The sequence below is a fragment of the Equus asinus genome, chromosome 15 (assembly GCF_041296235.1).
Source record: "Equus asinus isolate D_3611 breed Donkey chromosome 15, EquAss-T2T_v2, whole genome shotgun sequence".
NCBI lineage: Eukaryota > Metazoa > Chordata > Mammalia > Perissodactyla > Equidae > Equus > Equus asinus.
In genome coordinates this window covers 44290261-44431035 of record NC_091804.1, presented here as the reverse complement: position 1 = coordinate 44431035, position 140775 = coordinate 44290261, and the positions used below count along the sequence as shown (strand labels likewise).

General features: G+C 45.6%; 6 protein-coding genes across 15 annotated transcripts in view; 2 read left to right on the top strand and 4 right to left on the bottom strand.

Moving 5' to 3' along the window:
• The window catches only part of RTF2 (replication termination factor 2), a 39945-nt gene extending 1255 nt beyond the window's left edge, over positions 1–38690 (bottom strand). Inside the window, exons 1-8 of the mRNA XM_014832033.3 lie at positions 38354–38690; positions 35156–35250; positions 34365–34458; positions 30886–31025; positions 26835–26913; positions 3592–3705; positions 549–603; positions 347–442 (exon numbers count right to left, since the gene is read on the bottom strand). Coding sequence (XP_014687519.1) covers positions 347–442; positions 549–603; positions 3592–3705; positions 26835–26913; positions 30886–31025; positions 34365–34458; positions 35156–35250; positions 38354–38422 — 742 coding nt within the window. The 5' untranslated portion in view covers positions 38423–38690. The remainder of the gene's footprint in view (positions 1–346; positions 443–548; positions 604–3591; positions 3706–26834; positions 26914–30885; positions 31026–34364; positions 34459–35155; positions 35251–38353) is intronic.
• On the top strand, positions 3712–34358 carry LOC106825313 (beta-1,3-galactosyl-O-glycosyl-glycoprotein beta-1,6-N-acetylglucosaminyltransferase 7). Of its 4 annotated transcripts, none has more exons than XM_070486163.1 (4): positions 3712–8531; positions 13093–14127; positions 15130–15225; positions 18238–26828. In XM_070486163.1, the coding sequence occupies exons 2-4, from the start codon at positions 13152–13154 to the stop codon at positions 18462–18464; spliced, it is 1299 nt and encodes a 432-aa protein (XP_070342264.1). In that variant the 5' UTR covers positions 3712–8531; positions 13093–13151; the 3' UTR covers positions 18465–26828. The 4 variants fall into 4 exon arrangements, 3 of the variants coding, with proteins under 3 accessions (XP_070342264.1, XP_070342265.1, XP_070342263.1); XM_070486164.1 differs by lacking the exons at positions 3712–8531; positions 18238–26828 and adding exons at positions 27720–27784; positions 32700–34358 and having other exon boundaries at positions 8620–14127; XR_011494698.1 differs by lacking the exons at positions 3712–8531; positions 18238–26828 and adding exons at positions 27720–27784; positions 32700–34358 and having other exon boundaries at positions 8620–15225.
• A 7029-nt stretch (positions 38691–45719) lies between the features above and the next one.
• On the bottom strand, positions 45720–84477 carry CASS4 (Cas scaffold protein family member 4). Of its 3 annotated transcripts, none has more exons than XM_014832071.3 (7): positions 83960–84477; positions 63215–63637; positions 57307–57408; positions 54396–54476; positions 51637–52947; positions 49864–49941; positions 45720–47014 (listed from the first exon to the last, which is right to left on the bottom strand). In XM_014832071.3, the coding sequence occupies exons 1-7, from the start codon at positions 84467–84469 to the stop codon at positions 46604–46606; spliced, it is 2916 nt and encodes a 971-aa protein (XP_014687557.3). In that variant the 5' UTR covers positions 84470–84477; the 3' UTR covers positions 45720–46603. The 3 variants fall into 3 exon arrangements, with proteins under 3 accessions (XP_014687557.3, XP_070342262.1, XP_044604499.2); XM_070486161.1 differs by lacking the exon at positions 83960–84477 and adding an exon at positions 76284–76404; XM_044748564.2 differs by lacking the exon at positions 83960–84477 and adding an exon at positions 75831–75969.
• Positions 84478–88720: 4243 nt separating this feature from the next.
• Positions 88721–101201, bottom strand: CSTF1 (cleavage stimulation factor subunit 1). 5 transcript variants are annotated; one of them, XM_070486160.1, is made up of 7 exons: positions 100820–101006; positions 98088–98287; positions 97092–97263; positions 96124–96401; positions 95767–95964; positions 94512–94902; positions 88721–90947 (listed from the first exon to the last, which is right to left on the bottom strand). In XM_070486160.1, exons 4-7 carry the CDS (start codon positions 96397–96399, stop codon positions 90688–90690), a joined length of 1125 nt encoding a protein of 374 aa, XP_070342261.1. In that variant the 5' UTR covers positions 96400–96401; positions 97092–97263; positions 98088–98287; positions 100820–101006; the 3' UTR covers positions 88721–90687. The 5 variants fall into 5 exon arrangements, with proteins under 5 accessions (XP_070342261.1, XP_014687606.1, XP_014687598.1 ...); XM_014832120.3 differs by lacking the exon at positions 97092–97263 and having other exon boundaries at positions 100982–101201; XM_014832112.3 differs by lacking the exons at positions 97092–97263; positions 100820–101006 and adding an exon at positions 101064–101181.
• AURKA (aurora kinase A) lies at positions 101144–118781 on the top strand. The gene is made up of 9 exons (XM_014832131.3): positions 101144–101366; positions 105566–105612; positions 107483–107759; positions 109287–109341; positions 110689–110880; positions 111767–111905; positions 115713–115861; positions 117780–117954; positions 118092–118781. Exons 2-9 carry the CDS (start codon positions 105571–105573, stop codon positions 118275–118277), a joined length of 1215 nt encoding a protein of 404 aa, XP_014687617.2. The 5' UTR covers positions 101144–101366; positions 105566–105570; the 3' UTR covers positions 118278–118781.
• A 739-nt stretch (positions 118782–119520) lies between these two features.
• On the bottom strand, positions 119521–131739 carry FAM210B (family with sequence similarity 210 member B). The gene is made up of 3 exons (XM_044748567.2): positions 131443–131739; positions 122116–122291; positions 119521–121919 (listed from the first exon to the last, which is right to left on the bottom strand). Exons 1-3 carry the CDS (start codon positions 131626–131628, stop codon positions 121703–121705), a joined length of 579 nt encoding a protein of 192 aa, XP_044604502.1. The 5' UTR covers positions 131629–131739; the 3' UTR covers positions 119521–121702.
• Between the last annotated feature and the right edge of the window lie 9036 nt (positions 131740–140775).

The following is a 140775-nucleotide window of genomic DNA, read 5'->3' as shown; positions in this document are numbered from 1 at the left end:
AGAGATCAGGAACATTCCTGCCCAATACCCCAAGCCTTCGTCCACCAACCAGTCTCTGTGGCATGTCTGGGCCGAGCCCTCAGTGCAGCCTCGCCGGCTCGCTGCCAAGTGCACACTCAACAGGAAAACCGACCACCAGCATTTGTGCCCAGACTCCTTCAGGCCTGACAGGCTCCTGCTTTGGGCCTAGTAACCGTTTCTTAGCTGCCTCCTGAGAGCTAAACAAACTATTTAGAGACATGACTCAGGACGAGCTTGAGTTTTCTCATTCACTCCAATAAAACCCTGACATGAGTGCCTGGGTCGCAGCTCTCTAAACAGGGCACTGTGCCTCAGCGGCACCCACCTGCACTTTTGGGAGCAGAGTTGGTCTTCTTCTCTCTGGAATCAAGGCCGGTTTCTTCAGGCTTCCCTGTCTTAATTTTTGATGTCCCTGGAGATTCTGTAAAAGAAACAAAAACAAAAACAAAACAGAAGCATGAACTTAACTTAGGAAATAGCCTTATGGCCTTATTTTGCTAAAATAAGGACCTCTTTTAGCATCTTACCTTCACTGACATCTGGCTTTGAGACAGACTCTGCCGCCTTGGGTTTCTTTGCTTTCTGTAAAAAGAAGGAGGAAGGTGGAGATGTGCCTGGATTCGCTCTACTTCAGCGTCAGTGTGGCTGCCCAGCCACTGTCCCAGGGGCCCCCTGACAGGTCGACGCAGCTCACACCAGATAGGGACTCACTCTGAAGAAGATGCTGACACTCCATTAATTCTAAACCTTGATTCTTTGCGTGCATCCTGTTATGCACTTTCGTCTCACAAAGAATATATCTGTAGACATCAGCGTAGTTTTATATTTATATTCTTAAAATCACATTTTCGACAATTTTAAATGAAGATGACAGATTTCAGTGATATCATCAATGTTGGTGGCGACTACTATTCACAAAAGAGCAGTGAAATGAATAATAACCAAGCGCATACAGTGCACAGAGTGCAGCAGAACAAACACGCTCCGAAGCTTACACGCTCCAGTAAGACTTCTTCCAAGTGATCAAACTGCTTTGGCATTTGTTTGTTTAACTATAAGGCCTTGAGGCCTATATACTAAAGGGCACTTCAGCCATTTTCCTGAACTCTGGGTTATTCCTGTCAGATTTTTAGGCACTAGAATTATTTCACTAATAGTTATATTTGTCAACCAAAATTTAAGAAATAAAGCTAACCATTCTAAAATCACACAGCTGTGTGGGAACTGATTCGATCACAGAGCAAACAGGACTACAGTATGCTCACTCAGAGAATTTTCTTTAAAAATGCCATTTTCCTAAGCACCCAGAAGGTGGCACTAAAGATGCCAGCCTAATTATTTCAGAAGACGCCCATCACTAGAAAACAAGGGAAAAACCTTCCTCTGGCAGCATCCTTGAACTCGGAATACACACACACGCAGCTAGACTTGTAACACTGGTACAAAACATCAAAACTTCCCATTCATTTCACACACACACAAGGCACGTGTCCTCGTCTGAGAGGGGACCACCTAGGCCTTCAGCAGAGACACCTGGGGCCTCTAAGCCCTCGGTGCAAGCTGAGCTCATCTGAAAAGCAGGGGCGGCAGGGAGGCGGCAGGGAGGCGGTAGGGAGGCGCCGTGTGCCGTCTCCAGCCGTGGCGTGTTGGGGAAATATTTTGGCGCCCTGGCAGCAGTGTCTACGCCGCACTCCCAGAAGCTCTGCCGCATGGTCTGCCGAGAGGGGCACGTCAGCCCCCTGGGCTTTGAACGACTTGGCAGGAAGCCTGGGACCTAGGCGACAACCACTGAAGGAAATGTTTACGGCCACACGAACACCTCCAGGAGCTTCCCGTAACACAATTTCTCCCTTTCGTGCTTTTTAAAAACTGGGCTCGATTAGAGGCAGCAATGAAGAATAAGCAGTTCCTTCTTGGTAACTGTCCTTTGTCAAAATTCTGTCAAGCTTTTTACTTTCTTTTTTGCTCATATTGTAATGAAATCATAGTAATTTAGACAACCAACTTAGAATAAAGGCACTTATATATATTCACTTTTAAACCTGAACTCTCCCCGTAAATGACTGAGTGGCTCTTGAAATATTTCTCAGGAATGTTGTGTTAACATCTTATAACACTGCTTCACAGAACACTTCTGGCTTTGACCACAAAGTTTGGGGACAATTCCTTGTACTACAGAACCATTTACAAGCATTATTTATTCTCTCCCTAAGTAAAAGGATAAAAGGAGGAGACGCAAACGGATTTGGCTCCTTCTGAGAGTCCTGCATCCACAGATAACAACACCGCTGCCACGTCTCAACGCCAGCTTTTAGGCCTCAGGACCGTGCTTTATACACGATTCCAGGGAGACAGTCCCATCCTTTCCTCTATTATGACAAAAAAACTCTGAAGAATCTTTAGTTATCACATTACTGGTAAACGCAGGCCACACAGAGGCAGGCTATTTTTTTTTCAATTTTATGTCCTCAGGATACCAAAATTAATTTTCTAATACGTCAAGCATTCTTTTGCCTTAGTTCTGATCACACAAAATTTCTCCCACGTTTACCTTGGACTTAACTTCTTTTCAAAGAATGAAAAATTTGCCTTTCACCAAAGACATGCATTACACAGCTATCGTCTGTAAATACTTAAGAAATAACAATTTACTGCTGGAGCCAGACTCGATGGCACACAGCACACTGAATGATTTCTTAGCTGATAAACCATTCTGAGCTTGCTCGGTAGGTCAGATCATTGAGCAATAATTCCACTGCTTATGGAATGTGACTCTAAACCTAGGGCCACGACACAAAGCCTTCACATCTGCCACCCACCCAGAGCTTCAGTCGCTGGCATCAGCGCGTCCCACTGGCCTCGCCTCTGGAAGCTGGGGCACCGCTCATAACCAGCTTCCCCGTGGGAGGGCTCAGGAAGGCCAGGGAAGCAGCTCCCACTCATGGGAACGCTTTGGGGTCCTTGCTACTCAAAGTACTTGGAGGGGTGGCCTCTGCACTCCCCAGGAGTGGAAGGGAAATGCAGGTTCCTGTGACCACTGAGGTCTCCAGGTGACTCCTGGAACATTCATCTGGGCAGCCTATGCTCTGCAGATGTGCTGGGGTGACAGTGACTTTCCACTTCTTTAGAGTTATGAACACCACACACGTACTCTTAAAATCAGCGACACGCAGCAATGGTGGGGCTGCCCTTCCAGTGCGCTTGGCGGGCTGGGCTCTGCACAGCCTTTATGGGCACGGTCTTTTTAAACCCTCCAGACGACACCTGTCCTGAGCAGCTGTCGTTACCACCCCCATTTCATGGTGAAGAGCCTGAGCACCAAAAAGCAGGACCCCACGCCCGTCAGAGTGAGCGTGCAGCTGAGCTGCGAGAGGAATCCTTCTAGAGCTCAGGCCCTTCTAGGTTGTAAAAACGGCCTCAACCACTGAGATTCCCGAAGCAGCCGCCAGCAACGCAGTTCACTGGTCTGCAACTGGCTCTCGAGCAGGGGAAGAGGCTGGGCTGACCCTGAGGACTTCCCTGTCCCTCGAGATTCCCGGAGGTGAAGGGCAGACACAAGGCCCCCATTACCTTGCCCAGCTTCGCTTTCAGCCTTCTTTCCTCCATCCTGCTCTTCAGCATGGCCACATCCTCCTTGGTGCCGTTGAGCACGATGACGTCGTCCTCCTGGAAGGCAGCCCCACACTGGAGAGGGCAAACAGAGAAGGCAGGCTCCGTCAGCACGCAGAGGGCAGCCACTCTGCACACACTCACTCGAAGTCCAACTGCCGCTCCGCCAGCTCTCGGCAAATTCCTGTTGTTGAGCCGTGCTGGGGGAGTTAGCAGGCAGGCCCGACAGTGCTCTCTCTAGAAGGGCCTGCCTGCAAGATGGGTCCCAGCTGGCGTCTGGGAACTTGGATTTTGGGAGGATTCCCACCATTTCCTAACTGTGAGGGGCTTCTTTCCTTACAGGTCTCCCCACCGGCCCCAACCTCTAGGTGTACTGGAGCAAGGTCCCAGGCAAAGACCCTGGCTCGCGGCGGGCATCTAGGGAACGTTAGTTGAAGGAATTATTAAGAGTATTTCTTGAGCACACCTACTGCTGGTTCGTCTCGTGGTGACCGATGTAATAAGAGCCTGAGATATGCCACCCACTGCTGCGCCTGGGCCAGAAGGGGGCCACCTGCAGCCCTCACATTCCAGACAGAGCAGAGGTGTGCGGGCTTGACCTTGCATCAGGACCTCCTGGAGACCGCTGGGGCCCACCACCGCCAGTCATATATATATATATATATATATATACACAAACACACACACAATGGGATACTACTCAGCCATAAAAAAAGACAAAAATCGTCCCATTTGCAACAACATGGATGGACCTAGAGAGTATTATGTTAAGTAAAATAAGCCAGACAGAGAAAGACAAACCCCGTATGACTTCACTCACATGTGGAAGATAAACACATGGACAGAGAGAACGGTTCAGTGGTAATGAGGACGGGGGTGGGGGCTGGGCACAGGGGTGAAGGGGGGCACTTAGAGAGGGACGGACAAGAAATAACGTACAACTCAAATTTCACAATGATGTAAACTACTAACTCAAAAAAAAAAAAAGTTGCCCAAGCTTCCCAGCACCTCCCAACACAGAACAGCCATTGCTGGCTGACTCTCTCAGCTCCCGCCTTAGCTGGCTTATTTATCGTGGTTCTGTCTCCAAAACCTAGTGCTTCAGGTCAAAGCCAGCTCCTTTTCTAGGGCGAGTCTGGGAAATTTTCATGGCTGAAGAGACCTTCCTCTGACCCACAAATCCTGCGGTCAGTCCACAGAGACATTACAGGAATGAAAGGAGGGGTCTGATATGGCGTCCAGCCCGGGCTGCCTCTGGAGGAAGGAGCGTGTTTTTCACCGTCATTGCAGGGGGGCCCACGGGCGGAGGAACGGCCTGCTCTGCAGGAGGCGGACCCGCGGAAGTCCCACACTGCGGGAGACGTGGGTAGAGCCTTCCCCTGGGGGGTCTCCTCCTTGGAGAGGGAATGAAAAGGGATGCGCAGGAACAGAGTCAGGTGGCAGATATGGCCCAGTGGGGCTTGGGGCTGGGGCTATGGCGTAAATAACTCTCCTGAGTCCAGCACTGAGAGGTAGAGAGGAGTCACGCGTTTGTTCCCGTTTGTCCCCCCAGCCCCGCACGCTCCTCCTTCAGCACTCCGGGCTTTCTTCAGCTTCCTTCCACCGCTCCTTGCTGCCCCTCTTTCCCACCATGCTCAGCAGTCTCCGTCCCCTACATATGATTGTTGGTTGTCTAGATATGACTGTGGACCCCGTTCTGCACAGACTTGTGGTGTGTTGTGCCCAGGGTTCTATTTTTAAAGTTGAATTAGCCACTAACAATAAAAAGCTGAGACCCTCTTACATTAAAACTCGAGATATCTTGAGCCAGCCCTGATGGCCTAGCAGTTAAAGTTCTGTGCACTCCACTTCAATGGCCCAGGTTTGGTTCCCGGGCGCGGAACCACGTCACTCGTCTGTCAGTAGCCATGTGGCGGTGGCTCACATAGAAGAACCAGAAGAACTTACAATTATACACAACTATGTACTGGAGCTTGGGGGCCAGGGGAAAGGAGAAAGACTGGCAACAGATGTTAGCTTGGGGCAAATCCGTCCCTGGAAAAAACAAAAAGAAACTTGAGATATCTTGCTCTCTCTCTCTAAAATTCAAAAGATCCCTTAGTAGCAAACCCATTCTCTCAAGGCCTCAACTGCTTGGACCTGAGCTGGGCTGCCCCCTGGAGACTGGGTGCACGTTCCTCCTGCTGGTCACAGGCCCTGTTACTCATCTTTGGTACACACCTGACTTGGGTGGAACTCGGGTGGAGTGGCCCATCCCTGGAGGACAAGTGAAACCAGGGCAGGAAGCAGGCTTGTCGCAATGCCAGCTGCCAGGCTGGGGCTCTTCTCCGTGGAAGGTGACTTCAGAAAGGGAGGGCAGGGCTGCTGCAAAGGCACAGCTTGCCCAAAGAGACTGAGCTAGCTCTCTCTGATTATAACAGTACCACATACACAAAGTCAAAACCACTCACCCTTTCCTGCGAACGCACTTTCTATGTAAACTATTAGTGCACCGCTGAAATCACATTTATTTTAAATTTTGCTTCCTTTTATCATTTGTAACTTAGATGTCCAAAAAATGGGGGAAATGGTTAAACAGATGATACTATGTTCCTAAAAAGGAAAGGTATATAGTTATTTTAGAATTTTTGACAATGTGGAAAATGCTTATCACATGTTAAAAGGAAAAGCAGACTAGTAATTTTATATTTATATGACCTCTGGATGTTAATTTTTTAAAAATATGGCCAGTAGAAAAGTGCTGAGGGAAGAGTGGTAGGACTAGGAATAATACGCCACTGTATCTGTATGTTTATATCATGAACAAATGGGATGGCGGTTTCTCAGTCTTCGTTCTTACAAATAACATGTGCAGTGAGCAAGCGCCTGCAGGCCCCACTGACCGCGCTCCTGACACCCGGCTCTGCTCCGTCACAGAACCTTGCCTGTTTCCTGTGCGGCACTTCACGGCCTGCATGTCATCACTGACTGCCCCTGTCACAGTGGAGGCTCCGGCAGGGGATCTGGTCTCTGTCTGCCGTGGCTGGAGCCCAGTGTTAAGCCAGGGTCCTACACACAGCGGACATTCAGTAACTAACGCCGAAGAAATGAATGAGAATACGACCTAAAGAAATATTTCAAACCAGGATGAAAGGGAGTGAAATTTTAAAGCCAAAGAGTTCCCCTAAAATGGTCACAGGAACATTACACTCACTCTAACATGCGAGAGTGCCCATTATACCACGTCATCTGAGAGGAAATAGTACACCAACTGGAAAGGCAAAAGAAGATACTCCTTTTGGGCTTTAAGAAACATAAACCCTACTGCACTCACAGGGCCTCCTTTCTAAATTACATGTATATACCATATGTCCATTTTATTTGTTAGGGTTTTCATTGTTAAAAATCTTAATCAATCTGCATAGGCATTGATATATTGAGCCCATTAACCCTTTGGCCATCTATTACAACGGTTCTCCCAGTATGTTTGGTTGTTATTCTGTGTTCTCCTGTGAGCTCCGGAAGTATAAAATTATGTAGGCATCTCTCTCCATACTTTCTCAGTTGTTTCTTCCTCTGCTTTTGGCTTGGAGAATCTTCCTCCTTCCAGGTTAAGGCTGCGAGGGAACAGGTGAAATCCAGCACCAGTCCTGACCCCTTCAGGACGGGCCATTACACGCGGACCTGCTGGTCCAGGCCAGCGGGACGCCCAGGATGGTCTTTAAAGCAAGCACTCAGAGGAAAGGGTCACAGTTGCAGCAAGACTCCACAGCTACACAGTGGCCTTTCCATACAGAAAAAGACCTTCCTTTCCTAATTCTTGCTAGCTAAAATCAGTCCCTCAACTCAGGGTCTCTGAGTATCTCCATACACACATACGCAGGGTCTCAGCACTGGAAGGTCGCACAAATCTGTTTCTATATAACCAGCACAGACATCACACACAGCAATGCTGCAGCCCCTAAGCAGCAAGAGACTCGGTTCTATCTGCCAAGGAAGGAATCTTTCTATGGCAACAGCAACAACTTTTCTGCAAAAGGGCAACAGATAGCTTGAGTCACCCATGGGCAGGTGAAGAAAATCCGTACTCATCTGACTATGTACCCTGCTCAGGTGTCTGGACATATACGCAAGGATGGTAAGTCTCTATGTGTGTGACTCCCGGCTCCCGGCTTCACTCTTCCCACTAGAGCTGTCTGTGGTAAGCCTAAGGAGAGGACAAGCAAGTGAGAGGACCTCTGAAAGCAGAAGAAGGAAGGAGGTTAAGAGTACAAGCACCCAGTGGTGGAGAAGAAGGAAAGGGCAGAGCTGCAACCGTGGGACAGACTCCACCTCCACAACAAGCTATGGCACAGACTGGCCCCCGAGGGCGACAGAGGACAGAGGCAGGGCACAGGCTGCATCCCTGAGATCAGGTCCTCTGGAGAGCCAGGCAGGACACTCATGTTTTTCGAAATGCTACTTAGGAAGCAAACAAGATTCTTAAATGACTTTTATTTATCCCTCTGATGAAAAAGGATCAGAAAACCCAATCTGGCCTCCTATGTTTAAAAGCATTTAAAGAATGTGACCCACGACTGCCAGGATTTCACCCAGCTTTCCGAATACAAGAACTACTGTGTTCTGCCTGTCATCTGGGCCAAGTGTTCTCTGCAGTCGTCTTGTTTCGTTGTGTAAGGAGTGATTCAGTCCTGAAGAAATACTCAGAAAAGCAAAAGCAGCAAGCAGTTTTCAATCTACATGCCAGAATCAACAAGAATAAAATCCTCCAGGGATGAAAGGGTAACAAAACCTGCCAAGCAACTCTGTCCACGTGATGTAAGCCGGAGCCACTGTGAGACAAGCCGCTGACGGAAGCGGAGCACCACCAGGCAGGGATGCAGACTGGACTCCCACCCGCGGAAGATGAGGCGCGGCTTTCGGTGAGTGCTTCGTCAGCCACACAGGGCTCAGGAAGGGCACAGGCTGAGCAGGTGTTGTTATTAAAGTAAAATATGTTTTCCTTTGCCTCCTGTATGGTTTTAAAATAGAAATATTGGCATATCAGTAATACTGTAAAATGCAGATGTAGCAGGCATCTTTTTCTCTCAAAAATAGTCCACATTTTTCGTTTAAACCAAAGAAAATAAAAGTGGAATATTGTCAAGGATGAGATCAATTGGATTTTTAAATTTAAATGTCAACATGTGTTCATTTCTCACATGGGAGATAAAAACTAAATCAGCCTCCAGGCCACGTGCAAATCCTCAGTTCCCGTTTTGCGCCAATAATAAAAACGTATATTTTGTTGTGGTTATTTTGAGAAGATAGCCTAAAACGAAGTTTTCCTCTTCATATCAAAGTGGCCGAAAAAATGTATACACATCTTAGGAATAAACACGTTGTGATTAAGACATCTACTGGACAGTGGTGGAATTCAAAATCAGTCTAAGTAATACTACAAGCTCAAACAGTTCAAGAAAAAACTGTGTTGACTTGTCGGGTGCTTTGGACATCATTCTGAGCCCAGAGACAACAAAAATAATGACACAAAATGTTCCCTGCTGTGGACAGCTATAGCGAAGTTTTTAGGACAAACATACAGTAAACGGAAAGAGCACCGACATTCACGGTCTGGGGGTCACGCTACTCCAGGGGGCTGGTGAGCACTAAGCACCCCAAACCCACTCAAGCCCTGAGTACCTCCATCGGCTCCTGTACCCTGTCCCGGTGTCCCTGTGAGGCAGGCACTATCACTCGCCTCATCCGTAATCCGGAAAACGGAGAATAAATTGTTTAATCTGGTTAAGCTAATGTTAATGCTCTAAACAGTAATATTCTAGAATATACGGCAACATATTTTAAGTTCACCTTTAAAGATGCCCATTCATTATCTGTTTACTCACAGGAGTCACCTTTTTTCAAAAAAAACAAAGTATAAAAGATTCAGCAAAAAGAGCTCATTCATACGGGATGTCAACTCCCCCCAAAAGTCTTTATGACAAATTCCACCCAGCACGACAAATTCACAACGACTGCCCTGCACGAAGGGTCCGGGGGAACACACGATACCAGCCCATAGTGCTGGCTTTTCTTTCTGGCTGTTAAGACTTGTGTGTGTGTGTGGGGGGGGGGGGGGGGGGGGGGGGGGCAGAAAAATAAAGAAATAAGAAGAAAAGAAGAAAAACATACTCACAGGCTCTAACAATTAGGACAGCAATGTGTTTTGAAACGCTTTGGAACTATATGCTTGCACAAAAACATAAAATGTAAAATAACTCCACTCTGAGAACTATAATTGGAAATCATTTGTTACTATATAGATTCTGGCACCACAAAAAGGAAAAAAATTCAAACACCATCCTCACCTGTAACTGTAGTAATTTTTTCTGCTGAAAGATATTCTACAGTATCTCTTAGATGTCACATGCCTTCAGTCAACTGCACGTATCATCCTCAGAACATTCTTCACTGTCGGAAGCTCTTGGCTCCTACTGCCCACTGCACAGCCCTGAATGATGCCGCCCACCCAAGGGGCAGAGCCGGAGGACTGCAAGGTCACGAAGTATCCCCAGGCCACGAAAGACACACTGCACATTTGATGAGCTGCATATTCCCCACACCTGGAAAACGCCACTTACATTGCTTGGAAATTAATTTAATGACAGAAAGTTACATGTTTAATAATTACACTTTCATTATGACTATAAAAGTTGACTTCACGTTATAGAAACCAAACAACAACAACAAATCACCAAGAATCGAGGCCAGGAAGTGTCTGCAAAACTGAAAATGGTGCTCTTCACTACTTAAACAGGAAAAACTGCCAGGCCCTCGTTTCCTGTGGGAATTGCCACATTACCCACTAGATGTTATGTTATAGCAACAGCAAGAACTATTTCCACTCGACAGCAGAGGAATCTCCCAAGGCTTCATGCATGAGGCTGGCTCGACTACCGGGAGAAGCTTGTACAGAAACAGTGACCATAAGGCTGAAGTGCTGGTGCCCCTAGTTCTCACTCAACACGGCACTCTAGCGCGCACCGGGGTCTGAAGGCACAGTGACCCTGAGCCGGGAGGAAGATGCACCAAGAGAACCAGGGGCGGCAAGGCGGCTGATGAACACACAGCCAAGCTCACGAGCCTGCCTCTAGACGAGGGAGGGAAGACAGCCCACGCATTACCCCGAAGGACAGCACGCTACACACGGGACCCATCTTCATTTAATTATTATAAACTACTGAAAATACCCAATCCCCTGGGCTCGCCACAGGGTACGTTTACATGGGGTGTAATTTGTCAGTGAAGTGGGGCTAACATTTCTGTGATGAGACCAGAATGTTTTACTTTGACCATAAGCTTAAAAATGAAAACCAAGATGAAAAACCAATTTCTCCAAAAGCTCCTTCCCATACTAAGGCTATAATACAGAAGAAAGTATAAGAAGGTATTTCCCTCCCACTGCATTTCTGTTTTCATGATACAGATTTTATTTATTTTAGAGGCCAGATATGAAAGGTGTTAATTATGACAGTTTCGTGTTTAAAAAGTATTATGTAATTTATAAAAATGTCTTTAAAATTATGCCATAATGTTTTAAGTTTGGAGCAATCAACAAACATTCACTGAACCAACATAAAACATTGTAATGTGGCATATTTGGGCAATGGCTGCTTTTTACTTTTGAAGCATGATGGGCAAAAAGAAACTATATAATGAAAACAAATACATTTAAAAATCCAGAATCAGCATTTATAGTTTTTACTAGCTCAAAGTTTGAGAACACAGGGATAACTTAAAATACTGCCTGGTTAAAGCTTCATCCACACAGCATTTGTGAAAATGACATTGAAAGGCAAGGGACTAATGTCAAATCTAAGACAGAACACTGGTCAGAAGTAAATGGGCTTTTTAAAAATAGGAAGTAGGAACAGGCGATGATAAGACTCTTTACAGAAACCAAGAGTCAGGATTCATACACAAGAAAGAAATCATTACTAACAATATAGACAAAAATTTTCCCTGATCACTTTTCTTCCCTAAATTCCAAAGGGTGATCCCTGCACACAGTGAGAAGTAAGTAAAACGCCGTTGGTCACTTTTTGCTTCTGCTACACCTACTTATGCATCTCTTAGAGCTTGAGAGAGGCAACTAAATTGTTATTGAATAATTTTATTAGATATCTTATTTTTAATCACTGGCGCCTTCTCTGAAAACAATTCATAAACTCACTTCAACAAGCTGAATTACTTGATCACAAAATTTCTCTTGATTTGTTGCCTCCTTTACTGGAAAGATTTATTCTCATAACATGATACAATTATAATGGCATAAAATGAACTCTGAATAATGCAGAACAGGATAGTACCTATGTCCAAAATAAGTATTAGAGATTTTTTTATCTGCTAAAATAAGGGCATTAACACATGAAAACATGCTTAACGTAATTAGCCAGCAGGGAAACGCAAAGTAAAACCATAATGAATTATTACCACTACACACCTACTAGAATGGTTAAAATTTAAAAATCTGACCACACCAAAGGCTGGTGAGGATATAGAGTAAACGGAACTCTCATTACTGCTGGGAGGAGTGTAAGATGGTACAACCACTTTGGGAAACGGTTTGGCAGTTTCTTTTTTTCAAGATTGGCCCTGAGCTAACACCTGTTGCCAACCTTTTTTTCTTTTCCTTCTTCTACTTCCCAAAGCCCCCCAGTACATAGTTGTATATTCTAGTTCTAGGTCCTTCTAGTTCTGCTATGTGGGACGCCGCCTCAGTACGGCTTGATGAGTGGTGCCATGTCTATGCCCAGGATCTGAACTGGTGAAACCCTGGGCTGCAGAGGCAGAGTGCGCCAACTTAATGACTCAGCCATGGGGCCGGTCCCAGTTTAGCACTTTCTTAAGAGTTAAACATACAGCTATATATGAGCCAGCCAATTCACTCTTACGTATTTACCCCCAGAAAAACAAAAACATAGGTCCATACAAAGACTTGTACACAAACGCTTATAGCATCTTGTGATATCCCCAAACTCGGAACAACTTCAATGTCCATCAGTAGTGAATGGATCAACAAATTGTGGCATGTCCATATGATGGAATACTGCTCAGCAATAAAAAGGAAAAAAGAGGTGATAACTGGTGACGTGGATGAAATCTCAAAATCAATATCCTAAGTGAAGAAAGCCAGGCAAAAAAGTACATAATGAATCATTCCACTTAGATAAAACTACAGAATGTGCCAACTAATCTATAGTGACAGAGAGCATATCAGCGACTGCCCAGAGACAAGGGTGGAAGGAGGATGGAGTAAAAGCGGCACAGGAAAACTTCCGAGGATAAGGGAAACGCTAACTATCGCGACTGTGGTGATGGTCTCAGTGGTGTGTACATATATAAACCTGATCGAATTACACACTTTAAATACGTATGCTCAATAAAGCTGAGGGGGTGGGAGGAAGAGCTACACACCCTAACTTCTGTCTGTTGTTCTTTCAGGAAGCTTAAAGGCACACATCTCAAACCATGGGACTAAGAAGGCGCCTGGAGCTCAAAACATGAGCCAGCTGCGAGTCACGAGGCCGGGACTTCTCGTGTGCACGGCCATCTGCATCTTCATCTTCATCTTTCTTTATTTAAGGAATCCAGCTCCTGAGGAACCAGAGGAGGAACCCACCTACCCAGCAGTAGTGGAGTGTGGCTTTTATCCAGAGGAACTGTGTTCAGCTTTATTTGATGGGAAAGGGGCAGCACCCCAAGTTGCAAAATTTTGTAAAAACCCTCACAGAGCTGAAATACTTGCTCATTTACACACACCACGAAACTGCTCCAGGATTTCCCAGGAGTTGCATTTCATAACCAGACCCCTGTCTGCAGAAGAGGGCAGTTTCTCCTTGGCATATATTATAACTGTTCATAAGGAGCTGGCTATGTTCGTGCGGCTTCTCAGAGCTATTTATGTACCTCAAAATGTTTACTGTATTCATGTCGATAAAAAGGTCCCAAAGAAGTACAAGACTGCTGTGCAAACCCTGGTTAATTGTTTTGAAAATATTTTTATGTCATCAAAGACAGAGAAAGTGGCTTACACTGGCTTTCCCAGACTAAAGGCAGATATTAATTGTATGAAAGATCTAGTCCATTCCAAATTTCAATGGAACTACGTCATTAATCTTGGTGGACAAGACTTTCCAATCAAAACCAACAAAGAAATCATCCACTACATCAGGAGCAAATGGAACGATAAAAATATCACTCCTGGAGTAATCCAACCACCGAACACTAAATCCAAGACAAGTCAAAGTCATCCCGAACTCGCCCCTGAAGGAAGTATCTATGTCTCTCCCAATCAAAGATTCAAACATGAACCGCCCCGTAACTTAACAATTTATTTTGGAAGCGCTTACTACGTACTAACGAGGAAATTTGTAGAGTTTGCACTGACTGACATCCGTGCAAAAGACATGCTTCAGTGGTCCAAAGACATCCACAGCCCAGAGCGACACTACTGGGTGACTCTGAACCGACTGAAAGGTAAGACAACCCAGCAAGACCGCGTCTGTTCAGATCAGAGTGGCAGCAGGAGAAGCTTATGCTTAACTGCAGTCTCTCCTTCAGCTGTCTTGCCGTGGCTTGGGGAACAGCTCCAGGTTCCATTGGGGAGTGCAGGACGGCGTTTGATTCCAGGGGCCTGACGCTTGCTGAGTGCCACGTGCCCAAGCCAACCTGGCTGCTTTTCTTCCCTCTCCAAACAAATACCAGAATTTCACTTCTCCTCACATAGAGCCTTTCGAAAATTCTGAGCACAAATCTTGGGAAAGTTCTTCATTTCCTCATTCACTTACTAAATATGACTGGATACCTACTGGTGCCAGGCATTGTGTTAGGGGCTCTTTAAGAATAGAAAATATTAAGAGTAGTCATTTTTTTGGTGGCAAATATGATACCTCAGATAGGTTCTCTGAGAGGCAGAGGGAACTCTGATGCCCTCCTTTAAGTGGACTTATTCCCTTTGTATAAAGCTGACCAGCTCCTACAGGGAAGGTGGCTTCAAGCCTTAAGAACTCAGCTAATCAGTCCAGGGGGCAGTATGAATGATGAAGCTAGCAAAAATCCATCAGGACCTTCTTATAATCTCTCATAGCGTTTGAAAATCCTATTTTCAAGTCACCTCAGAGGGCTGTTAGCAGAGAAAACACAATCCCAAGAAACTCTGTACAATCGCGAAGAGCACCTGTAAACACTGAGTGCGTGCCCAGGGCCAGAGAGAGGGATGAAAAGCGAAACCTAAGCACAAAGATGGAACGTAAGACCTTGTTTGACCCCAATGCCAGTGCCAGGGGAGCACACAGCACCCGCCCCGAGCCTAGCATCAGATGATAACTAAACATTTTAGACGAGGCTGGACTTGCCCTCCGTCTTTCTCACTGATTCCGGTGTCTAGAAGAAGTGGAAATGACAGTGCAGAAGAACTTGTTCTAAAAGAACTGAGCAGCTGGATTCCACACTGTCTCCTTGTTTTGTTTTCTCCCTTAGATGCTCCGGGTGCCACACCAAACGCTGGCTGGGAAGGAAACGTTCGAGCCATTAAATGGAGAAGCGAGGAGGGAAATGTTCACGATGGATGTAAAGGTAAAAACAAAACCAAAACAAGCCCTGAAATTACAAAACCTATACAGCTGCTGCCTGGGCAACGGTGGGAAGACTGACCACCACGTTTAAAGCAATCCGCAATTAGTGATGATCCTATTAGCATGCTGCCCATTTTAAAACACTTTTAATTATAATATCCAGACAGAAAAGTGCACAAATCTTAAGTATTTGGGTTAATAAATTTTCACAAAGCAAACACACAAAAGGGCTGCAACTTTTAAAGTTTTAAGATAACAATACACAAGCTAGCTGGTTTTTTCCACCTGCTCCTAGAACTCAAAGTCAAACATTTACCAATAACAAGCTGTGTCTCCCTGGGGCTCTCTGTCAGCAGAGACGACTGAACAACACAGGCACCTGCCCCAGCTCCTCAGGAGTTCCTGCTGAAGGACGGTCTTTTGGCTTTGCCCTCAGGAGACTCTCCTTGAGGAACTGTGAATTTTTTTGCCCCTTTGTCTGGTGTCCCAGAGGTTTTAGTTACCAGGACAATACACAAAAGCAAGATTTGGGGTGGGGGAGAGCAGTGTCCCTCTTGTGTGAAAAGTCTGGAAGAGAACTGGCTGACTGCAGAGGAGTTCGCAGGCACATCAGTTTTGGGGAAAATGCCCACGGGGTCGAAGAGCTAGAACTTGGCTCCTGGGGAGCTATTCACGCCTACGCTCCTGGGCTGGCTCTCCCCACCCACCCGACCCCCAGTTTGGAGATGGCTGCTGGAGAGGAGCAGACAGTATCTGGGAGAAAAAGATGGATGACGAACAACTCACAGCACACGAGTCCAGCAGGGAGATGCGCGGATGCTCTAGGAGGATTCACGGAAAGGAAAGCAGAGGGTACCTGACCTGGAGGGGGCTGGAAAGTGTCGTGGACAGAGAAAGCAGGAAGACTAGGGCAAACCCTATGTGAAGGGTTTAGGTATGGTCCTCACGTTTGAATACAGATTAGATATGCAAAATAAACTAGGTTCATCCAGTCCTTGAGCTGTTTAAAAGACTCACCTAAAACAAACAGGTTGTAGACAAATAAAAAATGTAAAATCCAACACCAGAATAGTTCAAAATAGTTCACGTGCACAGCCATCCTCCTGACAGGTACTGGGTCAGAAGGGCAAGAATAATTTTCTAGTATCTTAAAAAGGTAGATATGATTCAATTAGGGAGACAGTCACATAGTAAGAAGGTAACAGTTAAACAAGACGCTAACAAACCACCTTGGCCTTTCTTTGGAAAGCAGGTGTGCATTGTCATTACACACCAGGGTTGACGGGACTAGTCAATAAATGCTCATAGCAGGGGGCTCAGATTCTGTCTGAAAACACAATTCCCTTAGGCGCACAAACAGTATAGGAAGTCATGAAGGGTTGCTGCTATCAATAATAAAGTAATGATTCAGAATTATTATAGTGGCAAACAATATTTCAATAACGTTTGCAAAAAACCCGAGTTACTCTAAATCTTAAAAATCATCATTCCCTAAAAGTAAACACTTCAGAAAGTTCTTGCCATCTTGAGGTTCAGTGCGCAAACTGTTGCCCCAGTAAAGCGGTAACACAGCCAGCCATGGCCAGCATTTAGAATCAGCCCCCGGCCCAGGCCAGGCCGTCAAACTGGAGCCTGGCTCTGGGCCTGCAGTCAAGCATCACGACAATTCTCAGGTGGAAACTGTTATTAGTCACACTTGGCAGATGAGGAACCCCAGGCTCAGAGAAGTGAGGTTGCTCCCAAAGTCACAGGAAGTAGCACAAGAAGTGACAGAGCTGGGTCTCAAAGCAGGCACAGCTCCTGGCGCCACTGCACTGGGCGAGCTTATGGCACAGCTCTGCACACGGAGTGACAGCCATCCCATTACTATCAGCCACAAAGAGTTCGTTTATTTTTAATCACTAAAACAGCATTAATACAATGCTCTGAAATGTTTCATTTGTTTGTGTCCCTTTTGGTTCAAATCCATATGTATATAAATTTATCCAGTTATGATGGTGCAGCGGATTCTGTTTTCACCACGTCCTTTTTCACACTGCTTGTCTCCATACGTATATTTTTCAACTGGTTAAATGTAATTCTATTGTATGACACGGTACCAAGAATGCCTGTCAGTTAAAAAGATTTCATTCTGGTAACAGCTGCCACGTACACAATGCTTACCATGAGCCCCTTCTAGCCCCTTCCGAGAGAACGTCTGCTCAGTAGGGGAAAGGTCCTTCTGATTGTTTTCAGTTTTACAAACAACACCGGACATTTTTGTGCACACAGTTCCACCCCCTTTTCATAATATTTCCTTAAGATAGGCTTTTAGCAGGAGGATTACTGGGCTGGCCTGGGGAGAGAGCCGGGTCTCACACACAAGCTGAGAGCGAGCTTCTCTGCAAACTGCAGGCGATGAGGGAAACCACGCCCAGTGTTGCTGGGAGGATTAAGAGGGAGAGAGTTGGAAGAGCCAGGCACAGTGCCAGGCACATACAAGGCGCTACTGAGTGCCTCTTGAGGGAATCCAGTCAGCACTGGATTCTAACCATACCTCCGATTTTAACTACTTCTCTCTGTATCAAACACTCATCTGCAAAACCAAGGAAAGCTGGAAGCAATGACTTACTAAAACCAACACAAAACTTAGGAACGATCCACAACCAAGGAAAACACTTAAAAGTTGATGGAACTTCGAAGCTATCAGAATTCAGATTTACCCGGCACATGGGCGCGCTACTGCATCTCCCTCGTGCTCATGGCTGGCTAAAATTCCACAGTATTCACCTAAAGGAGCCCTTAAACATTTCAGAGAGCACTAATAGAAAGACAGAGAACTTCTCTCCCATCACAAATTCAAAATTCATCACAAAAGCCCGGTCAACGCAATCATGGAAATCACATTTAAGGTGAACTCCCGCGAGGCAGAGAGGCCTCACAGACCCCTTAGGAGAAGGGTGCTGCGTCTGTGCGTGAAGGTCAACTGACAAGGAAGCAGCAACAGCAGCTAAGTGTGCGTTTCTCTTTGCAGGTCACTATGCCCAGGAGAGCTGTGTGTATGGCCCAGGAGACTTGCCGTGGATCATTCAATCACCTTCTTTGTTTGCCAACAAAGTCGACCCTTCAACAGACCCTCTTGTGGTGACGTGCTTGGAGAGGTGGCACAGACTTAAAGTCCTACAGCAGGCAGAGGTTCCCGTGGAAGCACAGTGGCATTTTCAACAGGAGAGTCACTTTAATACGAGACTGAACCGCTGAGCTGCAAGTTACAAAGAGCATCCGCTTTCTTGTTGGTATCATTCTGTTCCCCGATTTGCAATAAGAGAACATTCAACCAAAGAAGAAAAAACGGGAAAATCATTCCTTGATAGAAATTAGTCCTAATACGCATTTAGAAACATGCTATTGACAAGACTATGCTATTGATCACAGGCCACTTTTATAGCTTTGAGAGAGAAATCACAAGAGAAAAAGTAACTCAGGGTACTGCTGGTGACATACTGAAAAGCCACCTGGAAGGCTGCCTGCTTCAGTAAGAAGTTGCTAAAAATCAAAATTCTCCAAACACTTAGATCCAGGCTCAAGTTAGAATAAGAACACATCTTGTTTTGAAGCAATTTAACAAAGAACAAGACTCCCACTGAAAATGAAAATATGCTTATCTAAAACGGTCCTCTGTGGCTGGGAACAATGTAACTTTGTTCTGGTAATCCTAGAAAAACACAAAAGAGTTTACTTCCTTTGCGCAAAGTGAAATTAATCTGGAGTTGAAACACAACTTCTTAAAAGGCCGCCACGAAGCTCTGCAGCGGGCAGCGCAGTCTAGCAGCACTTTCGGAGATGATGGCAATGTTCCACGTCTGTACTGTCAATACCGACCACAACCACTCGTGACTTTGGGGCACTGGAAATGTGGCTAGTAAAACCAATTAAGTGAATCTTAACTTTTAGTTAATTTAAAACTTTCTTAACTAATTGAAATTTAAATAGTCACATGTGACTGGTGGTTACCATGCTGAACAGCATGGGTCAAAGGCATGAATGGTCTTAATTCTCTCTACTCACAGATCCAGGTCTGTAAAAAGTCCATGACTTTGTTGTTTCATTGAGGACTTTACATAATATTCTTTTTCTCTAAAAGAGTCTGTGGCATCACACGAGACTGAAAATGTATGACCATTAAATAGCACAAGATAAAGTAACTAAAATAAGGAAAAGCAGGAACCACAGGAGAGGACACTAAAGAAATAAATGTATAATTCAAAGGCAAAGTGTAACAACTCAGTAAACTGAAGCTTCCCAAACACAGAAACGGAATCAAATCCCCTTCGAGTCCATGAAAATAGCCCTTGAAAAGCATCAAGCTGATCAGACGGAAAAGAGGCTTTGAAAGCAGATCCCACAAACCAAACTTACGCTAACCACAGAATATCAGCATCTTTGTTTAAACAACATTTCTTCCTCAAAGATATGTAATTCTAAGGAAAGCACACACCGAAAATGTTAAGACTGCCAAAGAGAAGAACACACGAGCCCCAGGACAGCACTGCTTTTCTCCACATTTTGATGGGCAGACAGTGCTCAGGGGTGGTGCTAACTGGCCACGTTCGGACTGGCGGTTCAGAAAGCTTGATTCACTACGGCTGTGTCCCCTGTATTTTATAACAACTCACCAGCAAGTAAATGCAAACCCCATTAAAAAAAGGGAAGAAGCTTAAATCTTTTCATGTTACTTGAAACACAAGCCTGCCTTCACTCCATTTCAATGTCAATCCATAGTACAGTCATATTACCATGAAAAGGGTCCTAATAAGAGTGTCTACTTAATAGATTTGCTATGAAGACGAGCACTTAGAATAATGTCTGACACTTTTCACCATGAGGAAGCCGAGGCACAGGGTGACGATGGGACAGCCCCAGGAGCACGTGGCTAAGAAGGTGGAGCTGGGATTTGGACCCAGGCAGGCAGTGTGGCCCCAGCGTGCAAGCCTTTACTATACCACCTTACCCCACACAAAGGAGGACCAATTCAAACGTACACCTGCCCTCAAAAGGCTCAAACGTCCTAACGGAAGAGGCTACCTCAACAAATCTTTTCACTAACAGATAAAACAGAAACAATAGAAGTAACTTAAAGGCATGGTGGCGTGGAGCAGCCAGGGATTTGGGAAGTACGGGCTGGTTTAGTGGAGTGTCAGGGAGGCAGGGACGGCGGAGGCTGTGAGGCAGGCAGCTGCCATGAATGGGACAGGCCAGGAGAAAGCAGCAGCCTCGGGCAGCATCAGGACCAACAAGAAGCCGCTGCTCACTCTGCTCTGAGCCCCTCCACTGTGCTCATTTGTAAAGTAAAACAACAAAAATAAACCATATGTAAAAAATGTCTGAAATACACTGCCGTGGACCGCGTCTTAAAGGGGACATATTAATAGGGACTTGAGATAATTTCTTTAATTCTTTGGGAACAGAAACTTCTTGCTAACATGTAGAGTCTACTGTTCAATTTTTCTATTAGATTTTCTTTCATGTAAAAGTTTAAGGCTGCCTGTGCCGTATGTTATGCAATTCCCTGAGGGTTAATATTCACAGACATAAAGATGGCAGAAAGCTAAATAATAACCTGAAGGAGGCCAGGGCCTGAAAATCAGAATTCGCTGGCCACTTCTGAAGATACCCCCCTCCCTTCCCTAACTTATTTTCTGCCCTTCTACTCCACCCCTCCATGAAAAAAACAAAAAACACCCACTATGAGTGTGAATTTTTGTTTTACTTCTGATTTTAAAACATTCACAGACCCCACTCAGCCTAAATAATGAATAATCACAAAGCCTAAATAAATGAAGCTGGCAAGCCAGCAAGTCACATGCCACCGATCATACTTCTAATATCTAGATCCGTGGCTCTCAAACTCGATTATGCAGATAAATCCCCCGGGGATCTTGTTAAAATGCAGATTCTGATTCCTGGGTCGGGGGAGGGGCCTGGGAATCTGCATTTCTTAAAAAGAGAAAACAAAAACCCGCCAGGTGATGCCGATATTGCAGGCCCATGAGACACACTGTGACTAACAAGCACATCGTTTACTTTGCAACCTGTAATTACTCTAATGTCTGTCTTCTTATTGCAAGAAGGAAAGAACACAGTAGGGCATACAATTAATTTTTTGGCTAGTGATTTGTTTATAGTGAAAACAAAAAAAACCTAGCAACTACATCTCTTTGGACCCTGTTTACTGAAATCCAGGGTGTACGCCATGTTTCAGAGTCCAGAACCAGAGGAATTTCGAACCCCCGAGTCTCTTCTAGTGAACTGACAGGCCAAATGCAGCCGGAACTAGAGTGACAAGTAGAGAAAATGTGCACCCTAAGAATCACTGAGGTTCCTGACATTGGTTTCTCTAAATTTCAGACATTACCTAAAAAATGAAAATGTTTGTTTTAGACTTTGACCCTGTAGCTTTATCTCACTTCGTTCACATTTTCATGATACACTACAGTTCCTGAAACTGCACCATCTTTCTTCCTTTTGGTAGTTTGGCAGAAATGGGTGGTATTCACCTCTTCTTCGTGGGCATCCAGCTAGACTACATTTCCCAGGCTTCCTTGCAGTTAGGTGTGGTCACATACTGAGTTCCAGCCAATGGAATGTGAGCAGAGTGATGGACAGCACGTCCAGGCCTGGCCCATAAAAACATCACACGCTAGATACTCCCCTCTCTGCTCCTATCAGTCAACTGAATGGAGAATACTCCAAAAACCAGAAGAGGTCAGAGCGACAAGACAGCAGGAACCTGAGTCCTTGAACTTTCCTTGGAAGGAAGTTGCCCAGCCAGGAACTTGCACTGTATTAGCCACTGGAATTTGGGGGCTGCTTGTTACAGCACTTGGCCAACCATGATTGATACACTTAGTACTACCAGGCTTTAGAGACTTTAAATTAGAAGTATGAGTTCCACTCCTGATAACAGTACACAAATTTGTCATTTATTTCCTCATTTAAAAATGTTACCGTTTGGAATCTTGGATTTAAAAGGAAAGCATCCAGGAATTCACTATAATTCCCTCATTTTACATATTAGAATCTAAAGCCCAGAGGGGTGAAGCGATATTCCCAAACCAGTGCTGGTGTGAGAGCCAAAACTGACACACACCAGGCCCTCAATATCGGTTGCATGAACGAATGAATAAATGACTCCTACTCAAGTGTGCCACTGTCCCATGCTCCATGATTTTCTAAAGTGTATAGTGTCATCAGTTGAATTGTGCTCCCCTCCCCCACCAAATTCATATGCTGAAGTCCTAGCTCCCAGTACGTCAGATTGGGACCTTCTTTGGAAATCAGGTCTCTGCAGATGTAATTAGTTAAGATGTGGTCACTAGGGTGGGCCCTAATCCAGTATGACTGGTGTCCTTACGAAAAGGGGAAATTTGGACACAGAGACAGACGCCATGGAGGGAGGACGATGTGAAGAGACACAGGGAAAAGAAGGCCGTCTGCAAGTCCTGGAAGGAGGGCTGGAGAGATCCTTCCTTCACAGCCCTCAGAAGAAACCAACCCTGCCGACGCTGCGATTTCAAACTTCTGGCCTCCAGAACTGTGAGACAATAAATGTCTAAGTCCCCCAGTTTGTCGTACCTTGTTATGGCAGCCCTAGCAGACGAATACATAGAGTAGTGACCCTAGCTATGCAAAGGCAATTTTTATGTAGATTATAGTAGTGACAAGTGCTCATTATCTTGCTCTTCTGGCAACAGATTTATTTGAAGAAAATTTTCTCCCGGAGTTATTCCTGAATGACAGCCAGTGTCCTGTCTTGACTGCAGGTCTCAAGAGCCACGGCAGCCACCATCAGGAGAGGGAGGAGCCAGAGCTTCTGGTCCTCACCTGGTGTCTGCTTCAACTTGTTCAACCCCGCCCAATGCAGACAGTTCCCCTTTCCTCCTGCCTCCTTCCCTTCAAGGCACAGACTTTCAAAAGTTCACTAGTGCTCAGTAAGATTTCCCAAGCACCAACAAAATGATTCTAGAACTCTCTTGCAACGTTGCATTCCATGAAATAAAATCAACTTCTCCGTAAAGCTCTGTGCAGACAGCCCTGTTTTGCCGCAAGTGTGTCAACCTGGTTACTACCATGGATGTCTGACGTGAGCCTATGCAAAGGACAATTGCACGCCAACCTAAGAGACGGTTACCATTATGGGTAGAAGGAAAAAAAGTCTGATTGCTTTAGATCATGAGTCCCCCGAATCTGGCTGCCCATCAGAACAATTCTGGGAACTCTTAAATACAAGTAGAAGTCCACAGGGCTTTACACCAACCCTGAAGATGTTGATCGAGTGGGTCTGAGATGTGGAACGGGAACTTGAGCCACCGTGGTGATTCTAAAGCGCAGCCTGGTCTGGGAACCACGGATTTAGGTCAGCTGGCTTCCGCAATAAATTTCAGCTTCACGTCCCGCCTTCTTATATTTATATTCTTTCAAGCAGACTGCCTGAGCATACTTAAAAATGTGTGTGACACTTAAACAACATCTTCTATATTGTGTCTTAAAACACACACACATCTGAATACAGAGCACTTGTGCAAAGTTCCTTTCTCGCTCGTAGGAATCCCATGCCAACTGAGGTCCCTCTCCTTCCCAAAGCTTTTCGTATAGGCTCCTTTGCCGCACCTGCTGTCAAAGTCTTGATCTTGTTCAGTCTCTGTCATCTTGCACAGGTCCACACATTTATGCTCCCAAAGCACTCTGCTGTTGCAAAGGCATCAATGGCTCCCTACTGCACTCCCACCTGGACCTGCTCCTTGGCTGGGCACTCGAAGTTTCCGCCACACAGTCAGACGCACCTTGCGCTCCCATCTCCGTAGACTGCCTGGGTGCCTCCTCCCCCGAATGCTGCTGCCGCTCCTCCTCCTCCTCTTCTCAACATCCTCCACCTCTTCCACCTGCTCCCCTCCCCCACAACACACGCCATCACTTACAACTGTCTCACAAACTTCAGGCATTCTCCAGCCAACTGTAGTCAGTATCTTAATATTTTTCTTTAAATCTACATATTGTTTCTACTTAAATTTACTCTCAAAGTTAACTTTATATTCCTACCATAAATATAAAAACAGGAACCATTGCTATAAAGTAACCATAAAAATACAGAGAACACAAAACAGTCTTGCTAAACTCTGCGTGTAAGGTTCACTCTCTTTTAGCAGCTCAGTGAGTGTCAGAGAGGTGTTATAAAGCTTTACTAGGGCCAAATGGAGACTTTCTCCTCAAGGCAGGCAGCCGGTCTGAAGGAAAGCCAAAGCAGGAGTGACTATCTTGCTGTCTGGTGTCTTGTAGAGATGTTGGTGTCCTGTCCATGGACCACCCCACATCAGCACCCCCACCACCAAGCAGTCGTGTCCCAATCTCTGGGAAAGGCTGACTGATGAGAATCATGCTCTGCCTTCGAGGCTCCTTTATGAAGCCACTTCTCACCAGGACAGTCAAAAGAAAGTTCTCCAGCTCCTGAACTCCAATAACATCTTTACCATGCACCTGGGACCCGGCCTCAGAAAACAAAGTGGAATATGGCTTCTATGTAACGTGATTTTGGCAGGACTGCAGTCTCCTTGAGTGCACGGACTGTGTCATCTACATTCTGTTTTCCTTGGAACACCTATAACATCATCTTTAACACAGGATGTAAGAAATACTGGTGAATACATGACACAAATCAATTCCTGAATGCATTCGCTGAATTCTGTAAAAGCTTAATGAGACAGATTCCAAATTCTATGATGGCTTTATTCATAATCCCCCCGAGCTGGAAACAACTCCATGCTCCTTACTGACTTCTTCACCACCAATGGCCTTTTGCCTATCTCTGAGTCCCAAACAAACGGATTCACCCAGTTGGGCTTCATGTCTGGCTTCTTTTACAGAGAAACTAAAGTACATCCTGCCCAGCTTAAAGCTGCCTTCGGGCTTCCCACTACTATTATAATAAAATCTACAAGCCCCAGTGTGGCCACCTGGGCCCTACAGGAAGTGACCCTTGCCTAACCCTTCAATTTCATCTACTTCTCCTCTCCTGTCTCCATCCTCCACCACACTTTCTGTTCCTTGAACTAGCAAAGTCCTCTGTCACTTCTGAGGTTTTGCTCAAGCTTTGCTTAGCTGGCTCCTTTGCACCCTTTAGGTCTTGGCTCAAACCTCCAGAGGCGCCTTGGCTGACCACCACCAAGGCAGTCTCTCTGCCCCCCGGTCCATCATCCTCTCGTGTCTTTCCTAGCACTTGTCACAATCGATAGTGCCTTGCTCAGTTATTGTCTATTTCTCCAACTGGAACGTGAGTTCCATGAAGGCAGGGGCTGTATCAATCTCATCCGCCATGATATCCCACCATACAGTGCCTAGGACAGGGGCTGGCTCATAACAGTCATTCAGTGAAGGCTGGTGAATGAAAGAATAATTTACAACAGGGAGAAACAGTACAGGGAGGCCTAATGAAATTCAAGCAGAGTTAATATGGGTGAAAATACAGACAGGAGTTGTTGGCATCCATGACATTTAACTAAATGCCAGGCTTTCTGTGGGCCAGCAGAACACCAAAGACACAAACATTCTGGGTTACAGCAACAACACTGCGAAAGCCAAGTCATCAGTATTTCCTGCATGTGAGCTGAGCAGGTGAGCTCTTACATTAAGTTATCTGTTCACTCGTGTATTTACTGAGGACAGGTGACATGCCCTGGAGAGAATAAGCCCTGGAGGTATGAGATGGACAAGCCTTGCTCCCTGTGCTCAAAAACTCACAGGTGGGACACAGAGGATTTTTAGGGTAGTGAAAATACTCTGTAAGATACCATAGGATGGATAACTGTCATCGTATATTTGTCCAAACCCACAGAACATACAACACCAAGAGTGAACTCTGAAGTAAACTAGACATTTGGATGATGATGATGACGTCTCACCGTAGGTTCACCAATTCTAACAAATATACCACTCCGTGGGGGTGTTGATAATGGGGGAGGCTGTGCACGTGTAGGGCAGAAGCAGATGGGCAATCTCTGTACTTTCCTCTTAATTTTGCTGTGAACATAAAACTTCTCTAAAAAAATAAAGTCTTATAAAAAAAAGAAGAAAAAACCTCTCACAGTCCAGTGGGGAAACCAACATACAAATACCAATTACATTCTGCCGAGATGCATGGGATAACAAGGTGCGCAGGGAACAGGGAAGAGGTTTAGCAGCCAAGGTTCACAGGGGAGTGAGCCCTCTGGAACCAAGGTTCACAGGGAGCAGGAGCCCTCCAGGCTGGCAGGTCAGGGGAGAGGAACAGGCACAGGGAAGCGATCACTCTGCAACTAAGTTCACAGGGAGCAGGAGCCCTCCAGGCTGGCAGGTCAGGGGAGCGGCCCCAGCTGGGGGTGAGCTGGACAGGCGGGGACATGTCACAAGAGGTAGTTTGAGCCTGTACTTCCAGTGGTGACGAGCTGTAGGAGGGTTTTAAGCAGAGAAACTACTAATTAGATCCGTGTTTCAGAAAGAATTGAAAGATGTTGAAATGACACGTGGAGGGAAGGACACTAAACCATCTGATCTCCTCACTTACTGAGAAGGAACACACGACACGTGTAAACAACTCACTGTGTGACAAACTTCCGCTTTTATCTCTCTCAAGGCTCGTTCAGAAAACACGCAACCACAGCACCGCAGGAAGCAAAACCTGGAGAAATGAGCAATTATGGAGAAGGACAAGTAACAATTTTTAAACTGTTACCCAGATTATCAATGAACATTTGTTCAATTTACACAAAGGCCAAGAACCACAAAGAGACAAATGGGCCATTGAGGCCATTACAAAAAAAATCAGTATGTCCAAAATAAATATATATATTGACATTAAAACCACCAACATAGGCCATAGTCCCATTCCTACCCCCTTGCAATAATCCTTTCGAATAAGATCTGTCCTATAAATAAAAATAGATACATTAAAAAAGAAACACTACAAACAAAAAGTCAAGGACAGAATAGGAACTCAGGGAGAAGATATTTTAAATACATATGAGATTAAGAGTTTATGAGTATTCAAAGAGGTGTTAAAAAGCAATAATGGGGCTGGCCCCAGGGCCCAGTGCTTAAGTGCTCGAGCTCCACTTCAGCAGCCCAGGGTTTCACGGGTTCAGATCCTGGGCGTGGACCTAGCACCGCTCATCAAGCCAAGCTGATGGGGTGTCCCACATGCCACAATAAGAAGGACCCAGAACTAAAATATACAACTATGTACTGGGAGGCTTTAAGGAGAAGAAAGAAAGAAAAAAAGGATTGGCAACAGATGTTAGCTCAGGGCCAATCTTTAAAAAAAAGAAAAGCAATAATAAACATTAAATAGAAAAATGGGCAAAGGACATTAACATAGAGTTCACAAAAGAAATACAAATGGCCAAAATATATAAAAGATGTGTAACCTCAACTGTTAATTAAAGAAATGCATTTCAAAACAATGACATGTAATGCTTTCCCTATCAGGCAATAATGAAAGAGCCTAGAAGAACCCAGTTGGAAACTAAGGAAACAGGCCCATCTGTTGGTGGGTGAGTACAACACGGGGGGACAACCTGGCGGTATCAAGCAAAGCATCACTTTCAGAATTCCTCTATAGAAACATGCCCCCAAGTCCGCAAACCCGCAAACACTTATGAAGCTGTGTAGTACAGCGCTGTCCGTAACAAGGAAAAAGGGGAAATCACCTAAATGTTCACCAATAGGGGAATGGGTAAACAAATTATGTACAGCTACTAGAAACAATAAGGTAAATCTGTATATAAGGTCATGAAAACATGTTCAAATTAGACAAAGAAGTAGGAAAAAAAAGAGGTTTCAAAATATGTATAACACGATCCCACAACTGTGGGAAGATGCGCATTTTATATTTCTCTTTGCAGAGGTGGAGGGGAGTGTGGTGTGTGTGCCGGTGTGTGTGTGTGGGGGTGGGGGGAGCATTCAACACCAAACAACTAATAATGCTACCACCAGAGGCCAGGACTGGGGGAAAAGGGCAAAAAGCACTTTCACAGTTTTACTTTATATATTCCTATAAAAACACCACAATAGATATTTTCTCCAGTTTCCCCGGGAGTATAATGGATACAAATTGCCCTAACAAAAATCCAATTAACAACATTGTCCTAAATTCATTAAATGTTGTTTAGGATCAAAAAAGATTTCTCTTTTACTGATGCTTACTAATTATTAGAATTTAGAAAATTGTTTTTCTTTAAACAAAGGCCCAGTGTTTTTATTATACTAGTGATTTATTTCTATTTTTCGATAAATTTAAATCTTTATCATACAAACTTTACTAAATATACAAACTAACCTCCAAATCAATTTTCTAGTGCAGAGGCCCTATTTTTTTTTTTTCTTGAGGCAGATTAGCCCTGAGCTAACATCTGCTGCCAATCTGCCTCTTTTTGCTGAGGAAGACTGGCCCTGAGCTAACATCCGTGCCCATCTTCCTCCACCTTATATGTGGGATGCCTGCCACAGCATGGCTTGCCAAGTGGTGCCATGTCTGCACCCAGGATCCAAACCAGCGAACCCCAGGCCGCCGAAGCGGAACGTGCGCACTTAACGGCTGCGCCACCAGGTCGGCCCTGCAGAGGCCCTATTAATAGCAGGAGGTCAAAGCCAAAACAGGCAAAACTCACTTAACTGGGAAGAGAAAAAGGGGAAGAGACTAACCAGAAAATGAACGGGAAAACACTAGGAGAAGCCATGTCACAGCAAGAGGCTACAGGTAACCCCTGCTCAAGACCCCAGAGTTCAGTTTCTACTAAGTTCCTCTTTTGCGATAAACTATGGTTTTCTTAAAAAGAAGCAGGAAGTCAGACACAAAAGGTCACATATGGTGATTCTATTCATAGGAAATATCTGGAATAGGTAAATCCATAGAGACAGAAAGCAGACCAGTGGTCACCAGGGGTTGGGGGAAGGGGAGAATGGGTAGGCGGTTTTCTTGTGGGGTGAGGAAAGTATTTTGGAACTGGATGGAGGTGGTGATTGCACAACCTTGTGAGTACTAAAAACCACTGAAATGTACACTTTAAAATGCTTAGTTTTATGTTATGACTTTCATCTCAAAATAGTATGTGCACACCCCCCCCCCACACACACACAAGTAGGACAAGGTTAGGAACATGAATCTGTTCCCTAGAATATTTCCTGCTTGACCCAAATGGTGAACTTAGCTTTTTATTTTTTATTTTATTTTATTTTTTTTTAAGATTTTATTTTTTCCTTTTTCTCCCCAAAGCCCCCCGGTACATAGTTGTATATTCTTCGTTGTGGGTTCTTCTAGTTGTGGCATGTGGGACGCTGCCTCAGCGTGGTTTGATGAGCAGTGCCATGTCCGCGCCCAGGATTCGAACCAATGAAACACTGGGCCGCCGGCAGCGGAGCTCGCGAACTTAACCCCTCTGCCACGGGGCCAGCCCCCTAGCTTTTCATTTTTATTTACTTTTGTTTTCTCAGCTTTATTGAGGTCTAACTGACAAATCGGAAGTGTATGTACTTAAGGTGTACAACTTGATAATTTGACAGACCTATACACTGTGAAATGATCATCACCATCAAGCCAATGAACATATCCTTCACCTCACATAGTTACCACTAAATGGTGAACTTTGAGAGAGAGGCCTAAATGACTTACATTCACACTATTTGAAGAGTATAATCTTTAAAAGCACACAGTCCTTGGGCCTTAAATTTTACTTCTCTCCAAATCCACAAGGCCACAGTTATTCCACTGGAGAGCCTGTGCTTCGTCTCTCTGGTGTAGTGTGCCACACACCGCACACATATGTCTGTTAAATGAGTGTGTACAAATGTGCCAGAGCGCCCAGAGTAAATGTGGTTGTTTACTGCTCAAAGTTCTTACTTACTTGAGATGCTTTTCCCCCCACTTTCTTGAATTGAAAATAGTAAAAAAAAAATGCTACCTTTCAACATGTGGTATGTTAGATGGAAGTTTCTAGAGGACAGTCTATTAAAGATACTTCTAATGGTGTGAAAAGGGTTTAAAGCTTTTGCTTAGCAAGACATCCTATAAAAAGGTACCTACTAACCCATTCAACATTCGTATTTTTTTAAGGGGAAAAATATACAGGTCACTTACATTTGCCATATAAATTTCAACCTAAAATTTCTGGTGCCCTAGCCAGAGCATTTGTTAGCTACAAATCAAAAGCAAGTTATCATTATCAGCTGGACCATTTGCTGAGTGACAGACCACCCACTCTGTACCATTGTTTTCTGTTGCATAGTTTCTGGCAATTATAAGGAAATAGGCTTTGTCTGATGGAAAACATTTGTCCTTTGCTTTCTTTCCCATAGGAAAAGATCAAATAACTCAACTTGTCTCATAAGTGTCACATGAGAAATTTTTAAGTCCCTCTTTACTTGAGGTTCTCAAGAAACTACAGAACACTCAAGAACAGAAGGCCACAGACAACAAAGTTGGGTGGCCTTCAATGCCAGAGTACAAAAAGGGAATGAATGTGGTCTGGCGAGGAGCAGCCTCTAAGACACTACCCATACCAAAGCGTATCTTACAGAAGCGCATGTGATTACAAGCTAGGGCACAAATCCCAACAATACTAGCATCATTTCACCAGATTCCACATCCACTACTGACCTGTGTCGGCCATTCATCTCCAAGCCCACAACAGGGCAGATGAATCGTGCCCGCTGGAGGTCATCGTGTTTGTCACCTTTGGTGTTTCCTTTATCTCCTTCCCAGGCGGGATTATCAGAAAGCCTTAGTTCTGTCACATTCTGTGAAAAAACATCAATATTTTAAGAATTCAAGGGCCGGCCTGGTGGCACAGTGGTTAAGTTCGTACACTCTGCTTCTGTGGCCCTGGGTTGGTGGGTTTGGATCCCGGGCGTGGACCTACACACTGCTCATCAAACCATGCCATGGAGGTATCCCATATACAAAACAGAGGAAGAGTGGCACAGATGTTAGCTTGGGGCCAATCTTCTTCACAAAACAAACAAACAAAAAAGCATATACGTCGGGGCTGGCCCTGTGGCAGAGTGGTTAAGTTCGCACGCTCCGCTTTGGCAGCCCAAGGTTTCACCGGTTCGGACCCTGGGCACAGATATGGCGCCGCTCGTGAGGCCATGCTGAGGCAGCATCCCACATGCTACAACTAGAAGGACCCACAACTAAAATATACAACTATGTACTGGGGGAATTTGGGGAGAAAAAAGCAGAAAGAAAAAAAATGATTGGTAATAGCTGTTAGCTCAGGTGCCAATCATAAAAAAAAAAAAAGAATTCATCTGATAAATGGATAATCCTTAGCCTTAGTAACCACCCAAATCGACAAAAATTGCTATTCTAGTACCTTCCTATCCAAATCTCTAGTTCCTAGCTACTTTCCTTTGGCCATCAATTAATACGGATATAAAATTAAAAATAAACTGTGATAGGAACAAGATTTTGAAAATACACTGACCAGTAAATAAATTAATTTCCATTTTGCAAACATTTTACTATATAAGGAAAAGTAACTTCTGACATCAAAAAAACATTACTCCACTAAGAGAAAGCTTTGTACTAATTCCATCCAGAAAGGAATGCTTGCTTTTTTTCTTTTTTAAATAAACTCATTAATTGCTTAAGCTGTTTGGTTTCTTTTTGAAGATTGGCCCTGAGCTAACATCTGTTATCAATCTTCCTCGTGGTTTTTTCCCCTACCCAAAGGCCCAGGACATAGCTGTATATCCTGCTTCTAGGTCATTCTAGTTCTTCTATGTGGGATGCCATCACAGCACAACTTTACCAGCGGTCTGTAGGTCCACACCCAGAATCCGAACCAGTGAATTCCGGGATGCTGAAGCGGAGCGCACGAACTTAACCACTCAGCCACAGGGTCGGCCCCCAGGAATGCCTTCTTTACCTGCTGATGAATCCTCACGGAGGCTGCTTCATATTATCAACCATCTGTGTTTATTTAATAGTTGAATAGACAGTAAAATCTGTGAGGCCACAGCCTAATGAGTCCAAGGCAAACTATTAGCCACAGAATACTAACATATTCCAAGATCTGGCCATTCAGGTTTATAAAAACTCAACTTCCTGGGGCCAGTCCCGTGGCCGAGTGGTTAAAGTTCACGTGCTCCGCTTCAGCAGCCCAGGGTTTCGCCGGTTCGGATCCTGGGCATGGACATGACACTGCTCGTCAGGTCACGCTGAGGCAGCGTCCCACATAGCACAACCAGAGGAACTCACAACTAGAACTCACAACTAGAATATACAACTAGAATATACAATGAGGAGCTTTGGGGAGAAGGAGAAGAAGGGAAAAAAAAAGATTGGCAACAGCTATTAGCGCAGGTGCCAATTTAAAAAAAAAATTCAACTTCACAAGGAGTTCGACTTACCCCTCTTTTAGCATTTGCGGCATTTCTTCACATTTAACCCCATCATTCTGATTTCAGAACTCTGGAGAGCAGCTGAGTGCCTTGAAAGGAAAGCCACCATGCACACCGTCAGCTTCCCCGCTGACAGCTGGCATGTGTCTCGAGTTCTCAGCTCAGAGCATTTGTGGACTAATCACTGACAGCAATGATCATCTACATTTGCGTTACTTTCAGTCCTTTTGTCTTTACAGTTGCAACCTCTTGCAAGTTTTTTTGCATTAAAATTAAAAGTTCAAGCACATACACTGAATATTGTTTTTAGTATAGAATTATATAAATTAATTTCAATGATAATCACACTTGTGAGGTAAGATAATTATGCTACCATGGGTTTTCAGGAGCAAATTCTCTTCCCAAAGTAAAAGATGACGGTCACTTCTACAGCACTACCATTAGCTGCATTTCAGAATTACCAGTTCGCCTGAAATGTCTCCTATAATTACCCAGGAATTCAAACAAAAAACTTAATAATAAATAAAAAAGAAAATAATACAAATAATAAAATAATAAAAAGGAAAGAAAAACCCCAAAGCCTTAGACCAGGAGTCCTGGGCTCTGGTTCCGGGTCAAGCAGCTCATGACCCAGCCGTGTGGCCTCAGTGAGTCATTTACGCGAGTGTTCTCACCTGTGAGATGAAGTGTTTGACAAGCTTGATGGTCCCCAAATTCTTCACTACTTTTCTAATTCTTCTCCCATTAACCAGATTTGAAAGATTTTGTCCTCTCAACTAACTTCCTTTATTAAAAAACTTGTTTTTACACTTTTATCAAAGAACTATAATCAGCAGGCGATGACCACAATGGTTTAATAGTAATCTACCTATAAAATTCTCTAATTCTATACAAGTGTCTTCCAAATTAACAAGTAAGTAGCTGAGTTTTAACTACAAAAATAATGTCTCCTGGGGCCGGGTCCAGTGGCATAGGGGTTAAATTCACACGCTCTGCTGCAGTGGCCTGGGTTCACTGGTTCGGATCCTGGATACAGACCTATATACCTCTCCTCAAGCCATGCTGTGGCAGGCATCCCACGTATAAAATAGAGGAAGACGGGCACAGATGTTAGCTCAGGGATAATCTTCCTCAGCAAAGAGAGGAGGATTGGTGGAGGATGTTAGCTCAGGGCTAATCTTCCTCAAAATTTAAATAAATAAAAAATTTTACAAAGTAAATTTAAAAAAATAAATAATGCCTCCCAATACTTACACAGCACATTAAGAGTTTTCAAAGCTCTTTCACACTTTTTTTGTTAAAGATTTTATTTTTCCTTTTTCTCCCTAAAGCCCCCCCAGTATATAGTTGTATATTTTTTCTAGTTGTGGGTCCTTCTAGTTGTGGCATGCCGCCTCAACATGGCCTTGAGAGTGGTGCCATATCTGCATCCAGGATCCGAACCAGCGAAACCCTGGACTCCCGAAGCAGGGCGTGGGAACTTAACCACTCGGCCACGGGGCTAGCCCCTCTTTCACACGTGTGAAATCAACAGATTTATAATGCAGGAAGCACAGGTGTGGGAACTTCTGGCTTGAACTTTGAGCACCTGCCCCAAATCACACCTTTGTCAGGCAGCTACATGGCACTGGAATTCCAAATTTCTGAGCTCGGTCTACAATGCACAAAAAGTCTATAAAATGAACCTTAACCACGGAGACCCTTGGAGCATTTCAGAATCGCCTGTCTCACCTTGATGCTTTTAATGTGAGAGGCTGCCTTCCCAAGAGCCTTTTCAGAAGATTTGTCCAGCAGAAACTCAATGACGGCGTCTTTGTTGTAAAGTCTGCAACAACAAGAAGGACCAGTCAAAACTTTCTGGCAGCAATCGACCTTCACACGGAGGAGGAAGACTAGAGCGAGCACAATCCAAAGTCATTTACTTTTGATAACAGAAATGTCCTGCATTACTAAAACAGTAAATTTAATCCTATCTCAACTACTTCCAGAGCAAAGAAAGAAACACACTAGTTTAAATCAAGGACTGCAAACTGGCAGTCTGAGGGCTGAATGGGACCTGAACAAGGATTTTAAAAATTGGGAAATATAATTCAAAAGTACACATTTTCAACTTTTCTTGAAAAACACATGTGCGTGCACGCACACACACACAAGTTCAGAATCACCAGGCCCACGTTCTTGAACTGCAACAACTGGCTAGAAGTGAGCAGCAGCTACCCCTTTAGACAGGATATGAACTCTCCAGTTTCCCCCAGTCCCCACCATTTCCTACTGCCCACAGGGTTCCTTCATGCATTTACGTTTACAATTTAGCTCCTATTGGCCCCTGAGTTTTTGACCCGTGATTAAATACACCCAACTGAATCGGAAAGTGCAGATCTACATTCAGAGACAGAGGATGATAACCCAGGCTTCACAAATTTGAGAAAATTCACATATGGTGAATCAAGAACTGCATTTACACATTATAATTCTTTTTAAAATCATTTAATAAAAAGTCATCTTACGTAAAGGAACCATACCTGCCAAGTTCACAAGCAACTATTGGTCGCCTTAATATTTCTTGACTTAGAGTACAATAGTTCCATTGGGCCACTAATTCAGCATCTTTGTCAACCTAAGAAAAGAAAAAAATCCTTTCAATTAATTTTCACCTCTGAAAAACATATGGTCCACAGTTCTTTCACATAAAGGCTTATTCAGTAATAGCACACTGTGACAATTTTTGTTTTCTAAATCAAAGACAGTGACACACGAACCTGGGATTTAAAATGTCAAAGTAATCAACACTATGTCAAATAAAGTCCCCTCTAAACATGACACCACAATGAAACAGTTTACATCAAATTATTAAATTGCTTATGCAAACTACATTTAAACATTAATATTTATATCTTAACAGCAAGCTAGGAAGCCATACAGAAAAAACAAGCAGTATAGGCTAATTTCTAACAACGGGAAAAGCTCCAAAGTTTTAGCAGACTTTAAGCACTAAGAATTGAGAAGATAGGCATTTTTTTTTTAAGTTCAGTACAAAGGCTATATCATTCTTTATAAAATCACCAATTTAACACAAGTGCTTTTTGCAAACTGTTCTTTAGGGAGCATACCAAATCCTTGCCCACGCTATGAAAATCCAGATGTAAGAGCTTCCATAGCCCACAAATGATACTTTTGCCTATATAATATAACATGTCCCATGCTTTCCCCCTAAAATGCCAAACCTGAACAATGGACCAGGATGGCACATCTGGGAAAAAAGAGGAAGAGAAAAGGACAAAATAAGGAGAAATTCCCTTAAATTTAATTTTTCTAGTAACAATTGCTTAAGCATTTATGGTGTGCCGGGTGCCGCGCTAAGCAGTTTCTGTGACTTAATCTTTCAGCCCTCACAAAAACCCTATGACTTAGTATTTGTACCTTTGTTGTGGAGGAAACTGAGGCACCAAGAGGTGAGGCTGCATGTCCAAGGTCACTGAGCAAGCAGACGAAGGAGCTGGGATAAGAAGCCAGCAGGCTGGCTCTAGAGACCAGGCTTTTAATCGCTACCTGTTATTTCAAACCAACCAAAACAAAACCCACACTCGGCAATTGTTATTTTATCCACTCCCCAGATCCGAGAGCCACACTTTGGCAGCTTAAACAGCTTTTATCAAAATTCACACTGCAGTAGAGCCCCGAGAGAGACCCGCCCCCAGTAAAGTTGACCTACTACATCTTTTGCCGATTCAAAAAGCCACATTCAGCAAGTCCAGGACCTCCCTTCTGGAGCCCCCTCCGGCTTCCCCCACAGTCCTTTACTGATTCAAAAAACACTTGGGAGAGTTGGGGACAAGGAGAAAAGTGATAAATTACTTCTTACTCAGGGATTTAAAAATTGGTCCCTTGAAAAAACTCCTGAAAACATTTTTTCCCAGGTCTCTCTTCTTTTCAGGGTAAGGTCTTAAATCAGAGCAATTTTGGGCCAGACCAAACACATCATATGAGTAATCAACAAATATTAAATTGTTATATATCTATTTGAAATGCAAGCTCCACAGGGCTGGACTCTGTTCACTGCTGTACCCCCCGTGCCTAGAAGGGTGTATATGCTAAGCTCTTCGTAAGGATTTGTTGAATAAATGAGGATGTCAAAAGTCCATCCTACTGAGCACTCTGGTTGTTTCCAATCATCCTTTCTTCATTTCTAGCCCCTTCTGACACCTGTTTCTTGCCAAGCCTTTCATTAAGCTACTCCTCTTCAGCCCTGGCCACAAGTTAACAAAACTGAGCCAAATACTTCTTTGGCAAAAGCTCTCCTGAGTGCCAACTATCCAGCATGAGTCTATGCAGATGGAGATATGGTTAGAGGGCACAGTCCATCCATGTGGGTGTTCAACCATTCTGGCACTCAACACATTTAGTGGGTGTCTGTTGTGTGGCAGACACATTGTAGGGGATACAGAGGTAAGACATACAAGGTCCCTGTCCACAATAGGAGAGTGACAGACAATAAATAAATATAGTGATAAGCACTGTAAAGAAAGGTAAAGCGGCAGAAGAGGACGGAGATGACTGGAAGTAAGGTGTATTTCAGCTACACTGGACATTTAAGAACTGAATTGCAGTAAAGAAACAAATGACACAAATACCTCAGTGAAGAACATATCAGGTTGAGGAAATTATACTCCAGGTAGAGGAAAAAGGCCTTTGTAACGGGAACAAAATGCAAGAGCTGGAGAGGAGCAGAAAATGAGGTGGAAAAAGACGCAGGGGATCAGGTCACACAGGGCCTTATGGGATTTTATTTCAAATATGAAGGGAAGCCTCTGGCGTGTTTTAAATACAGTAGTGATATACGGGATTACCTTTTAAAAAGAATTCTCTGGTTGCTGAATGGAGAATATAGGGAGCACCGATGTGTGCCAGGCACTGTATTAGGTGCTTTGCATGCTTCTATTATTAAAAAGTAACTGCTAGTGCTAACTTTGAAGTCCTGAATAAAGAGATGGGAATCCTGGCTTCATTTACCGACCAGTTGTATGATCTTCGTCACGTTACTGACTCAATTTCCTTGCCATTAGCATGAAAATTCTTACACATAATTTGCTCAATTACCTGTGATAATTAGGGATTATTCACTAAATTTACTGTGCCAGGAACTGTGCCAGTTGTAGAGGCGGGAAAAGGCTAGCTTCTACCACCAGGAGCTTACCATCCCCTGAGACCGACATTAATCAACCATGAGCAGCGCACAGGGTGGTAAGAGAGTTTTCAAGAGAAGGACCTGATCTCATGGCGGTAAGGGAACGTTTGGGAAGACTTCCCCGAGAAAATCAGGTTAGTGTATACAAAGTTCAATAAACAGCGGCCATTTGGATCACTGTTACTAATGGCACCTAGGCTTCAAATCCTGGCTCTGCCACTTAGTAATTATGCAAATTTCTCCTCTTGATACTCAATTTCCATGTCTGAAAAGCGAGGAGAATGACAGTACGTCCTAACAGGGCTGTTGTGGGAATTACAGGAGATACCCCACATTAAGCGTACTGCCGGGTGAATGGCAACAGCAAGCACCCAATAAAGGTCCGTTATTAACGTTTGTTGTTAATTTTCAGTTCCCGGAATGGGATGAATGAGCGCAGCTGTGTCTGGAACCCCGCTGGCTCCCCCCGCCCCACCTCCCCTCGCTCCCTAGGGGTCTCACCACCCCCAGTCCCCACCCGGCCCACGTGGCTGACCTTCTCAACCTTCTTCGGCCCCTTCACCAGTTCGTGCCTCTTGGGGATTGTTCCCCCGTCGCAACCCATCGCAGGCCAAGAGTCAGTCAACAGCAACCACCCACAACGGTCACTTCCGGGGTCCCCGGCGACTGCGCGGGTCACTTCCGGCGCGCCGCGGTGACGCAGCACGCCCGCCGCGACGCAGCGGGGCGGGGCGGGGCGGTTGCCAAGCCTCGGTTGCCATGGAAAGCGTCACTTAGCGCTGGGCGTGGCCCCAGAGCGCGAGCTGGGCCTCGCGTGCGACGTGGGCTGCGGAGCGTTGCCGGGTCTGCGTGGCTGCGGCCGGTCCCTTCCTGTTTCCGGCGGCGCTGCATTTGTGCTGCGCGATCGCAATCGCTCTCTCACGCTCGGAGGGCGGGGAGCCGGGGCGGCGCGGGCGGGGGTGACTCAGGAGCGCCCACTGACCTGGGCACCGTGCCACCACCCAGTTTGTGTCACTGTGGGTCTGCGTTCCCGAGCCTGGGAACGCGTCGAGGGAAGGAGCTGCGTTTTATTAATGCAATTAATGATGCGTATCAATGGGATCTGTTATTTCAGTTAAGGTTTATGTGTTTAAAGGAGAGCATACCTTTTTATTGAGCGCTGACTGTGACCTAAGCGCTCAACAACAAATCCTGTGAAGGATGTTAAAGGAGATATTGGAGGAGTAAGTGTCTCTGTCTAAGGCCTGAAACTTCCTGATACTGCCAGGTACATTGTATGTATTTGAAATATTGCGTAGTTTGTACATGTGTGTATTTCATTCACAGCCTCCTGAAGCCCAAGCTAAAATTTTTTATTTCTTAAAAAGCAGACAAGCAAAAACAGACGCAGATATAAAAGGTACACTGATGTTTCCATGCCTTTTCCAAGAGACAGGCTGTACTGCGTCTATAATGAGAACACAAGTCTGTTGCAAAAGCCCTGCTGAATCCATGACTATTTGCTGTCATGCTCTTGAGTGTCTCTCCGTTTGTTTCCTTAATTGTTATAAATATTAGGGGACGGCCTATCTACTGCAAGCAAGGTGGACCTTTGTGGTTGGACGTTACCCTGTTGACCAAAAGGAATCATAAAAAGCTGAAAATATTCCCATGTGGGAACAGAAAATTTGTGGATAGGAAAACTTGAAGGGCTGTAAGATTGGGTTATCTGTTACTGCAATTAATGGGAATTAAGGAATATGTAAACCCTTTAATCAGTTGGTCTCTCATTGGCTTATGATTTTTTAGGCCAGTCACAAGAATTGTAACCTCTGTGAGGGTAGGGACTTTGTTTTATTCTCCATTGCACCTTCAGTGCCTGGAGGAGTCTTTGGCACACTGGATATTAATTTCCTGGATAAACCAAAAGAAAGCGCAGACTCATTCAGAGAGGCCAGACCAGCCCAGTTTTGGCAGACCCTAAGACTGATAAGAATCCCATTTACAGGTGAGGAAACAGAAGCTAGAAAGATCAAACGACTTGTCCAAGGTCACAGAGCCAGTAAGTGAGAGCTGAGAATGTTTCCAAGATTAGTTTTCTCTGCAGAAAATCAGATCCAGAACGGCAAAAACCTAAGGATCTTTAGATAGACTCTCAAACCCGTGCTCTTTTCTGGCAAGTAAACCTGCCCCTCACCAAGTTCACTTGGGGAAGAAAAAATAAAAATAGCCTCTGTCTATTAAACCATGACTATACACTGGGAGGTTTGGAGGCATGACACACCTGGGACGCAGACATACGAGGTGTTTTGGGTCAGGGGCACACAGCAGGTGAGTAGAAGCTGAGGGACTTTCTCAGATGAGGCCCATCTAAGTACAAACACCATGTTCTTTAACCTCACTCCCCCCACCCCTCAAAGCTGCTGCTGACACCCAGCGGTGCCAGCTGTGCAAGCGTTGAAGCTCAGGCAGCTGGATTTTTTTTTCTCTTCCTCCTTGGTTTCCTCTTGTAGAATATTGGTCTCTGGGCTGCTCTGTGCTACAGACTGTACACACTAAAATTTCTGTATGGTTTATTATCATCAATAGCAGCTCATTTGTGTTGAGAGCTGGCTGCGTGTCAGGCCCTATATTCAGCGCTTTACTTAATTTCGGCCATTCTGTTCTCCCACCCACACTGGGAAACAGGTGCCCTTATCTGCTGCTTCTTTCCACTGCCTTTGTTGAACAAACTAATAAATGATATTCCCTTAGAAGGATCCTGTGACACCTTTCCCCTAGTCAAGCTGTGGACTTGCAGGGTGGGAGACAAATGAAATCATGAAAGAGAAAACCCTCACCTTCTAGCAAAGCCAGGATTTCTGAACCTTTTTGGGATCATTGGAGCTGTTGGAGAATTTGATGAAAACTTTGGACTTATTCCCCGGAAAAATATCCTTTAGTACATGGGAAATTTTGCTACAGCTTATAAGTGCATGTGTTTTGTTCACAGCGCCCTGAGGCTCCAGCTAAGAACCAGGACTTTAATTGTTTCTACGGCCTGTTACAATAGTTCCCAAATACTTCAGACTTCTAAACGGTTGAGGGTTGGATTTCCTGTTAGCTCTGGCTGTGTGCTCGTCCATAGCTGCACTGTAAAATTCTGTCTGGAAAACGCCGACACGCAGAGTAACCCATTTTAAGAGTTAGCGTGAAAGGATAAAAAACTACGTGTGAGGATTCTTTCAGAACTTCACACCTACCATTTAAGGTTGCACTTAGGAGGATGTCGCAAAGAGCATTAAAATAAAACCAAGTGGAAAATTGAGGTGATTACTGAGATAACTCAAGACAAAAAATAACTTTTAATTTGCAGTTTTAGGGAAGCACTTAAAATGTCACAGAAGCATTCAAGGTCTCACGTGAACTGGCCCCTCGCCACACCCCAGCTCATCTTGGCCACTTTTCTTTGCCTCACTTGGCTCCAGGGCTCCCGCCGCGCTGGCCATCCTCCTCGCCCTCGAGGGCTCCCGGTGCACGACCACTTCTGGGCTCTTGTCTTGCTGTTCCCTCTTCAGGAACACTTTTCCCAGAGTTTGCCAGGCTGGCTCCCTTGAGTGATTCAGCCCTCTGCTCCTGGGCACTCTCCTCAGAGCCATGTTTGCTGACCTCTCTGTTTAAAAGAGCACCCTTCCTCTGGCATACTACCTCCTACCTTGGTGTAATTTCTTCATTGCACTTATCACCACCACCAACATGTTATAAATTTAAATTTTGATGTCTTGTTCACGGATTTTTTGCATTGATTTTGATTTAAAATATTGCATCAAAATATAATTTGATTACTAAGTTTTTGGGGAGCCCTCTGACATTTTGCATCCAAGGAGAGCACCTCACTCACCTCACCCTCACCCTGGCCCTGGGCCTAGGTCCCCCCTCCGCTGGTTCCAGTGACAGCCACCTGATGCAGAGCCTTCCGTTGTCCCTGCAGAGTCTCTAGTGACCAGCAGAGGCCTGGGCAAAGATGAGGTGCTCAATAAATACTTGTTAAATGGATGAATGAAAGGAAAAGGACCTTAGCAAACAGCTTACACAAATGGGCCACTTTTGTAAACAGGCAGCTTTTGGAGACCTGGGTGCATACTTGGGGAGAACGTAAAATTTTAAAAGATGTTTTATTAAAAAAATAGTTGCAGGGGCTGGCCCCGTGGCCGAGTGGTTACGTTCGCGTGCTCCGCTGCAGGCGGCCCAGTGTTTCGTCGGTTCGAATCCTGGGCGCAGACATGGCACTGCTCTTCAGACCACGCTGAGGCAGCGTCCCACATGCCACAACTAGAGGAACCCACAACGAAGAATACACAACTATGTACCGGGGGGCTTTGGGGAGAAAAAGGAAAAAATTTAAAAAAAAATCTTTAAAAAAAAAAAAAAATAGTTGCTGGGGCCAGCCCAGTGGTGTAGTGGTTAGGTTCACGCGCTCTGCTTTGGTGGCCCAGGGTTTGCAGGTTTGCATCCCAGGCACAGAGCTACACACTGCTGATCAAGCCATGCTGTGGCAGCATCCCACGTGCAAAATAGAGGAAGATTGGCGTAGATGTTAGCTCAGGGCCCATCTTCCTCACCCCCCCCCAAAAAAAAAAAAAGCAGCCACAGTGAAAAACAATGTGGTGGTTTCTCAAAAAAAATAAATAGTTGCCACCAAACCAGAACCGTGGCTGCCCTGTGCTTGTCACACTGGAAGATCTCTTAACGAGGCTCCTCACCGCTTCCATCCTCCTGATGAAATTTAACTTAATTGAGGTCAGGTTGCTACCACTACCACCACCACCATACCACCTACCGTTTCCTCTTCCTTCCTTGAGAGGAACCAGTACAGAATTCTGAGCATTAAAGAAAAATATTTAGCAAAAGTTCCAAAAGCTAAAAAATGTGATTTTGTTCTTCCTTTAAAATTTTTTTCAGCAGTGCTTATCCTATGGAATCAGTCAGTGGAAAGTCATCCCATAACTGCTCTCTTTCAAAAAAAGGAAGGAAACACATTTAGCTAAGAGCAGCAGTTTTCATTATTTTAAACCCAATGGTTCTGTACTTTTTCAACAAAGATCCTTGCTTTGAACTCATCTCAAAGAAAATATATATAGGTATATAGACAGATGTCCATACATATTAACATCTATTTATTTACATATATATATATATATATATATGGTGTTCTGAAATCAATAGGGACCTGTTCATTACCTATGAAAGGTTATGTCACTTATGAAAGACTAACTGAGTTCAAACGTCTAAAGTATTAAAACCATGTCTGGGGGGCTGGCCCCGTGGCCGAGTGGTTGAGTTTGTGCACTCCGCTGCAGGCAGCCCAGTGTTTCGTTGGTTTGAATCCTGAGTGTGGACATGGCACTGCTCATCAAACCACGCTGAGGCAGTGTCCCACATACCACAACTAGAAGGACCCACAACGAAGAATATACAACTGTGTACCGGGGGGCTTTGGGGAGAAAAAGGAAAAAATAAAATCTTTAAAAAAAAAACACCCATGTCTGGAATGTAATAATCACTTAATAGATATGTGCTGCTGCTGTTATTATTACTGTTGGGTAGAAAATAATTTGCCCACTGGAGTAAAGTGCAGAACCGCTCCTTCTCCCAACAACATTGCTGACTCTGCTAGGGGCTGCTGTTGGGACCCGGTCCTCCAGGGGTTTCTGCATTTCTGCATGTCTAAGCAGAGGCATTGACGGCATTTTGTTCTGGGTTGTCTTTTCGAGGATGTTTGTAGCAAACGCCCTTGGAAAATAGAGATAATGTCTCCCTCTAGAGCAGAAGAGCAGGTCTGTTTGCTGTCCAGCGTCACAACGATAACGCTTCCCTTTGAGGCAAAGCTCGGTCTGGTGTGCTCAGAGCCCATTATGAAAGACTGGGCTTCCTATGCTCAGGGATCTTTGGCTGTGACACAAACCTATTGCGTGCACAGCATCACGTGCACCCACCTTTGCGCTGCCCCTTGGACTCGGGCGGCGTGTGGAAGTGATGTGCAGATGAAGCGTAAGCTGCTCGTGATGCTGTAGGAAAAGGCCTTTGTCCCTGTGCCGAAGACTTGACATGGCAGACCCGACTAGTACCCTTGGAGAGCCCTGCTTTCAAGGCTGGCCTGCCGTTGTTGTACAGGAACTTGGCTTTGGGGAGGGTTCCCAGCATCCCCGGAGTTGATAAGAATGGCTCAGTGAGCCCAAACTGTTTGTGCAAACAGTGTGATTCATGCTGAACACCTGCTTTCCTTCTGAGAGTCTGGAATTCTGGTACGTGCCATGCAGAGGGTGCCTATGTCAACAGCCTCAATAAAAACTCTGAGTGTGAGGCTCTCGTGAGCTCTGGCTGCCAATGTTTCACGCGTGTTGTCACCACTCACTGTTGGGGAATTCAGGGTGTCCTCTGTGCCCTCGGGGGGAGGACTCTTGAGCCTGGTTTCCTTTCACTTCACCCCACGTGCCTTTCCCTTTGCCGGATCCTTTCACTGTAACAGATAATGGCCATCAGTATGACCATATGCTGAGTCCTGTGAATCCTCCCAATGGATCATTAGACCCGGGGGTGGTCTTGGGACCCTGAACATAGTCTCTGACCCCAGAACGTCATATCTTCTCTCAGCATCCATGAGAATGTGTCAGGCTAACTTGTTAATTTGAAGTAGGGGAAAATATCAGACACTTCACAGTTCTTGACAGAGCCATCCCTTCACTGCTCTCAGAATACACGGGAGTATGTGTGTGTGTGTGTGTGTGTGTGTAGGGATGAATTTCAGGTCTAAGCCAACTTGGGTATTACATGCTTCACTCATCATGGAGCTTTCAGGGGCAGGCAGTTAATTTAAGCTAGTCCAAGCAGAATCAAGTCTCTTTCTTCTCTTCGGGACACAAACCAAGAAGGACATAACCTGGGACAGCCACCTTGCCATCATGAGAGTTAACTCAGAGAAGTGGGACTAAGAAACAGGGCTTTGATGATACTGTCAGAGCGCCCAAAACTAGCCAGCCTTGAAGCCAGTCTGACCCTGGATTATGTTTTTTATTTTTATTTTTTGAGGAAGATTAGCCCTGAGCTAACATCCATGCCCATCTTCCTCTACTTCACATGTGGGACGCCCACCACAGCATGGCTTGCCAAGCGGTGCCATGTCCGCACCCGGGATCTGAACCGGAGAACCCTGGGCCGCCGAAGCAGAACGTGCGAATTTAACCGCTGTGCCACTAGGCTGGCCCCATGACCCTGGATTATTTTAAGTGACCTGAGTCAATAAATTTCCTTTATTGCTTAAGACAGATTGGATATTGTTTTTAGTCCCTTGTCACAGAAGGAGTCCTAACTGATACAGATCACAGCTGGTCAAAGACTGTGGATCTTTCTGTTCCAGTGTGGAGAAGCCAGCCTCACCAAGATGGGATTGTTTTTTAGGAACCCTGAGACTAACTCAGTGAAAATAACCAGTCTTCTAGGAGTCAACAATTTAAAAGTGCCTACCAAGTGCAGAGCAGCAGACAAGAAGCGGCCCTGGTACCATTTCAGGTGACTTCCAGCCTGGAGATGCTGTTTCCAGGCTGCAAAGGTGTTTAGTGGCTGAGATGCATGTAGAAGACATGAACCTTCACTGGAAGTGAAGTAGGGATGATGTAACCATAGCAACAGGAGCTGAAGGCCCAGCTGCAAGGAGAGGAAGAGGAGGCATTTTGACCCAAGGGGAGCTCTGCACACTTTCAGATCTGTGCCCGGGGATGGGTGGCCTGTCTGCACCACACTTCCTGGCTGTACCACCACGAGTGATGGCTTTGCTTTTCCCCTGCTAGCCTCGCCTGGCACATGAGAACTTGGCCTCTATTGCATCTGCCTGCACACTTTGGGGAGAAGCATTTGAATAACGAAAGGAAACATTGGAGGCTTTGCTTTGGTGCCTGAATGCTTTTCTAAAGAAAGGATGCTGCAAAGGATGTTTCAGTTCATGATTCTATTACATAACATTATAAACGGTAGCAGATTTGAGACTGTTGAGGTATAAACCTTTTCTAATTGAGCATATTGAATTTATCAACACAGAATCTATAACATACAAAATAAATTAATAGGGAACCCAACAGAACATGTTATGTTATAAACATAGCATATATCTTGAACTCACTTGAGATAAAAATAGCAAACAAATACATATTTTTTGGTATAAGATGCAGATACATAATTTGTACCAATCTCACAGAATTAATTCAATCCAAATGAAAAACTTCTCACATTTTCTAACGGATGCAACAGAAATTAATCATTTGGAAGAAAATAAGTCTCCTCCTGTTCTCCAACTTTATTTTCTCTCTAGTCCCTGATACAGTGTAAATGTTATGTATCCCGCCATCACTTTGTTGTCTGTTTCACCTCTAGATTGTAAGGCTCTGAGGGCATGGCCTCTGCTATTCGATTCACTGCTATAAACCCAGCACCTAGAATTTGACATACACTAGGTGCCCAAGAAATAAGCATTGAATGAATGAGTTTAAAACAGACACACATTTAACCAATATAAAAATTGGTTTGTATGTCACTGCATACACTGACCCTTCATGAGATGCTAAAAAACTTAGCAAGGACCTGACTCTCTCTGGGATAAGTCAATGTCCTGGGGTTGCCTAGCCACTTGTAATACTGGCTTTGGCACTCCGTGGCTATTTCTGCTCATTGGTGTATCTCCAGGCTGGCTTCTCCCATAGGACAGATTCGTATAGGTTGTGGATGTGAAGCTGAAGCTAAGAGGTTAACGGCGAGAAGGAGGGAGGGAGGAGGCTCATTCCAACGTCCCTCTGAATTGCCGTGTGTGTTGCTCCAGCTTCTCAGCCTCGGCCTGGAGCTGCCCCAGGGCTGCAGGGCTTGGGTACTTGAGCACGGCGTGCTTGGTGGCCAGCGCGAGGTTCTTGAGCAGGCTGCAAAGGTGGCTGCTGCCACAGAGGATCTCGTTGCGCACGTCCCTCTCATGGGTCTCCTTGCACAGCGTGTCCACCAGCTTCTGCCCCACCATGATAATCAGCTTGCTCTGTGTGATGAAGATCTCTGGGGGCTGGCTGTTGCTGAGGCTGCTGGTAAATACACCGATGGCTTTGACAAGCGCCCCAAAATAGAGGCGGCAATGTTCAGAAAGGTGGATTTTCTTCTCAGGCGTCTGCTGACTCAAAGATCGGGGGACAAGGCAGCTAGGATTCTAGAGAAGGGGAAGAAAACAACAGATAAGAGATAGATTCGATCAACAGACTGTGGTTGTTCCCCTTTTTCTGTTTTTGCTCAATTTGCTAGACTGTTTATAAGAAAAAAGTACAGTTCAGTTTGGGAAGCCCCACAGTATAAACTTTGCCTAACAAATTAACATTAATGTTTTCAAAGCACTGTTATATATAGATTATAGTATTTATATATGTATAAAATCTTATATATTGCACTGTATATACAATCTTACATATTATATGTATATAAAATCTTATTCAATTCTATCCACAAACCATTAGAAACCCATTCTAAGAAACACATTGACAATGACTTAACTTATAGCTTAAAAGAATGCAGGAAAACTTGATGGTCATATTAAAAAATTTACTCAAAGAATAGATTTTAAAAATCCTTTCTAATTCCAGTATCAGAAGTAAACCTGAACCCCAAAAATTTCCAGAAGAAATCCGAATTTTCTCATCTATCTGCCTTATATTGAAATATTTATCTTACTTGCTAATAAGGTTTCATCTAATATTTTACTTTCATGAATTTTATTTCCTGGAACATGGAACCAATGTCCCCCCAAAGCCTATACACAACTGAAAGATTCCCAGCATCTAACTTAGTGGCAACACTCTAGGTAATGAACAAAAGCACCTTTGTTAGCTTATAGCTGAGGAAACTGAAGCTTCCTGAACAGAAGAGGCTGTCTAGGGTCATTCAATGAGCAAAGTAAAGGTCTGGAACTCTAGGCCAAGTCAGCTACCTCTGAAACTCTCATTCTTTCCCCCCAGGAAACTGTGGACTCTTTCCTCTAACTGTGATCTCAAAATTCCCAGCCCAGATGCACTCAGACAGTGTAATGATCTGACCTGTCCCCCAAATTCATATGTTGAAACTCTACTGCCCATTGTGAAAGTATTAGGAGGCGGGGCCTTTGGGAGCTGATTAGGATTAGATGAGGTCATGTGGATGGGGCCCCCATGAACGGGATTAGTGTCCTTATAGGAGTCATGAAAGAGCTTGCTTCCTCTCTCTGCTCTCTGCTGTGTGAGGACACAATGAGAAGTTGGCAGTCTGCAATCTGGAAGAGTCCTCACCAGAATCGGACCACGCTGGCATCCCCATCTTGGACTTCTAGTCTCCAGACCTGTGAGAAGTAAATCTCTACTCTTTATAAGCCACCCAGTCCATGGGACTTTGTTATAGCAGCACAAATGGACTAAGATAGACAGGTAAAGTGAAGAGAAGATTGGGGTGTTGGTGGAGATGTTCTTTCTGGGGGTAGGGAGCATGAGAAGAATGCAGCAGAGGCTGGAAATAACGAGAAGCAACGATCTAGACATTGGAGTATTGGCATCTTCGCTTGAAAGTCTTAACTGTAGGCAAATGAAAAATGTCCTGTGATTCTCATTCTGGGAGACTGGAGAGGTGTGGAGATATTTTTGGTTGTCATATTGACCAGGGAGCCCTGCAGGCAGCCAGTGCGCAGGAGGCTAGGGATCCTGAACAATCCATCCCACACAGGGGAGGACTGTCCGCCCACAGGTCGGTGGTGCTTCCCGCCCCACTGAGAAGCACTGTCTGTCTAAAGAAGTGGTTTTCCAAGTGTGGTCCTTGAACCAGTAACATCAGCATCACCTGGAACCTGTTAGAAAAGAAAATTCTTGGGTACCACCCAAGACCTACTGAGACGGGAACTCTGGGAGTGGGGCCCAGCCCTGTGCGTTTTCTCAAACCCTATGGAAGACTGTGATATTCTGTTAAGTTTGAGAACCGCTTGTCCAAGGTGTGCTTCACGTTGAACAGAACAGCATGACTTTCATCAATCTGGCAGACTCAAAGTTTGGGGTTTGAGGACCTGAGCATCAGGAAGCCTGGGTTCTTCTCCTAGTTTGCCGCCAAGAAAGCAGATGATCTTGTCCACATCATTGAACATCTCTGTCCCTCCCTCACCCATTCCTACCAGCCAGGGAGTTGAACTGGTTCACTGTTTCCCAGGCTTCAGTTATTCAAAAAAACACCATCGCAAGTTATGCCCTTTCTGTCTTTTTTCTTCTTTTCTGCTTTTTCTCCCCAAATCCCCCCAGCATGTAGTTGTATATTTTAGTTGTGGGTCCTTCTAGTTGTGGCATATGGGACACCACCTCAATGTGGCCTGACGAGTGGTGCCATGTCTGGGTTCAGGATCCAAACCGGCAAAACCCCTGGCCACCGAAGCAGAGCGCATGAACTTAACCACTCGGCCACGGGGCCGGCCCCACCTTTCTGTCTTCTTCTTGACTTCAACTTGCTTAATTTTTGTCTTTAAGTGGATCCACTGTTTTTACTTATATTAACTGAAGGGAAATTTTTAAAATTGGTAAATGGAAAACTTCTGTCATTTGCCACCGATAGGAGGTAACCAATAAAAATAAGCACAATGATAACATCTTTGATTTAAAAAAAGAAAAAAGGAAGAACATCAAGCGTCAAAGAGATGTTGAAGATACACAAGCCCGAAACTCAGATGGTCTTCCTGTTGTAATCAGAGACATTAAAGGAGAAGGTGAAAAGGAACGTGAGTCGGTGCTCTTTAACGCCGTGTCGGTGCCAGCCAGGATAAACTTAGAGAGCGACTACAGCTGTCTCATGATGCATAAAGGACCACATTCCACATCCTGGGCTGCACTGAACTTGCTCATTTCCAGGGTTCCTGCTACTGTGAAAAAGGAAAAACCATCACAAAACCCAAATCTCCTCCCGTGTGGGTCATGGCCATAATGTTGAATTATTCACAGGGGGAAACGTCTCTAGGGATGAAACGTATGAATCAGAAGTATTGGAGAGTGAGCATATGCTTACCTGTGTTTCTAAGTCTTTGTTTTCATCCAGCCTTTCTTCCAAGATGGGTTTTTCCTTCTCTTCTAGGTTAGGCAACTTCTGAAAAATAAAAGCCCTTCAGATTTACCCACTTGAAAGGGTTTTATACTACCATATAGCTGTTTAAGGCCACTTGAAAACTTGAGCACTCCTCTTTATATTTTTGTTGATGGTTCTGCCTACTGAGGCCTATTTTCAACAAAGGAGACTTTTGTACCCCAAGTGTTGAATTTTGCCTACCAACATGGTCTAACATAATGACACAAAGTTGTTTTTAAAAAAATTCTATATATATTTTTAAATTAGGAAATGAAAAATATCCAAATTTCTAACTTCTGTAGGATGCTTTAAAGCTCTTCCACCACTAGGCATTTCAGCAGGATACCAAGACTGGGGCTGAAGGCACCAAATTGTCTCCTCAACCCAGCCGCCATGTTACCCGCTACACCCCTTGAGACTCACAATCCTTGAACTAAAAGTTCTTTCTATGGTGTCTGAACTCAAGTGGCAAAGTCTTTCTGAGAGGAACTAGAGTCTGGAGGCTGTGAAGATGACACACAATTTGGAAGGCTGTTTACACTTCCTCTTCCGTTTCTAAGAAACACACTGACAATAACCAAATTTATAACTTTCAAAGATGCAAGGAAGTTTGATGGTGGAATTTAAAAATTTGCTCAAAGGACAGATTTCAAAAGGTTTTCAAAATCCTTTCTAATTCTCGTATCAAAGGTAAACCTGAGGGGGCCGGCTGGCCCCATGGCCGAGTGGTTAAGTTCGCGGGCTCTGCTTCGGCAGCCCAGGGTTTCACCAGTTTGAATCCGGGTGCGGACATGGCACCGCTCATCAGGCCATGCTGAGGTGGCATCCCACATGCCACAACTAGAAGGACCCACAACTAAAATATACAACTATGTACTGGGGGGCTTTGGGAGAAAAGGGAAAAATAAGAAATCTTAAAAAAGAAGGTAAACCTGAAACCTCAGAATTTCCAGAAGACACCCTATCTGCCTTAATATTAAAATATTTATCTTACTTCTTTCTTAAAGATTGGCACCTGAGCTAACAACTGTTGCCAATCTTCTTCTTCGCTTTCTTCTTTTTATTGCTTTTTCTCCCTCAAATCCCCCCGTACCTAGTTGTATATTTTAGTTGTGGTCCTTCTACTTTTGCTGTGTGGGACGCCGCCTCAGCATGGCCTGATGAGAGGTGCCATGTCTGCGCCCAGGATCCGAACCTGCGAAACCCTGGGCCGCTGAAGCCGAGCACGTGAAGTTAACCGCTTGGCCACGGGGCTGGTCCTTATCTTACTTCTTTTTTTTTTTTTTTTTTTTATTTTTAAAGATTTTATTTTTTATTTTTTTCCTCTTTCTCTCCCAAGCTCCCCAGCACACAGTTGTATATTCCTCGTTGTGGGTCCCTCCAGCTGTGGCACGTGGGACGCCGCCCCAGCGTGGCTCGATGAGCAGCACCATGTCTGTGCCCAGGACCCAAACCAACGAAACACTGGGCCGCCCGCAGTGGAGCACGCGAACCCAACCACTCGGCCACGGGGCCAGCCCCCTTTATCTTACTTCTTAATAAGACTTCATCTAGAGCTTTACTTTCACAAATTTTATTTTCTGGAAAAAGGAACCAATGTCTCCCAAAAGCTTATAGAACCACTGAAAGATTCTCAGCATCAAAGTTATCGGAGACCACTCCAGATAAAAATTGAAAGCCCCCCTTCTATTATACCGCTTGGAACTCTGAACTCACCTGTTCACAGACATTTGTCCTGTTTTTCTTTAATAGTTCAGGGGAGCGTTCACTTTCCCTTTCCTCGTTAGAAGGAGCACCCCTTTGGTATGATTCTCTTTCCCTTTGGGGCAGCTGGATGCATTTTGCAAGCTTAAATTCTGCATTTGGTGTCAATTGTACAGTCTCTACCTTTCCACAATTCTGCTTGAAAAGGAGTCTCGCATTGGCAATGACAATGGAAGCAAACCTCTTGATGTCTTCTGGAACCAGCCGCGCCACCATGACAAATCTCTCAAGGTCATCCAGGCTGTTTTGGGCTGTGTCAGTCACAAGGACTTCCAGGGGCCAGTCGCAGCTGTCCAGGCTCTCCTTTGTTTCAAGCAGGATGTGGTAGGAGTTGGAGATGGTCTGTAGCTGATCCTTAATTCTGGCCTCAAGGTTGCTGTCGGTGAGGTTACATGCGATTCCACAGACTCTGCAGGCAAAATCCAGAAATTCTCTCAAAGATTCTTCTATGTGGTTGGCAGCCCTGCGGATTGCATCAATGTTGGCCTCCAGATAGTCTCTGAACCTCCACTTCCTACTTACGAAGAGCATCAGGCCTGCGACAGAACTGGCCACCTTGTGCTGCAGAGCTGTTACTGTCTCTTTGGCCAAGTCCAGGTCCAAGGAGAGTTCCTTTACTGCCTCCTCCGAGAAGGAGCCAGAAGAAGAGTCGGTGGATGTGGAGGAGCATGAAGAAATGACGCTGGCTCTGCTGTCAGAACTGGAAATGGATAATCTGTCTGATTCAGGAGATAGCGATGTGGCCCGTCTGGAGAACCACGAGGAATTATGGTCCATGGAATTCTCTGAAGCCCCATCGGCTTTTCTCGGCTCTTTCCCAGCCTGAGGGACACTTGGCATGGCTTTAGGGATGTCGTAAATGTTTGGCCTGGTATTCTGCTGTTCCACTCGAGGAATCAGAAAGCTTGAAGGAACCTTATAGCTGACAGCCTCATCCAAAGGGAATGTGTCCCGTGGGGCTGGAAAGCTATAAGAAGGTATTTCTGGAAGGCTGAGTTTTTTCTGCATGGGCGCATTTTTATGCAGGTGTGGAGTGAGGGATCTTTCTCTGCTATTCAGAGGACTTTGAAAACTGGACATGTACTTGGGGAGAGCGTGGCACTCCGATTCTTCCACAAAGCTGGTTAGAGATACATTCCTTATATTGGCTTTTTCTGGAGACACTGGAGTGTCATAAATCCATTCTGATTTCTGAGGGCTCGGTAACGTGTTGTAGCCGCCTCTCCTCAAGGCAATTGTTGATGTCAGGGGAACACTCTGGCCCTGTGAAGAGCCACACAAAGTCGCCCAGTTTAGTAACAATAAAAAGAGGGTGTGAGCAACTTATATGACAAATGTGTATTATACTGAGGACCTAGAGAGGGCCAGGCACTGTGCTTCTTAAAAATCTGATCTTCATTTCCCTGCTCAAGCTTCTTCAGGGGTTCCCCATTGTTGTTATCACTCAAGGCCCTTCACGGTCCGGTTCCACTCTCCTTTAGAGCCTCCTTTTTTCCCACTTCCACCAGGCGTCCCCACCATGCCTGTCACTCCCCTCCTTGTAGGTCCAGCCACCTGGGCTGTTTACCTTTCCCTGAGCTCAGAGTGCTCACTCGTGCCACCATATTGAATGTTACCCAAACTGGTCCCTCTGCTCTGAATACTTTTCCAACTCTTTCCTTTCCATCTAACAAACTCCTCTGCACCCCTCAGGACACTCCTGCAATGCCACTTCTTTTGTAAGATCTTTCCTAATGACCTTGGACATAGGTGTATTTATTGTATATATGTGTCAGAATCCAATGATAAGCATGCACTACAGATTTCAAGTTATGGCACCTCCCTTACACACAGGAAAATGGACTTTAACACAACATGTCGCGGGGTGTAGAACAAGAAGCAGCATTTACCTAAGGACTGCTGAGCTCTTGCTCTGTGCCAGGCACTGTACGGGGTCCTTCGCGGGGACCATTGTGAAACTGGCTCAACACAAAGTTGACATAAGGGAAGCCGTATTGTAGAAAAGAGACCGTGTTGTAACTTTGAGTGACCTCTGACTGACTAACCCAGCTGGATCTGCAGCCTCCAGGAGATCCACCTGCTCTGTAGATTTTATGACCCCTGCTAGTGCATGTACCTCCCAGCTGCGATAAGATGATAACTTCATTCTTTTGTGTTCCTAATGTGATGACCCCCACACCGAGAGTCTATGCTGGCAGCCATCATCAATGAAAACTGGAAGGTCTGGCGTGGCGACTCCCAGTCTGTCACACCAGAGGGTCAACATTCCTAACCCTCTCCTCTATAACCCACTGGCCTTTATAACTGCTTCAAATTTCTGTGCCCCCTTAAAATGGTTCTTTTGGACATTAGTCGGCCATCTTCCCTCTTCCTAGCAAGCTAAAATAAAATGCCCTTTCTCTGCCACTATCTTGCCTCTTGACAATTGGCTTTTGTCTCGTGGCGAGCAGATCACGCCCTTCGTGCAGTAACAATCGCGATACTCACAGTGAGTCCGTGAGAAGAAACTGAGGCATGGAGAAGTTAAAGGACCTGTCCAAACCACTAGCTAGTCTTGTTCCTAAACACCACGGCACTTAGGGATTTTGTCTCAAATGAAACAAGTTCTGCTATGAGGAGTTTGCATTCCTAATTCTGACCAAGTGAAGAGAATTTCCCAGAGGGTGTTCAGGTCTTCACGGCATCGAACCTCAGCACCTCGTCATACTCACGCCTGGTTGGCCGGCTGGGGCACCGAGTACTGCCTTTTGGGGGCTGGCGGGTATGTCATACACCTGCTGTTTCTCTGGCTCCTGGGGAAAGACCACAAAGGAGGACAACTTGGATTTTCCCTTCCTGATGGCTGCACACCACAAACTCTCCCACTCTAGTATTTTTTTCAAATAGAAACACAAATCACAGAAGATTTTGGGGCTTTTAGTCACGATGCTCTTATAGTGGAAGTTTCCGTGCTGCACGGGGTACATTTTTAACAATCGACTCTGTGCTGTGGAAAGGTGACTTCTCACCCAGAGGTGGGGACAAACTACAGAGAAAATTAAGGGCAGTTGCCTGAGTTAAGAAGAGTAGTTCATTTCCTTCTGTAAATTAACCTTAAGATTGAATTAAAGAAGAATAAATGAGATTGGGACTGAACACGTCTTTTGTCTTTCTTGTTTCTTTTTTCTCACTAGAAATTTCCTGTGCTTATAACTCATGTATTCATCCTGCCCATATTCACTGAGTGCCTACTAGCTTCTAGACGCTGAGCCAAATGACACATACACAGCCAGTAACCAGCAAAAGACATAGAGCCAGTACCGCTAATTAGCATTTTTTGGTACAGCAATTAGAAAATAGATATATTAGGATGTGAAAAATAGGTCCTATGTTCCTAATCGAGGTGAGAGAGCAGCAAAACAGGTTTTATAAAGAAAGAGAGAAAAAGCTGGAATTTGCAGAGGGGGTTTTTTTGGAGAGGGTGGAGCTGTGGGTTTCCGGCTGTCCCCTCCTCGGTTGGGGAGGGTGGGGCTCTTGTCACTGCCCTCCAGCCAAGTGGAAAGTGCTCCAGTGGGACCTTCGATGACTTGAATTGTGCCACCTGAGCTTGGGGTCTTAGTGCACGGTGGCTAACTCTGGCGTGGGAGAAGTTAAGGGTGAAAATCTGATGACAAAGGACAGGCTGGTGGCTGGCTGGCATGGCCTGTTCTCAGGGCAGGAAGAGTGTGAGGAAAAGTGAAGCAGCCCCCTGGGGCACAACATTGAAGTGGGCACCAAAAACTTCAGGAATCAAGGTAAATAATATCTTAATGCGATATTTTAAGAAATCACAATCAATGTGAAAAAACCGTGATGAACGAAATGTCGACATTTTAAATAAAGACAGGATCCAGCAGGGCCGGGCTGAAGGGGAGGGAAGAAGTGGAGTCCGGCAAGTGTGTGTGTTTAAAACTTTTGTGCCCAAGGCGAGTGCCTCCTGCTCCTCTCCTCGTCCCCGCGCAGCCTGTGCGCCTGGAGTCCCTCAAGGCAAAGGGAGACTGTGTTTTCAGGGACAAGATGGGGATCATGTGAGGGCTGGAGCCAGAGCCAGCCTGGAGAGGGCAAGACTCTCAGGAGGATGGGGCAGGAGATGACCCGCTGGCAGGGCTAACAGAGGAGCCTTGGTCAGCAGCCAGAGGAGGGGCGTTTGCCCCCATCAAGGAGCCGGTGGGTACGAGCTGCCGGGCAGTGAGGTGGGGAGGCAGGGCGGCACTCGCAGGAAGGCCCCAGCACAGAAAGCGTTTGCTGCTGGAATAGGTATTTAAATTCCTCCCCTGAGGGAAGTGGTGTACCCACAACATGACCAACAAAAATGTACAACTGAAATCTCACAAGGTTGTAATCTATCATAACATTAATAAAAAAAAAAAAAGGAAAATAAATAAATAAATAAATAAATTCCTCCCCTGAGTCTGCTAAAGTGACTTCTTATTACTCGTGGGTGACCCGAAGGCACAGAGCCTGCTCGAGTTTCTGCTTACCCCAGAGCTGAGGCTCCCAGCCCTGCCTGCACTGTAGAATCACCCGGGAGCTTTAAAACTCCTGCTGCTTGGGGCCCACCTGACCTCAGACGTCAGTCTCTGGGCGGGCCAGGCAGCAGGTGTGGCCAAAGCACCAGGTGATTCACTGCATTGACGGGGCGGGAGAGCGCAGTTTGTCTGGGCTAGGAAACGAGGGAAGTTGCTTTCTGATTACCTGAAGCAGGTCTCACAAATTTGATGTACCAGTTACGTACAAATAAGTAAAAAAAAAAAAAACCTTTAAAATTTCATCCCCCAGAGATAATCAATGTTAAGATAACCAATGATAATGTTAAGACGGTGATGGATATCCTTCAAGATATTTTTATTTCAGGGCTGGCCCGGTGGCATAGTGGTTGCATTTGTGCACTCCACTTTGGCAGCCTGGGATTTGTGGGCCCACATCCTGGACCTACACACTGCTCATCAGCCATGCTGTGGCGGTGTCCCACATGTAAAAATAGAGGAAGATTGGCACAGATGTTAGCTCAGCAACAATCTTCCTCACTAAAAAAATATTATTTAAAAAAATGCATATATGTGGACGTATACACATATGTGTGTGTTTGTGTGTACAGATAAAAAATATCTATTACAGGGGCTGGCCCGCTGGCTCGGTGGCATGGTGGTTAAGTTCACACATTCTGCTTCAGCGGCCCAGGGTTCGCCGGTTCAGATCCCGGGTGTGGACATGGCACTGCTTGGCAAGCCATGCTGTGGTAGGTGTCCCACATGTAAAGTAGAGGAAGATGGGCATGGATGTTAGCTCAGGGCCAGTCTTCCTCAGCAAAAAGAGGAGGATTGGCAGATGTTAGCTCAGGGCTAATCTTCCTCAAAAAAAAAATCTATTATAAATGAAAAGTAACCATTTTTTAAATATTCAGAATTCAAGTAATCACAACGTTCTCCTGAGCAGGTTTGGGCTCCCTGGGACAAAGCTGGCTTCTGAGTGGTGACGTGACCTTTGGAGTCAGGAGTGGATCAAAGCTCCTGAAGACCGTTGTCGGTAAAGCTGAAACACTACATCTGTGTGACACTGAGGACCCCACACTCCGGGCGGAGCAGGGCTAGGGTCGAGGCTCACCTTCAGGGCTGGTGGTCCCCGGCTCTGGGCAGGCACGTCATACACCTGGGAAGGCAGAGTTGGCAGCGAGGCCCAGGCAGGTCTGGGAATTGTGAGGAGGGCCTTGGGGAGAGAAAGAGCAGAGGGGAAAGACACGTCAGCCCTGAGTGCATGGATCACATCCGGGTTGTCCCTCAGACAGCCAAGGCAGCTCTGACACTGCTGAGGGGCTCTCCCGGCACCCCTAACTGGTGGCCCTTCACTCTGAGGCCGGGAGCAGCAGATTGCTGTGGGGAGGTTCCCCGGGGAGGACGGTCTTCCTCACATGGGGGCCATAGCTGCCTGCGTCCATCTCACCCGGGAAGCGGGTTAGAAATGCAGATTCCTGGGCCCCGTGGCGGTTGTACTGAACCTCTGAGTCCTGAGGGGAAGTCCCGGGATCTGCAGTCCCCACCAGCTTCCCAGGGCTCTGATGTTCTCTAGGGATCTGAGGCTGTGATTCGACTCCTGGCTTATTGTTCATCCGGTGATGCTGAGGATGCTGCTGCGAACGAGACAGGCAGAGGGGCTTTAGGGTCTGAAGTGGAGGGACTAATGGGGTTGGGGCGGAAGCAGAGGCCTGTCGTGGGCTGTGTCGCCTGGGCTGAGAGCTGATAGGGAGCAGGAGGCGAGCAGAAGACTGTGGCCCGCAGCTTTCACTGGCAAGAGTGGGAGGCAGGAGGGGACTTGGTGATTCCGAGGATCGAAAGTGACTGGAGAAAAGCGAGCAAAGGGAGGAGAGAGGTGGGGTCGGAAATGTCCTGTGAAGGAGTCTGGATTTTACCCCACAAAGGGCTGGACCTCCAATCAGATGAAGGGCACTTGGTCCCTTGTTGCCCTTGCTGCTGTGGAAAACAACGTGTCTCAGCCGTGGAGTCTGTGCCTGTAAATGGGAACTCGGGATTCGAGTCAACCCCCGGAACTCGCTGATGTTGACTCTCGGGCGGGCACCCTGCCGGCTGCTCCAGGGTGGCAGCATCCAAGCCTGGCCGGGTCTGAACTGGCAAATTTTAAAATAGTGGCGTTGCCAGGGCTCCACCTCACACCTCTTGAACTAGAAGGTCTCTGGGCGGGGGGGGGGGGGGGGGGGGGGGGGGGGGGGACCTGGGAGTGGGCGGTTTTAGAGGGCAGTGGATGCTGTCTGCCAGGGGCTTGGTCTAAAGGGCACACCCAGGACATAGGCTGGGAAGCGGGACAGGGTTTGAGGAAAGGAAAAGGCCAAGTTCCAGAGTCCGGCAGAGGGAGACTGTGCTTCCCATTGGGCCCCAAGGGACCTGTCATGGAAGGGGGCTTTCCACGCTGGATCATGAGACGGTTAGGATGTCAGTATGTGGAGGTCGGGGAGGTCGACCCAGGGAGAGGGGCAGCTTATGAGGACGGGAGGAGGGTCCCTTTGTTCCCGACGGTAACCCAGCTCTGTGCCTGGCATGGGGTAAGCGCTAGTATCCGTTTGTTTGTTTTGCTGAAAGAATGTGTATGGCTTGAGACAGTAGGTAGTGGCCGAGTGGGTCCCACCATTCCTCAGGTCAGAATAAGAGATGCAGATGGAGCAGCTGCAAGTGGACAGGACCAATGCTTCTCCAAGGACTTGCTCAGCTGTCGCGTGTCGAAACAACCTCCCTCTGAGAGACAACTGCTTTCTAACTCACTGGTTCTCTAAAATCCTAGGCTCTCAGAAGCATTGCTGTCTGGAGTTCTGTCAGGAAGAAGGAAACATCCCACGCTTGCCAGAGAAGCAGCCTCCATTCCCGGCCCCCGCACAGAGCTTCAGATAAAGAGCATCAGACACGACAGTCCACATCTATCCTAACGTTGTGGTTCCGAGCAGAGAGCAGCCTGCGTCCGCTTTGCAGTCCAAGCTGACACTGACCCCTTTACTCACTGCCCTGTTTTGCACAGATCTTGTCAAGATAGGGCTTCATTTACGTTTCACCTAAACCCCACCTTTCCCCCAACCCCATAGTGATGCTGTGCCTCTTCTGCGACACAGCCTGTGCTTCCTCTGCTCTCTGATCCCCGTCTCTGCGGCGGGTCAATGAACCTGACTTTGTCCCTGCTGGTCTCAGGCTGATTGGTGTAGGACAAACTCGTCAATGGTCCTCCATTGCGCTCTGAGTTAAGTCCAAGCTCCCACCAGACCATGCCCTGCCCAACCCCAGGGACCGGACCATGCATGACGTGTCCCTTGCCACCAGCTATCACCTCTGCTCTTCCTTCCTCCCTGCCCCCGCTTATTCGAACACACCAAGCTCCCCGCAACCACAAGAGCCTTTCCAAACACACATCTGTCGCCTACTGCTCCCCTGTGACCCCAGGCCATTTTATTTGTGTAGCTGACTTTGTGGGTCACACATGCCTACAAGACCTCCTACAGAGAGCAAAGGGAGTTTCCTGTGTGTGGAATTTTAGGTGGAAGGAAGCTGCTTCAAAAACGCCCAGGGTTTCTTAGAAATCGTAGGTTCAAGATGGCGACCAATAAAGGAACATGTCTGAGAAACAAGGTTTCAAAGGTTTAAGGGGACAGAAGGAAAGTCCAGTTCAGGAACTAGTGGGTCTGAGAGCAATTTCATTAGGAAATCTGACCCTTTTCACTTAAACTACTAAAGATTCCCCTCTCCGAATTTAAACTCATATCAAATATATTCTTTATATGATGATTAAAAAAAAAAAAGCCAGGCCAGCATATTATGTTAAGGAAGTTGGAATGAAAAGTAAGACAAAGCTCAAGAGAGTGGTTACCCTGGGGGGAAGTGACCTGGAGAAGGTGCAGGGGGCTTCTGAGGTGGTAGTTGGTTCTGTTTTTTGACCTGGATACTAGTGACTGAGCTGTACCCTTAGGATCTATAGGTTAAACTTTAACAAAAAAATCATGCAAAGAATAGTGTCAGCCACAGAGTCAGGCAAAGGAAGATCAAGGGCATGCCAACATGCCTAGGACAAGGGCTCTGCCTTCGGTCGTTAGCCATCTGGGGGCGTAGACAGACATGCACAGACATGATAAGTAAGCTTTAGTCTCATCAGCCATGTGACCTGGACAGGCCTTTTCACTTCCCTGGGAATCAATTTCTTCATTTGTAAAAAGAGGAGTTGTTCCAATCTAAAGGCTCATCGGGGTCTCTTCCAGCTATAGAGACGTCTGATTCTGACACGTAGACTCCTCTCTTAGGACATTTGGGAAAAGTGACATATTTCTACCCTCTTGGTTTTTAATTTTTGGCCAACTTTAACCTAGAGATAGTCAACCCAGGTATAAAAGGAATCTGTGAAATGGCTGGCCCAGGTCATGTTCCAAGCCTGTGAACTGCCTGTAGGAAAGCAGCTCAAAGCTAGTGGCTGGACTTGCCTCGTTCTATCAATGACCACTTCTGCTCAGAACGCATTTCCTGGGCAGTCTCAGACTCAGGGCTACCCGCTAGGTTGCACCAGTGGGGAGCAGATGTCTGCCTACTCTGTGAATTGCAGGATTCTTGACTGATTATCATCTTCGATTTCTTCTGTCTCCTCCCTTCTTGTAGTAGAGGTAAAAGCAAGATTATTTAGAATCACCAAAAGGTTCAACTCAAGGTGACCTTGGAAATGATCAGGTCCCACCCTCTCATGACACTAAGCAAGAAAGAGAAGTACAGAGGGGTTTTGTGATATTTCTGACCCCCAGCACAGTCGTGGCTGCCCCGGAAGCCACGTGAGCCAGGACTCCTGATTTCTAAGCCACAGAGCGCACCTCTCGCTCTGAGAGACCCCCAAGCACAGATAAGGCAATAAAGAAAAGTGGGGAAGGAGGGAGCAAAAATGTTGACAGGGCAGCCATAGAGGAAACTTCAACAGAAATAAAAGGCAGGAACGTTCCCCCGGTGTTCTGCTGGAGCCACCTGGGGAACCTACTCGAGTGACGAAGAGCCCCTGGTTTCTAAATTCCCCTTCGGTCGCTGTGGTTTCTGTCAATTCCTGCAGCCTGCACAAGTGAGGGCTCCCACTGCGGACATGCTTCATGGCAAGGACAAATCTCGCGCTAAGGCTCTGACCCTGTCCTGAGTTAAGCTGGGATAGTAAACACATCTTTCCTTCTATACCAATGTCAGTCTAGAAGTTGATCGTGAAGCCCATGGTTATGAAGCCTTATGATGTACCTTGTCACTTCACTCATTGAACAAAGGTTTATTGAGCACCTCATAGGAGCCTGGTGCCATCCTGGGTGTTAGGGACACCCGGCCAACAGCAGACATTGCATCTGTTTTCCTTTTAGGGAGAGATGGAAATGGCCTTTGAGGTTTTTGTTTCTTTAGGGCCTTTGAAAAGAAACTCAAATTGACTTCAGCAAAAGCCACTTGTTCTTGGAGGAACCATCAGCAAGGCCCTGCTCTGAGTCAGCTGCTCAGATGGCAGCTGAGCATGCCAGGCCTAGCTTTGGGCCAGTTGTTCCAGAAAAGCATCCCCAGGGGCTGCGGCAGAACGCTCAGCCAGCTTCCTTCTGGCGTTTGTCGCCAGCGCCGATGAGCGGCAGCTGTTCTGTGTAACAACTGTCTGTTTCTCTGCCTGGCAGCCCAGGGAGTTAGAAAATCTGAAGTATTCAAAAGCTTTTAAGAAATCAACACCTTCCCTTTTGAAAGAGGTGTCGGAAGCTGGTATGGAGGGGGCCTCCGTGGTAACATACATCACGGGGAGTGGCCTACCTGGACACAGACCTTGCCAAGACCTCTAACCAGAGCTGTGACCAGGTGGGATATGTCATTTGAGCTGAAAGCACAGTGTGTGATGGCAGGAAATGTCCACAGTGACTGAAGACCATGAAAATCTGTTCTCCATTCTTAACACCTCTTGAAGGCCAGGGCTTGGGGAGGAAACAGTACATTATTTTTCTCCTTTCTTCTTCGAATTCCTTTCCATCTTTAAAAAGAATATTTTCATTCTGCATTTACTGAGTACTTCTTTTCCTCTGTTTTTAAAAATCATTATTTTAAAAAATTACAGCTGTAATACAAGCTCCGCATAACACAAATCAACTTCCTAATCTCTTTGTTCATCAAATGCTTATTGAGTCCCCAGCCCAGGCTAGGCAGTGTCCTAGATGCTGGGATGTAGGAGTGAGTAAAACAGAGGTCCCTGCCGACCGCCTCCTTTCGCTTTCTCCTTAACCAGTTCTGCTTCCTAAGGGTAACCACCGTTGGTGTGTGTTCTTTCCAATGTGTGAGCATGCACACTTACACACACACCCACAATGTTTTTTTTGAGTTTCTGTTTGTTTGGTTTTTGTTTAAAAAGCTCTTTCTTCCACCTTATAAATACCTCACGGAACAACTTCATCTCTTTTTCACAGCTGCATAGTAGCTCGTTGTAGGGACATGACAAAATTTATGAAACCGATCCCCCATTAACAAACATCAGGCATCTTCGATTTTTCCCTGTAACAGTGCTGTAATGGCCACAGCCTCCCCATCCAGATATATCTTTGCCATCTTATGTATGTATCTGTAGCCATTCTGGGAGTAAGTTTCTAGGTTCATCGGGAATATGTATTTGAAATCTGATGAGTAGTTTCTTGCCCTCGAACCCATGGAAATTCAGCCCCTCCATTGACCACCAGCAGTCCTCGTGTTCCTTCTTAGTGTAAGAGAAAACCACCATGAACATCTGTGATGCTTTCATGCACAGCTCGACCGAGCATTCAGTTTTCTACAAAGTGCGGGTGTCTTGCAAAGCTGGGGAGTCCGAGCGGAGAGTGTTAATGATGACTGATGTGGGGGCAAACACGAGCCCACCCGATCACACCAACGGTTCGGTTCCCGATTTGCGCATTCGCCTTCCTGATGGACACCGATGACTCAAGGGGGAGTTAAGTCCCTGGGTACTACATATCCTTTGACCCATCCCGTTTATTGGGAAATGTGCTTACCTGTTTGGGAAAGCTTAGAGTCTTTTCACAGACGATTCTGGCGCTGGCAGGCAGGTCAGGGAATTCATAGACTTGGATGGTGGGCGGCGGAGGCCCCTCCACCCAGCTCTTCATCTGCTCATATACGGGGCCTGGAGGTGGGGGGCTCAGTAGGGTGGGCACCTGGTAGTTCTCTTTGGAGCTGGTGAGAGCTTCTTCCAGGCCTCTCAGGCAAGGGGGACAGAGCCTGTCTGCGGGGGCCTCTGTGAGGATTTGGAGGCGGTTGGCAGGGGCCAGGCCTTGCCTCCCATGGAGCAAACACTTCCACCAGCCCTCGCTTTCCGGCACATTTTGTTCCAGAATGGTCAGGATGTCTCCTCTGCAGAAAGCCAGCTCGTCAGAGCAGTCGGGCTGGTTGTCATAAAGTGCTTTGGCCAAGAGTGTCTGGGGGCAGGGAGAGAAGAGAATTCATTGTTACCACCATTGCCAATGACCACTATACCAACGTCACTCACCTAGGAACGTTAGAGAATAGTCACAATGGCTATTTAATCTCGTTTCCTCAACCCCAGAGGCCGTTGTCTCTGTTATTTGCCTGATTTATTCCTACCCATCCTTGGGGTCTCAGGTGAAATGTCACATCCTTACAGAAGTCTTACCTGCACCCTGAAAGCAGGTTCAGGCTCCCTGATATGCTGTCGTGGCCCTGATTTAATTTGTGGCACCCAGTACCCTTGTAGTTACATATAGAGTGCAGTGTAGCACACAGTAGGGTTGAAATCCTAGCTCGGTGACTTCCTAGCTGTGCACCCTTGAGCAAATTATTTACTCTCTTTGGGTCTTAGTTTCCTTGTCTGTAAAATGGGGTTAATAATAATATCTACCTCATAGAGTCACTGTGAGAATTAAATGGGTTGATACGTATACACAGCTCAATGAACAGCGCCTAGCATTTAAAAGTGCTCGGTAAAGGTTGGCTGTGACAGTCATAATTATTATATTGCTCTTTGTTGGGTTGTCATTATTTTTCTCCTGAATTGGGTTGGAAGTTCCATGACTGCTGGGACCATATCTTGCTTTTTTTCTGCTCTGTCCCCAGCGTCAAGTGCAGACCCAGGTGCCTAGGAGATGCTAGGCAAAGGTTCCTGAATCCTTGCACGATGGAACAAAGACACAGGGGTTAGTAGTGACTTGTCTGTGGCCACACAGCCAGGATCAAAAGACAGTCAGTCTCCCTGATTCTCAGACCCACGCTTTTTTGCAGGCCACACGGTCCTCCAAAAAAATCACTCTTTTGCAATGGCAGCGATGGTTAATGCCCCTTCTTATTGGAACTTTCTGCTGTAATTAAATGAAGGCAATTTGTTTCTGTTGGGTTAACAGAATCACCTCCCTTGTTACGTCAGTGCATATTTATTACAGAAAAATTAGGACATATAGAGAAGCAAAAAGAAGACGATGAAATTTACCCACAGTCCCACCAGAGGTAACTACCCATACCATTTGGTATTTATCCTTCCAGTTGCTTTTTTCTTTCTTTAACTAAATTTAGTTAATTATACTTTTTATACCCTTAGCCTCTAATAGGTATAGTTTATGAATAAGGCAAAAATGACCAAACCTTCCATTACATTTGTTGAAAACTGTTGCTTTTTTGGCATAATAATGTTTTTCTGTTACAAAAATGGAATTGGATGGCCAAGGGCTGAAAAATACCACCTTAAACGCACAGTCAGGTCTGTGTGGATCTAGGGCAACGCTGCTTCACGAGCGTCTGAGAAGCAGAAATGGAATTAGATCCTTCACACGGGCAAATAGGCTTTGAAGACGCCTCATAAAATCCACTGCAACTGAGATCCTGGGAGAGCGTGACCAGCTTTTGCACATGAAACTTTTCTTTTACTACAAAAGCAATAAAAGTTCATTCAAGAAAGAATACAAATAAGGATAAACAATAGAAGAAATAAAAAATTCCCACAGTGCCACCGACCACAGGTTGCCACCATTGTCCCTTAGGTTTGTGTCTTTCCAGACCTTTTCTCGTGCATATTTTTTCATACACCCACCTAGAGCCATGGTTATGTTTTTAAAACTTAACGGGATCATATGCTACATACAGTTTTATAACCTGCATTGTTTTCACTTAAAAACAGATTGTGAACATCTTTCTGTGTCAACAAACAATTTTCAGTATCCTTTTAAATACCACCATGATTTTCCATTGTATGGATGAACCACATTTGTCCTTCCTGGTCTGGGGACATTTTAGCTAATTCCAGTTTTTAGCTGTTACAAACAATGCTGAAATGATCATCTTCGTAGATAAGTATCTGCAGCTCGTCTTGTTTATTTCCCTCGATAAATTTCCAGGTGGGAAGTTGGTGGGGGAAGTCCTTAGGGCTCTTCCTTCTGCGCTGTTCAGGGCCCTTCAGCACGGTCTGACTCATTTCTGCGTCCACCCACGGGAATGAGCATGCCCTTTTCCTTGCACTCTGACCTACCCTGTTTAGCTCTTTGTTGGATGGCACATTTTCTTTTGAAATCTTTGTCAAGGAAGCTTGAAGCGTCTTTTAACACGTTCTTGCAAACACTCACTCCTCAAAACTACAGACCCGGCTGCAGCCTTCATGCCGCTCTGAGTGGATAATTCACACGCGCCTTGGGAAGGGTGTCACCTCCTTGCTGCGCTCCACTGTTAACTCATCTTTAAAAGAAGGAAAATGGTCCCGAAGAGTAACAGGCATGCGTGTGGTGAGGGCCATTGCTGCCTGTAGAGGTTTCCTCTCTCACCCATGGTGAACCCCAAATCCTCAGCTGAGCGGGGTGGCATGAAGTCTCAGTCGTCTGAGTGAGATTATGAGATTAAGTTGAGAAGCAGACTTGGAGCTAATTCAGAACATGGACTGTCTCTCCGTGTCAGGCATGCTTAAAGTGTCCCATTGGGTAAGCCATTTGTTCCTTCACAAACTCAGCCAACGCTTACTGAGTGTGCACAGCACTGTTCCCAGTGCTTGAGTTGTCAAGAACATGATTTTTGATCATGTCACTCCCCACTCTATGACCTCTCGATGTTTCCCCAGTACCCTTGAGATGAAGCCCTAACTCTGCCCAAACCTTCATGGCGCTGTGTAATTCTGCTCCTGCCCACGTTTCTGGCCTCATGGTATCACTTCCTCACCAGTCCGCATGAGTGTCACCCTTACTGGGGGGCTCGAGTCCTTCGCAATGCAGTTCCCTCTACCCAAACCAGTCAGCAGATTCTCAGCCAGTGAATCCCACTCATCCTTCCAGACTCATCTTAAATGTTTCTTCCTCGGAAAAGGACTCCGACACCCAGGCTAAATTCGTTCTTCCCATTTTTCTGCTGAACACCTTTTCTTGTCAGCCCTTATGACACTTGTATGTACAGTAATTCACTCTTATCTGTGGTTTTGCTTTCTGAGGTTTCAGTTACCCACGGGCAACTGTGGTCTGAAAATACTAAATGGAAAATTCCAGAAGTAAACAATTACTAAGTGTTAAATTGCGAGCTGTTCTGAGTAGTGTGATGAAATCTCACACCATCCTGCTCCCTCCCGCCCAGGATGCGAATCATCCCTTTGTCCAGTGGATCCACGCAGTGGCCACCACCAGCCCGTTAGTAATTGGTAGCCTTGGTTGTCAGATGACTGTTGCAGTATCACTGTGTTCATGCTCAAGTAACCCTTCTTTTACTTAATAATGACCCCAAAGCACAAGAGTAGTGATGCTGTCAATTCAGATATGCGAAAGAGAAGTTATTGTCGTTAATCTCTTACTGTGCCTAATTTAGAAATTAAACTTTCTCATTAGTATGTATATATATAGGAAAAACACGGTATTTATATGGTTTGGTACCATCTGTGGTTTCAGGCATCCACAGGGGGTTGGAACACATCCCCGCAGATCAGTGGGGACGACTGTAATTCATCAGGTGGGCAATTACGTATTCTGCATCTGTTTCCCTGCTAGAGTGTAAGTCCCAGGAGAGCAAGGCTGCACCCTCCTCGCTCTCACCACATCTCAAGCTCCCAGCACACAGGAGGTGCTGTGTGGTGAGTTAATGGGTGGATAAGGATGAGTAATGTGATGCCCCCATGTCCAAGTCTTTGGGAGGTAAAGAGACACACAGCACCAAGATGAAAGCTCCCATTTGTGTTTAGATCAGGTCAGAAGGAAGCTCTCTTTGGCCGTCTGCCCACCCATTCCCTTCAGGAAGAAGGACCACTGAGACATCCGGAAGATGGACCTCAAGCCCTGGCTAGCCTGCGCACCCCATTACTGTCCCTTGACTGTGTTGTGAGCAGGTTCCACGTGAATGTGGGTGCTTGGCTTGGAGGATACAGCAGAGATGAAGCGTTTAGTGGGAATAGGGTTTTAGAGTCTTAGAAAGAGTATCGATTAAAGGTCAAGACTTTGTGAAGTTACATGCTACTTTGTAGATTTTCTTTTCTTTTCTTTCCTTTTTTTGGAGAGGAAGATTGTCTCTGAGCTAACATCTGTGCCAATCTTCCTCTATTTTGTATGAGGGATGCTGCCACAGCAGGGCTTGATGAGCAGTGTGTGGGTCCATGCCCGGGCCAAAACAGAGCATGCAAACCAGCTGATCCCTGTAGATTTTCTTTTCCAGTTAAAGTTTCTGGCAAATAATTTCTGTTCAGTAGGAAAAGATAACTTGAAACGTTACAGTTTATTACTTTGTCAAACTTTAACTAGATCTGTATCTAGCCCTGAAATCCTATCCTCATATTCCTTTATTAAATTGCCTAGAAATACCTAGATCTTCAAATGCCCCTTGAGCTGGTCTTAACATTTTTCTGGTTCCCCCATTAATTAATCAGTTTACTAAAATCTTTGACACAAGTTCATTTTCTATTTGCACAAGAATCACGATCTTACTTTTGAAAATTATGTTTTGTCCACACTCGGAAGAAAAGGGAAAATAAAAACAATCTCTAGACGGTCATCATGAAGTGCATTTAAAACAGTCTTAAAAGAAAAAGCCCAACATCTGAAATGTGCTTGCAGTTGTCTAAAAATAAGAATGTGTGTATGTTCAGACAGAGCAGTTGTTATAGTACGGCAGCTGCGCTGGGGTGTCCAGATTGGCATCAGCTTGGCTGGTGGATTCGCCTGTGGTGAAAGGCAGGGATGTTTCTCCAGAGAACAATGGGCTAGTATGATCATCCACCCTATTGGGCATCCACAGCTGTCCAAGAGGGAAAACGACAGTCTTATTCTGGAGACATGGTTTACGTTGTCCTTCTAGCCTTCAGTCTCCGTTGCAACAGCCCCCACCTTCCAAGGGTGTAAATTCCCAGAAAAGGAAAACTCTCAATATGTTGCTGTTACACGATTCCCTTCAGTATGGTATTTCATTGTAATCGGCGGGGGTGTCTCTGGACATTTCGTGCAATCAACTAATGTCTCAGAGTTTTGTTTTGTTTTGGTTTTTTAAGATTTTATTTTTCCTTTTTTCTCCCAAAGCCCCACTACGTAGTTGTGTATTTTTAGTTGTGGGTCCTTCCAGTTGTGGCACGTGGAATGTCACCCTAGCATGGCCCGACGAGCAGCGCCATGTCCGCGCCCAGGATCCCGAACCGGTGAAACCCTGACAGCCTAAGCGGAGCGCACGAACTCAACCACTCGGCCACGGGGCCGGCCCCTGTCTCAGAGTTTTAATAACAAAGACTATCAAAGTTTATGTCACAAAAGAAGAATTAAACACATGTGAGAAGTCTCGAGGAGTTCCTCACCTAGATGGGAGGGGAAACACTGAGATATTGAATGGGGGCCTATTTTGGGTTGGGTACAGTCATTATGTCACTTAATTCTCAGAAAGCTCAGAGGTAGGTTTTCTTATCCCCATTTTACAGATGAGGAAACTGAGGATCAGAGCGATCAAACGACTTGTTCAAGGTCACTTGGACTCCAACTGCTCTCCCCACATCCATTATTGCAGGGTTCCCCTTACAATCCTTTCCCTAGACACCAGCCAGAATGACACTTTATACACATAAATCAGATCATGTGAGCCTCTTCTTTAAAAACCTTCAATTGCTCAGAACCGCACTTAGAACAAAACCGAAACTCCCCCGATCGTGCTGCCCCGTGGACCTCCTGGCCCACCGCTCCTCCAGCTGCAGGGTTGTCTTACTTTTCTTGATGCACTAAGCTTGCTCCCACCTCAGGACCTTCGTCCTTGCTATTCTCTGCCCAGAACACTCTTCTGCCAGATCTTTGCAAGAGTGGCTCCTTCTCCTTCAGATCTCAGCTCACACGTCATCTCCTACATAGGCTGTCTCTGACCAGTCATGCAAGGCTAGGCTCCTGCTCCACATCCACGCAGGACTTGGAGATGATCATCCTCCAGGCGGGATGAAGAAAGAATCCAGTCTGGGCGAGCCAGACCTTTATGGACAGGCAGGCAGCGCGGGGAGAACAAGCGGCAGCAGCAGCAGCAAACATTCATTGTGCGCCTATGTTCCTGGCACTGTGCTAAGCTCTTTATAGGTAACAGATGGAAACAATTGACAGGCCACTGCAAAGGATCCTAATAACAACTGCAATTGTCGCCGAGGCCACTCACAAGGCATTTTTTAATAGGGTGTTAATTTGGAAATGTTTGTGTAGATACTGAAGAGATGCAGGAGGATGTAGGTTTTTATTTTTATTCCCTGTGGGCACACAGGCAGTTAGATTCCGGGTACGAGGGAAGTAATCTTCTTAACCAGTTGCCGAAAAGGGCGTTTCCGCCAAATGCCCATCTTTGTACAACAGCTGGGAAAGGGGAAAGGAAAATGAATAAGCATTTGAAAGGAAGAAAGGGAAGGAGCTTTGGGGAAACAAAAGCAAAGAATAAGCTCCCTTGTTCTCACAGTGATGCTCGCCTCTCTGGGGAGACCGTCACACAAGGCCAGGTGCAATGTGCTCGTCTATGTTGAATCAGCAATGAGCCACGGGAGTGATGAGCTACAACTGGGGAAATGTGGGATGCTGTTCACTTGCCAAGATTGTATGGAGCATCTGCTGTATGGGCGGTGCTCTGCTGGAGATACAGCCGTGAACAAAACAGCTCCCGATCTCACGCCCATGTCCGTTCTAGTGGAGGAGGCAAACTCCAATCAAATCAGAAGTAAACATAGGGTTTCTGCTTCTCTTAAGTGCAAAGAAGGAAATACAGGAAGTTGTGAGAAACTATGAGTGCAGTTGCAATGTGGTGATGGACGAGGCTTGGGGAAAGTTCCCCTGAGGAACGGGCCCTGGAAGCTGTGACCTGGGGGTGAGTCGGAGTTAGTCAGATCAAGAGTGGAGGACAGATCATCCAGGCAGAGGAAGAGAAATATGTGAGGACCAGAGGGAGGCTGGGAGGGGGTGAGTGTGTGTGTGTGTGTGAAGCGGGTGGTGTGTTGGAGGAACTGAAAGATGACCAGACTGGCCAGAGAGAAGTAAACAAAGGGTTGGGGGCTTGAGTTCTGTAGTGGTTGCTGTTTATATCTGGTTGCTGGGGGGAAAAGGGGTTGGAGGGAGCCAGTGGGAAGCCAAAGAGGCCAACTGCCCAGTCAAAGTGGGAGATGCCCATGGCTCAGGCAAGGGTGGAGGCTGGACTGCGGGTAGCCGTACAGAGGAGTTGGTGAAGCATTGCATGCACTTTGAGGTGAAACCTGAAGGAAAGGCAGGATTATAATTGCCAGAGAAAGGCAGAGGGACACACTATGGACCAGGGAAACTAAGAGGCAGAGGGAGGGAATTGGTCCTGATACTTCTGTCTCCTGCAGTGGCATCAAGAGCCATCAGCAGCAGCGACAGTTCTGAGCAGAACCAGGTTAGATGAGCCTGTAGGAACGCCACCTGCAGAAGCTGCAGCTTTATGCCTCTTTGTCCTTCCTGTAACCGGGATGGTAAGCCCCTCTCCAGACCAGGAGGGCAGGCCCAGCTCTGCAGTGGCTGCACCCGTGCTGGCCCGCCGAGGGCTCAGCTTGCCTTTCTGCTTTACTTCCCATTTTTATTTTCTGCAGTTCACTTGAAAGAGCAAAGCTGCAGGAATCAGAGTGGTAGAGTTGGGTGGGGGCCTTGGATGTCATCTGCTCTGTTGTCCTCATGTTAGAACTTTGTGGTGCCTGAGACTAGCAGAGGTTAAGCGACCTGACCAAAGGCACACAGCAGCAGGCAGTAGGGTGGGAATTCAAACTGGAGTCTGTCTGACTCTGAAGCCTGTTATTGCTAATTCACTGCACAGCCTCCCCAAGGTCAGGTCACTCTCCTACTCTAATCTGCTAAAGTCTAAATGCACATAAATTTAGAAGGAGACGGTTTAAGGACGTGTATAGGCAGGGGCAGCAATCTCAGACAATTATAGGAGCTGGGCAAGAGATGTAGATAAGTGAGGCAGGCCAGGTGTAAGACATTTGGGAGTGGTGGAGACTGTGGCATGCTCAGACAGATTTTAAAATATAACTACTTGGGCCAAGTGAAGTACTCTGCTGCTGAGTCCAGCCCACTGCTGGGGTCTTAGAGGCCCTGCCCTGGTTTCCTTTGTGAACCAAAAGTTAGTAGGCAGGGGTACGGAGCACTTCTGCCCAACACAGGACTCCTCTAACAGGCAATCTTTGCTCTGAAGACCCCCGTTATTTTTTGTCCAAGACTGTGTGGAGGCTGCTTGCAATCTGAGGTCTCTCTTCCCTCTCCTGCTTGCTTCCCTCTTTCCCTTCACAGGAGTCAGATCCACGTCGTAGCCCAATCCTTCTTCCTCCTTTCACAAGTGCTCTCCCACCCCCTAAAGTCTTGGACTCCTAAAATTAAAATGTTAGTGGCCAGGGGATAGGAGAATCCTGAAATGGTTTCCATCAAACTAGCCAGAAGATCACCATTTCCCCGGGAAGGTAAATCAGACCACGAGGTCACCAGCAGGAAGCAGCAAAGAAATAAGTGCCCCCAAACAATGACAGAGACCGTCAACGTGGAAGAGACCCTGAGCCCGACGTCACAGAACTTCGTTGTTAACAAGATGGGCATTTTTCTTCCACTGAAATCCTTCTTTGAAAAACGTCCGTGTTATCCTTTTAGCTTCCTTTTCACAGACTCCATGACTTACTTCCAAGAATTCTTAGTTTTAGGGGCAGGTGGCGGAATGGGTCATAGCTCCCCTCTGAGGGCCTTGAGACAGTACTTAGTTATATACAAGCCAGTTTTTTTTTAAAAAACACACACTGTAAATATGTCAGATCCTTTGACATATGAGAAATGTGAACCCCTGAAGTTCATGAAGGATTCAGTCGATGTAGGAGCTTTTACTCTGAGATCAGTGAAACAGCCTCTTACATCTCTTTATGAGGCAGCTGAACCCAGACTCAGAACATCGGGAGAAGGTGCAGAACGGAGAAAGCTCTTTGATCGTCTTTTAAGACAACCGTCTCCCCTCAAATGGACTTGGGAGCATTTCATGTTATGTAAATACGTAGATAGGCTCGGGGAGATCAAAGAGAGAGAATGGTCCTCTCTGTTGGCTTGTGAACGTTTATTTCCCATCATATTTTAAAGCACATTATGTTAAGGAAAAAAAAGAGCCAGAAAGAAACGTTTCTCAGAACATAAGAAAAATCCCCTCACCACCTCCATTTTCCCACCCGCATTCTCCAAAAAGGGAAGAAAGACAGAGGAAGCAGGATAACTCAGAGGAAGAAACGCAGTATCTGCATGACATTCCTTTTGTGAGAGATTTTGATGGTAATAACACTCTATGAGGTAACCTCCAGAAAGATGAGGAGAGAAGAAATGTTTGTAAGGAGTCACAGCAAAGACGATCTGGGGAGGCTCCCCACTCCACAGACCCCCCATAACCACGCAGACTTCCTCTTACACATTGTGTGTGTTGGCGAATATTATTCTCCTATAATTAATCAAAGAGGCGAAAAAGCCTCTTCAATCTTCTGGATGCATATGAGTCAGGCACATGCTAATTTTGTTGTTTACTGTTTAGTCGATGCCTCATTAATAAGAATAGCTCACAATTTTTCACTGCTGTGCCAGGCCCGGTGATTAGTAATTAGCACTGATTATCTCACTTGGTGTTCACAACCCCATGAAGAAGGTATTGTTACTATGTCCCATTTAAGAGATGAGAAAGCTGAGGCACAGAGAAGGTGAGTAAGTAGCTTAAGGTAGCTCAGTGAACAAGGAACAGAGCCAAGATGGGAACACAGGCAGTTTGGTCTCCAGAGTTGGCCCTTTCAGCCTACAAATCATAGGGCTTAGCCACAGACTCCTTCACACGATGGCATGTGCATTTTGACAGATGAATGGATGACAAAGTGTGCCTCTGGAGGGAGAGATGCTAAGCTGATAAAAACATTTAATTCAGACGCGTTAAGTTGTCTAGTTATATACCAGAATTAGATTGTGCACCAGGAATTCAGGAATTAGCTTAAATGTAATTACTGGTAAATAAGGATACATTTATATAACAGAATACTATACAGCCATTAAAAAGAACGAGGTGGAGTTTATATGGGCTGAAATGGAACAACCTCCAAAACAGAGTATTAAATTCTAAACATGAGCAAGAGGAGATGATGTGTCCCTGTTTTTGCTTTTGCGAGTGCAGCATCTTTCTGGAAGATTACTAAGTCATTGGGGCTCCTGCTCCGGCCAGGGGGACCAGAGCCCAGGGAATTGTAGAGATTTGACATCAAAGGAAAACATGCTTTCAGTCCATGTGCACTGGAACAGTTTGAATCCTTTAAACCATGTATACGTGTTTTGCTTTTCCAATACAAAAATCTCATTTTTAAAAAGGGCTCTGTTCTGTTGGAAGAAAAGGACTTCTGTGCTGCGGGACTTGAGCTCCTGCTTGTCATGATCACTCAAGCCCGTTCTACTCCGGGATTTGATAGAAGGGCGGGCACCTTGACTCCCAGTCCATCTGAATCTTGGCTGAGAGCAGTGTGCCACACCAAGGTGTCTTGCATCTGGGGCAACCCTTCCTGCACTTCCGGGACAACCCCCTCCATCGCTGCAGCTCATACTGCCCGGTCTTCAGAGGACCTATGCCATTCACAGCACGGAAGATGCTGGAAAGTGCTTGAGCAGTTTTTGAGAACCAGAGGATTTTGTGTGTGTTTCTTTCTCCCCAGCTCCTTGAAAGCAGGGCTGCAGCATGAAGGCACAGAGAGAAGGCAACAAAGGCCTGCTGCTTAAATTAAACGGGGGGCCAACTGCAGGTGCATTAAGAATCAAGGACTTTGAGGCCGGAAGCAGCTTTAATGGTGTTGCTGGCTTGGCCCGGGGCAAGTTAGAGAGGCATTCCTTGAGTCTCCAGGCAGTTGGGGGACGCTTGCTGACCTGCCCATCACCCTGGCCCCCTCGCCCCGCTGTGGCCCTGCAGAATGATTTGGGTCCTGTGCACAAACACTCAGACCAGACGGGAGGGTGGACGTGCTACCAACAGCAAAAACGAGGATGAGCAGTCACCAGACACCATAGCTGCGTAATCTGTGCTGCGTGCGTGTAACCTTGGGGGAGGCACTGAGAACACCATTGCCACTTTCCCTCCTCGTGAGGTTGTATCGTGAGGTCGGCAGTCGAGATGGGAACCCCAGACAACCAGCTCACCTCCTCTTTCTCTTCTCTCCTCATCTATCACTCGTTTTTTCTCTCTTTCCCGCCCTCATTTTCCGGTCTTCCCTTCATCCCTTCTTCTTCTCTCCTCTTTAATCATCTCCCTTTGAAATAGTGGTCCAAGAAGGCAGCTGTTACCTTAACTTTTATTTTCCCTCCTGAATTTCGGTGGCTTTCCATAGCAACATTTATATTGAAAGAAGAATTCCACAAGTTACAGGGAACTGAGAGTCACTTACAAAACGGTATACTTCATAACCAGAGGTGGCCTGAGATTTGCAATGATGCTAAATTATTTCCCTTTGATTTGTCCTGCCTAATGTGACGAGAGAATCAGCTCATGGTACTGTGGAACTTGAGACGGCTCTGCTTCGATAATCTGCATTTCTTTCTCAGACATATTTAGAATTTGTTTAATGAGGTGACAGCTAAGTCATTTCTTGCCTCATCCGACAACATAAAGAAGGGTTGTTTCTCTTGGAGCCGTTTTTTAAAACTTAGCAAAGTAGTTAATTGAGAGACGTTGAAGGAAAACCGCTGTCTTTTTTGTGGTTTATGTTGCCAGATCAGCTAGAAAAATAACTGAGCTTCTGCTTCAGCTCCCCTTTTGAAAAAGTTGAAAAGTTCTTGAATGAAAGGCTCCAGCACGTACAGAAAAGGATTGGAAGTCACTTAACTGAAAGTGAAAGCCTGAAACTCCCTTTTCCCAATTTCTTTGATATTTAAAGTAACATTTAAGCTTTTAAAAAAAAACCTTAACTGCATAGAATATAATTTTTTAAACAAAATATAAATTCTCTCTTTTTCGTTTCAAAACCAGGGACAGAAAACAGCTTTCAATTGTTTCCACCACTGTGCTAGTTACTTGCGAGACATGACTACCTCCTTCATTAACTTAGGGGGAAAAATGGGAGATAACCCCTTCACACAGTGAACTCTGAGTCCCAAGCAATCAAACAGTCCCAAGAAACGGATGTCAGCAGAGAGAAACTCAGATACTCACATTCATGCTTCAAAGAAATTATTTTTAAAGGTGATTATTCCACATCCTGGAAAACCCCGGCAGAAATGGCCTCGGAAGGGAAGTCCTTCTGTAGCCGTTTGTGCGGGGATGTCAGGACATTCGCCGTCTAAAACACTTGTGCCTGAGCAGGGCTCTTTCTGCAGCTGTCTGGCCAGGCGATCTGGGTCGAAACCGACAGCCGTGGGAAAGGACCGGGGGACCAGTTACATAACACATTCTCTCCACATTCCCGTGGGCCCCTCCCATCCGTTTGATGCAAATAGCCATTGTGGCGGGTCTATCTATAGGCACTGGGGACAAAGAAGTGAATAAACCTAGTGAACTTGGAAATGAGAGAAAAAGAGAAACTTAAATAAAAGAGTGATTCCTTGTTTTCCTGCCACCTCTAAAAACGACGCTGGATGACGGTGTATTCTGTGAGCAAGCACAAACCTTAACTGATTTCTCCATGATAGCATTGAATTCGGATCGCCCCGGCTTTGAATTCTTCCTGATGGTTTGGGTGACAGAGTCACTCCTTACAGGGACTTCTGTAGCCGCAGAAGTACTGCCTACTAGAGACTTTGAGGAAGAGGTTGTGGCCAGAGAAAAATTCCAGAACCACCCAATGGAAATGAAACATTTTTCTTCCTGGAGGTCGGAATACTGTGGTTTTCCAATAGGTTTGGGTCTTGACCAGATCAAGTTGTTGGAATATACTTCCTCTATTCTTGCTAAAATGCGCTTTTAGAGCTTCATTGATTCACAGTTATCTATTCAGCACCTACTGTACGTCTCACGCTGAGGTGAACCAGTTCCTCTAGTTCAAGCCCAGGATTGAAACGATGCAACAGTAAAGAGATTCCAGGCCTAGTAATTGATTTTTTGGGATGTGACCCAAGACTGGTCCCTGTTACACCAAACTCTATTCCAGCCTATTTATTCATAGCCTTGTCCCCAACCCCCCCCCGCCTCCGCATTCACTCCTTGCTAGCCAAGTCCCTGAGTTAGGAAGATATTTGGTTTGGGAAAAAGAGGATTTGGGAGCAATGTTATGCCAAGGGAGGTGGCTGAGGATTCCGCCCTCACTCGTGAGAAACGCCTGGAAGGGGGAGGGCAGGTAACAGAACTTGGGCCTCTGTATCCTCATCTGGAAGGACGGTCGCTGTGCAGGGTCCATACAGCTGCAACACCCTGCATTTTGCAAGGCTTCTTTTCTTACTCTTATCTCCTACTTCATGAAAGCCCTCCGAGGGATTAAAGAAAACAACAGGGAGGTTCTTTTCCATTCTCATTTCTTTTCCCTGCCTTCCTTCTTTCTTTCTTTGAAGGGGAAAGGGGAGGAGAAAGGACACGGAGACGAACAAAGGCGTTTTGTGTTGATCGGTCATAATCGATTATACCAACTCCAGCTAGGAGAAAGCTTTGTCTACGACTGTGTTTCTTAAACTTCATGTGTCTGTTAAGTGCATGCTTCCTGTCATATCCATGTGCTGTCTACTTTTTTACAAAAAGTAAAATATGAACATTCTCCCTAAGCAATATTACCTATGAAATTACAAGTTTGATGAGCTAGTTTTAGTTTTTTCTAATGCACATTAAAATACATAACTAATGTAAAAAAAATGTTCTGTGTACCACATCTAAAATCATCTTGGACGCTGGAGGTCAAGGTGCCTGCAGGGTGTGACTTTTCCGTTTGATTGATCAGGAAGAATTCAAAGCTGGCCCGAGTAGTTTAATGGATCACAGAGAAAGGAGTGAAAGTTCATGCTCGTTCACCTAATTCTCCATTTTCCCAGGGTCATTTTTAGGGGTGTAAGAAAGCAAACAGCCATTTGTCATTTAACCTTTTCTTCTCTCATTCTGTGGCGTGAATTTATTCCAGTTCACTAGGTGTACTCGTTTTGTTGTCACTAACGAGCTGTAGATACACCCATCGAAGCCTTAGTTGGGGGACCACATGGAAGGTTAGAGAGAATGTGTGTGTAACTGGCCCTGTTGGTTTCCTGACGGTCGTTGATCCCCTCACTTTGGGGAACATCCGGGTAGGAGAGAAGCTACTTGAAGTGCTGGCTATTAGTAACTGACTCTCGTGCCCTCTCAACTGTGGGGCAAGTTTAAACTCTGACCTGAGGCGAACATCCCACAAAGCCCTTTTTACTTTGTTAACCAGATGGCAGACAACTCCAAGGGAGAGGGACCTTACTGCTTTCTTACTGCATTTCTTTTCTTCCCCTCAAATGACAGACTGCCAGTAACACATGTGTAACAAACAAAAGCTGCTCTTGTTTCTAAGGAGAAGCAACCGTTCAAAGAAGAAGAGTAATACACCCACTGACTTATAAACTCAAGGAGAAATTCTCTCTGGAATGAGTGGCCGGATGAGCAGCCCAGACCTGCCTCTGAAGAACTTTTCAGTGGTGTCCATCCTTTTCCCAGAGGAGTTTTAGGAGGCCGCGAAGCCTTTATGCAGAGAGCCAGGAGATGCTGCCCCAGGCACAGGAGGACACCCTGTATTCTGGCATTAACTCTGTTCTCACGATGTTTACACAAGAGGCCTCTTCTATTCTAACAAACAAATGGTTCATGAGCAATACCTTTGGAAACGGGTTCCTAAAATACTTATTTCCCCTTTTTGCAACTCATGTTGGAGTATTCGAATATCACTCAGGGCATCATTTTTTACCAGCCTCCCACCTTCCTCCTTTGAAGTTATTTCCCCTCCAGGCACTTGTCATTTCCTCCCTTAGTCATCACAGTTCCAAAGTGACCACTGTGTGTCTCTCTGGCTGCTTCCCCATTCCATTATCATGCAGGCCACTTTCCTTTGAATAGCCTTTGTAGCAGACTTTTTCAACTTTCGGGGTGCTAGTGGTGTTTTGTTTAGCTTTTTTTTTTTTTTGTTTTACAAAAGTGAGCTCTATAGGAAATAAAATGCTAAGAGAATAAAGGTTATTTAACAGGGAAAAAATAATATAATGTAATGGATTTTTTATTAACTATAATGACAATGTATTAAATACTGAGAAAAGAGACTAGACACGTTTGTCCTTCGTGGCATTTAGAACAGTGCCTGGCACATCAGTAGGCACTCAGTATTTGCTGAATGAATGAAAGGTATGCTGTCTCAAGAGAAAATGGAAATAAAGTTTGTGGAAAACAAACGTCAGTTTCTAAAAAAAGGTATATAGCACATGCAGTTCAAGGAAAGCTATCTACACTTTTATTTACTATTGTTTTTTGCTCACATCCCTTGACAGTCTCAGACATCAAAAGTTTTAGTTTTTTCAAAAGACAGAGCAAACGATTCTTCTGGCGTCCATTGGGAAGAACACAGCACCATCCAAGATGGAAAACGAAGCCACCTGCACTTGTCTCCTAATTCCTCTTCCTGCTTCTGCTCTTTCCTACTGAAAGTTCATTTGTTGCACAGCAGCCTGAGTGATCTCTTAAGAACATAGATCGGATCGTGTCATCTCCGGCTTCACTCAGCCAGTGGCTTCCTTTGCAATTAGAATGCACTTCACACTTCTCCCAGGGCTAGCGAGGCCCTGTGTGAACAGGACCCTGCTGACCCCTCAGATCTCATTTCTGACCACTCTCTCCCCTTCTTTACTCTGCTCCAACCATTCTAACCTTTTTACGGATACCCACCATGCTGAATTCATTCCTACCGCAAGACCTCTGCATTTTCTGTTCCCTCGGCCTGGAATGCTTTTCCCATCATTCAGGTTTCCTGAGAGGCCCTTATCCGCCCATCACCTCTATCAGATCACCGGGTTTCACTTTCCTCATGGCACTTATCACCACCTGAAATATTGTGTCCGTTACTCGCTTACTGACTTTCTGACCCCACTGGAAGTTCAGCTCCGTCTTGATCACTCAAACCCCCAGAGCCGACTAACTATGTATTGAGTGAATGGCTAAACGATGGACAGTAAGTTGTGTTTTCAAGCCGGGTGTCGTTTCTGGGCTGTTTTGCCTTGTGAGGTGGGTGAAAGGATGACGTTGCTGGGCAAGGTCGGAGGGAAGCCATAGGTCCTTGTGACCTTGACTTCAATTGCAAAGGCTTAGATCTAACGCAACACTGACCACGTGAGAAGGAGGGGCTGGTTCTTAAGAGTTGGCCGAGTGGTGGGTCAGGGTGGGGCCAGGTAGAGGTTAGAGACCTGAGAACCAGGGATGACCTCTGTTCCCAGACATCTGACAATGAGGAAGTGCCGCTCCCATCCTCAAGGCAGGACTGTATCGCGAGGGCTCCGTCTGCCCTCCCTGTACCCTCCCAATCACTCACACACACCACCGCAAAGCACGTACTGAGCACCCACTACGTGCAAGCACTGCTCTAGGAACTAGAGGCGAAGCATTGAATAAGAAAGTCCATGTCTGTCCCTCATGGAGCTGACTTTCTAGAGGAGAGACAGACGATGAACAAGGGCAAACAAACAGGAAAGACAATTTCAGATCTTGATAACTGAAGACAAGATAGACGATGAAAATGATGGGGGTAGGCATGGAAGGGGGCATGATTTAGATAGGATGGTCCAGAGAGGCCTCCAGATCTGGAGACGCTCGGGCAGAGGACCCAGGTGATCCAGCCACAGTGAGAGAGGAGCCATATAAGGCAGGGAACAGAGGGGGAGCAGGGGAAGGAGTTGAGGTGGGGGGCTAGTGGTAGTGGGATCAGGCAGGGCCTTGCAGGCCATGGTAAGTTCTCTGCACCTGACCCCGTGTGATCCCACTCACCCTTCTTCAACAAAGACTGAGTTAAAATGTCTGGCTTGCCATCTCAGAGCTGCTAAAGGTACAAGGAAAGCCTGAAATTGCTCCCCACTCACAAATCGAGTGACTCATTAACCCTCCTTCAAGTCCTGACATTGACCCCATTGAGACAAAGATGTCTGTGCACAAAGATGTTAATTTCAATATCACCTCTAATGGTGTACTCAGAAGTAAACACAATTTGCAGCAAATGGGACTGAATCATTAAAGTACACGTGGACTCTATTTTCATAAGTAAGGCACTTTTGAAACTATCAAAAATCCAAAACAAGAACTTACATATAATAAAATCACTTAAAATCTCCCTGTCTTTTAGGGGCCGGCCCCGTGGCTGAGTGGTTAAGTTCGCGCGCTCGGCTTCAGTGGCCCAGGGTTTTGCCAGTTCGGATCCTGGGCGCAGACATGGCACCGCTCGTCAGGCCATGCTGAGGTGGCGACCCACATGCCACAGCTAGAAGGACCCACAACTAAAAATACACAACTGTGTACCGGGGGCTTTGGGAGAAGAAGGAAAAATAAAAAATCTTTTAAAAAAAACATAGGCTCTTTAGGGAAAAAAAAAATCTCCTTGTCTTTTAGGCCTACTTTTCTAGCAGTTCTTGGATGGAGGTGAACGCGGAGTCAGTCTTCGAGAGTTCAGTAAGCCAATGAACACGACGTCAGAGTTACCACGTTCACCATGCATGATCATTTCAACCTTGGTTGCAATCGTACTGTTTGAGGCCAGCATTTCCTATCACTAACATCGTCATGTTTACTTTTCAGTTTTCTCTTTGTTTTTACAACGATTAGGGAAAACCTAGTCAAAGTCAGTCAATTCCACAAAATCTGCTCTGCCCAGAGGTGAAAGCTTTCCTGGTGGGGGTGCTGCTGGCCGGCTGGCGAGCCGCAACGCCAGGGAACAGCTAGAAAGGGCGGTCACTTTCACCGTTCAACGTACAGAGACCGACGTCAGGGCGTGAAGGGTGATCCGGGGCAGCCCTGAGTGAAAGTGACGGTTGCTTTAAGGTCCAATGCACCAAAGCTGAGGACCACTTCCATGGTATGACCCCTTAAAGCACTGTGTTGCCATTTAATAAAAAGCAATTAAACAACAATGTAGGCATTAACAATAACGAGGTAGATCAATGGTGCTCAAATGAATGAAACCGTGCTACGTACTGTTAAGTGTAAAAAGCAAGAAGCCCCACAGTTGTTCACTGACTGCTCCTAGTTGTCTAAAACCTTTAAAAAAGTCTATTATCTTATATTATCTTACATCGACAGTTCTGTAGGGCTACCCAAGAAATCGTGAACTGAGGCTGCCTCTGGACCAGGAGTCGAAGACGTGGGTCTTGTCCTGGTGCCGCCATTATTGAGTCGAGGAGCCTGTAGGAGTTGAGACGTCACTCATCTAAGACGTGGGTTGACAGACTATGGTCTGTGGACCAAACCCAGACAACCAATCCAAGAGTTAAGAATAATTTTATATTTTTAAAGCATGGCGAAAACAAAGGAGAATATGCCGCAGAGATCAATGGCGGCCTACAAAGCATAAAATACCACCTGGCTCTTTCTGAAGAGAGTTTGTTCCCCCTGGGCTAGGGGTCAGAACATAGGGAGCTGGTTAAGAGCCGAGGTTCTGGGCTCAGTCTGCTGGGTTGGTCTCCTGGCATTCCACTCGCTAGTGAATGACCTTGGCAAGTCGACGAAGCCTACTTTCCTCATCTGTCAAACGGGGATAAGAATAACGTCTCCACCTCACGGAGACGTCGTAAGGATGTAATGAGAAAAGGCAAGTCAAGCATTCAGGACCGGGCCTGGCAGATGGACAGTCAGGAAGTGTCAGCTGTAGTTCTCTGTACAACACTGATAATAGGACTTCAGGGGGAGGCTGGGAATATCAAATGTACGTTATATGCACACATACACGTCAATCACACATCGCAAAGTGCTATGGAAATTAGGCAGAATAAGTGGCACATAAATAAAAAGAAGTCTAGATCATAAAAAAAGTAGGATATTCAGAAAAAATGTCAATGGTATGAAAGAAACAAAAAGTAATGGATTGCTCTAGATTAAAGACGACAGAGACCTGACAAACAATGCAATGTGTGATTTTGGAAAGAATCCTGGGTTGGAAAAACAAACACACAAACAAATAACAAGAGCCAAAAAAGCTAGAAAGGATATTTTTGGAAAATGTGGATGTGGGCTGCATATTAGAATGACATTGTTAACTCAATGTTAAATTTCTAGGGTATGATAATGATACTGGAGTTGTGTAGGAGAATGTCCTTATTTTTAGCAGACATGAGTTGACATATTTAGGGGTGAAGTGTCATTATATCTGCAATTTATTTTCAAATGATTTAATAACAACAACAAAGTGTGTGTGTGTAAACATATACAAATAGATGCACACAAATGTGACAAAGTGCTAGGAATTGGTGAATCTAGGTAAAGAATATGTAGGGGTTTGCTGAATTATTTTTTTCCATTTTTCCAATGGTTTAAAAATTTTCAAAGTAAGTAGTCGGGTACAAAATTCTAGGGTAGTTAAGATATTTACACACAATCTATATAAGAGAAGACATCATGGGTTACTCAGCTATAAATTCCACTAGTGACACCTATTATTATTACTGCAATAATAAATAACATGTTTAATTCATATAAGCAGACTCCCCATTTAGTAATTATTTCATTTCCTTTTTTCTGTTCTACTTAGAATTTTAAAATGTGTAGCAAGATAACCCTGGAGCTTCATTTTGCTCGTGTCCTAGTAAATTGTTTTTGGTAGCTGTTTCAACTTTCTAAACAGTGAATCTTTTTGATTCGTATCACGGACTCGAGCTCCACTCACACATATCAACACAAAAGTCAAGGTGAAAATAGCGTGGGGAATGCCCACTGTGGACTCAGCGTGGGAGACCGAAGCCGAGGCCTGGGCCCTGCTCTTGGAAAGAAACACCGAATCAATCAGGACACCTGAGCGACACGAGTGTCTTCAGGATCCAGAGAAAGGAGAGGTCAGGGTGGGCCGAGGCAGAGACTTGCATCTTGCTTGAGAAATTTGTTAGAAGGTGAATGAGACAAAGGGATGGGTCCTGTTATCAACCACGTAAACTGGTTTCTGCTAGAAAGCAATTTTCATCCATCTCTGAATCAAACTGGTAAACGAGCTTTACAGCACATATATTTTCCACACTTCAACTTACATTAAACTTTCCCATCTCAAACTTCCATGTTACTAGTACTCATCCTTTGACTTCATTAGAAACTCAGAACTAAAATCGGTCACTGTGCTTAACCACGACAGGTTGCTACACCCCCTACCCGTTCAAACAGCCCCCATCACGCACCTTGGGCGCACCATCCGTGATGCTCACTCCTTTCATGTTGGCGGTGTGAAACAGCTCCTTTGAGCGCCACGGCTGATATCTCCAGCTCAGAGGCGGATTATGCAATGTCACTGCATGCCTCTGGCTGGTTCTGAGAAAGTAAATTCTATGGAGCTGACAACACGAGAAATTGTCAAAACGATTCTCCCAGCAGGCAGACTTTCTGGAGAGACGATAAGAGTAAAATGAAAGGACGAAGGTGGGGAGACGAGAAATCCAGGCCACACTCACGCCTCCAAAGCCTGACGTCTCACTTCGTCTGTAAGTAGAGATTGTCACACATTTGCTATGTAAAACCACAGAAGAAGAAAAAAACCCCCACTCTTCTGCTTTATAGGATGAAGTTCCTACTTTGAAAAGCTCAGCGTATGAATGCACAGCACTCTCGTCTCTCAAACACTGGGGAACAACACCCACCAAAGAGACCAAGCTCATTCCCCTGATTAGAGGCCATGAGGCCAAATTTCTCATAGTGGTCAGCATTTCTTCCTTCCTGCTCCCTAAAGCTTGCCCAGCGAGAGCAGGAAAAAACAAGTCAAGGGGAAGGCCTTAAAGGACCTAGTCCCACCATATCTTTACTGCTCAGGTGCAGACTTCTTGCTCTGACCTCTAGGCCCACCTCCTGGTCTTTGCTCACAACATTCAACAGTGAACATTTTCTGGGTGCTGACTCTGCACCAGGGCTATGCTGAGCACACATCAATACAATTATGATTATCTCTTAAATCTCACCGACTCACTGCCTGTACTTGAAACCATACCACCAGCTCACGCAGTTCAGCATGACCTGCCAAATCTTTTTACTTTCCCTAAATTCAGACTCAACGCCCAGAGAGGACCTACAGGACAACAGACTCCCTGCTGAGCATGTGTGCATTTTGATTTCATTTAAACAAATTGGTACCCATCCTCCCGAGCCTGGCTCAAGTTCCATCTCCAAGAAGCTGTCTCTCTTGTCGCTCTCCTCCTGCGACGGCATCGCTTACTGTCTTGTCCGCTGGTCATCCCTTGTGTAGGTCCCCCAAGTCTGAGCCCCAGGAAGGATTTCCCGATGGAAATAGCTGACTTATTTCTGGCGGGGACAATACATATTTTAAATTGTTATCATTGTTGGAAGCCAACTTCTGGGGCCAAGTCACTGACATGTTGTGGTTGGGAGCAGATAAGAGGCAGGGAACAATGACCCCACCGAAAGAACACAAACTGACTTTGCAACAAGTTCAAAGTGGAGATCCATAGAGAGGAGGACAGAGATGGGAGAAGGGGGGAGTAATTTAGGGAAGGCTTCACCAGGAAGGCAAGATATGACAAGCGGGGGCGGATCAGTAGAGAGGCAGAGCTTGAACCTGGCTGCCACACCACGAACATGCCAAAAAAAAAAAAAAAAAAAGAATGGAATTAACGAGTTCCATTTAAGGAAAATAAGCAGATTCACATGAAGGGCAATGAGTCATAAAGGCTGAGGTTCTGAATGACAGCCTGGTCTAGCAGAAGTGTTTTATCCCGTTAGTTTTTCCAGAGAAGACAAATCGTGACAATGGCTCTACTGCAGTGCGTATAGCTGGTGATATTTGTAGGGCAAAGGGCACTACAAAATGGCAGATGATTTCTGTGTTGTTAAACGTGAATCTGGACTTTCTTCTTGGGTGTGCCTCTTCACTCCTGCTTTCTGCGGGCTCTGCCAGTTCCTGTGTTGGTGGGCACGGGCCACATAGCATCTCAGATGAGGAAGATGCAAGCACTATTGAGCTAAGGCTGAGCTTCATATTTCCAGAGTGGGAATCTATGAAACCTAAATTTGATGCTTCCATACATATACTTAGGTGTAATGGCGTGATGATTGCGTTTTAAAAAGACAATCTCAGAGACATATACTGAAATATTTACAGATAAAATCTGAGATTTGCTTCAAAATTATTCAAGAAAGGGGAAAGTGGATAGAGGCACCGGTAAAAAGATTGGCCGTTTGTTGAAAATTTGGGAGTCTGAGTGATGGGTACATGAGGACTCATGGTACTGTTGACATTCAACTAAAAAAACCCACGTTTATTAGGATACAATTCACATATCACAAAATTCACCCTTTTAAAGAGTACAAGTCAGTGTTCATTACAGTCACAGAGCTGTGCGACCATCACCACTATTTAGTTTCAGAACATCACCGCGAAAAGCAAGCCCATACCCATCAGCAGGCCCTCCTCAGGCCCCTCTCCCCCAGGCCCCGGCAACCATTATTTCTCTTGTAATATTGACTTCTGTATATATTTGAGAAAAAGTAAAAAGGATGGAAAAATTTGCTCAAGGTCACATAGTGATGTGACAAAGACAGAATCTGAACCCAAGTTTCTTGGAAAAGAACAAAAGACTTCACGCCAACTCAAGTGTGGACCATTCCCGTCACTCGCAAACTCCTGCCCGTGGCTCTGCCCAGGACGAGGGGTAGGCCTGAGGTCCCAATAAATGCACAATGCTGTTGTTTGGAAAAGCAATCCAAACCGAAAAACAAAACTAGGACACTGAAGTAATAGCATCTGGCCCTGAAACTAAATGGATCCACTCCTGCGTGGCCTCCTAGTGCAGTATTTTGTGAATGAGGGGCTTGACTTCTGTCTGGTATTTGATCCTGCTGTGCTCTTTCTGAATGAAAGGCCCTGCAATCCGCTCGTATTTACTAAAGGCAAATGAGTCTCTTACGTGTACAAATATTGCAAGAGTTGATTATTCTAGGAAATTGGGTGGCTTTCGTCATATCCTGCTGACTGCAGGTTGAGACAGCAGTTTAAGAGAAGCAAGTTAGGGAGAGTCTAATGAGGTAATTTTCCCCCTTCTCTTGACAAATATGCTCCTGAGAACAGTATTTTGGATTTTCAGAACCTAGTGAGTCTGATCCCTTCTACAGCCTTCTACAGCCCCTAATAAACGTGCAGAGAGGCAGATTGCTTGTGTATATGGAACTGCTTTTTGTTATGCTTTTATACTGTTTTCATGTGGACGTTAGCGATCAAACTCCTTGAGGGGCAGCATTCAAACCCTGGGCGCTCAATACCTGACTTCTCAAAGGCCAGCCGAACAGCAGACTTAGAAAGTGCAAAACATGAAAGGCTTGGCAGGAAGTTCTAGACAGCACTGCTTTAAAATCATCTGATTATCCGGTAGACTTTAATCTTTTGAAGATAACTCAAAAAGAGCTCTTACAGTCCAAGTAGAATTTCATAAATTGCCAACAAATTCATCTAAATACCCTAATGTGGGGATGATACAGGACTGGGGCGCTACAGCTACGGTAATTACTACTGCTGACTCAGTTTAACAGCCCAAATTTTGATCCCAAAGTTGAGAGGGAAAAGGAATCAGAGCAAGACTTGAAAAAAACGAAACGCTGTGGGTGTAGATGGGGCACAAAGCTGGAGCAAAGGGCTGAATGTTGACGGGAGAATGAGGAAAGTCAGGGTGGAACATGACGCACAGGCAGGCAGTCACCGGACGGCGAGCAGGCGGAAAGCGGAGTACATTTGCCAAAAGGTGACTGAGAAACAGGCTTCAATGGACGTTTCTTGCTTCTGCTGGTTCTCGCCACCGTGGCTGTTCCCTCGTGTATTTGATAGTGAACCCATGGCTCTTAGAGCTTTACCTGGAGGATCAGCTGAGGCCTGGAGTTAAGACGTGCTCTTCCCGAGAGAAGCTGTGCTGGCTTGTCAGGCACTCATGGCCACTACCAACTGGAGTTGCTTTAAATTCTCAGCTTGCATCTCTCCAAGCCATGTAAGTAGTGTGAGTTATTCCAGCTTTGCTTGAGGAACAGCTTGGATGGGATTCTCAGGGAAGACCCTCCCCTCTGCCGGCCCCGGACCCCTCCCCACAGACCTGAGCCTACACAGCCAGGCAGGTTTCTTCTCTCTTCTCCCGTAATAGGGTTTTTGTCACGTTCACTTGGGGTTGGGGGGGCGCACACCTTTTGGGTTCTGGGCTTTCTGGATCTTGATCAAAGTTGCCACCCTGTGAAGACTCAGAGCTCAGAAATCAGGCTACAAGGGATCGACAAACATCCTCAGTACAACCAGCGGCTCTGTCACCATCAGTCCTCTGGACTTGTGCTTCCTGGTTGTTTTTGCCTCTCGGAAATTCCCTCACTTTCTTGCTAGCTCAGCCATCTATCTAGAGATTACAAATAAATTCTATCCAGGTCTGTACTGAAAGGGCTCTCAGAGAATCTGCGCTGCTGTTTCTTCAGAAATGGAAGCCTCACCTCTAAAACTAAATGCCTTCCTCCTGCCCCAAATCTCTTTCTATCACGCTATGTTTTTTAAAAAAAGAGCTTTCCTGATTGAAGTGCATGTTGGGGCTGATTTTGATTAAGCTCCCTAATCACAGAGAAGGAAGGTGTAGCCGCAAGCAGAAATGACTCGCCTCACTACTCAACAAGTCAATAACAGATTGGACTTGCCTCTCCCCCACCACCACCCTTCCTAAGGGAAACCAGTTTAAGGCAAAAGGCCATTTTCCCTGATCGAAAGAAATGGGATTACACTCAAGTCTTTAAATTCATAGAGAGTAGAATGAAGATACAGAGCTAAAGGTGATTAAGTTACAAAAATCTAACTTCTAGCAAAAAGCACTAAAGAAACTGTGAAAAGTACCAGTCCAACGTCATAACTGCTGTTTGAGAACTTCTGTTCAAATGTGGAAACACTCAAAGCAAGCTCCAAAAAAAAAAGAACTAGCTTTAAATTACCATTATATACAAAAAGTTTATTTCAGAAATCACGTTATCTTTAAAAACTTACATAGAATTTAAGTTCTTATCCTGACTGGATATTATTCACCATTTCAACGCCAGGGCGCCATGTGGTACATTAGTGATGTGTGGACACCAAGTCCATGTAGTATTGCTGCTATTTACACCAGTTCAAAACATTAATGTGATTTTTAAGAGAAAAAAATAAAAATAAAAGAAGTCTATTTTGGAAACACACAAAAGTATCTTGATTTTGTAAAGAGACCCATTGCTGAGACTATTCCAAAAAACTGGAAAAAGTAGACATTATTTTGATTCATGCAGTTAAAAACACCCGATGGAACTTGTATCAGGAGTACAGTGTGATCATTCCACAGAACGACTTCTGTGCCAGACCAGAATAACACAGAAATGTTAAATCTCGGCTTGAAAGTTTCAAAGGTTGAGAGCAAAAAAGGTCAGAAAAAGAAGCAGGGAGTTTTGGTTGGTAATTTTTTTGGTAGAATTGGTTATCCTTGTTCCTATTTAGTAGGTTTCTTTTAATCTTACCACAGCAGCACCCACAGATGGCCAAGTTTAAGTACTGGAGAACCAGGATACAAAATAAAAATAAATTTAAACTCGCTATGGATCGAAAAATTGGGCTCTTTGGAAATCTGCACTAAAACCCAGTGATTTAACACATTAAGAATGCTTAAAATGCTTTTATGGACCAAAGAGGTAAAATGATCCTCAAGGATGATGATTAAAGCAGAATTTATATGCAATAAACTTTAGAAGAATTTAAACTTCCTATAACATAAAACAATTATTTTAACTTTAATCTACTTAACACTTGTATCAAATAATCCCAGATTATATTTCTAGGCACTCCTACCCAGATTGTGAGCTATTCGTATTTGGGGATAAATATAAACCGAAGTTTATCTTTGTGACAAGAGTTCAGGGCTCTCCGGACCCAGCTAGAGCTGAGTCCAGAGAAAGAGTGTCACTTCTACAAAGTTTCAAGAAAAGGAAATCTCTTATCAGTTGGTTAATTGCAACAAATCTTGAGAACACACTTGCTCTGTGCGTCCACGATGAGTAGTTACAGTTCATGCTGAAGGGAATGGAAAAATAAGATTTAAAATGACACAAGAACAAAGTTAACTGACGTTAATCATTTGTGAAGATAAGCAACACCTGAGAGGAGCAACGGGCTTGCCTAATTTTGATTAGATTTGATATATTTTCAATTATGCTTCCCATCAAATGGTAATCCTCTTACTAGAAATACATTTACCGAAGATAAGCACTGCAGGTAATGAAAGGACGATGTGGGCGACATGGTGAAAGATCCATCTCCTGTAAATCCTCAGGAAAAACCGGCCATTAATTTTATTGAAGTGAAAAATATGTGACACTAAAGTTGCAGATCTGAGCTTTATTATCAGAATGATGTCCCTTTAGGAGAGAACCGATAAATTCTCTCAAATGGTTTTAATATGGCACAAACTCTTGATTCTCAGAGCTGCACGACTACTTATCTGCTAAAGTGTATTCTGAAAGGAAAAAACCAAAGACGCAGAATAGACACAGAAGTTGACAGAATAACCAGATGAGAATTCCTCGTGACAGACCCACACGAGATCTAGAAAAGCACTTTAATACTCTATCCTTCTCCAAATGATCCAGAGTCAAGAGAAACGGCAAGTCCCGTATTTACAAAACCGATGAAAATCACACTGTAATAATCAGTGAATGCAGAACAACCACACAGATCTGCGTTTCCACTTTTTCCACCATGATTCTACATCAAGGTAAAAAAAGATTCTTTTGTACAAATCCGAGAAGGGTGTAGAGGTGGCAGCACGCCGCCAAAGCTGGCACAATGACTTACTACTGGAGCTGGTGAGGGGCACGGGGGAGGAGGAACGGGCCCTCGAGAAAAGAACCCTATTCAGTCCAGGTGGCTCTAGTCCGTGGTTGATCTCCGGTACCAAAACCGTGCCCTGAAGTCGTCGCTGCATGTCATGAAGCCGGGGTTCGTGGGCGAGTGCACGATGCAGCGCACAATGTTGTTGTGGCCCAGGGAGAGCAGGTTGCGGCGCTCGGCGGTCCGCGAGTCCCAGCAGCAGAGACTGATGGTCCTCTCATCAGGCAGCAGCACGTAGTCCTCCGTGTGGTTGAAGACAGCCTGCGTCCGGTGCACCTGCCGCCCGCTCAAGCCAGCGCCTGCACAGAGACAGAGAGGTTAAGGGCCTGGACACCTGGCTAGCTCTCCAAGTTCAGACCCTCTGACTGTTTTACTTTTGTTATTAATACTGTTGATGTAAAAATAGCATTTTAAAATTGAAGTAATACACAGTTATTGTGCAATTTTGGAAACTCTAAAAAAGTATGAAAATCACTCCTGGGCCTACCATCCAAGGCAACTCTGTTACCGTTCTGATGTACTTCTAGGCATAAAAACACCTTTTCAAAACAATACAAAACTGGGGGCCAGCCCGGTGGCGCAGTGGCTAAGTTTACACGTTTCGCTTTGGCGGCCCGGGATTTGCTGGTTCGCATTCCAGGTGCGGACACGGCACCACTAGCTGAGCCATGCTGAGGCAGGCGTCCCACATATAAAGTAGAGGAAGATGGGCACAGATGTTAGCTCAGGGCCAGTCTTCCTCAGCAAAAAAGAATAGGATTCGCAGCAGACGTTAGCTCAGGACTAATCCCGCCCCGCCCCCCACTCCCCCCGCAACAAACAAAACCAAAATGGATGCCACATTATATACACGTCTTGTCTATCAGTCTAAGCCAATTTTATGTTGGATACACTTTTCCATATTTGTCACCAGGCGCAGAGTATCCCATTGTCTGGAAACACCATTGCTTATTTAGTAACTCTTTTCCTGCAAGGCATCTAGTTTGTATCCATCTAGTTTGAAAGTAATTCTGTGATAAACTCTCTTTGCACAGAACACATTATTTCTTTAGGATTAAATTCTTAGGAATAGAATTACTGGGATGTATGAACATCCGCTCTCCAAAAGGAAGCTTTATGTTTTATGACCATGAAAAAAACCTGTTTTACGTTTAAAGTACTATTTAAAGTATAAAAAATAAAAACTGCCTGATAATTTTACACCCAGAGTCAATATTTGGATGAATACCCTTTCCAAATATCTCTATGTGTTGTACACTCATTTGTAATTTATACACATCAGAGCATACATCATACAACGCTTTTATTCAACACTATGTCATGGAGAGCTCTAAAGAGGGAACACAACTTCATGGATAAGAAGACAAACTTTGGTGTCAGATCTGGATTCAACACTTATTAGTGAGGTGACCTTGGACAAATAATACTTAACACCCCCAAGCCTTAATTTTTTTCCTCTGTTCCATGAGGATGTAATTGCAGCAGCTACCCACAGATTGTTAGGATTAAAATGAGGTATAATGCACATCCAGCTTTGCAGTGCAAGTGCTCAGCACATGTTACTATGAGTATTTTTATAGGCTGCATGCTGTTAAAGGATGCACAACCTAAATTAATTCAATGTTTCTTGGTGGACATTTATGCTGTCTCTAACTTTCCTCTCCTCCAGATAATGCTGGCATGGACATCTTTCTATGTGTGCGTGTGCATGCTTGCCCAAGAATCTTTTTAGGTTGAATTTCTAACAGTGCACACAGTGGGTCAAAAATACATATATTTAAATTTTTGATATGACATCAAACTGCCCTTCAGAAATATTTTACCAATTAGCATTCTTAATAATAAAATGTGATTTCTTGAAATGTTTATCAATACTAGATAATATCAACCTTTTAAATTCCTAAAATCTGATGAGCACAAGAATCCTTCTATTTTCATTTCTTAGGTTTATAATGAGGCTGGTCATCCATCTTTCCTTGGGTTCACTGACCAATGTCTGACGTATCTCTATTATACATGTTAGGAATATTTTTCCCCTAGCCCAGCATTTAAATTTCGTGTATAGTGTTTTAAATTAATTTTTAACATCAAAATTTCTAATGTTTACTTGATAATTTTTCCTCTTCCTTATTTTAAAAGCCCTTTGAATTCTAACTAAACATTCAAACTGGAAACACAGATCTGAATGTGCTGACACAAGTAGTATTAATCTGTAAATGAGAAAAAAGGAAATTTGCATAAAAATTCAGTATCATCTAATTTTAAAATTTAATTTAAATTTAAACCTCAATTCTCCACCAAAACCAACTACATACAACCATAAAACAACACAGGCGTTCATAAAGCAAAACAAATATACTAAATTCCTGTCAGCAGTCTGGTGTATACCCTTGTAGACATGTCACACTCAAGCAGTGGCTGCTACTTCTGAAGAGGGAGAAGGCATTCCCACTTTTACTTTGATGACTTCTGTGTCTTCTTTTTGCAACAAGCACAGTCCTTTAATAGTAGTAATTAGAGATATTTTTCAAAATAGCTTCATACAAAAGTAAGCGTTTCAACAAAGTCTCCAAGAATTATGATGAAATTGACTCTTTCCAAACTTGCCAGTTTTACCATCTACACGGGAAGCCAGAGCGGTGGCAGGAGCCAACTTTGGTTATAATGAGAGAAATCTAAGGAAGGTTATGCTGCACCCTAGTGGTTCAGATGTCACCAACCCTTCAGTTTTCTTTAAATTGCTCACTTAATAACACCACAGGAAAGCCCCTTAAAACAATGTCATTTTCTTGTGAGTTTTGAAGTTATGGTCATGGTGGTTTCAGTGTATGACATAAACATCTCGCAACAGAGGAAACTAGCTGAGGGCTCCTGGAGGTGTTCTACCAAACACCAGCCTTTGCTGCTACAAGGGACAGAAGAATGAGACACAATATTTAAACAAGATTCACTACCAAAAAACTAGACTTGAACACTGACCACCAGTGATAGGATAAATTTAAATAGATCTTATCATAAAAAGAGCTCACAGGCCTAACTGCTACCAATTAGAGACCAACATGAATTACTGAGAGACTCTGCTGAACGTAAGTCTGGTTTTCTGTCTGAAGGGCTCACTTTATTTTTTTTTATTTTTTATTTTTTTAAAAGATTTTATTTTTTCCTTTTCCTCCCCAAAGCCCCCCTGTACATAGTTGTATATTCTTTGTTGTGGGTCCTTCTAGTTGTGGCATGTGGGACGCTGCCCCAGCGTGGTCCGACGAGGAGTGCCATGTCCGCGCCCAGGATCCGAACCAATGAAACACTGGGTCGCCTGCAGCGGAGCGCGCGAACTTAACCACTCGGCCACGGGGCCAGCCCCTGAAGGGCTCACTTTATATCCAGGTTTAGAGCACTGTGGTCTCATCCGGGGCCACCTCTGTGCGCTCAGGAATGGGCCAAGACCTTCCCTCTCAGTCCCTCTTTCCTTACTGCGTACACTTACTGAGATCCACTAACTGAGGCTTTTCTCTGGACACTTTCACTTTTTTGTGGCAAAAGGGCAGGCCATTGGTCTACAAACGGACCACCGGGTTCTCAAATGTTACTTACACGGAATCAGATCTAGTTAAAGCTGTGATGTATCGAGAAGAGCAAAGTTAAGAAACTGTAGTTCTGTTTCCAGCCTTGCCTCTTACTAAACATAGCTTTGGCTAAACTATTTAACCTTTAAGCCTTGGTTTCCTCTTATCTAAAAGATGGATAACATCTGCCTTGCTCAACGCATAGATTTATTGTGTGGATCTATTGGGAAGATCTAAGAAAGAGTTTCTAGAAACTGTAAAATGCTACAGAAATGTAAGCAACAGCAATTTCTCACTCACCTGTGTACCGGACCAGCGTGCGTCCTGTTGAAATTTCCCAAAGTTTAGCTACAGAGTCTTTTCCACTTGAGAGAATGTATTTAGAATTTTTGGAAAAAATGGCAGAACAGACTTCAGCACCGTCATGTGCTTTCTCAAAAGTTGTGATGCATCGATTTGAAACACCGTCCCATAATTTGATGCAGCCGTCCTTGCTACCAGTTACATACATATTGGCACTAGGATTGTAATTGACAGAACATATAGCATCGGTGTGTTGATCTTGAGGATTACAAGAGACAAAACATTGAAATGTGTTGATATCATAAAGCCGAAGAGTAGGATGCTGAGTCCCAACAAGTATAAAGTCTCCAGAAGGATGAAAAGAAATGGAGCGTAACATTTCAGCTTCCTGTTAGGACATAGACATTAACATTAAGTGACCAACGGGTGAACAATTAAAACCAGAGGAATTGCAGAAAATATTTAGCTGATGCAAAAAATCCATAAACCAATGATCAGATATTATACAGGCATGAGAAGGAACAAAGAACTTTTTGGAATAGATCAATGTATCACTCGAACAAAGATTTCCAAATCTCTCCAAATAGTGTCCCCAAAGGGACTCAGAAGCCCCTTTAATGGTGAGATTATTGCAAAAACCATAAAAGTGAACATTATTTGCAAATGAACACTGGGTGAAGTCAAAACGGAATATTATCAATCTATGATACATTTACACACGATTAATGAAGGAAGATAAACACAACTTGTACATAAGAATATCTTCTTTGTCTCAGGACTTCAAATATTGAATAAAAAATTAAGTTATTAAAAGGTGGAAGCCATACTAAAACATTAGTATTTCTGAACTGCATATTCAAAATAGGGTACATCAAACGTCACTTTTCTAGTCAACACCTGATAGTTTCAACTGACTAATTTTTTGATTCCCGTAAGTTGTACTTTAGTGAAGTTGGCTGTATTTTGTCTTCAAACAGGAATCAGCAACCTTTAAAGAGTGATATGGATTCTGAACCCTTGTCACATGAACTGTGACCAGCAGTATCCCTGACCAGCCAGAGGAAGTGGGTGCGTGATGCATGTGAACCACATGCCAATAGAAATGGATCTAGGTGCTATCTGCAGCGTGCATCCTTGCTGTTGTACTCGTTTTAGAGGATGATCACGGAAACCACTTTTAAAAGGAGAACAGTCATACAATATCTCGTATCTGAGGAAAAAAACGTAAAGCTCCTTTCCAAACATTCCTAACCTGAATGTATTTGAAGGCTCTTTTTGCAGATGGTTTGGAATAATCAAATAATTTAAGAGTATAATCCCTTGAACCAGAGGCAAGGATCTGTTCTGTTGGATGGAAAGCAAGACACGTGACTTCATCCACATGGTCATAAAGAGTTCGAATCACTGGGTGGTTTTCCATATTCTGTTGTGCAGTCTCATTCATCATGACCTAGACCAACAAGAAAAGAAGAGATGCTCAAAGTGTAAAATCAGTTTGACTGAAAGCACACAAGCTACAACTATGCCAAGTTAAAGCTGTTTAAACTATTCTCTCATTCTGCCAAGAATGAGCAACAAAAGGCAAACAGGAAGTTACTGGGTTTTTTACCTCAATGGGCATGGCGCTTTTGGCCAACATTCTTTCTGTGTCAAGTATCTTTATGGAAGCATCAGCAGATCCAGTAGCTATTAACTGTCCATCTCTACTATAGGTAGCTACCCGGCAGGGTCCTTTATGGGATGTGACATAGCATGTTTCATACTCTGAAGCCTCTGGGGACATAGTCTGGACATCTGCATCAAATTCCAGGTCAATTCCTGTGCCAGGGGCAACTGTATCTGAACGACCAATTGCATACTGAACTGCAGTATCATCATTTTCCATTCCTGAAAGGAGTAAAAATTAAGGGCATAAAAAAATGTTATTTTCAAAGGCCAAGACAAAGTTTTGGATCCAAATTGGGAACGATGTTTGCCAATGTTCACTTACTATTTCTTGGTGCTGCATGACTCTTAATATTGTGAAAAAATTATGTACAATGGTCTGGGCGCATGCACAGTGATAACACTGTAAGGCAGTATGGGTTGTGGAAGTTAGGCTCCAACAGGTCAAGTCAACTCCTCTGATTTTTGCCTCTAAAATCTTCTACTTTAACCACAACTACAGAAACTCAATAAAAATCAGTTCTGTAGTTAAATTGTCCATTTTTTCCCATTCTAGATTTTAATATTTTCAGTCTGAGATCTGTGAGTAGCAGCTCTGAAGCTCATTCAGTCAGATACGTTGTTAGCATTAACACTAGTGAAACATATTTGGAAGAATGTTATTTATATCGACTCAAGTTTATCAAGAATATGCATTTTAAATTTAATTTTATATATCATATAAAAATGTTTACTAGTGTAAGAAAAATACAGATGAAAAATAAACATGTCCTCATATTATATCACCCAGAGATCATTACTGTTACCATAGTGGTATGAATTCTTCTGGACCTTTCTCCATGCATACAGTTGTTTCACTTCTTAATAGAAATAGAAAAACGAAACCACACTATACAACATGTTGTAACTTACTTGTTCAATTATACGCAGTAAACATTTGGCCAGCATAATAAATGTTCACCTACATCATGTTGTTGGATCCAATTTTATGGATATAAGAACATTTATAGGGGCTGGGCCTGTGGCTGAGTGGTTAAGTTCGCGCGCTCCGCTTCAGCATCCCAGGCTTTCACCGGTTCGGATCCTGGGTGAGGACATGGCACTGTTCATCAGGCCATGCTGAGGCAGCATCCCACATATCCCAACTATCCCACATATCCCACATATCATAACTAGAATATACAACTATGTACTGGGGGATTTGGGGAAGAAAAAGCAGGGGAAAAAAAAGGTTGGCAACAGTTGTTAGCTCAGGTGCCAATCTTTAAAAAAAAAAAAAGGAACATTTATAACCAATTTCCTATTGTTGGGCATTTCAGTTATATTCATTTTATTTCCTCAGGACAAATTCCCACAAGTGGCATTGCCAAGTCCAAGGGTACAAACGTGTTTGGTAATTCTGTATTTTATCGAGTGCTTTCTGTGACCCAGGCAAGCTCGAGGATATACTGCTGAGCAAGACAAGGTCCTGCTCTTTATTGAGCTTGCAGACTTCTTTGGGGGAGGTGTGGACTGTGTGAGAAACAAGCCAAAACAGTAAAGGAAATTTCAGACACTGATTCTGTTATGAAGGAAATGGCACTGTTGTCTTAGAGTAACTGCAGAGTTACAGGGAAGATAGTAGGGTTATCTTAGAGGTGAAGAGGACTCTGAGATGACATCTGAGCTGAGACTTGAAGGTCAATAATACAATAACAGCAAGCTTCAGATAATTTGTATAAGGATCCTGAGGCGAGAACCGGCTGGAAATCTTTATAATCTGGACATTGCTTACTCCTTCAGTATCTAGATACTGTACTTGATACCTACTAAACACAAAACTAAACAGAAATAATTTCGAAAAATTCAGCTCTGTGAAAACATCCAAAACCTTGCCATGGGATCAATGACTTTACACTCCCAAGCTACCTAGTTTGATGAGATGCAGGAGCTGCTCCGAGGGCGCACAGACAGACTGAGGCTTGATCTCATTGATGAGGCCGTTAGCAATGCTGATGTAGCCGTCGTAGAGCAGCTGGCTAATGATCAGCTTGTAGAGCTGCTGGCGGTCCCTCAGGCCCACTTTAGTCCTGTACATCTTGAAGCCGTGGAAGACAATTTCCCTGCAGCTGCAAGAGGAAACAAGTGGATGGTGAATGGCAGAGGCACTGAACCACAGAAGCAACACAGGAATCTGGCCAGACTTGCAGGCTTAAATCCCAGCTCTCCCAGCTGCATTACCTTTGGTCAGTGACCTCGCTTCTCTAAGATCAAACTCCTCAGCTGTTAAATAAGTTAGTGAAGGTTAAACAAGATGGTGCATTGAGCATAGTGGCACAAAGAAATAATTCAAATCATGTTAGCTGATATTTACAGAATGTCTCTTCAACTTTTCCTCAATGTCAAACTACCCACCTGCAATTTTTATTCTTTATTGCTATCCCAGAATCTTCCATTTCTTCTGTTAATAAAACACTGACTGGTGTTTGCAATAGGTAAGACAGCTGCTATTGTCAATGTCTAGACACCAGCTGAGCTGTATGTTTACTAATACCAGTTATGTTCTTTTCTTTTTTCTTTTTTTTTTTTTTTGCTGAAGAAGATTTGCCCTGAGCTAACATTTGTGTCAATCTTCCTCTATTTTGTATGTGGGTCATGGCCACAGCATTGCTGCTGACGAGTGGCATAGGTCCAAACAGGAACCGAATCTGCAAACCTGGGCTACTGAAGCAGAGCATGCTGAACTTAACCGCTAGGCCATGGGGCCAGCCCCAGTTATGTTCATTCTTAAAACATGTTTTAATGCAACTGAACTTGTTAAATTATATAATTGAGTTAGATAGTAAACCAAAATATAAGGGCAAAAAAGGTATTGTCCTATGAAAACAACGAAGCTGAATGCTTTGAAAGATTGAAAGGTGAATTGCTTAATAAAATATTGGCAAGTAGGATATGGCCAAGAAAATTATAAAAAAATGGAAAAAATCTGAAGGATGATGCACTTAAGACTGATTTACAAGTATCTAGGTTCTCCCTCAGTCTTAGAGTGAAACAGAAAACTGTATATAACAGTTTTGGGTTTATACAAAAAAAAAGAACAGGAATTGGTGGATATTAGAAAATTTGATTATCAAAATTAATGTCTGTCTGTATGTGCACATTTGGACAGATTAACAGAAACTGCAGGAGCCTGGGGACAGTAATAAAGAATAAAAGTTGCAGACAGGTAGTTGTGGCAGAGAAGAAAACTGAAAGGCAGAGCACAGGACAGAGGAATACAAGCAAGAGGCGGCATGAGCGAGGGAGCGGCCACACCAGCACCTCCTGGCACTGCCATACTTTACAGGGGCGACTCTGGGAGGTGGCGACGTGGCGGTGTTAGAGGAAGAGGTAGGGATCTATGTTTTCTTTTTACACAACTCCTTCTGGAGAATTACTGAGGCTATTGATCCTAAGAACAGCTGACGTTTACTGAGTGCTTATCATATTTTATCTCACTTAATCCTCGACACCACCTTATAAAGGAGGTCCTGTAATCTTTTTACAGACGAGGAGGGGAAATACCTTGCCCGTGGTCCCACAACTAGTGACTGGAGGAACCAGGGCTAGAACATAGGAGCTTTGACTCTGGAGACTGCACTGTGCCTAACCACTACCTGAGGTGCTCCTCAAAAACTGAAAACTAGCTAAAGTTTATCAGACGTTCTGTACAGTATCTAACATATATCGTGTAAGCAACTAATATACATTACCTCATTCAATCTTTATCTAATCCTATTTTAGAGATGGGCAACCTGAGGCCAGGGAGGTTAACTCACTCAAGATCAAACAGCTTGCAAACGGCAGAGCCTGAATCCTAACCCAGGCTATCTGACCCCAGCCTTCGTTCTTATTGCGCCGTACTGATGAGTGTTAACAACAACTATCAGTAATTAAGCACTTGCCAGACACGGTGCTAAGCACTTTTTAAGCAGTAGCTCACTGAATAAAATCATTACATGTGTTTAAGTACATGTGGAAGCAAAGGTACATAAATCTATGCTTGTGTAGACAATACTAGGACACGAGATGATGAAATCGGCTCACAGAGGTTAGGAAACCGAGTGAAGGTAAAAGGTGGCTAACTCGCCTAGGGTTAAAGTGGCCGCCGAGACTGCCCACGCCAGAGCCCAGAACTTAAACACTATTCCATCCTGTCTCTTCGCCCACGCCAGGAGCATCATGGGGCGTACAACGGGATAAAGAAAAGACAAGACAAGCCCCACTTCTCAACTCCCGTAGAACGCTCGCTCGCTGGGCTGGTAAGCGCCTAATTACCGTCCCCAAATTGCAGGTGAGGTCGCCGAGGCCCGAGGACAGGAAGAACCCGACCCAGGGCTGCTGTTTCCGGAGCTGGAAGGGGGACCAGGGCGAGAACACAGGCACCCCTCACCGCACGCTCCGCTACCACCCCGGCGCAGGGGCGAACTAGGGAAGGAGGGAGGGAGCGAGGCCTTTGAAGAAGAGGAGGGGTACAGGCCCAGCCAGGCGACTCAGGGCGAAGGCCACCTCGCTCCCTATCGACCTTTCCCGCCTCGCCCCGTCCTTCCTGTGGCCCCCGAAGAGCCTCAGCCCACCGCGCCAGCCACCCCCCAGCCCCCCGCATCCCGGACCCCCGGTACCCGCTAATCCAGCTCTCCTGGTCTCCCGCTCTCTCCTAGAAAAATGGAGGCGCGAATCCTGCCCGATCGAGCGCACGTTCACTGCGCACGCGCACAGAACAAGGCGCCGAGCGCTGCGCTATCGATCGGCACCACTCTCCCCTGCTCTTCTCTCCATCTTACCAACGCCTTCGAGAGGTCTGTTCACCTCCTCTCACTTTATCTTTTACGCGACGACTCTGACGCCAAGGGGCTGCTGTCTCACCAGCAAATGTCAGATCCCGGACAGCACGAAGGGCGGTACCACGGCCACGGGTTTAGCGGGCGGTTGGCTCCACCACTTCCGGGGCCTTACGGGGCAAGTGCGCCTGCGCGCCGTCTCTGCCCTGGCCGTGACTCAATCGCGGAGTTGGCTCTGAACCAATCAAAAGGCAGCGCCTCTCCAGCTCAGGCCAATCAGCTTCGGGGTCAGAGGGTTTAACTCTTATTTAAAATGAAGGCTTTGAATCTTAACGGCTGAGCTCTCGGGAGGACTCGGCGGCTTTCGATCGGAGGCAGGAGCTGACCGGTGCGTAGACCTTGGGGCAGCTCTGTAAGGCGGGCGGGCCCGGGCGGCCGGGCCGGTGAGGGAAGGGTCGGGGAGAGAAGGTCCCCCTCCTCCCCGGGTCCCCCTCCTCATCCCCGTCCCCTTCATGCTCCGCGTTCCCCACCTCTGCTTTCCCGGCGCCCTCCCATCTGCCCCTGGGCACTGAGGCTCCCTGAAGATGCCGCCTGGTGTTTACTGGACATCTGGAGTGGATGGCGTTGTTGGGGCTGGGGGGCGACGGGTGTGCTGTCTGATGGGACTCTAGTATTCGGGGAGCATCTGGGAAGAAGAAACACATACAGGTCTTTGCTGTCTTGGGGTTTACGTCCTAGTGGGGGTGGGGAGACAGATCGAACTAGCAAGATGACTTCCAGCAGTGGGGAGCGTCACGGGAGATGTGCAACAGTCATGTGGTTTACTAGGGGTCACTGTGGTCGAAGAGCTGGGAAAGGCCCTCGTCCTGGCTGGCTGGATGAGTGGGTGGATAAATAACCTCCGCAAAGAGGCCTTTCTGGGCCGGTGCTCCTCAAACCGCAGGCCTGGACCACCTGTGTATCGGGATTACCGGGGAGTCCTTGTTAAAAATGTAGACCCACCTAATGAATCCGAAGTGTTTGGGCGTAGGACTCAGGTGTCTGTATATTTATCAAGCTCTCCAGGTGATTCTGATGTTTCACTGAGAGCTAGTGATCCAGACCGGCGCATGCTGGTCAACGGCGGGTGTTGTTAAAATGCAGGATCTGATGTGTTAGGTCTGGGCTTGGGCCTGAAAGTCTCCATTTCTAATAAACGTCGTCCTGTTGTAGATGTAGCTACTGCCCTTGACTTTTAATGTTCCCTCCTCCTCCGCAGGCTTCCTTGTTCTTTGAATTAACCGCTTTTCAGCAACATGCTCATTTCCTCTCCACTCTCCTTCATCTATGCAGACAGGAGCAGGTTTGACATGGAAGGAAAGGTCTAAACCCGGTGCCAGTAAAGCTCACGGTTTTCCCATTTAGAGTAGTAGGATCTCTGATTTGAAGGGTAGGGATCTTTCGAAGGTCGCCTGGTTGTGTGACTCCTGCACCTGGCTGTAGACCAGAATCACCAGCAGTCTTCCTGGGGCTCTCTCCAGAATTTCTGGATCAGAATCTTATTTCAGTCTGCTTATTATTATTCATCTCCCTGAGAAGGAAAAGTATATTAAATTGGAGCAAGTCTGTAGCTTCCATAGCAGACTGTTGAATAACTTCCTCAGGCCCCTGTTATCTCGTTCCTCTGCTGCCTGTCATTCTTAGGGAAAGTGAAGAAAGCGTTAGAGTGTGTGTGAAATTGTTTGCATAACACAAGCATATATTTCCTTTTCCTTTTTGTCTGTTTCTACTAAGCCATTGCTTAATATAAGGACCCAGGCTGTTTAGCTGTGATTCCATCTTCAAGGTGGAGTTATTTGCTTATTTGTGAAATGAATGGGTAAGAAAAATACAAAAAGGTTTCTGCTTTCTTAGAGTTTATGTTCTACTTACTGGATAGGTGGTTGTACCTGAATCACAGTGTGGGCTTACTAAGTGTCGCAAACTATTTTTATTATTGATTTGCTTTGTTTGTTTGTTTGGTTCTTTTGATGAGGAATATTGGCCCCGAGCTAACATCTGTGTCAGTCTTCCTCTATCTTGTATGTGGGATGCTGCCACAGCATGGCTTGATAAGCCATGTATAGGTCTGCCCCTGGGATCTGAATGTATGAACCCTGGGCCGCTGAAGTGGAGTGCACGAACTTAACCACTGTGCTACCGGACCAGCCCCATGATTTGCTTTGTTAATGGAGTAATTCATTCCCACAACATTGGCGTACATACTGTGTGCCAGGCATGTTCTGGAGAAGCAACTGTGAACAAAATGGGACTAAGCCCTTGCTCTCATGGAGATTGCTTTCTTTGGAGATACTGAGCAAGTAGCCAGATGTCTGACTCTGGGGAGAGAGACAGTAAACAATGTTATGTAAGATGTTAAGTAAGGGGTATGAAGAAAAATAAAAGAGAGATGGTCTGAAAGAGGACATCTGAGCAGAAAGCAAGCCACACTTGTATTAGGGGAAGAGCCTGAAAGGTAGAGGGAACAGGAAGTACAAAGGGCCTGTGGCAGGGATTTCATTAAGGAAGAAAGGAGCCCTATATGCCTGGTATGCAATAGACAAGAAGAGAAGATGAGGTCAGAAAGATGGTCAAGATCCACATTCTTTGAGACTTTATAGGCCTGTCTATGCAAGTAGGATTTTGAATTTGAGTTGAGGAACTAATGAGGGGCTCCTGAACCAAGGACCAACATATCTGACTTGTTAATGGGATCACTGGGCACCGTATTGTGAATGGACCAGAATGGGGCAATGGTGGAAGCAAGGTGACTTTTGGGAGCCTGTTTCAAATAATCGAGGGGAGAGAAATGTGGTTTGACCAGGTGAGAGTGAAGGTCATGAGCAGTGGTTTTTGGAGATGGGGCCTACAAGATATGCTGATGGATTAGATACGGAATTTGAGGGGAACCGTGTAAAAGATGATACCAAGACTTTTGACCTGAGCAACTGGCACGATTTGCCATCAGCTGAGGTGGGGACTTCTGTGAGAACAGGTTTGGGGGGTGGTGGGAGAGAGCAGGACTTCAGCTGGGGACATGTTAAAATCGAGATCCCTCTCTCATTACCAGGTGGAGATGCTGTGTAGGTGCTAGGAGTTCACGGGGAAGGTCTGAGCTGGGATGGAAATTTGGGGTCCTCAGCCTCTGGCTGGTATTGAAAGCCAGGAGACTGGATGAGCTCACCTAGGGAGTGAGTGTAGCTGGAAAAGAAAAGTGCTCTGGGCCTGAGCTCAGGGTGCTCCTGTGAGCAGAGGGGATAAGAAGTGTGGAGGTGAGGAGAGGTTTCCTCTGGATGTGTCAGGATTGAGATGCCTGGCAGACCTTTCTTGGGGATCCTGAGCAGATAATTAGATAACAGAATCTGGCAGTCGGAGGAGAGGTTAGGGCAGAAGATGCGAATTCCAGTTACCTCAGTAAAGCTGTTCGGAGCTCTAGTGCTGTAGCCCTGGTGCTGCACCCTAGGAAGGGTGTAGATGGGGAAGCGGAGAGTCCAAGGACTGGTTCCTGGGTCACCCCAGATACTCAGACAAGTGAAAATCAGGTTGATTCAGCAAAGAAGTTTGCGATGGGACAGCTGGTGAGGTGGGAGGCAACTCTTCAAGGTAAGTGAAGAAAGGAGTGGAAAAACTGTGATGGAGCTTGTCAAATGCTGCTGAGAACTACTGACCTTTGCATTTGGCGACAGTGGGAGTCAGACATCAGCCTGCTCCCGCCCTGCCCCCAGCCCCCCTGGGAACACAAGCCCTGTGGGAGTGGGCTTGAGGGAGGGTGAGAGAAGTCGTAGAGATGACGAGTGTGGATGTCTGTTCCAGAGCTTTGCTGTTAAAAGGAGAGGCGAGAGATGTGGCCATCGTTTGAGTCAGTTATGGGGTGAAAAGACCTTTTTAAAGGCAGCAGGTATTGAAACAGGCTTTCATACACTGAAGGAAGTGATCCATTAGAGAGGGGATGATGGAGCAGAAGGACGAGTCAGTTGAGGGTGAAATTGGAGTGAAGTGGAGGGGGAAGGGTTGGGGATGCAGTATAAGAGGGGAGAGTTTGGTCTTCTGGGAAAGGCCCCCCGCCTGTACATTATTTATATCACATGACAAAACATTGCTCCCTTAGCTTTATTTGGACAAAGAAAAAATGTAAAATTCTGTTGTGGTGTTGAGGCTTTTTGCATCAGGAGCTATAAGCTTGATCTAGTATAACAACACTTTTTTTTTTTTTTAATATGACCACAGGACATTGTCACCAGCAAGAACTTTTTTTTTTTAAGATTGGCACCTGAGCTAACAACTGTTGCCAATCTTTTTTTTTCCCCCTCCTTTTTTCTCCCCAAATCCCCCCAGTACACAGCTATATATTCTAGTTGTGGGTCCTTCTTTAGTTGTGGCATGTGGGACTCTGCCTCAAAGTGGCCCGATGAGCGGTGCCATGTCCGCGCCCAGGATCTGAACCCGAGAAACCCTGGGCTGCCAGAGCAGAGTGTGCGAACTTAACCACTCGGCCGTAGGGCTGGCCCCAGTAACAACACTTTGAAGCAGGTGGATTTGTATAAATTAAAGGTTCTTTTTTCTTTTCAGGCATCATGGACAGATCTAAAGAAAACTGCATTTCAGGGCCTGTTAAGGTAAATTGAATAATCTGTAATCTCAATCACATTTATAAAAGCCAAGTGGAGATTGGTCTCATATCTGGAATTCTTTTCCCTTTTACTTTGGATTGTAACTTTAGATTCCTCTGCTCTATTCCGGATATGAGTTAATCACTTTTCTCAGCATTCAGTAACATTTTGTTGATTCTCTCACCATAACTATTATTTTGTTGTGCTTTGTTTTATAATTAGCTGTTTAAGTATCTGTATTCCTCCATTGTATGCAGGATGATAATTTAGTACACAATAGGCACCCAATACGTGCCCGTGCTTTCTTGCTTGCCAGAAATTGATTTCTTTGCCATAGTTTGTTCTGGTCATGATTCAGGGGATGATAAGCTCAGAGGAGTGTCAAGCTGCCCTTTAATGAACCTTTCCTAGGAACCCACTTTGAGCCAGGTTCTGTGTCAGATGTAGGGGCTACAGTGGTGAAGAGCACCTATTTTTGACTTTGAAGAGCTTACAGCCCTTTTAGGGAGGTGTGTGAGCCAATACTATGCCTTACAATATGTATGTAGGGCCTGAGTACTTCCGAGGAGAGCTGCTCAATTCTGATTGGGATAGGCTGGAATCCAGGAAGCTTTAGCAGGGCAAGACCCCTGGCTCTTAGCTTTTAATAAATGTGAAGCAACTGGGTGAATGAGTCTCTTATATAAAGATCTTTTCATATAACTAATCTCCAGATTTTTTTCCTTCTAGGAAATCAACATAATATAAATATTGCTTCATTTTTGCTGGGGAGACGGGCTTGGTTTTAGATTCTTCTTCTTCAAATAAATGGATACTTATCCTGTGTTTCTGGCTGAAAATATAAAATGACCAATTTAGAAAAAGGCTAACTTGAGTCACTATATTTGATTCTCAATTCCTATGCTAAAGGTCATTTTAAAAAATTGCTCTATATTTAAAATGTTTCTTTGTTACTGCCTGAATGCCTACTGTGTTGTGGATGCTGCTAATTTCAGAGGTAATTGGCTTTTTACTTTGAAGTTGGAAACCTTCTCTTGTAAAGCTCTCATACCAGCGAGCTGGTGCTGGCCTCTGGGGCTTCCCTTCCCAGCGCTGCTTTCTAACGTATGAGGACATTTGGTCTGTTGAAGCTGGAGGAAGTCTCCCCTCCTCTACCCCCCATTTTAGTTTGATTAGCTCAGAGTCTTCGAATTAACTATTTTTAAGCTTGTGATAACCCACTTACAGGCATGTAAATCATAATTTTGGTAATAACTTTTTGAAGAACCCACGTTTGTTTCCTCTTTGCCAAAGTTTTTTTTGGCTCAGATCCATTTTGTAAGCACTTGGAAAAGGAAACATTAGTAAATTAGTAATGAGCTTTTTTGGGAAAATCTGGCAAATACAAAAATTCAGACTGTCCTCCCAAACTTCTTTACTCAAAGATAAACACTTGAACATCGTGTTGTATTTCTTTCAGTCTTTTTTTAAAATATGTATTGTCAAAGAAATTTCAGTGGAATTGGGATTTTGGCATAAAGTTTCTTTACTGCAGCTTTTTGCTAAGTAATAGTTCCCAAGTCATCGAGAATTCTTAGTGCTTAATGTCTCCCTCTTTAGACGGAAGTTTAGTTAACGAACATTTGTTTATGGGAGCATGATTTTTAGGGGGGGTGTTGGGGATGGGGTAGGAGGTATCATTTAGGTATTTTTTTTTCCCCATATACTAACTATATTCTCCTGAAGCGCTGATTAAAACAGCTTTCCCCTTCCATCTCTTATCAGCGAAATTCATTATTTTGCTATACTAGGAGACAAACTTCGTGAAATTCTCAAAATATTCAGCTTTTGTTTGTAAAGACCATGAAGTTTCTTTTATTTTTCCCTCCCAACCTAGACTACAGTTCCACTTGGTGATGGTCCAAAGCGTGTTCCGGTGACTCAGCAATTACCACAGAATCTGTTATCTGCAAATAGTGGCCAGGCTCAGCGGGTCTTGTGTCCTTCAAATTCCTCCCACCGAGTTCCTTCGCAAGCGCAGAAGCTTGTCTCCAGCCATAAACCAGTTCAGAACCTGAAGCAGAAGCAATCGCAGGCAACCAGTGTCCCTCACCCTGTCCCCAGGCCACTGAATAATACCCAAAGGAGTGAGCAGCCTCAGCCGTCAGCCCCTGGTAAAGCAGCTTTTCGAATCTCATTGGATAATCATTTTTTTTAGTTGCTAAACAAAAGACACTGTGTAGACTTGTGTTTCTTGTTGGGAGCCCTAGTCTTTACATCATTTCTGTTGAGGGTGGGGAGAAAATCTGATGTCAGATTGAACTAACAGTGTCTCCTGTGGGCCAGGCCTGTGCTAAGAATACAGGCCTGATTCCAACCCCAAAAGTACATTTGAGGAACTGAAAAGTTTTAAGGTTTGGAGCACAGAGGGAAATCAGGGGGGAGTGGACGGACTGAGGCAGGCTGGGCGAGGTCACTGCTGGCCGTGTTGAGGAGTGGGGCTTCATCCCCTGTGTATTGGGAAGTTGTCGAAAGGTTTTTGAGGGACTGACTTGCCTTTTAGAAAGCTTCCTCTGGATGTGTGGAATGAGGTGGGGAGTAGCAGTGCTGGACCCAGGGGTACCCGATAGGGAGGCCGCTGGGGTTTAGGTCGAAGATGGCAGTGGCCTGCTCGGTGGAGCAGGGTGGATGTTGTAGTTATTATCTACCGGCTGTTGGGTGCTCACACACAGCAGGCTCTGAGATAAGTGCTTCCTTCATCCGCGTTGTCTCAGTCAATCCTCGTAACCTCTCTATGAAGTGGTCAGAGTTATTAACTCAGTTTTATGGAGGAGGAAGCTGAGACTCAGAAGCATTAACTTATCCAAAGACATAGCCAGGATGGAGAGGTGTAGACAAACTTGAGTATTCACCTAGGATGCAGACTGGATGGAACTGGGCGATAAACTGGACATTGGGATGGTACTTATTTGGACGGCATTAACTGAGAGAGTGAACCAGGGAGGGCAAACCCGGTTTGGGCTTGTGTTCAAGTATCAAGCAGAGCATACTGTGCTGCTGCTGGAGTTTGAAGGGCTGGAGACATAAGTGGAAATGTCCTAGATCGTCTCTGGATAATGAAATAGTGACTTTAGCACCCTGTTGTACAGCTGGTTGGTTGTACATTCTGCTGAGTTGGTGGCTTCTATTTTTACATTTCCCCTGGGAAAGTAATATCGTGGAAGGAAGGTGGCTGGCTTTGTCACACATTGTTGATGATTTGTATGTAGCGTATGGCAGTTGGCTGACCTGCCCAGAGGGGAAGAGGTGATGAGGTGGGAGCTTGTCAGGGACGGGAAGATTGGTGATTCTGCCTTAGAAGCTCTGCATTTGGAACCCGAGGGTTCAGGGAGAAGCTGCATAGTCTTGAGTCTTTAAATTATCGGAGGGCCTAACTCTATATATACGTGTCTGCTCGTTTTTACTCTAGAAATCTGTAAAGATTTCCTTCACCTGGTGGGAGTCAGATTAGGGTGTGGTAGTCTTTTTTTTTCCTATAAAGAAAACAAAAATAGCCCAGATTTACCATTCTGCACATACCATTGACATTATGGTGACTATTCTTTGATTCATCTCTATTCACGATTTTTAACATAGTCTGTATAGTTATTCAAACATAACTATAGTTATTCTCAAACAGGTTTTTAACTTATCTTATATAGGAAATAATTCTGAAAAGGAACTGGCATCAAAAGAGAAAAACGAAGAATCAAAAAAGTAAGTTTTATCTTATTTACAAAGTTAGGTGCTATCATTCCATTAGAATGACACCATTTGATTGCAGATTTAATTATGGGAACTCTTTAAAAAATAAAAAGGTCTTTATTTGCATTTAGGAAATATATGTTTCCAAAGTTCTAATCTTAAAAAAAGAAGGAATTTTAATGATTGATGTTTATTAGAGACTCAGATTTTTTTTCTATTGCTTTTCAAATTTAGAAAAAGTTTGTATGAGGGGCTGGCCCCGTGGCCGAGTGGTTAAGTTCGCGTGCTCCGCTGCAGGCAGCCCAGTGTTTCGTTGGTTCAAATCCTGGGCACGGACATGGCACTGCTCATCAAACCACGCTGAGGCAGCCTCCCACATGCCACAACTAGAAGAACCCACAACGAAGAATATACAACTATGTACCAAGGGGCTTTGGGGAGAAAAAGGAAAAAAAATTAAATCTTAAAAAAAAAAAAGGAAAAGTTTGTATGAAAACCTTGTTACAGAAATATGTAAAAGTTCCCCTCTACCCTCAGAAGCAACTACTACATATGGTATATGTAGGTTTCTATACTTTTTTCTATTAGACAAAAGTGCAAGCTTGTTTAAAAACAAGATGTGGTCATGTTGCACAACTGTATACACCTATGTGACTGTATGAGTATTTTGACAGTATTAATAGAATTATTATTTATAATAAATCTTGGCTATAATATCTTCCCCAGATATTTTCTAAAAGCCTGCTGTTGGTCTCTGAACTGTCTAGACTCTAGAACATAGGAGGAGGAGCCAGGAATGAACCCACAGACTTTCTGCTTTAGCTGCCTAATGGAGGACTTTCTGAGAATCTAAGTCCAACGCTTCTCACCCCAACTGCCCTGTGGGATCCATCCCACTTGCTTTGCCAGAGTGGTTCTCCACCCCAGAGAGTGTTAGCATCTCAGGATGGAGGAGGCGGCGGCTGTGGTTAGTTGGCAGGAGGCCGGCAGAGGGTTCTGAAGCATTCCTCCCTCTCCAGTGACTTGCCTAGTCCTTTCTATGGTCTTCAGTGTTGTGAATAGGTTTGTTCTCTTGAGTGAGTCCTACTGCCATGGGACACATTTTGTTGAGTGCTTCAGCTCTAAAAGTCCAGATTTTCCTTGTCACTTGATTGATACAGCCAATAGCAGGTGGGGGAGTGAGGGTTTAAGGTCTGTGGCGACTCATTAACTGTGGTTATTAGCTTGGTTCTTGCAGTGGTACATACCGAATACAACTTTGAATATAAAATTATTCATAGGGTGTGCCTGCTACTCATTACATACTGTTAGAAAAGATTAGTTTTCTTCACATTTTAAAATGTTTGAATTCTTTCCTAGAAGGCAGTGGGCTTTGGAAGATTTTGAAATTGGTCGTCCGCTGGGTAAAGGGAAGTTCGGTAATGTTTATTTGGCGAGAGAAAAACAAAGCAAGTTTATCCTGGCTCTTAAAGTGTTATTTAAAGCTCAACTAGAGAAAGCAGGAGTTGAGCATCAGCTGAGAAGAGAAGTAGAAATACAGTCCCACCTTAGGTAAGTTTTCAGTTCCATACGCAAAAGAATGGTGTACAGAACTTAATTATTAAACAATTTTAAACTTTTTGGGTCTCCTTCATAGTACTGCAACAAGTTATTAAATTTGTCATTTTTCAAAAATTTATCTAGACTTAAGTGCTGTGGTCCTGAAAAATTACTTGAAGGTCATGTTTTGTTAATGGAGTAATTGATGTGGGCACATTTCTTTTTGGTGGCTAATTAAGGGGAATGATACCTCTTCTTCTGAGCTCTAAGCAGAGGTTGCAAACTGGCAGGCTTCAGGTTGACTTTAGCCAGTGGGTCTTTTTCTTTTTTCTTTTTTCTTTTCAGTGTTTTTTCAAACTTGAATCAGTTGCTAAATCCTTAAATATCTGCGTGTATCTGCCCTGTTTTCATACCTGGCTGGAGTTGAGAAGGGCTGCTGTCTTAGGCTGTGCTCCCGGCGGCCTGGAGTCCTCAGCAGCCCACATCTGCTGCCGTTCTGAGCACTGAGTTTGCACTGTCTGTCTCAGCGTTTGGCTATTAAACTGTCGTGGGAATGCCACGTACCTCTCTCTTTTTATTTGCAGAGAATTAATATTTAGTTGAATCTTTTCAACTAAAAATAAAGAATAAAGATGGCCTAAGGAGGGAAATAATAGTCCTAAATAAACCTGAGGTCCATTAATACCTTGAAATGCATGTAAACTGATATGTGGCTATGTGTATTTTCCTTAGAGTGGGTCTAGAGTTTCAGATTCTCAAGTGGGGGGGGGCCGGGGGAGTCTGTGACTAAAACAGCTTTTTACCACTGGTTTCATGTGAGGGGTTTGTTTGGTATTTAGTACGTACTCTTGTATCAGCTCCAAAACCAGGTGTTAAGAGTGTTCATCCTTTGTTGCAGGCATCCAAACATTCTCAGACTGTATGGTTATTTTCATGATGCCACCAGAGTTTACCTGATTCTAGAGTATGCACCTCTTGGAGCTGTCTATAGAGAACTTCAGAAACTGTCAAAGTTTGATGAGCAGAGAACTGCTACTGTAAGTTTTCATTTATTGTCCAGACTGATGCTGTTTCCTCTGTCCCCGTCCTACACAGCAGTGTACCTTTCACTGCAGCAGCGTGGGTTTTGTCTTATGGAAAGACAGCTTAATAGGATCAAATATTTGAAATGGAAAAATCAAAATGGCTTGGTTGTACCATATGTACAGATAAAATCAGGTACTTTGTGGCTGGTTTGTTTCCACAGTTGTTGTTCTGTGGAAATGTATATAAATAGTTGCCCTCTTTTTTTTTTTTTTAATAATTTATTTGAGAATAGTTTGATTTACAGAATAATCATGAAGATAGTACAGATCTGTTTTCTTCTATTAATAATACACACTTAATTCCTCCTATTAACATCTTACGTTAATGTGGTACACTTTGTCATAACTAATGACACTATTGATACATAACTATTAACTGAAGTCCATACTTTATTCAGATTTCCTTAGTTTTTCTCATGATAGACTAGGGTCATGGTTTTTGAGAGGAAGACCACAGAGGTAACAATGGTTGATGAATATAGACTCATGAATATTTTATACTTTGCGTTATAATCCGATACTGCTTTATTTTGTTGCTCAAATTCTTCCAGCTTTGGCCACTGGGAGCTCTTTCACATAGTTCCTGTGTTTTTTGACATTGTGGGTGTCTGGTGGGTTTTGTTTTTCTTTTTTTTAGCACTTCCGTGCTTTCTAGTACAAGATACTCCAGCCTCATCTTGTTTATTACCTATCCCAGGTCTAGAATCAGCCATTTCTCCAAGGAGCCCTGGCTCCTTTTATTGGAAAATGTTATTAGAAACCAAGATCTGGGTGCTAGATGTGCTCATTGCTACTAGAGTGTCCTTACTTCTAGGCTCTCAGCTGATGGAGGGAGCAAGGAAATGTGTGTGTATACTCATCTGTGTATGTGCATGTATCTATAGATCTTTCCATATTTATCCATCTCTATCTATATGAAGCAAAACATGAGTCCATTACCACGTGGATCGTTCTCCCCTCCTCCTCTTGCTTATCTGTGACCTCCCACTCCAACCCTGAGAAACCTGGATTCCACCATCCATTTATTTATTCAATTCCAGTGGACCTGTACAGTGATAGCAGAATTACCCCTGTGGGAAACAACTATATGCATTTAATGTTCATCCATATATTTTCAGGACTTGATAGCTCATTTCTTTTTATTGCTGAATAATACTCCACTGTATGGATGTACCTCTGTTTATCCCCTCACCTACTGAAGGGCATCTTGGTTGCTTCCAGTTTTGGGGATTATGAATAAAGCTACTATAAACATGTGCACGCAGGGTTTTGTGGTGCATGACCTTTCAAGTCTGTTGGTTAAACACCTAGGGGTGTGATTGCTGGCTTGTATGATAAGATTACATTTAGTTTTGTAAGAAACTTATAGCTGTCTCCCAAAGTGGATGTGCCATCTTCGCATTCCCTCCAATGAGTAACAGTTTCTGTTGCTCCGCATCCTCACCAGTGATTATTATTGTCAGGTTTTTTGGATTTTAGTTATTCTCATAGTCATATAATGGTATCTCATTGTCTTAATTTGCAATTCTCCAATGACATCCGAGGTTGAGCATCTTTTCATGTGCGTATTTGCCATCTCTATGTCATCTTTAAGGTGTCTGTTCAGATCCTTTGCCCATTTAATTGTTTTTTTGGTTGTCTTATTGTTGACTTTTTTTTTAAAGATTGGCACCTGGGCTAACAACTGTTGCCAATCTTTTTTTTTTTTTTTTCCAGCTTTATCTCCCCAACCCCCCCCGTACACAGTTGTATATCTTAGTTGCAGGTCCTTCTAGTTGTGGGATGTGGGATGCCGCCTCAATGTGGCCTCACGAGTGGTGCCATGTCCGAGCCCAGGATCCGAACCCTGGACTGCCGCAGCCGAGCGCGCGAACTTAACCACTCGGCCACGGAGCTGTCCCCTCTTATTGTTGACTTTTAAGAGTTCTTGTATATTTTGTATATGAGTCCTTTATCACACATGTGTTTCATGTTTTCTCTCAGTCTGTGGCTTCTTTTTTCATTCTCTTACTGTGTCTTTCACAGGGCAGAAGTTTTTAAAGTCCAACGTAATCAAGTTTTTGTTTTGGGGTTTTTTTGTTTTGTTTTTGCATGGATTGTGCTTCTTCTTTGTAATGTGAATGAAATTACTTGTTTGAAGATGTTGAAGAGTCTTAATTTGGGCTGTTTGTTATTGAATTGGCAGATGATAGGCCTGTTGCATGGTGGTTACTTTGTTTTGTTTCTTGGTGGAAATCTCTGGGTAGTATGTAGTATGCACACTAATTTTCTTTTTGGTATTGACTTAAAGGCTATTAAATTCAGGTGCATTTGCTTCTGCTATCTGATGGAAGCATAGCACTATTGGCTAATGAGCCTCTGGTCTTGTTTCTGCAATGAGGACACATGGTATTTTAAACTTAAATGTTTGCCCTTTGGATAAGTAGAAATAGATCTATTTCGTTTGCATTTTAAAATATTAGCTAACCAAGTTAGTTTCTTATTTGGCAATTAACATTTATACCACTTCTCAGTTTTCTTCCATCCAGATGGAATTAATTTTGGTGTAAGCAGATAGCTGTTTGAAGGAAATAAGATTGGTTCTTTCTAGATTCCTTAGTAGTTAGAATGAATATGTAGACACACACCTATTTTCCTTTTCTGATTAATTCAAATAAAACTAATTGTAGAGCCATGTTAGGGACTTAATGCACATATCCACATTCTAATGGGGGAGTGTGGAGGAAGTCGGTGCCAGAGAACTCTGATTTAACTAGTAGCTTCTTGTCTTGATTTGAGCAGAGAAAACCTCTGGTCCTCTGGAATTCTAATGTAGGCTCTTAAAGCATCATCAGCTCAAATTTGGCAAGGGCATCTCTGCCTTCACTTTGTTTATTATGGTCTAAATTTTGGTGCCTGACTTTTGGCTGAAAAAAATGAAAAAATGTCCTTTCTGACAATAACATTTGGTTTCCACCCATTTGTTCAGTAAATCTTTTTGGTGTAGAATAATATTCAGTCCTGTCTAGCATTACTTTGGAGAACAAACCCTTCTCAAACTTTAGTCAGAACTAAATAAATTATTTCAGTATACTGATAATTTTTATCTATACGTGAAAGCAAATTCTGGCCTTGCTTGCTAGATCTTTCTTTACTTGAGATGGAAAGAAAACTAACAAAAGGACTGACTTGCTGTGTGCTTTTAAGCTGACTAGTGAATTAGGATACCCAAAATTTAACATGCTATTTAATGTGCCAGGACACCTCCTGTTAGTTTCTGTCTATTGTTCAGGATTACTTTCCTTGATACTCTTAGAGTAAATTTTTAGCGTTAAAGAAATCCTTGTGTTGTAAATTGACCTCTATTTTAAAAATAGGAATTGACTGTACTTGAAAGGTTTTTTAAAAATTGTTTTTTTGTTTTAAATTGTTTATATATCTGACTCCCTAATTTGTACCAATTTTCCAGTATTGTCTTAATTCATTGCTGCTGGGCCATAAATTGCCGCGTGGGGATGTACTCACAGCTTATCCGTATGTTCCCTGTCCTTTTGTAGCATGTCTGTGCTATTAGCAAATCAGAACCTGAGCACTGAATACTCGTACTTCACGCTAAACCCAATATGTAAACGGTTTCTGTTGATTTTTGTAGTCATCCATTGTTTTTAGTTTTTGCTTTAAAACCTGAAAAACATGTTAATTTATGTTGTTTCCTTGCAAAAGATCTATCTAAAATTATTACATGAAATCTAAAACAGATTTTTAATATTTTTTTATTAGTATATCACAGAATTGGCAAATGCACTGGCTTACTGTCACTCAAAGAGAGTTATTCACAGAGACATTAAGCCGGAGAACCTGCTCCTTGGATCAGCTGGAGAGCTTAAGATTGCCGATTTTGGGTGGTCAGTGCATGCCCCGTCCTCCAGGTATGTAACGCTAGAGGTGGCTTGTTTGGTTTAGCAAAAGCCCGGGGGGCTAATGATGAGCTAAACAGTAAAATACTTAAGCCTAGATGTTGTGCATTGGGACAGTTGACTGACACACATACTTTGGAGCAATTTAGGCCTGACAGTAAATTAGTGTCTTCAAGACCATTTTATTCTGCAACCATTTTGGACTATTTATTACCTCCTAGGGGTTAAAGATGCTTAATGTCCTTGGAGGCTAATGAAGGGGAAAGATAGTAAACAGGACAAGTATATGACAGAGGTGAAGTGCACGTGGAGGGGGGAGTAATTCCTGACATAATGCTGGGTGGAGACTCCACTGCTTCCTGGACCAGGAGAAGTTTCAGAGGACAGCACGTGCAAAGATCTAGAGCTGAGAGCACATGCGCGGTCTTTTAAAAACTGGTTGTCTGTCACTAGCGGGAGCTGTTGGCACCTGGTGAGGCAAACAACAACGAAGAATGTAGGCTTCATGGGATCACAGGGCTAAACTGGACTTTAACCTGTCCAGTGCTGTCACCATGGTAGGAAAGAAAGCGTATCCTTTTCTGAAAAGGATGTTCATGTACATGGGTGAAGGTCACTTTGCCCCGCTTCCCAGACATGAATAAGCACAGGCACTCCTAGGTTAGTGGTGCCATCGTTTGAGAACCCCCTGGTGCAGTGTGCCTCACTCCTCTCAGTGACGAGGGCCGAGATTTCTGGAGGGGTGGCTCCACACTCCCAGGCACCATTCAGTTGAGCCGGATTGTGTGCTGACGGGCGCCAGCACTGACCCAGCACGAGCTCCTACGGCAGGGAATAAATAACTGAGAGAAAGTGGCAAAAACCTACACGGCCTCTGCTCCTGGTCTGATGTCTGCCCCCCCCCCCCCCCCCCCACTTATTCCAACCTCTGTTATAAAACCTCAAACATACAGAAACACTGAACTGGTGGTTGATAACACACCCGTCTGTCAGGTGCCTACATTCCGCAGTTACCACTTGGCCACATTGGCCTACTTTTTTGCTGAACCTTCTAAAATAAGTTGCGGACATCATGATGCTTCATCATTCAGCACTTCAGTATGCATCTCCTAGAAATAAGGACACTGTCCTACATAATCACGACCATTATCACGCCCAAGGAAATTAACAGCCTTGTTAAGATCACTATTTAGTCCAAGTTCAGATTTCCCCAGTCCTCTACAAAATTTTATAGTTTTTAAAAATCAGAACCCAACCAATGTCCATGCATTGTATTTGACTGTGTATCTTTTGTCTAAATCTAGACGAGTTCTCCCCACAGTTGTAAATGGAGTTTTCTGATTTGTGCTGTCACTTAACTTGGTCCTTCATCCTATCTTTGCTGAAAACTAGAAGTTAGGTCTAAGTGCCTGAAGAATATTTTTGGCAAGAATACTTATAGGCCATCCCTAAAATTTCAGTATCTCTTATGTACCAATGATGCATCAGAAGGCACCATGCATCTCTAACCCCAAACCTAGTGCTTTCACAATGGACAGTCTTTAGTTCCTTGTCATCAACGTCACCTGGCTCTTAAACTTCTTAGCATATCTGTAATAAAAAACAAACATAGAACTCCAAATTGTATTTACAGGGAACTTTGCATGGCTGCTTTTATATAGTAGTGATCCTTTAAGTTTCTTACATTTTAGATCATTTAAGGTGGTTCTGGAGTGGACAAATTTGGGGTTCAGATTGGTTGCTTGCTATGTGATCTTGTGTATCTCCCTCTGTTTCCTATTTAAAAATGGGGATTTATAAAAGTACCTGCTTCGTCGCACAGGATGCGGCCTAGGAAAAGCGCTCAGTGTTAGCAGAACTTACTGATTTTCAGCAGCTGTTGGGATAATAAAACAGAAGCACATCAGGCTGAGTCTGCCTCCGTTTTTAGGAGAACCACCCTCTGTGGCACGCTGGACTACCTCCCCCCCGAGATGATCGAAGGCCGCATGCATGATGAGAAGGTTGATCTCTGGAGCCTTGGCGTTCTCTGCTATGAATTTTTAGTTGGGAAGCCTCCTTTTGAGGCAAGCACATACCAAGAGACCTACAAAAGAATATCACGGGTAAGACATACCTAGAAAGGACCCGTCACTTCTGTTAGAATGTTCTTATCAGCCTTAACTTTAGGCTACGATCTGAATATTTACCCTCTTCCCTCTAAACGACGTTTTGTGACCGTCTGTCACTTATCGTACTCCAGGTTGAATTCACATTCCCTGACTTTGTACCAGAGGGAGCCAGGGACCTCATTTCAAGACTGCTGAAGCATAATCCCAGCCAAAGGCCGACTCTAAAAGAAGTCCTGGAACACCCCTGGATCACAGCAAATTCATCCAAACCATCCAATAGCCAAAAAAGCAAAGAATCAACTAGCAAACAACCTTAAGACTCTTGCAGGGGGAGAAGTCCTGGAGCCAGGGCTGCTGTATGATCTGTCAGGAACAGGCTACCGACAGTAACTTACTCTTGACTGCCTGCCTGTAATCGAGAGTGCCAGAGAAAATGCTGGGTTTTGTTTTGTTTTTTACTGAGCAGGCAGTGCCTTGGCCTCCCCCTTCAGAAAACTCCACTTCAGTAAACATGACACTCTGAGTGAAAATAGCCACGAGAATCATACTACCTTCACTGGTTTCATAATCTGGAGGCAAAGTTCAGCTGCACCGCCCCACGGCTATTTTGGATAAGGCGTCCTTGTGGAAGGCGACTTTGGAGTCCCGTTGTGGGGAAATGCTGCTTTGCCCTGACCTGATCAGTTAAAGAGCCGTGCAATAACCTCCCAAGTGCTGAGTGTGTGTGTAACTTATTGGGTGGCCAAGCCTGGCAAAGCTGTCAGAATGAGTATGTGATTTGTTCTTTTAAATGTTAAAAATAAAGATTTTGTATAGACTTATATTTTTATTTCCATGCATCCCTTTAGAAATGCTCTAGTGTCCAACACCCCTGTTAAACCTGCTTATCTAGTCCTCACCCGCCTCCCTCCTGAGACTTTGTAAAATAGGAACACGTGCCCCACCTTCATCTCGGGACTTGCTGGGGACACAGATGAGACATGTCTCAGAGCTGTTTCTAAATGTTTAAGGCTCATTTTTTATTACAGTGGAGTTATAGCATGTGTGTAAAGTTTAAATATAAGTACATACATAACATCTGAAGTATATTCTTCCCATCATCTGTTCATCAACCACAGATATGGTGAACTTGACAATGAAGGAAAAGGTGGAAGTGTTGAACTTACTGAGAAATATGCTTTCATGGCTGACTTTGAATCTAAGAGTCGAGATATCAGCTATGTTTCTAAGTGGCAACCTAAACTTCCAGGTCAAAGTTGACAAAGTATCACAGAAACTTCAAAACCAAGTAAAACTGCAGGGTCCAGTTAGCCTCCTTGAGACAGAGGAACTGCTGCTTCCCAGAGTCTCGAGCTGACCAACTTTTACATTCCGAAAGTCACATTTCCTGTAGCATCCACCCCAGCTATGATTAACTTCACCACTTTGTCGTTTCCCCAAACCCACTCAAGCAAAGAGAATAGCTCATTGTAGGAGCACAACATTAATAAACTGGTCACACAGTGCAGCTTCATAGTCACAGCTATGGCTTCTGAGAAGAGGAATAAAAAGTTCTTCACAAACTTTACAAAGTGTTTATTTGTTTCGCGGAATTTAAGTTGCTCATTTTGTCAGATAAAAAATTAAGAGGTGAAGCATGGCTTACATTTTTAAAATAGACCATCAGTTTTATTCCCCTAACTCCATAAAAACAATGTAAATACAAGCAATTTGTACATCCTGCTGGTGAATTCACATGATGCTCTAGTTCCCTGATCCTTTGATTTCCTCATCCTCTCCAGTTATTATTTTCCATTTTGACCACTGGCCACAGGAGTGGGGTGGAGTGGAGCTGGGGCTGAGAAGAGGACGCTATGGCTATCTGGTAGGGTAATGTTATTGCTTGCCCTTTCAGTCCGCTCGCATTACTCCAAACATAGAGTTCGAGACTGAAGCCCTTAAGCCTGCAGGCAGCACTGTCAGCTTGTTTTGCATAGGCATGACTAGGGACCTGAGTGGACGGGACACTGGTAGAGGAGGGGGTTAAGAGCCAGCTGTTGAAAGATGAGATGACGTGAGAATGCTTGGTCCTGTCCATGTGAGGAATAACCTAGCACTAGTATCACCCATCTTGCTCAGCTGTGTAGATGTCCTTGGAATTAGATCCCAGAAAGGCAGTTCCAACTTTAAATTGGTAAAACCTTTGGGCAATGGGCTAATTGCTTTAAAAGGAAAAAAGAAATATGGATTCACTTTAAGGATGTTGCAAGCAGAGAAACTGTCTCATAAAGATTTCTTATAAAAGTTAACTGATTGACATGGGTTACTAAGGGCTAACCAGGGAGCTGGCAACAGCCAGATCATAAAACCAAAAAGGCCAGTTTACAGTTCCTTTAGTTTTCTGATTGTCACAAATATAATTATACCAAATAACCAAAAAAAAAAAAAAAACCCAACAAAACTGGGAGCCAGAAAGATAAAGCAACTCCCCAGACCACAGTGGCAGGGCAGAAGTGGTTAGACTGGGACTCCGGGAGGGTGGAGCAAGCGTGCTGCATGAGCCCGGCCTGGAGGGCAGCATTTCAGGATGCTGGATCCCACAGGAAGGAACTTCTCACTGTCTGCTCCTGACTACGAAAAGGACAGAGTCTCAATTTGGGTCTGTGTAGTTGAATTTCTATTCTTAACTAAGGTCCCCAACAGAGAAAGTTGGGGGGGCTTCAGGTCAGACATCCTTTTCCCGGTAAAAGTGGCAAAGCAGAATGTCACCTCGCCTGCTCCCTCCCTCTCTCCGGCTTGTGCTATTTCACAGTTGCCTCCCACTTACAGCAAGTGCTACTAATGTTCCTTTTTAGAGAGTGACACAAAATCTTTTTTTAAATAATTTTAACTCAATTGGAAAATATAAGTAGCAACACAATGTAAACATTGTGACAGCCATTCTGGAATGTCTGAAGTTTGAGATACAGAAGGTTAGACAAAGATTGTTTTAGCTTTCCATATGTGCAGTATCCAAATTCTTCTGAGGACAGGGTACCTGGAGCCAAGTGATGTCATTGCTATTGGACAAAGTTTCCATATTTTACCTAAACCAAGACAAGCGACCCTGACCTACTTTAATGAAATTTAAGAAAAACCACCTGAGGTAGGCCCCATCACGTCCAGATTTGAAGGTGTTTTGGAATCAATGAAACACACCAGAAATACTTGTTTTTCTTTCCCCAAAACAAGTACAATGAATGTCAAAGTGTTGATGCTAATTTAGATCTTGATTACATATTAAGTCTTAAATTCTGCTTCATTAATTGTCGCGCTGGCAGCCGTTCTGCAGAATATTGCATATTAAACCACAGGGAGCTTGACAAACGTTGGAGGAAGGGGAATTTTAAAAAGCAGCTAATGAATCACTGTCCTTTAAGAACTTGAGCAAAGATTAACCCCTGGGGCTTTTGCAGACAGACCTCACCAAGGATCTTCCAGAAGGACTATTTCCTAGGCTAACAGTTTTGTTTGAGACGACAACTCATTTGTGATGCTTTGCTGACGTTTTAGATTATGTATACAAGCCCTATGATGAACAAGATTGATAAAGCAGAAAAATTACAATTATTCACAAACTTGAATGATGCTGGCAAAAGTAAAACTTATCCATGAGAACCTAGCAATTAGCCTTCCTCCCACCAAAAAAACCCCGACAACCCAAAAACCAATCCAAAATGTGTAATTTAAAACAAATAGGTTTTCAGGCCCACAATTGAGTTCCTCAAGGCTTTGCAGCTGGGGGTTTGAAAAATCCCACTTTCCGAAAATACCTGACAACAAAGGGCACAGACACTAAGGTGATGCTGATCCGCACTGGCGCAAACAGCTTGTGGATGGCATAGGCCACCACGAAGGTCCCTGTGCCCGCTGCCATTTTTGACTGGACCAGTGACTCTTTAAATCCGAGTTGAAGCAGGATTGCAGACATGTCCACGCCACTGGAGGGGAAAGAGGCGAAAACCCGATTATTACAGCAAGGGATTAAATTAAGAAATCGATTTGGCTATGAGTATTTTTAAAAATGTGATGAAAGTAGCCAGATGAATAAAAAATCTTAGGGAAACAAGTGCTTATTCACAAAGAATCTTACATGACAGTAAAAAAACCAGTATTTATTACTGTCAAAAATCTCACCTTGAAACCACCATGTAAAATATGCCCAAGGAGATTAGTGAGATTCCAATGTGTAAGGACACGCCAACGGCGCCATATTCTTGAAAAACCTTTTTCAGCTGCTGTGACTTGCTTTGCTTTTTCTCCTCTGCTCTGCTGATGTTGCTGCCTGTTGTCGCAGTGATTTTGCTGGGGTCCTGTGGGCAAACCAAAAAAGGGAGATAGTAGGGCAGGAGCAAGGACGTTAGCGGTCATCACCAGCTTTCATGCCCACCCACGGTTCTCCTCTTGCCCATCCAGTGGGAGATCAGTCACCTCTTAGTTAGCCAGGCTAAGGCCCACTTAGCCACTAAGTGCAGTGAAAGGCTGGGTACTAGGTATCATTGGCAAACTGATGGCTCCAAGGATGTCCAGGTCCTAGTCCCCAGAGCCTGTGAATCTGTTACACAGCAAAAGGATTTGCAGGTGTGATTAAGGATCCTGAGATGGGCAGATCACCCTGGATTTTCTGAGTGGGACCGATGCAATCACAAGGGTCCTCATAAGTGGAGAGAGGGACGCAGGAGGGTCAGGGAAGCAGATGTGAGGACAGAAGCTGAGTTAGAGATTTGAAGATGCTCTGCTGCTGGCTTTGAAGACAGAGGAAATGCAGCCAAGGAATGCAGGTGGCCTCGAGAAGCTGGAAAAGACAGGAAATGGACTCCCCTGGCAATTCAGGCCTCAGGAGGAACCAGCCCTGCTGACACCGTGACTTTAGCCCAGTCTGGCTTCTGATGTCCATAACGGTCCATAAATGGGTGTTGTTTTAAGCTACTAGGTTTGCGGTAATCTGTTACAGCAGCAGTAGGGAGGAAAACTCCAGGGCTCACACCCTTGAGGACAACAATGGTACTGTACTGAGCATTTTCTCAGCCAGGCAGTGTTCAGATGCTTCTCTCCACCCACTATCTGCTTCATCCTCACAACCACCTCTGGGTAGATACTATTGTTCTTTCCACTTTACAGAGGAGCAACGCAGGCTTAGTGAGGCCGAGGAATCGGCCTGAAGTCACCAAGAGTAGAACCCAGGTCACCTGAGTCCACAGCCTGAGCACATGACGCCCACGTCAGACTCTACAAAACCAGGACAGTGGGTGTGAAATAAATGGAGCAGAGGCTATGGTACATCTACTTCCAGATTTAAGATTTACCCCTGAGATCTGAACAGATAAAAAGGGAGGGCCAATTCCCGGGCCATAAGTACACCAGCTGGGATTTGTACAGAAACAATTGGTTGCACGTGGCATCTGTTAACACTTATTGAGCACCTACAGGGCCTGGCATGTTTGGGAGAAACCAAAAAAACAACACTGGGTTAAAAAAGAAACAGAACTTCTCAGTATGGAGTGCCTTTTTCATCAAAGGATTTCTTTAACTCCAACAAGAGCCTCCGACTCGCCTGGGCAGGCAGTTATCTGGGTCAGTCAGCTCGTTATTGGCGCTGCAGCAGGACGACCTCCTCCTCGTATTTTTAGAGCGTGCTGCAGCTGAGCAAGAGGCAGGAGCATGGCGCCCAGAGTCCCCAGGAGGGAGGGCTCCCCGGGGAGCCCCGGACTGAAAATAATGGGACTCCCCAGTCCCCGTTATTTCATTCCGGGACTCCCCGGAATGAAAATAATGAAATCACCAGGGCGCAGCGCTGCAGCAGCCTCCAAGTGCAACAAGGCGAGCCCTGGCTGCGGGGCCCTCCCAGCCCCACCCCGGCCCTGCTCAGGAGCCCCTGCTGCTGTAGGCAGGCGGGAGCTCTGACCATGCTTGGCTGGGGTGGGCCCCAGATGCCGATTTCCCCAGGAGCTCCCAGGTGGCCCAGATGCTGCTGGTCTGTTTGTACCTACATCCAGGTGCCCAGCCTCTGATTTTATAGCCCTGGGGTGAAGCCTGGGCACTGGGATTAGTTATCTGTGCCCCAAGTGATTCTAATGTGATCAGCCAGGCTGCCAGGTGAACCCCTGCTGACCTCTCCTGCCTCACTTTACCTGACTCTTTCCCACCCTCAGCAGAGTCTCCAGGCAGGCCTTCCCTTCTCCTCAGGTGCACCTGCTGTGCAGCTGACTGGGGGACTCTGGCCAGCACTTCCCAAGCTGGAAATGCAAACGTCACTTCTTCCAAGAGGCCCTCCGTGAGCACCTCACAGCTGCCTGCCCTCCATGGCAGCGCCCCTCTCCCACCACCCACTTCTCTCTTAGGGTGTCTATCTTCAGGAACTGTCTTGCTTATAATGCAACAAATACCTGTAGCAGATAATGTAAGCATTATTTGTTTGCCTGTTTGCTGTGGCCAGGGGCCTGGAATATGTGTGGGTGCAGGGAGCCGGGGGTCTGTCTTGCTCTCTGCTGTGTCTGGCTTTGAACGAACAGAGAGCATCTCTGCCAAGTGGTCTCAAGTCGGGGGCAAAGGGAGCGTTTTCCTTTCTCACACTTCTGCAGTGTTGAGCTGGATCGCGGGGAGCGCGTACTAGGATGTGACATGTACTTTTGCGTGCAGGGTGTCCCTTCCCTCCTCAGATGCTTTCAGTGCCTACCGTCCTGCTCCCCATCACATGCCACACCTTCACTGTGTCCTTCGTGGCACCCTTTGGTGCTTATTTGTGCTGTCTCCTGAGCCAGCAGCTGCCTCCAGCCCTGGTGGCCCACCCACTGCCCTCCAATGCTCAGGACTTGAGCAGACCCTCTCTTGTGGCAGACCCGCCATCAGCATTCACTGCCCCACCCTCACGCTCCCCATGCGGCTCCTTCACTCTGCCTCTGGCTCTTTCTATCCTCCCCAGGCATCATCCATGAGGGGCTAACCCTACAGAGCAGGAGCAGTGTGGCTACTGATCTAACAGGTGCACCTGCAGTGCAGCGGGCCAAGTGGGGTGAAGGGAAGCTGCTTGAACGGAACCTGTGAGCCGCTGGCCATTGGGTTTCCTCCCTCCAGGTCACCCCGTGTGTCCGCACAGGGAGCGCACTGGGAGCAAGAGGGGGTCCGAACCCTGGCATGACCTCAGCTGCGAGGACCCTGGCCTTACACTCACCCTGGCTGATGACTCCCAGAACTCAGAAGTGGCACGACAGCCTTGGCTTGGATGTCGATGGCCAGATGTCCCCAACATGTTGTGAGGAGCTCCTGATCCACCCTCCCCACACGCTCTGCTCTGAAGGTCAAGCTCGTCCCCATCTCGGCAAACTCCATCCTTCCAGTTACTCTGGCCCAAGCCTCCAAGTCATGGTGACTCTTCTCTCTCATACCGCACATCCAATCCATCAGCCAACCCTGCTGTATCCAGACTCAGCCCCCTCCCCTACTCCACCTCGCCATCCCTGCCCAGGCCCATCACCTCTCGCCTGGATTACTGTGACAGCCTCCCAACTGGGCCCCTGCTTCCGCCCTCGACCCCTACAGTCTAGTCTCAACGCAGTGGCCAGAGGGACCTGTAAAAACCCTGGTGAGGTCACAGCACTGCTCCCCTCAGGGGCCTCCCGGAAGCCAGAGGAGTCTGCTCCACCTCTTTAGCCCCCAAACACACACTCCGACCCCTTTCCCCACTCGGCTCTTCCCATTCCAGCCACACCGGCCCCCTCACTGTGCCTTAAGGAGGCCAGGCCAGGCAGGCTCGAGGCCTTGGCAGTTGCTGCCTGCTCTGCTGGGACCCTTCTCCTCAGACGCCCGCACAGCTCGCTCCCTCACTGCCACCTCCACATCCTCAGCAGACAGCATCTCAGGGAGGCCCTCTTGGACCCCCTTTAAAACTGAGGCCCCTTTACATGCCCTCTCCCTGTGTTTTCCTCCATCACGTGTTCACCATCCAACACCCCACACGTTTCTCCCTCCTTCCCAGGGAGGGTCCATCCATGTAGTAACAGTTTTATTGATATATAAATTACAAACCTTACAGTTCACCTATTTAAAGTATACAGTTGAATGGTTTACGCGTATTTACAGTTGTGCAACCATCACCATAATCTAAATTTGGAACATTTTCATCACAATTGCCAGTTACTCCCCATTCCGCTCTTCCCCCATCCCCTTTGGGGGAAGGCGAACACCAGTCTCCTTTCCTTCTCTGTAGATCTGCCCATTCTGGACACTTCATATAAATGGAGTCGAACAATATGTGGCCTTTTGTGATTGGCTTCTGCTACAGACCGAATGTTTGTGACCTCCCCCAAATTTCTATGTTGAAACCTAATCCCCAACGTGACAGTATTTGGAAGTGGGAGGTGACTAGGTCATGAGGGTGGAGCCCTCATGAATGGGATTAGGACCCTTCTAAAAGAGACTCTGGAGAGCTGAGAGAGCCCCCTCGCCCCTCCCACCATGGGAGCACACAGCGAGAAGACGGCCAGCTATGCTTGGAAGCAGGCCCTGGCCCGACACCGAATCTGCCGGTGATCTTGGACTTCCAGTCTCCAGAACTGTGAGAAATAAGCATCTGTTGTTTAAGCCCCCGATTCTGTGGTCTTTTTGTGATAGCAACCCGAGCAGACTGAGGCAGTTTTCACTTAGCATCATGTTTTCAAGGCTCGTCCACGCTGCAGTAAGTATTGGAACTTCACTCCTTTTTATGAAGCAGAATTTGATCTACTGAAATACAGAGTACAAATTTAAAATTTAAAATTTACTTTGCAGGGCAAGCTGGGAGCCACAGCACACTTCACACCCTCCAAGGAATGTCTGCTCTGTCTGGGAGCTGCCGTCCCTGGTAAGCCCTGGGGCGGCATCTCAGCCCGGTTTCCTGCAGGACTGGCAGGGCTGGGCTCTGGACCCACCAACCAGAACGCCGAGCCTGCAGTTCAAGTCTGGAGAAGATAAACCGCGGATGCTGCATGTATGCGGTAGGTAAGGCCATGAAAGCAGACCATCCTATTGTCCCCAAGGAACTAAGGCTCAGTGAAGGGCCACATTCCGGGCACGGCGAGGAGGGAGCAGAATGCAACCTTGGACTAAAACTTGCCCAGACTCACCCTTGACTTTTAATCAGACACAACAGCTACTCATTTGCCCCTCCTCCCCAAAAAATCTGTACAAAACTCAGATGTATTAGTTAAGATCTTGCCTTTATCTCCAAATTGGAAAAGAATCTCTTTTGCTCCCAAACTGTAGTTGGGACTGAGAAACAAAAACAAACCAAGAGCCCCAGAAGCTCTGGTCCTGGCATTAATCTCAGCTCCATAAAGGCTGCTCCCGTGTCTGGGAATTGAGCCTTAAGGCCCTGGGGGTGGTGGGGTGGGGACGAACGTATTTCGTATTTCGACACTGCCTTTAGCTTTGACTTCTGGGTGTTATTTCAGACTTATGAAAACAAATACTTAAGAAAAAGGGAGGGGCTATTGAAATCCAGAGGCTGAATTCTGATAGACAGGAAAGTGTCCCCTTTTTTGAAAGGTGTTAGGGAAACCCCTGTGTCCCCAGGAGAGGGGATTTTGAGCCAGGCGCTGGGATTAGCACTTTAAAGGCATCATTTCACAAAAACCCTCACAACCCTGTGACATGGGCACCTCTGTCGTTCCCACTTTGACAGACGGGAGACTGAGATTCCAGGGGAAGTGACGAGCTGGCTGGCAGCGCCTGGACTGGCTAATGCACTGGTCACCAGCAGGCCACACAGCCTCCGTAATCATCAGCAGACTCCCCTTCATGTCCTGTAAGAGCTGAACATTCCTAAAGGAAGCCACCTTTCCAGAACTTCAAGGCTCTGGAGGGGAGAAGGAAAACGCTCACCAGTCTCCCTCTGGTTGGCTGGCACATGTGCCCTCCCCTTTCCTCCAAGCCTCTGAGGGTCTCTGCCACCCCCCAGCCAGGATGGCTGCTCAGAGCGCAGGTTCTTCCTGATAAACAAGGCCCCACCCGCCTTCTGGCTGCTGAGGAAGTGCCGCAGATGGGAGGGCTGCCAGCTGCCAGCGCTGACAGCACCATTAATCTACATGCCACAGTTCCAAGTGCCACCAACATCTGAAGAGGCTGGTGATGGGGGAGGCCCCCTCATTTCCCACCCGTGACACTTGGTCCAACCAAACTTAACCACGCCCCATCTGTCCATTCACCAGGACTGAGCGTAGCTCTCTCTGTTAAGGGCCCTTTTCTTTACAACCTCTCTTTTGGCAAAAGGCCTTTTGGCCAAAAAAGAAAAATAAAAAGGCAGCCAGACTTCCAGCTACAGAAAAGTCAGCATCTACTGCAAGACAACGAGCGGGACAAAATCTTCAGACACAAAGGCAATTTCCGGTTAGCCAGCACTGCAGTTAGTTTTTAACTTGCTAGAGTTAGAATCTTACTTGGACAACTTTATTTCCTTTAACTTGGTAAAAGGAAATATCTTTAAGCATCGTGAGCTATGCATTTTTCTTCCTAACCCTGGAGGGGACTAAAGAAGCTAAAATAAAGGAGTTTACGGGGGGGGGTGACTTGCAAGGAACGGAAACTTTTCAGACATTCCCTTCTTCATGAAATACCACCTAAAGCGCCTGTGCACTGCCCAGGATGCAGAGAATATTACACATCCCCTGGTATCTGTGCTTGGATAAAGCGCTTTCATATACTTGTGTGCATGCATGCATGTGTGTACGTGTGTGTGTATGATGCCCCCCTAAATATTTATTAAAGTACAAAAGGCTGAAATAGAAGGGGCAGGAAGGTTTGAGGAATGAGCCAAAGATCTCGTTCACAAGTGCTCACACTGTTTGGAGTGATGTCTGTCTTCATTCGATAAATAAGATTAATGATAAACACCAGATTGTGTTTACTTTGTACCAGGCACTATTGTGAATATTTTGAAAACATTAATTTATATAATCCTCACAACGACCCTGTGAGATAGGCACTACTGTCATCCCCACTTGACAGAAGAGGATCCTGGAAGCCCAGAGAGGTTGAGCAACTTACGGAGGATCACACAGGGATTACCTGTCAGAGCTGGGACCCAAACCCGCTGAGCTATGTTCCCCACTTATTCACGAGTGTTTGCTCTGTTTTACACACTGCTCTAAGCATGAGGACAGCGCAATGAAGGAAACAGACAAACCCCACCCGCAGGGAGCCTATGGTCCAGTGCGAGGGGAGGGAGAATAACAGAAAAGGCAAGTATCAGGGCTGCTAGAGGCGACAAGTGCATAAGAAGACACAAAGGAGGGGACGCAGACAGGTAGGACTGCGGGGAGGGACGCTGCCGGTTTACAGGTCACCAGGGAAGGGCTCTCTGGAAAGGCAGCATGTGAGTGAGAACTGATGGAGACGAGGAGGACCCAGGGGCTCAGGCAGAGCAAGTCACGTGCCTAAGATTTCCCTCCCCGAAGTGGTGAGTGTAGGCAGGCTGGGCTGCTCTGCCGGGTGACGTGACATTGTGTCAGGTTAAGTGGAAAAGGGTTTCTCCTGCGGCTCTACCACCTCCCTCCCCGTTAGAGCAGAGACTCCCTGCTGAAGGCAGAGATGGGGGGTCTCTCTCGGGCACTTGAGTAAATGCCTGGCACATTTGGAGACCCTAGCTGGGCACTGCACTCCCTCCTCCCAGTGCCCAAAAACAGGATGGCTGTGGGTAGCCAGGAACAGCCAAGCCGGCAGGGGAGGCCTCCCTCCACCTTCTCCCAGGCCCTGCTGGGGAAGTCTTTTCTCAAGGAGATGAGTTTTTTGGTCTTAACTTCCTGTTTGGTTCTGATCCCACATGGATCCTGCCCATCTGCCAGAGAGCAGGAGAAACAAGCACAGCTCGTGGGGCCCTGTGATTTTATACACTTAGTGTGATGATAATAACAAAGTTAACATTAATGTAGGATGAACCAGATGCAAGGTACGCACATTACCTCGTTTTACACTTACACCCTATGAAATGTGAATTACCAACATCCCATTTTACAGATGAGGAAACCGAGACACAGAGAAGTAAGGGAATTTGCTCAAGGCCACAGAACTAGCGAGTAGAGACCGGAATATGGGGAGTCTGAAACCACATTCATCACCATTGTATACACATCTCTCTCTCTCTCTCATTCACACACACACACACACACACACACACACAAACTGGCCAGGGGACAAGGCTGATGAGGCTGATGGATAGACAAGCAAGTCAGGAGACCATCCCAGAATGTCGAGTGCAGAGCGGATCCACACCCATGGGGCTGGGGGCGGGGGGCCCAATGGAGGCACCCAAGGTATCACTGGTGGTCAGGGAAGGCCTCCTGGAGGAAGGGGCAGCTGGGCTGAGCCATGAAGAATCATCAGGAGGCAGCTGGGTGTGTGTGCAGGGTGCCAGACCCACGAGGATCCTCAGACTGGGCTCAGGATTAGAGACAAGATCTACAGGCTGCCCGTCAGATAAGGGAGCAGAAGGCAGGGATGGAAGATTCTCCGTCTGTTCGGGAGGCACATGGTAAGGGCTTGCGTCAAATCCCCATGGAAGGTTCAGGAAGTGCTGGCTCCTCTGGCACTGTGCTCAGGCCTGCATCAGCTCATGGAATTGTCCCCCAAACTCTTGTTGGGAAGGAGCTATTTTTAGCCCTCTGAAAGGTCAGCAAATAGGCTCAGAGACCTTCAGCACCTGGGGTGAGGTCACACCGCTGGTGAGTGAGGGGCCAGCATCTGGGCAGGCAAAAGGGCTGCGGGCTGCAGGCTGCCAAGCTTGAGGCACTCGGGCAGGAGGCTGGCTTCTGCGTGTCCCAACTTGTTAGGCCTGCGTCTCCAGACTCCACTACTTACTACTGTTTTTCTTTGAAGAAACCCACTTTAAAAAAAACAACTATCATACATTTTTTTAAATAAAGGAAAGCCTGTAATAGCATTCTGAATGGGAACCAGTTTTCCCTTACCATACATAGAAGGCGCCTGAAATGATAAACGCAGAATGAAACAACACGGTGCGTTTCTGGCCTGAGTCCTGCCTGAAGTCCGCCAGGGAGGCCTGCTCTTTGGTTAGATAAAAAGGGAGGAGCAGCAGGTGCTGGGAGGTGTTAAAGACAGCAGCGCCCACTGGAGCCTTTCTTCCTGGCAAAGTGAGGAGGCTCAACATGACTTCAAAAGGGAACAGCTCTGACGGCCAGGTGAGGACGGTAACACCAGATCCAGGCCCCTCCTACAATTCTATCGGCTACCGCCGGCCGGTGCTTTGGGAACCTGGGGCTCCACCTGAGACTGACCTTGGCAGATCACCATACCTCCCTGAGCCTCAGTTTCTCCCGCTGTCAATTAGGAGGATCGCTTCCTTGGCTTGTAGAGATCTGGGGCTTGGGGATCCTGGAGGTGTTCGGCCTCGGCCAGCTGCACGTGCAAAGCTCTCCTCCTCCTACGGCGAGGATCCGGACGCTGGGCGATTGGGGTGGGGGTGGGGAGGCTTACCTGGCGGCCGTGGCCGTCCCCGCTTGCAGCGCGCAGCAGCGGGGCTTCCGGCCTCGGCTGGAGCAGTGGCAGGAACACGGGCGGCGGGGCGCAGGGGGCGGCAGCTCTCAGGAGCCAGGTGGCGCGAGGCCGGATCGCCGCACCCACCCTGCCAGCGGGGCCCAGCAGCCCCAGCAGCCCAGCCATGGCGCGCGGGGACGCGCTGTAGCCCGCGCAGCCTACCAGACCCGGAGCGGCGCAGGGGGCGGGGTCCGCCGGAGAGCCGGGAGCGGCGAGGGCGGGGCGGAGCAGGAGCCTCGCGCGGGATGGGCGGGGCCAGAGACGTGCGCAGAGCACTTGACTCCGCCCACCGGCCCCTGCCCTCCGCAGCCGGGGCCGCGCCGGGTGGGTGGGGCGGAGCAGGAGCCGGGCGCAGAATGGGCAGGACCGGGGGGGGCGTGTGCACAGCACTTGACTCCACCCCCATGCCCCGCCCCTCCATGGGGAGAACAGCGCGCCTCTTCCGACTTTAGTCTTGGAATTCATGCAGCCGCGATTCTGCGGAGTTATATTGTTCACAAGCGAGTCAGAAGCCAGACCAGATTCGAGTGAGGGGGTTAGACTCCTCCAGCTTGATGGAAAGTGGCAAGGTCACATGTCGAAAGGCTTGTGGGAGGGGAAATATTGTTGTGACCATCTTTGGAAAATACAATCTGCCGCAGTTTCAATAACTGTTAACTGATAATATAATAGTCTTTGGTCTCCATTCTACAGATGAAACTGAAACTCAAGGAAATGGAGAACAACTTATCCTTGTACACTTCTCGTGCCTGACCCCTCGTAGCATTTTTTGGTTGAAACTAAAAGTATCCAAATTGTTTCTAGATCTTTGCTATTTTAGGCAGAAAAGGATTTAGCACAGGGAAAAGGTGCTTGGAAGATCATTGGAAAAGCTGGAAGAGTGGGCACTAGGCTGGGCTCCCAGGAAAGACTCCCTGGACACGGCAACACCAGCCAGCCAGAGGAGCTGCCCATTCAGCCAACTGGGAAGGTGGGCATCAGGAGTCTCCAGTGGAATGAATAAATGCTAGAACACACTGCCAGAGCTGTGATCCAGGCATCAGGAAACTGCTGCCACTGCACCTGCCTTCCAGCTCCCACAAAACATGTCACTGGACACTGGAAAGCTGGGTCAGGCGTTGCCTCTGCTCAACTGCCTGTGCATGCCCTGAATTCTGCTGCAGAAAAGCCCCACACCTCTGCAAACTTGCTCACCAGCAGCAAACAGCCCAAATGACAGAAAGATGCCTCTGCTCCGTTTCTACCTTCAAAATATTGTGCAAGTGCATCCAATTGGCAGAAACTAATTCATATCCAGAAACCTGGCTGCAGAGGAGTCTGGGAAATGTTAGCTTTTCTGCCAAGAGAGTACACTGGAAAGAGATGGGAATTAATGTGCCCAAATTCAGTACCTCAGCAAATCCAAACCCTTTCAGGAACCCCCACCTTGAGAAGCCCCTTATGGCTCATAGGCTAGAACAGTGTCACATGATCACTCTTAGCTGCAAGAGAGTCTGGAATTTGAGGATACAGCAGAAGGAAACAGTCTTGGCTTGGATGGGAGCAGGCAGGTTGTGTTCCTGAACACGATCGGTGTTCCGTTGGCAGGGAGGTAGAGGAGGTAGGCTGCTGGGGGGCTGGTAACTCACAGACGGTGCCACTGGGCTGTGTGTGGCAGTGAGTGTGAATAACACGGGGAGTGCATGTGTGCAGGTGGGAAACAGCACACATGAGTGTGTGAATGTGATGGGGTTGAGACTGAAGGGGCCTGAAGTGCTGAAGGAAGGAGAAAGGGTTTTCCCTTCTGGTGGAGGACCCACTTACTCCCAGTTTCCAAGGGAATATAACATTAATCTGCTCTGGGACTGAGGACCTCTGATTACTCATTGTGGCTTGGTTCTCTAGGAATGTGGGAGATAGAATCTGGAGCACACGCAGAGAAATTGTGTTCGAATAGAAAGTGGGCAGTGTTTTGGACAAATTGCTGTGTTTTCTCCTAATGTGTGTTCTCTGACCATTCCTGGGTCTTCTTCAGGACAAAACCTTTTTATTCCAATTCTCCTCTCTTTGTCAGATACTTCAGTGACCATTCCAAAAGTTTTCTGCCCATCTGGAGTCCTCCCTACTCCCTGATGCCTCCTCTCTTAGCACATGCCTTCTCTTCCTACTTCTGGTGGAAGCTGAGTCCTCACTGATGGTCGCAGCCTACCTCCCGATTTCTGTGTACGTCACTCCCCAGCTCTTTCTGCTTCTGCTCTTTTCCCAAGGCAGACCCAGCCACCCATGTCTATACATCAGTTCTTCCCTCCTCTGTGTTCATTTCCAATCAGGATTCATTCTTTGGAACACCTGCCGTGTGCCAGGTGCTGTGCTGGCAGCAGATGATACAGTGAAAGGAAGGCCTTGTGGGTTCCAGGTTTGGTGGTAGCATCATGGCTTTGGTGGGGGCAGGTCTGGTTTAGAGCCTGGCTCTGCCCTGAGCCTTTGGTAAGTGACTCTTACTATCTAAGTCTCTGCTTCCTCTCTTGGAAGAAGTGGGAGTACTAAAACCAGTCTCAAAGGGTTACTGGGAAGCTTAAGTGAGATGACATGTTTCAGTGCTTATAGACCTGGGCCTGGCACAGGGTGATGACTGAAGAAATGGAAATGGAAAGAAATGGCATTTCTTTCTTTTTTGTCTGCCTAGCTCCTTCTTTCTATGGAAGAGTGCTCTCCTCCCTCCCTTATGTAGTTTGGGTGAGGCAGTCAAATCTCAGTGCCCCACCTGCCCTCTGGTCAGGGAATGGGCTCAGGAGCCAGATCATGCCAAAGTACCCCCGTCCCTGGTATTGATAAAAATGGGGTCATGCTGCATATCTGCATTATAACAGGACTTTTTCATTTAATATGCCACTAATGTCTTTCCTGTTGAAACCATAATTGTGGAATATTATTTAAAAGCTGCGGAGTATCCTATAATATAGATGCACCATGATTCATTTAATCCAGTCCCCTGGTAATGGATGTTATGGACTGAATGTTTGTGTACCCTCCCGAAATTCATATGCTGAAGCTCTAACCTTCAATATGATAGTACTTGGAGATGGGGCTTTTGGGACGTAAGTAGAGTAAGATTAGGTCGTGAGGATGGGGCCCTCATGTTGGGAATAGCACCCTTAGAAGAACTGGAAAAGACAGCAGAACTCTTTCTCTCTGCCATGTGAGGGCGCAGTGAGAAGGCCGTCAGCAAGCCGGGAAGAAGGCTCTCCCCAGAGCCCCACCCTGCTGGCGCCCTGCTCTTGGCCTTCCAGCCCCCAGAACTGTGAGAAAATACATTTCTGTTGTTGAGCACCCCCACCCCCGGCAATGGTGTTTTGTTACGGGAGCCCAGCAGACTAATATAGATTATAATGGATATATAGGTGATTTCCATTTTTTTCTATGGTAACTTGAATTTAGTTGCCCAGTCTACCAGCCCTTTTCCCAGTCCCCAGCACTTGTGATGTCTTGCAGCAGCAGATCTGTCAGTCACCCTCTCCTTGAAGCAGTCTCATCCCTTCGTTGACGGCTCATTCAACAGGTACAGGGGGCCGCCCACTCGTCCGGAGTTGGCTTCCATCACACAGCACCTGCCAGTTCTTCTCCGTCTCTGAGCCAGCGTCTGGGGAGGCAAGCAGGTCAGAGTTGGGTTCTGGAGCTCGTGACACTGGTTGTGCGGACCTGAGGAAGGTGTGTAACCTCCTTGAACCTCAGCTCTCTTTTTCTGTAATATGGGAATAACGGCATGTGCCTCCACAGCTTCCTGCAAGAAGGAAATGCAATGTGTGCATGGCGGGCGTGGGATCAGAGCCCAGAAGCCTTCATCCCTGTCCCCCTTCCCTCCACCTCCACACAGACAGCCTTGTGGGGCATCGTGAAGGAAGGAGGAAGGCAGAGCAGAACCCGTGACTCCAGCCTCTGGGGACCACTTCTGAACTGGAAACTGTGCAAGCATGGGCTGTCATCTCTTGTAGAGGCAGTCACGTGCATTCTCTCTTTGTTCAGCAACTATTTTTTTAGCATCTGTGTCATGCTTGGCTCTGTGCCAGGCACAAAGGGGGATGGAAGAAATACAGGTCAAGGCCCTGGTCATTGAAATGACAGTCACAAAAAGAACCCTTGAGCTCCTCCATTCCCAGGACACGGGACTTCCTCACCCCTTAAGCCAGTGTGGAGAGCGTCCAGTGGTATCTGCCGCCATCTGCTTTGGAGTGACCCCTTTCTCCTCCTGGCCCATCCCATGGAAGATCTATCCCTGTTTGAACCTGGACTGACTTTGAGTCGTCATCTCTGCTTTCCTCCATCACTTTGGGGAAGAACTGTGGCTAAGAAATGGGCCATGGGGGCAGACAGACCTGGATTTGATTCTGACTCAACCACTAGCTGTCACCCTTGCAAGTTGCTTCAGCTCTCTATGCGTCACAGTCCTCATCTCCGAAATGGAGACAGTGATAGTAAACACGTTAGTTCCGTGTGAGGTTTAAATCAGATAACTCTTAGGAGTGTTAGCCTAGTGCGGGCATGTGGCTCAGAAAATGTGAGTTATGAAGAGGAATTCTGATTCCTCCTGCCCCAGGTTCCTGCCTGGTTGGGTTTTGTCTTCTTGTTTCCATAAATGAGGTGGAAGATCAGTCCAGTGCATTGGGACTAATGGCATTTTATGGCTTGGGGCCAAGAGCTGGGGCTTTGGGGTCGTATCGCTTGGGGGTACGTCCCCACTTTACTGTGCACTAACCGTGTGACTGGGCAAGTCACTCAACATCTCTGTGAACCTCAGTTTTCTCATCTGTAAAATGGGAACGATAATAGTGCCCACCTCTCAGGGGTGCTGTGAAGATTAAGAGAAATCATGCACTTAGGGTGCTGGGCATGGGGCACACATAGTGCCCCCGAGAGCTCATTGTAGTGAGCACAGTGCCCATCATTGTTTCCCTTCATTCATTCATTCTGAGAAGAGGGTGAATGGTATGGGCTTTGATTATGTCCGCTGAGAAAAATGGTAGCTTACTGGGGGCGGGGGTGCTGATATGCATTCTGGGAATCTCCCCCCACCCCCAGCTGCCTTTGAGATGGAAACGGATCGCTTCCCAGTGTGCAGAAAGGATCTCGATTAGCTGGGACTATGATGTCTGAAGATTCTTTTTCTGTACAATGTCTGAAATGGTTGCTAATGAGAATGTCTGAAGTAGTTACTAATAACCGTTTAAAGACTCCTGACTCATGTCTGAGAAGCATGGGGATTAACAGGAAATAAAATCAATATCCATCAAGCAAACCGGCGCCTGCCTGTTCTATTGGCCTTTGTGGCGTTTTTAAAAGCTCAATTGATTTTTTTTTAAATAATAAATCATGCTTGCTCATTGTAAAAAGTAAAATTCAAACGACATAGCCAGAAGTTTCATTTATTCATTCAATAAGCATGTTCTGAGCACCTACGCAGTGCCGGGCACCCAGCCGTGAACTAGGAGGCAAAAAGTCCCACGGGGCTTATGCTCTGCTGGGGAAGTAGAATTTGTGATAAAATCTCCTGCCAACCCAGAAAACCTTTCCACAAAATAGGAGAAAGAAAACAGCTTTATTATTAAAGAAACATTGAAGTGGAATGTGATGCATATCACAGGGACCCGCTGAAGAAACTGCAAAGCCAGAAGGAAATCTCACCCTTGCACACAGCTGGGCAGACGCAGCCTCTTACAGCCATGTTCGCAAGATACATAGTAACTAGTTCTCGAGCAAGAGGACTTGACGCTGCCAAGGGTCACACACGGTTCATCCTCAATCCACTGGTAACTGGGGCGGCTACTTGTGTTTGCTAGTTGCCTTTATCCAAAGCGATAATAAACTTCTCATATCTCTACAAGGAGCATGTGATTACAACACGGAGTTCATCAAGTGAAACCCTCATGTAGAATAGGAGATGGGGTACTGTCTTCCTTGATGTTTACATTTCAAAGAGATGACTCTCAAACTTTTTTTTTTGGTGGGGAAGATTGGCCCTGAACTAACATCTGTTGCCAATCTTCCTCTTTTTTTGCTTGAGGAAGATTGTTGCTGAGCTAACATCTGTACCAATCTTCCTCTATTTTTTCTGTGGGATACTGCCTCAGCGTGGCTTGACGAGCAGTGCTAGGTCTGTGCCTGGGATCTGAACCAGTGAACCCTGGGCCACTGAAGCAGAGTGCACGAACTTAACCACTATGCCACTGGGCTGTCCCAACAAACACTTTCCTGGATTGTAAAAACTGGCAAGAGGCTTATTTCACCTTTAAAATGGTTTACATACATTTCAAAGGGGTGGAGAAAGAATTTACAAGTTTTCTAAAGGAAGTGTTCTAAGAAAAGGAGGAAGTCATCTCTTCTTTTTTTGCACCAGGGAAAATTAATTATTCTTCTTTTTCAGTTTGCTTTTACCCTCACAGCGACAGCCGTTAGACAAATAAGTACACCCTATGCTATCAGGCAGGAGTAAACACCACGCCGAAGCGAAGTACAGGACTGGAGAGTAATGGAAGTGTGGTTTTAGATGGGGCCGTCTCGAGGTCTGCCTGAAGAATTCTGGGGGCCCAGAGCCCAGAGCAAGAAGCAGGGAACACCCTCCCAGCAGGAGCCAGCATCAGCTGCTTTTTGTGCCATTCTGGGCAGCTTTCTATGTAACAACAGTCACATCTGCTTGCTGTTTTGTTTGTTCGTTTTTTCCAAAAATGGCAAATGTTCTCATTTGCTTTTTCCACCCACTGTCCCGTCAAGGATGAGTTGGTAAATGTCCACATTGGTAAATGTGAGCGGATTAATCTTCCTTTAAAGGGCTACACTGTGTTCCCTCGGTGGTCGTGCCAGCGGTGGCTTACCTCTTCCCTGTTGGTGGATGGTTAGGATCTTCCTGGTGGAAATTGAGAGCATGAACTCTTCAGTGAAGGCCGGCTTCAAGCTCGGCCGTACCACTTGCATCCTGTGTGACACTGGGCAAGTTACGGAACCTGTGCTTCTGTTTCCGCACACACAAGCCGGGGATGGTAATACCAGGTCTGTGATGGAGTCATTTCCAAGATTAAGTGTATTAATGCATGTAAAGTGCTTAGAATAGCACCTGGCTCAGAGCAGGCCTGTATTGGTGCCAGCTATTACTGATACCAAGCAATGGGCTTGCTCTACTCACTGCAATCTGAGCCAATTAACCACAATGAGTTAGAGATCGAGAAAGGAAAGTTTAATTAGATTAGCTGGCTAATTGGAAGATGGGTGACTAATGTCTCAAAAACCCATCTTTAAGGATTTCGGAATCTTTTTTTTTGTAGGGGGGAAGATTAGCCCTGAGCTAACATCTGCCGCCAATCCTCTTCTTTTTGCTGTGTAAGACTGGCCCTGAGCTAACATCTGTGCCCATCTTCCTCTACTTTATATGTGGGACGCCTACCACAGCATGGCTTGCCAAGCGATGCCATGTCCACACCTGGGATCCGGGCCGCCAAAGCAAAACATGCGTACTTAACCGCTGTGCCACCGGGCCAGCCCCAGGATTTCAGAATCTTGAGGGAGTTATATAGGGAAAATGGGCAGTGAGGAAGGGGTCCAGGGATGTTGATCTCCAGGTGTCACAGGCTCCAAGCATCACATTGTTCCATTCTTCTGTCAGCTATGATAGAGACCTTGTAGGTGTGTTTCCCACCTGTCATCACCCTGTTCCTAGAGAGAAACTCGTAGAACAAAGTCTTAATTTATCAACTATTGGGGAGTACATATGTAAGCTGAGGGAGCATGGGGGCCGGCCCCGTGGCCGAGTGGTTAATTTCGTGCCCTCTGCTCCGGCGGCCCAGGGTTTCGCTGGTTCGGATCCTGGTCGCGGACATGGCACCACTCATCAAGCCATGCTGAGGCGACGTCCCACATAGCACAACCAGAACTACAACTAGAGTACACAACTGCGCACTGGGGGGTTTTGGGAAGAAGAAGAAAGAAAAAAAAGAAGATTGGCAACAGTTGTTAATGCAGGTGCCAATCTTTAAAAAAGAAAAGAGAGAGTATGTGAATTTTTTAGAGTACACGCAGAGCAGCGAGTAGTCACACAGAGGAGGGGCTGGGGCCATTTAGTGTAACAAGATGGCCTCCCTTATGCTCACTTACATTATTACTGTAAATTGTATTAATTATTACTGATTGTTCTCCCATAATGGTTGTATGTGTCTTGTCCTTCCTTCCTTCCTTCCCTCCCTCCCTTCCTTCCCCCCTCAAATATTTATTGAGTGTCCAAGATCTGCCCAGTTCTGTGCCATGCGCTGTGAAGCAGGAGTGGATGTTCCGGGCATGGTCTCTGCTCTTACACAGCTTAGAGTTGGGTGGCCTGATGGACAGTGAACAGCTAGCAGAATGACGATGGCATCACGAAGGTGGCGGGTGGTGGGTGATCAGAAAGGTTTCCTTGAGAAGGAGGCCTGGGACCTCTGAATGGTGCAGAGGAGCAGACATGGAGCCTTCAGTGGGAAGAGGCTGCCAAACAGAAGGACGGCCTGGGTGCATTTCCAAAGGAAGAAGAGAGCCTGGCGTGTCTAGGGGCGGAGGAGTCAGAGGAGGCCTGAGGGACCAGGGCACAAGGAGTGAGGGGCCAGAGCTGGGCTTGGAATAAGTTGCCAAGGGCCAGATCAATGCATTTTATTCTAGCTGTGGGGGGTGAGCGGTGAAGGGATTTAATCAGGAGACTGACACAATCTGATGACCGTGTCGAACAGGTTCCTCTGCCTCCTGTGTGGAGGACAAGTTGGAGGAGGCAAGATGAGAAGCAGGGAGCCCCGTTGGGAGGACTTTGCAGAACTCTGGGCGAGAGAGGACGTACCTTGGGCTCTGGTGGTGACCTTGGGGCCACGTGGGAGGACGTGAGAGACACATGGGAAACCTGGAGGTAGGGCGAAGAGACTGAGGACTCTGGATTGTTGGAGGAGGTCATCCAGAAGACGTGACCCCTGGTTGACCTGCGACCTGGACCCCAGCAATCAGAGGCCCCTCCTCCCTCCCTTGTCCTTGGCATGTACGTTCCGCCCACTGTTCCCACAGCTGGAACCGTTTTCAAGGATGCAGCCTTGAGAGAACAAGGTGTCCCTGAGACCATCGGGATGGTACATGTGGCTGAACCCCACTCAGGCCTCTCCATAAACTTTTAAGATTCTGGTGGGCGGGGGCCGAGATCCACTCATCTTGCGTGGCACCCGAGACAAGCCTGGTGCCTGAGCTCTTTGCTGGTTAAACTGCCCCCTCCCAGCCTGGAGCGGCCTGCCTCTGTCTTGC

What these genes read in the sequence shown, in the direction of transcription:
- LOC106825313 (XM_070486163.1), top strand. Translation starts at nt 13,152, where the DNA reads ATGAGCCAGCTGCGAGTCACGAGGCCGGGACTTCTCGTGTGCACGGCC. An exon ending in GACTCTGAACCGACTGAAAG is followed by an intron (nt 14,128 to 15,129) that starts GTAAGACAACCC and finishes TTTCTCCCTTAG; the next exon opens with ATGCTCCGGGTGCCACACCA. An exon ending in TGTTCACGATGGATGTAAAG is followed by an intron (nt 15,226 to 18,237) that starts GTAAAAACAAAA and finishes TTCTCTTTGCAG; the next exon opens with GTCACTATGCCCAGGAGAGC.
- CASS4 (XM_014832071.3), bottom strand. Translation starts at nt 84,469, where the DNA reads ATGAGAAATTTGGCCTCATGGCCTCTAATCAGGGGAATGAGCTTGGTC. An exon ending in CTCTAAGCTTTCCCAAACAG is followed by an intron (nt 57,409 to 63,214) that starts GTAAGCACATTT and finishes TCTCTCCCCAAG; the next exon opens with GCCCTCCTCACAATTCCCAG. An exon ending in GGACAAATGTCTGTGAACAG is followed by an intron (nt 49,942 to 51,636) that starts GTGAGTTCAGAG and finishes TTTATTTTTCAG; the next exon opens with AAGTTGCCTAACCTAGAAGA.
- CSTF1 (XM_014832120.3), bottom strand. Translation starts at nt 98,256, where the DNA reads ATGTACAGGACTAAAGTGGGCCTGAGGGACCGCCAGCAGCTCTACAAG. An exon ending in CCTGCATCTCATCAAACTAG is followed by an intron (nt 96,402 to 98,087) that starts GTAGCTTGGGAG and finishes TACTCCTTTCAG; the next exon opens with GAATGGAAAATGATGATACT. An exon ending in AAAGCGCCATGCCCATTGAG is followed by an intron (nt 95,965 to 96,123) that starts GTAAAAAACCCA and finishes TTGTTGGTCTAG; the next exon opens with GTCATGATGAATGAGACTGC.
- AURKA (XM_014832131.3), top strand. Translation starts at nt 105,571, where the DNA reads ATGGACAGATCTAAAGAAAACTGCATTTCAGGGCCTGTTAAG. An exon ending in AAAAACGAAGAATCAAAAAA is followed by an intron (nt 109,342 to 110,688) that starts GTAAGTTTTATC and finishes ATTCTTTCCTAG; the next exon opens with AAGGCAGTGGGCTTTGGAAG. An exon ending in GTGCATGCCCCGTCCTCCAG is followed by an intron (nt 115,862 to 117,779) that starts GTATGTAACGCT and finishes CTCCGTTTTTAG; the next exon opens with GAGAACCACCCTCTGTGGCA.
- FAM210B (XM_044748567.2), bottom strand. Translation starts at nt 131,628, where the DNA reads ATGGCTGGGCTGCTGGGGCTGCTGGGCCCCGCTGGCAGGGTGGGTGCG. An exon ending in GGGACGGCCACGGCCGCCAG is followed by an intron (nt 122,292 to 131,442) that starts GTAAGCCTCCCC and finishes GTTTGCCCACAG; the next exon opens with GACCCCAGCAAAATCACTGC. An exon ending in TTTTACATGGTGGTTTCAAG is followed by an intron (nt 121,920 to 122,115) that starts GTGAGATTTTTG and finishes TTTCCCCTCCAG; the next exon opens with TGGCGTGGACATGTCTGCAA.